General features: G+C 43.5%; 1 protein-coding gene across 2 annotated transcripts; it reads left to right on the top strand.

Annotated features, from left to right (window-relative positions):
- The first annotated feature begins 43,921 nt into the window (after positions 1-43,921).
- On the top strand, positions 43,922-97,764 carry THBS4 (thrombospondin 4). Of its 2 annotated transcripts, none has more exons than XM_086323079.1 (22): positions 43,922-44,189; positions 54,581-54,784; positions 69,873-70,120; positions 72,405-72,513; positions 72,898-72,980; positions 73,328-73,379; positions 73,601-73,803; positions 75,467-75,604; positions 77,830-77,898; positions 80,405-80,557; positions 83,596-83,700; positions 84,278-84,385; positions 84,699-84,858; positions 86,283-86,401; positions 87,277-87,329; positions 90,194-90,387; positions 91,240-91,418; positions 92,985-93,033; positions 93,131-93,327; positions 93,923-94,095; positions 96,839-96,978; positions 97,541-97,764. In XM_086323079.1, exons 1-22 carry the CDS (start codon positions 44,102-44,104, stop codon positions 97,600-97,602), a joined length of 2,886 nt encoding a protein of 961 aa, XP_086179205.1. In that variant the 5' UTR covers positions 43,922-44,101; the 3' UTR covers positions 97,603-97,764. The 2 variants fall into 2 exon arrangements, with proteins under 2 accessions (XP_086179205.1, XP_086179206.1); XM_086323080.1 differs by lacking the exon at positions 43,922-44,189 and adding an exon at positions 44,229-44,403.
- Positions 97,765-106,283: the final 8,519 nt, after the last annotated feature.

Below are 106,283 nucleotides of genomic sequence, written 5' to 3'. Positions count from 1 at the left end.
TTCTTGCCATTCTCAATCTCAGTTAGTCACCTGCATGTTTACTTGTTACACTTTTTCTAAAAGTAGCAAGTTTCCTGGAGTTTGTCAAGTTTCCTGGAGTTTGAAGAATTCTGCCCTTCTTCAGTCTGGAATATCTTTCTTTCTTCCCTGGCTCTGCTCCCTCAAAGATGAGCTTAACTGTCATCTCCCTGGTACAGTTTTCCGAAATCAGGAACTTCTGGATCCCTGCAGCCTCTTGTACATACTTGAATTGTAGCTTCTACCTGATAAAAACTTTTTGCCTTTCAGTGTACTGAAAGTTCTTGGAAGACAGAATTGGGCTGGCTTCCTAGATGTGAGACCTCAGCAATTACAGAGACCTGTGCTTAGAAAGCTCACACTTGCCTTAATGTTCCGGTGTTATTGTTTTGAAATTCTTAATAATTTTTGAACAGAGGGTCCTGAGTTTTTTATTTCAATTGGGCCCTGCAACATGTCATCAGTCGTGTCTGTGGGCCTTGTGGGCATGAACTACATGTTTCTTAAACATCAAACTGACAATTTCTTAGAAAAACTGAGGAAAAAAAAGGAAAGATGGACCCTGGAAATGTCTTGATCATAACATGCTCTCTGGGTCTTGAAATTAGGACTTGGGTACCAGGTGTCTTTCTAGAAGGCACAGTAGACTTTCTGGGATATTCTCTCAGGCATTCCTCTGAGCTCTTTCCTTTTCCATGCCCCTGAGATGATTGGGTCCCTTTAAACAACTGAAAACTCAAAAGAAATCTCTGCAAATTTTCATAAAGTTACAACTCAACAAGTAATTGCTAAACAGTCCCTTACTGTTTACACAGCCATCTAAATTACAGTATCAATCTGCTAGAGTCCTTTTTCATGTTTCAAAAGCAAGAGTTTGAAACTTCGAAGAAATGGGTAGAGAAGTTATGTCAAAGGTGAGATTCCATTAACAATACTTAAAATTGGAAAATGTGTAACATAAATATCATTAAAATTACATGTCAAAATATTTATTGAGCAGCTGCTATCTCCAAAACACTGTAAAATTCTGGGATGATACAGAGATAAATAAGTTATTAATTCTATTCTCAGGAGTTTATAGTCTACCAAGGAGACAAAGAATTAGGTGTAACAAATCAGTTTATCAAGAGAAAAGTTGGAGATTAAAATACTATGGAAGCAGAGAGCAGAAATGATACATCCTCTGCGGAATCAGTAGAAACTGTCTGTGTAGTCTTCCGTATAAAGAAGGTAATTCAACTTTCAGATTCAAGTAATTGGACTCCCTGTTTAGAGGATTAAAATCCAAAGCCATAAATCTCAGAGTCCAGATACGACAATTAGGCATTTTAAATAATCGTACACAGAGAATGTATGTTGCTTGAGTCTTGTTTATAGAAGGGAGGGGGGTTAAAGTGGATGTACATTCTTTGTGGACACACAATTATTATTAATTCCTCAGCTCAGCCTTCTCCCTTATTGCTACTGTTACAAAGGACAGTTTCATTTGCATTAAAGGGAAATTGAATCTCTTAGCATTGCGTTGAGACAGAGAATGGCATGCTATTGCTTTTGATGAGAGAATCTTTACACACAGGTTTATTTGTATCTATTTAATAGCAGTTTTTTTTTGCTGCAGTTCCTCTGGAGAGTCTATATTTGCTAGATTGAATTTTAGAACCCTAGCACAGTTGATTGCACAACCAGGCTGAAGTATTGTTCCAGAGAACCACACAGAAAGCCGAAACCTTCAGGAATTATGCGTGGTATGGGTAGTTGGCCCCTGTGCATTTTTATGGCTGCTAAAGAATATTGTTCAAAGTTTGTCAAAATCATAATTTCAGATTCCTACCAGGAAACATAATATCTGCAAAACATTTATGTATGTGTGGGATGACCTGAATTACAACTTTATAATGAGTATTCCAGACAATGTTTTCCCTGAAAAAGAAATCTTATTTTTCATAAGATAGACATTAAAAATAGTTTCATCTAGTGATGGTCATCTGGACTCCAGGGACTTGATCTTGGCTTCCATTCCTATCCCTCATGTGTTCCTTAACTTAGGAGCCATGTTACAGATTCTGTTAGGATCCTTTGTCTGGGTTGTTAAGAATCTGTGAAATGGTGCTGTTAGCAAAGATGACAGTAACAAGTGATCATGCATTATGAACTAGAAATCCTTGAATGTTGCTTTTAACTCTAAACTTCTATAAGTCACATCCATGTTCAGATATGGAATTCTTGGGGAGGAAAATAACGAATACTGAATGGAGATCAGCAGAACCGGTTTCCTGACTTTGTTTCTAAATAGCCCTATGACCTTGAGCCAATTATTTTACCTTTATTCCTTGACTCACTCACTTATAAAGGAAGTAGTTCTGAGATACTATCATTTTGTGTCTGATAAGCATTTAATAGTAGTTGACATTCGTGGAACAATTTCTGCACGCCAGAAATTGTTTTAAATATCCAACATAGCACATTTGACCTTCATAATGACTCCATGAGGTAAGTACTATAATGTTCCCCTATTTTCAGGGAGGGAAATTAAGGGCCAAAGTTGTTAATTAACCTTCCCAAGGTCACCTAGCCAACAGGTGATAGAGACAGGATTTGAGCCCAGGCATTCTAGGCTCATACTCTTAAACACTATGTCATTCTGCCTGTAGCCTTCATCTTTTAAAAAAATTTTTATTGAAATATAGTTGATTTATAATGTTGTATTAGTTTCAGGTAGTACAGCAAAGTGATTCAGATGTATGTGTGTGTGAGAGAGTGTACAACAACAAAATATATATATTTATTCTCTTTTAACTTTCTCTTTTATTGTAAGGTATTAAGAATAGTTCTCTGTGCTATACAGTAGGTCCTTGTTGGTTATCTGTTTTACGTATAGTAGTGTGTGTATTTGGAGAAGGCAATGGCACCCCACTCCAGTACTCTTGCCTGGAAAATCCCATGGACGGAGGAGCCTGGTAGGCTGCAGTCCATAGGGTCGCTAAGAGTCAGACACGACTGAGCAACTTCACTTTCACTTTTCACTTTCATGCATTGGAGAAGGAAATGGCCACCCACTCCAGTGTTCTTGCCTAGAGAATCCCAGGGACGGGGGAGCCAAGTGGGCTGCCGTCTATGGGGTCGCACAGAGTTGGACACGACTGAAGTGACTTAGCAGCAGCAGCAGCAGCAGCAGCAGTGTGTGTATTTTAATCTCAAACTCCTAATTTATTCCTTGCTCCCTTTCTCTTTCAGTAACCATAATTTTGTTTTCTATTTCTGTTTTGTAAAGAAGTTCATTTGTATCATTTTTTTTACATTCTACATATAAGCAGTATCACATGACATTTGTCTTTCTCTGTCTGGCTTACTTCACTTAGTATGATCATCTCGAGGTCCATCCATGTTGCTGCAGATGGCATTGTTTCACTCTTTTTTAGGACTAATATTCCATTGAGTGTATATATAAAACAGATCTTTATCCATTCAGCTGTTGATGGACACTTAGCTTGTTTCCATATCTTGGCTATTGTAAATAAGTGCTGCTGTGAACATTGATGTGCGTGCGTCTTTTTGAATTATGTTTTTCTCCAGATATATGCCCAGGAGTGGGATAACAGAATCATGTGGTAACTCTGTTTTTAGTTCTTTTAAGGAGGGTTCCTTTTTCTCCATACCCTCTCCAGCATTTATTATTTGTAAACTTTTTTTTTTTTTTTTACTGTGTTGGGTCTTAGTTGCACAGAATCTCCATTGCATCACGCAGGATCTTTTCATATGGCACATGGACTCTAGTTATGGTTCGAGGGCCCAGTAGCTGTGGTGCTTGGACGTTAGCTGCTCTGCAGCATGTGGAATTTTAGTTCCCTAACCAGGGATTGAACTCACGTCCCCTGTGTTGCAAAGTGGATGCTTAACCACTGGACCACCAGGAAAGCCCCTATTTTTAAACTCTTTGATGGACATTCTACCTGTAACCTTCTAAGTAGTCCTATAAAAATCCTAGTTTCACTCAGAGTAGAATTATCAGTGCCGTGAAATCACTATCAATACTTATTAGTATTTGTTTAGAATTAAACTATTAAACAAGTTCGTGAAGCAACTTCTATATGCCCAGTACCCTGCTGGGCAGGAAGAAAATAGAAACTTGTATTTGTGCTTTCAAAGGGATAGTTGACAAAATAAGGTCTACATATTTGAGGTAACTAGAGATGGTTAGGAGATACCATTTTGTGTAGCAGTCCACAATTTTGTCTAAAGTCTAATGTGGCTTTGGAGAAAGTCTATAATGTACTGCTGTGTTTGGCAAAGGCCTGAGAGAAGAAGTGGCCTTGGGTGACCTTGGATGACCTTGAAGGATGAGTACGCTGGGTTTAAATTGGCACAGAGGACAACACTACATATGGGCTATGCTGCATGAATCAAGGCTTGGAGAAGGGAATGACAATGGCAAAGCATCTAAGACAATTAATGGATATGGGATTTGATAATAAGCTAGAGACTGATCAGGAAGAGTGTTTATTAACTTGAGAACCAGAATTAGTGATATTGGAAGGTATGGGAATATGTAGTTGAGGAAGTGAAAAAGAAGATTAAGTCTTAATACAATATTAATGGATTCACATAGTCATGGATGAGAGGTGGAATTCTATTGTTTTATGAACATGATAGGAGGAAAGGTTTTATGAACTAATACATTGTATTATATAAATTTAAATGGTGTGAAAAAATAAAGGCAGGAAATGCAGGATATTATCAGACAAGAGTCACATTGCATCCTTGCACTGAGCATTTCTCATTGAATAGGCTGTTATAAATCAAATTGAATGATTACTAAAGAAAATGGTATTAGGAATAGAGGCAGGTACAATATCACAAGGAATATATCAGATAAAGTATATAGAAAATATCTGAATGTACAAGATATGACCAGATAAAGGAAGGAAAGGAATAGGACAGGAGCAGAAGACTCAAGGTATAGTTCTTGTAGGAGATGACAGGGTGAGTCTACATACAGATGAAGACAAAATTGGCTGCTGCTGAGCAAAAATCTGAAGATGACAGAAAGAAGATGAATGGGGTCCTAGGAATTACTGTAAGTGTTGAGAAGCAGAGATCAGGAGCTTGAGCAGTGGAGCTAGCACTGAAAATGAAGAGACATGCTTTCTTTCTGACACCAGAGGAAGTTTCAAGGAGAGCAGGAGGTGCTGAGTTAGCTCAAATCAATTACCTTCCAATTTCCCTGTTACATTAGAAAACAAGTCAAAAGAGCATGATGGAAAGAGATTGGGGCTCTAAAGAGAGAGAGAAAGCAATTTAGAGGATATACCAGGGAGTTAGCAAAAGGTGAATAGAAGCATTGCTGACGGTGGCAAAGGTCAAATTTAAATTAGCATAAAGGAGACAAATCAAGTGAAAGCCGCGGGCAGGCTAATAATTAGATGCCCTTTCAAAGAGATATTCTTTAAATATTTATTCAACATTTTATAGAAATGAAGTTAGCTGGAGAATGTTACAGGATCAATTTACATTTTAAACAATTCTATTTGTTAGAAATCCTACGTGGAGACCTGGGTTTTAGTACCTTTTAAAGCTTGGTCTTGAGGATAATAGAAAAAGGAAGGGATGCTAGGAATTCCCCTTGGAATTGAAAGAAAATGGAATCTAAACCTACAGGAGTGGGGCTCAGCCATTCTGCTGCTGCTGCTGCTAAGTCACTGTAGTTTTGTCCGACTCTGTGCGACCCCATAGACAGCAGCCCACCAGGCTCCCCCGTCCCTGGGATTCTCCAGGCAAGAGTACTGGAGTGGGGTGCCATTGCCTTCTCCTGGAGCCTAGCTAAGTGAGCACAATTATGTGACTTCCTCTAATGATACTTTATTGCCTAGAAATGTAAATGAGACGCAGCTTCATTTATTTATTTGATATCAAGGCTATTAGAGAGTGATATATATTGAAAGAGATTCATTTTGCACTTCCCATGCAGTGAACCTGTTGTATTTTGTACAGGCATACCTTGGAGATACTGCGGGTTCATTTCCAGATCACCACAATAAAGCAAATATCACAATAAAGTGAATCACATTTAGCTTCCCAATGAATATAAAAGTTATGTTTACACTATACTATAGTCTGTTTAATCTGTACAATAGCATTATGACTTTAAAAAAACACTTTATAGCACTTAATTAAAAATATTTTATAGCTAAAAATGCTAACCATCATCTGAACCTTCAGTGAGTCATAATCTTTTTGTAATAGTGACAGTAAAGATCACTATTAGAATCACTAAAACAAATATAATAATGCAAAAGTTTGAAATGTTTTGAGAATTACCAAAATGTGGAACAGAGACACAAAATAAGCAAAATCTGTTGGAAAAATAGTGCCAATACAGGATTGTCACAAAACTTCAGGTTTTTTTTTTAAAAACAATATCTATGAAGTGCAATAAACAGGTTCAGTGCAGTTGCTTTGTTGTGTCCAACTCTTTGCGACCCATGTACTGCAGCACGCCAGGCCTCCCTGTCCATCACCAACTCCCAGAGTTTACTCGAACTCATGTCCATTGAGTCAGTGATGCCATCCAACCATCTCATCCTCTGTCGTCCCCTTCTCCTCCCACCTTCAATCTTTCTCAGCATCAGGGTCTTTTCAAATGAGTCAGCTCTTCACATCAGGTGGCCAAAGTATTGGAGTTTCAGCTTCAACATCAGTCCTTCCAATGAACACTCAGGACTGATCTCCTTCAGAATGGACTGGTTGGATCTCCTTGCAGTCCAAGGGACTCTCAAGAGTCTTCTCCAACACCACAGTTCAAAAGCATCAATTCTTTGGTGCTCAGCTTTCTTTATAGTCCAACTCTCACATCCATACATGACTAAGAATTAAGTGAAACAAAAATAGTATGTTACATAGTGATCAATTATGTATAAACAGAGGAATCATATTTTTAAAATGAGGGTCCTAAAAGGAAATAAGGTTTCTATTCTTTACTCAAAGTGATAAAACATCATATACCAATAGACTGTAATAAGTTATATATGTATATTGTAATACCTAGAGCAACCAATAAGAAAATAATACAAAGTGATATACTCAAAAACATTAAATAAATCAAAACAGTATTCTAAGAAATGTTTAAGTAACCCCCTACACCAAAAAAAAACAAAAAAAACAAAACACAAGAGTGTGTGTGAGCAACAGAAGAATGATTAGCAAGGAATTAATAGAAAACAAATAATAAAATGACAGACTTGAACTCACAAAGTCAATTATTATTCTAAATGTAAATGGTCTAGATACACCAATTAAAAGAGATTGGCAGAGTGAATGAAAAAAAAAATCACGACCCGTAATAAGGACCTACCATATAGCACATGGAGAAGGCAATGGCACCCCACTCCAGTACTCTTTCCTGGAAAATCCCATGGACAGAGGAGCCTGGTAGGCTGCAGTTCATGGGGTCGAGAAGAGTCGGACACGACTGAGCCACTTTACTTTCACTTTTCACTTTCATGCATTGGAGAAGGAAAGGGCAACCCACTCCAGTGTTCTTGCCTGGAGCATCCCAGGGATGGCGGAGCCTGGTGGGCTGCCGTCTATGGGGTCGCACAGAGTCAGACATGACTGCAGCGACGTAGCAGCAGCAGCAGCATATAGCACAAGGAACTCTTCTCAATACCCTGTAATGACCTATATAGGAAGATAACCTAAAAAAGAGTGGATGTATGTATGTGTATAACTGATTCACTTTGCTGTAGAGCAGAAACTAATACAATAGAAATCAACTATATGCCAATAAAAATTTAAAAACACATACACACACAACCCAGATAAATAATGTCTACAAGGAACTTAAAACTTGATGGCATAGGTAGCTTGGACAGAAAAGGATTGAGAAAGTGATACCATGCAAATATTGATCACACAAAAAAGTAAGAGTTGGCATATTAATATCAAATACAGTAGGCTCCAGAGGAAAGAAAACTACTAGAGACAAGACAGATATTGTATAACAACAAATGGGCCAGCCCACCAAGAAGCCATACCAATCCTAAGTGTGTGTACCAAACAGCAATGCTTCAAAACACATGAAGAAAAAGCTGATAGGTGTGAAAGAATAAATAGACAAACCTGGAATTATAGTTACCACTCCCTCCTCAGCAATTGGTAGAACTACTGGACAGAAAATAAGCAAATATCTCAATGAATTAAACACAGGCTTTAATTCACATTTATAGAACACACCAATCAACAACAGAACACACATTCTTTCCAAGAGCCCATGGAACATTCAGAATACTCACCAAGATAGACCATATCCTAAGTCATACAGCAAATATCAACAACAAAAAAATTGATGAACTCACACAGGAAGTATTTTTTGACCATACTAGAATCAAGCTGGAAATAAGAAATAGAAGGACAACAATAAAATCTCCAAACTCTTGGAAATTAAATAACACACTCGTAAATAATCAATGAGTCAAAGAGGAAGTCTCAAAGGAAAAAATACATAAAATTTAATAGTAAAAATACAAAATATCCTGTTAGGTGAATGAATAGACAAAATGTTTACAAAACACCTATCTGTTAATGGATTTGTATCCAAAATATACAAAGAACTCTTGAAACTCAACAAGAGAACAAACAATCCAGTTTAAAAATGGGGAAAAGATGTTAACAGATACCTCATCAAAGAGAATATACAGATGGAAATAAGCATATAAAAAGATGCTCCACATCATTTGTCACTGCTGCTGCTGCTGCTAAGTCACTTCAGTCGTGTCCGACTCTGTGCGACCCAATGGATGGCAGCCCACCAGGCTCCCCCGTCCCTGGGATTCTCCAGGCAAGAACACTGGAGTGGGTTGCCATTTCCTTCTCCAATGCATGAAAGTGAAAAGTGAAAAGTGAAAGTGAAGTCGCTCAGTCGTGTCGGACCCTCAGCGACCCCATGGACTGCAGCCTTCCAGGCTCCTACGTCCATGGGATTCTCCAGGCAAGAGTACTGGAGTGGGGTGTCACTAGGGAATTGCAAATTAATATAACAAGGAGATATCACTATACACCTATTAGAATGGCTAAAACCCAGAAAGCTGATGATCCCAAATGTTTTGCAAGGCTGTGGAACAACAGAAACGCTTATTCATTGCTTGTAGGAATGCAAACTTGGCGAGGCAACTTCTCCCAAAACTAAAGACTCTCTTACCATATATTGTGGGTTGAATTTTTCCACTTCCCCCAAATTATGTTGAAGTCTTAACCCATAGTACCTGTGATGTGACCTTATTTGGAAATAGAGGGTTTGCAGATGTAGACAAATGAAGATGAGATTGTACAGAATTAGGGGCTTCCCAGGTGCCTCTAGTGGTAAAGAACCAGCCTGCCAATGCAGGAGACATGAGAAACGTGGGTTCAATCCCTGAATCAGGAAGAGGAAATGGCAACACATTCCAGTATTCTTGCCTGGAGAATCCCATGGACAGAGAAGCCTGGGGGGCTATGGTCCATAGGGTTGCAAAGAGATACAACTAAGCAAGTTAGCATGCACACATACTGAATTAGGATGGACCCCAAATCCAATAACTGATGTTCTTATGAGATGGAGACATGGAGACACAGAGACACAGACCCACAGAGAGGGAAGATGGTTGTGCAAGGACTGGCAGAGGTTGGATTGATGTATCAAGAGGCCAAGGAGTACCAAGGATTTCTGGCAGCCATAAGAATCTAGGAAGAAGCAAGAAAGTTTTCTTCCATAGAGTCTTCAGGGGGAACTTGGCCCTATTGACACTCAATTTTCACTTCATTTCTAAACTCCAAACTGTGAGAGAATAAGTTTATGTTGTTTATGGTAATTTGTTAAGCAGATCTAGGAAACTAATATATCATACAATCTGGCATTTGTTCCCCTAAGTATATATTCAGCTGATTTGAAAACCTGTGTCCACACAAAAATCTGCACAGGAATGTTTATAGTAGCTTTATTTATAATCACCCAAAACCAGGAGAACCAATGTCCTTCAACAGCTGAGTAGATAAATAAACTGTGAGATATCCATACAATGGAATATTATTCAGCTATAAAAATAAATGACCTATCAAACCCCTGAAAGACATGGATGAACTTACAACGCATACCGCTAAATGAAAAAAGTGAATCTGAAAAATTATATGATTCCAATTACATGACATTCTGGAATAGGTAGAAGTAAAGATACAGTAGAAAGATTGATGGTCACCAGGAGTTTAGATGGAGGGAGAAAAGGCTGAATAGATGAGCACTGGGGATTATTCAGGGAGATGAAACGATTGTGTGTGATACTTTAATGGTGGGTATATAACATGATCCATTAGTTTAAATCCATAGAATTTTACAGCACAAACAGTGACCCTTAATATAGGAAATTTTAAAAAGTATTTAGAGGCTCAGAGGATCCCACCATGAGATGTAGACTGTGACAAAAGAATCTTTCTTACAAATGTATGGAACAACCACACTGAAGGGGATGGAGGGCTGTCCTCATCTAAGCGGCTTTGGAAATGCGTGTAATCTGTATGACTAAAGGCAAAAAGAACTGCACGCGGCACTGCACTACTGATAAAGCTGTATTCCAGAGGTGCTGTGCTGTGCTCAGTCACTGCAGTCGTGTCTGACTCTTAAAGGAGTACGTCAAGGCTGTATATTGTCACCCTGTTTATTTAACTTATATGCAGAGTACATCATGAGAAATGCTGGACTGGATGAAGCACAAGCTGGAATCAACATTGCTGGCAGAAATATCAATAACCTCAGATATGCAGATGACACCACCCTTATGGCAGAAAGTGAAGAGGAACTCAAAAGCCTCTTGATGAAAGTGAAAATGGAGAGTGAAAAAGTTGGCTTAAAGCTCAACATTCAGAAAACGAGGATCATGGCATCCGGTCCCATCACTTCATGGGAAATAGACGGGGAAACAGTGGAAACAGTGTCAGACTTTATTTTGGGGGGCTCCCAAATCACTGCAGATGGTGACTGCAGCCATGAAATTAAAAGATGCTTACTCCTTGGAAGGAAAGTTATGACCAACCTAGATAGCATATTCAAAAGCAGAGACATTACTTTGCCAACAAAGGTCCGTCTAGTCAAGGCTATGGTTTTTCCAGTGGTCATGTATGGATGTGAGAGTTGGACTGTGAAGAAGACTGAGCACCAAAGAATTGATGCTTTTGAACTGTGGTGTTGGAGAAGACTCTTGAGAGTCCCTTGGACTGCAAGGAGATCCAACCAGTCCATTCTGAAGGAGATCAGCCCTGGGATTTCTTTGGAGGGAATGATGCTAAAGCTGAAACTCCAGTACTTTGGCCACCTCATGTGAAGAGTTGACTCATTGGAAAAGACTCTGATGCTGGGAGGGATTGGGGGCAGGAGGAGAAGGGGACGACAGAGGATGAGATGGCTGGATGGCATCACTGACTCGATGGACGTGAGTCTCAGTGAACTCCAGGAGTTGGTAATGGACAGGGAAGCCTGGCGTGCTGGGATTCATGGGGTCGCAAAGAGTCAGACACTACTGAGCGACTGATCTGATCTGATCTGATCTGGACCATAGCCCACCAGGCTTCTCTGTGCATGGGATTCTCCAGGCAAGAATACTAGAGTGGACTGCCATGCCCTCCTCCGGGGGATCTTCCCCACCCAGGGATAAAACCTGCATCTCATGTCTCCTGCATTGGCAGGCAGGTCCTTTACTGCTATCACCACCTGGGAAACCCCAAGCAGAACTGACAACTCGGGCTGTCTGGGATTAGCAACTCTGATACATCTGCATGTATACTACACATGTATACATACATGTATACTATATGCATGCATGCTAAGTTGCTTCTGTTGCGTCCATGGGGATCACAAAGAGACAAAACCGAGTGACTTTCACAATGCCTCATTTGCCTCATTTTTTAATGGCAATAATTCAAAAGTTAAAAAGTACTATTTTATAAAATATTTAAAATGAATATGTAAAATAATTTTAGTTATTTCCAAAACTTAAGTCATTCCATGATATTGTTAAGTTTTGGGGAGCTGTGTTAGCTTTTCCAGATTAATAATCTACCCTTCATGGTGAAGAACAACTAAGCTCTGTCTTGTGAAGTCCTGCCATTTGGATCAGTAGGGATTCATTACTCAGGGGTTCTTTGCTTTATACACAAATTGTGTTAAGCAAGCAGCATTTAAAAATATTCCATATCCATAAATTATATCTATGTGCACAATCATATCAGTTGTGTAAATAACATACTTTTTCTGGTCTGATACCCCACTTTACTGAAATCTCTTCTTGAAATGTCAACCATTACTCACATCAATGTTTTAATGTTAATGTATGCTTTGCAGACTAAGCATATATTTTACTTAGTGTGTATTTTAAGGAATGGGTGTGAGTTAGGAAGAGTCCAGTGATGACAGGGTCCAGTGAGTTTGAAATGGTGTCACGGGACAGTTTTGCACTTTGTATTTTTCACAGCTCTTGTTACTAAGGCAACATCAAGCTAGATGTTGATGTTACCTTCGTAAAATAAGGCAACTAAAATCAAGCCAAAACACATATAAGAGAATGGACTATGTGTTGACTACTTGGCAAAATATCTTTGTATATGAATACTTGTTAATATTATTAATTTTGTACAACAGTATCTATTCACACCATGTTTCCCACACATAAAGTTCTGTCCTGGTTTTCTACTTCATATGTAAGTGTGAAAGTGTTAGTGGCTTAGTCATTTCTGACTCTTTATGACCCCATAGACTGTAGCCCACCAGGCTCCTCTGCCCATGGAATTCTCCAGGCAAGAATACTGGAGTGGCCTGCAGCTCAATTCCAGAAAAATAAATGACCCAATCAAAAAATGGGCCAAAGAACTAAATAGACACTTCTCCAAAGAAGACATACAGATGGCTAACAAACACATGAAAAGATGCTCAACATCACTCATTATCAGAGAAATGAAAATCAAAACCACAATGAGATACTATTTCACGCCAGTCAGAATGGCTGCGATCCAAAAGTCTACAAGCAATAAATGCTGGAGAGAATGTGGAGAAAAGAGAACCCTCTTACACTGTAGGTGGGAATGCAAACTAGTACAGCCACTATGGAGAACAGTGTGGAAATTCCTTTAAAAACTGGAAATAGAATTGCCATCAGATCAGATCAGATCAGTCGCTCAGTCGTGTCCGACTCTTTGCGACCCCGTGAATCGCAGCATGCCAGGCCTCCCTGTCTATCACCAACTCCTGGAGTTCACTGAGACTCACATCCATCGAGTAAGTGATGCCATCCAGCCATCTCATCCTCTGTCGTTCCCTTCTCCTCTTGCCCCCAATCCCTCCCAGCATCAGAGTCTTTTCCAATGAGTCAACTCTTCGCATGAGGTGGCCAAAGTACTGGAGTTTCAGCAGCAATCCCACTGCTGGGCATACACACCGAGGAAACAAGAATTGAAAGAGACATGTGTACCCCAATGTTCATCGCAGCACTGTTTACAATAGCCAGGACATGGAAGCAACCTAGATGTCCATCAGCAGATGAATGGATAAGAAAGCTGTGGTACATATACACAATGGAGTATTACTCAGCCATTAAAAAGAATACATTTGAATCAGTTCTAATGAGGTGGATGAAACTGGAGCCTATTATACAGAGTGAAGTAAGCCAGAAAGAAAAACACCAATACAGTATACTAACGCATATATATGGAATTTAGAAAGATGGTAACAACAACCCTGTATGCGAGACAGCAAAAAAGACACAGATGTATAGAACAGTCTTTTGGACTCTGTGGGAGAGGGAGGGGGGGATGATTTGGGAGAATGGCATTAAAACATCTATAATATCATATAAGAAACGAATCACCAATCCAGGTTCGATGCAGGATACAGGAAGCTTGGGGCTGGTGCACTGGGATGACCCAGAGGGATGGTATGGGGAGGGAGGTGAGAGGGGGGTTCAGGATGAGGAGCAGTGTAACCCGTGGCAGATGCATGTTGATGTATGGCAAAACCAATACAATATTGTAAAGTTAAAAAAATAGAAATAAATAAATAAATAAAACCTACTATAATAATAATAAAAAAGAATACTGGAGTGGGTAACCATTTCCTTCTCCAGGGGATCTTCCTGACCCAGGAATCGAACCTGGGTCTCTGGCACTGCAGGCAGATTTTCTTACTGTCTGAGCCATCAGGGAAGCCCTCAAGTGCAAAAGCTAAGTCTTATTAATATATCCCCCAGAGCATCCAGCAAGTGGATAATAGATGCACACGGTTGATGGGGGCTCCCTTAAAGGGGAGAGGGGGACACAGAATATGCTCAGCTGTTAAAGGAGCAGAGTTTTTACTGGCCCTTCAGTTTTTCTAACATCTCAGTCTTACACTTTGTTTTTTGTCACAATGTCTATCTGTCCTTGTATCACAATGTCTATCTGTCCTTATAGTGATTTCCTCTGCTTTTTGTGTTCTATCTTTCAATTGCATCTTATCCCCAGTTCTGGAAACTCCCTCCTTTTGCTGACCACGCCTCTACAAGGCATATCTATTCTCTGGCTTCTAAATACTTTATGTCTTCTGTTACTGCCACCACCACCTTCCACCCTGTACCTGTGATTCCCATTATAAGGATGGGAGAATAAGACTATTGTGTGAATAAACACAATTTCTGTGCCTTTCCCCCTCTTTGTTGGAGGAGGTAATTAAGTGACCTTGAACTCTCGTCTAAGGCTAACTAAATACTGAAAACCTACAGGATAACGAGGGTGAGTGAGACAAGTGCAGAAGGGGTTCTCTTGGGTATATCTTCCAGTGTGTAACAGTGGCTCAGCATCAATATCCAGGGGTGGTACACCAAGATCTTGTGTGTGTGTGTATGTGTGTGTGTGTGTGCAATGATGGGTGAAAGAAGCATTACATGGAAGAATTTGTTGAAGAAACGTTTTCAAACAAAAGAAATATCCCCAATGATCTCCATCTTGAAGGAAAATTCTCTTCTCCCTGATCTTCTCAAGTATAGATGTATTCTCCATGTATGTGGATCTGTTTGAAAGCCAATGTATTTTTATATTTATTCTTCTTCAAGATAATGTCTACTTGCAGATATGGCCAACGGTTTATATAAATTAAGAGAGACCAGTTGACTTTCAATTAAACTGTTCATCTGGTCCATAAGCATCTTCCTGCTATTGGATTTCATAAGCCAAGTGGTATCTTAAAATTAGCAAATATAGTTGTAACTCTGTTGCACATACTTATCTATGGAAAATGTGAGTATAAAAATGACATCTAGAAGTGACTGTAAATATATATTTTATTTGCATGTATGATATATTTGTTTCTGTGTTTTAGAAATACATTGGAAGAAGGCTGGGTAACAGAATTAGCAGCCAGCATTTTAGTATTTCTCCTTACAATAATCCTAGGGTTGGTATTATACTCATTTTACAGATATATCCCTTCTAATCCAGCAAATATTTATTGAGTTTACTTAAGGCTGTTACCAATGATACCAAGATAAATAAGACGTGATTCTTGTTTCTGAATGGCTTATATTGGAGGAGACAAACATGTAACACCCATTCGTGTGTTTCGTGCTAACAGGGATAAGTTCAGGGTATTATGAAATTGCATGGGAGGGAATCAGTCACCATCTGCAAAGCACTTGAAGATGAAGCAGGGTCGGGCAGACACCCTTATGGCCAGGGAGTAGTTCCTAGCAGAGATAATGACTCCAGTAAAGACAGGGAGGAAAGAAACAGTATTCTGTGATCTGAGGACATGTAACCCAACATTTTAGGAGGATGAAGTGAGCAGTAGATGATAATGAGAATTAAGACTGCAGGCCTAGTCAGAGGTCTATGTAGTCATGCTAAGGAATTCAGACTTGGTGGAACCAAGGGTAAATATCTTGTCCTAAAAAGTGATTACGTGAGGGTTTTTACCCAGTTCTGTTTGTCTCCAAAGCCTGAGCTTTTTATACTAAGCCATATTTACTTCATAGACATTCTTGAAATTAACTGTTAGCCAAAGATGACAATAAATCATATGGTAAGAATGAGAGAAAAAAAGTGGAAAACAGTTAAATAGCATTACTTGGAAAAAGCCCGTGTTATACAACCCTACTTCCAATATTTTTTGTATTTTGAGTCTATTGGTTAGATATCTTTTACCCTCATATTTTATACCATACCATGCACTCTCTTTTGTTAATTGTAATTAGCATTAAAATTCTGGGCTTACCCTTGGTGGGTACCCCACAGCCATCACTCTGCTATTTGGGCACCCAGCCACTGCCTTCAGTAGCTGCCCAAGACAAAGGTGAATCTGGATCTGAGACCAGAACTTGACAGCAAGGGCACCTCTACCCAGGCACTTCTGCTGGGCCTGCTGGAAGCAGAGGCCTCTCTCAGTGCTGGCATCGGGGACGGACATCCCTTCAGTGGATGTCAGGAAGGCCCAGATGCCAAGGATGACTCTGCTGCCCCTAAACCATTAGCATTTCCCAAAAAGGAACAGGGGCCCAAGGACTGTGACCTCTGCCATGTTTAATAGTCAACCCGCTTCCGGAGGGCTGGAAGCACCCCTCTCGGTGACCTCCTGCTCCATCCTAATGTGAATGGCCTTCATTCTTTTTCACCAAATGACTTAAATAGAAAGGTGCCAAGAAAGTCAAGTATATTCGTTTAGGGCAGAGCAGAGAGAAAATTTTATATTCGAGATTAAATTGTCTAAGCAGTAAATGTCACTGGGTTGAATCCCATAACGAGACAGGCGAGAAACATTTGGACAGTTGGGGAAATTCCGAAAGAGAAAAAAAAAAAGCAAAGACTGAGAACTAAACAAAAGAGTATTAAAATTACAGAGATTCAAAAAAAGACTTCTGAACACGGCTGTGTTGATGGTGCTGGGGACTTTAGTGCATGCCCCTGCAGCAGGAGGTAGCTGGAGGAAATGTTATTTCAATGTACACTCCCTTGAAAAACTTAATTTCATTTTTCTCTTTTAAAATTTAATTAAATGCCCTGATTCTTTTTTCAGTTTGTTTTATTGAAGTATGTTGATTTACAATGTTGCATTGGTTTCTGCTGTACTATAAAGTGATTCAGTTATACATATATACTGATGAATATATGTGTTGTTGTTCAGTCGCTCGGTTATGTGTCTGACTCTTTGCAACCCCATGGACTACAGCACACCAGGCTTTTCTGTCTTTCACTATCTCCCTAGCCTGCTCAAACTCATGTCCATTGAGTCGGTGATGCCATCCAACCATCTCATCCTCTGTCATCCCCTTCTCCTGCCCTCAATTATTTCCCAGCATCAGAGTCTTCTCCAGTGAGTCGGCTCTTTGTATCAAGTGACCAAAGTATTGGAGTTTCAACTTCAGCATCAGTCCCTCCAATGAATATTCAGGATGGATTTCCTTTAGGATTGACTGGTTTGATCTTGCCATCCAAGGACTCTGAAGAGTCTTCTCCAACAACCACAATTCAAAAGCATCAATTCTTCAACACTCAGCCTTCTTCTCACATCCGTACATGATTACTGGAAAAACTACAGCTTTAACTAGATGGACCTTTGTCAGCAAAGTAATGTCTCTGCTTTCTAATACGCTGTCTAGGTTTGTCAGAGCTTTTCTTCCAAGGAGCAAGCATCTTTTAATTTCATGGCTGCAGTCACCGTCTGCAATGATTTTGGAGCCCAAGAAAATAAGATCTGTCACTGTTTCCACTATTTCCCCATCTATATGCCATTGAGTGATGGGACTGGATGCCATGATCTTAGTTTTCTGACTGTTGAGTTTTCAACCAGCTTTTTCACTCTCCTCTTTCACTTTTATCAAGAGGCTCTTTAGTTCTTGGCTTTCTGCCATAAGGGTGGTGTCATCTGCGTATCTGCAGTTATTGATATTTCTCCTGGCAGTCTTGATTCCAGCTTGTGATTCATCCAGCCTGGCACTTCACATGATGTACTCTGCATATAAGTTAAATAAACAAGATGACAATGTATAGCCTTGATGCACTCCTTTCCCAATTTTGACAGTCTGTTGTTCCATGTCCGGTTCTAATTGTTGCTTCTTGACCTGCATACAGGTTTCGCGGGAGGTAGGTAAAGTGGTCCGGTATTCCCATCTCTTTAAGAATGTTCCAGTTTGTTGTGATCCACACAGTCAAAGGCTTTAGCATAGTCAATATAGCAGAAGTAGATGTTTTTCTAGAATTCTCTTGCTTTTTCTATGATCCAACAGATGTTGGCAATTTGATCTCTGGTTCCTCTGCTTTTTCTAAATCTAGCTTTAACATCTGGAAGTTCCCAGTTCATGTACTGTTGAAACCTAGCTTGGAGGATTTTGAGCATTACTTAGCTAGCGTGTGAGATGAGTGCAATTGTGTGGTAGTTTGAACATTCTTTGAAATTGCCTTTCTATAGGATTGGAATGAAAACTGACCTTTTCCAGTCCTGTGGCCACTGCTGAGTCTTCCAAATTTGCTGGCATCTTGAGTGCAGCAGTTTCACAGCATCATCTTTGAGGATTTGAAATAGCTCAACTGGAATTCCATCACCTCCACTAGCTTTGTTTGTAGTGATGCTTCCTAAGGCCCATTTGACTTCACACTCAGGGATATCTGGCTCTAGGTGAGTGATCATGCCATCATCAAATCTTTTTTGTACAGTTCTTCTGTGTATTGTTGCCACCCCTTCTTAATATCGTCTGCTTCTGTTAGGTCCATACCATTTCTGTCCTTTATTGAGCCCATCTTTGCATGAAATGTTCCCTTGGTGTCTCTAATTTCCTTGAAGAGAGATCTAGTCTTTCCCATTCTGTTGTTTTCCTCTCTTTCTTTGCACTGTTTACTTAAGAAGGCTTTCTTCTCTCTCCTTGCTGTTCTTTGAAACTCTGCATTCAGGTGGGTATATCTTTCCCCTTCTCTTTTGCCTTTTGCTTCTCTTCTTTTCTCAGCTATTTGTAAGGCCTCCTCAGACAACCATTTTGTCTTTTTGCACTTCTTTCTCTTGGGGATGGTCTTGATCTCTGCTTCCTGTAGAGTGTCGTGAACTTCTATCTATAGTTCTTCAGGCACTCTTATCAGATCTAATCCCTTGAATCTATTTTTCACTTCTACTGTATAACCCTAAGGGATTTGATTTAGGTCATACCTGAATGGCCTATTGGTTTTCCCTACTTTCTTCAATTTAGGTCTGAATTTCGCAAAAGGAGTTCATGATCTGAGCCACAGTCAGCTCATGGTCTTGTTTTTGCTGACTGTATAAGACTTCTCCATCTTCAGTTGCAAAGAATATAATCAATCTGATTTCGGTATTGACCATCTGGTGATGTCCATATGGACATATAAGAATGTACATATATTCATAATATATGTATATATAATATATATATATAATGTATATATATATAAAATGTATATGTTATATATAATGTATACGTTGTTGTTCAGTCACTCAGTCATGTCCGACTCTTTGTGACCCCATGGACTGCAGCATGCTAGGCTTCCCTGTCTTCACTGACTCCTGGAACTTGCTCAAACTCCTGTCTGTTGAGTCAGTGATGCCATCCACCCATTTTATTCTCTTTTGTCCCCTTCTCTTCCTACCTTTAATCTTTCCCAGCATCAGGGTCTTTTCCAATGAGTCAGCTGTTCATATCAGGTGGCCCAAGTATTAGAGCTTCAGCATCAGTCCTTCCAATGAATATTCAGGGTTGATTTCCTTTAAGATTGACTCGTTTGATGTATGTGTATATATACATACACACACTTTTCCCTGTTTGTTCCATTATGGTCTGTCACAGGATGTTGAATATAGTTCCCTGTGCTGTTCAGTAGGATGTCGTTTATCTATTCTATATATATGGGTTTTTTAAAATATATTTTATTTGTTTATCTTGCTGCACTGGGTCTTAGTTGGGGTGCAGGGATTTTCACTGTGACGTGCAGGCTCAGTAGTATCAGTACACATGGGATCTTAGATCCCCAGCTAGTGGTCAAACCCGTGTCCCCGGCATTGGAAGGTGGATTCTCAACCACTGGAGCACCAGACAAGTCCCTATATATGTATTAGTTTTAAATGCCCTGATTCTTATCACAAGAACAAAGAATGTTTCCAGTGAGAGCAAGTTTTTTTAAGTTCCATAGTATAATCTGTTACAGATAAATGAGTTGCAAGTTAAGCATTATGTTTAACTCCTGGGACAGAGAATGGAGGATGGATATATCAGGGGAGAGAGATAGAATTGGCTATAATAATTTGTAGTAACAAACTTAGCTGAGTAGTAGGAACAAATATTTGTTATATTATTCCTTATATTTGTTTTTTATGTCAAAGCATTTCATAGACTTTTAAAGAACAAACTGGAGATGCAGGAAATATTTAGGGAAAGGAGAGAGGGAGCAAGAAAGGGATCAGGGAGCAAGGAGATTAGACCAAGAAGAGGAGCAAGTAAGGGGAGCTCGAAAGAGAGGGGAGGGGTGGTTTTGAACCTAGAGAGCTTGCTGAAGGGTTAGGTTAGTGGTCACACCCTGCTGTTTACTAGTGATTTGCCCTGAGTAAGCTCTCCAACCCCTTCTCACCACACAGGAGGCTCAAGCAACTGCCCGTGGCAGTTCTGATCTCTACAAACCAGATACAACAGCTGAACTTCCAAGAGGAAAAGGGAAGAAGAAAAGAGCTTATACAGTTCCCTCATGAAGAAAAGAGAAACAATGCACACACATATATGAATGAACCTACAGCACCTCACAACTGCTCCCCTTTGGGGGCAGAAGCAGACGCCATGGCCAAGTTCAAAATGAAACCCCATTTCCCTTCCAGACCCTGTCTTACCATGACCGCATAGTTTACATGCAACTTGTCTGTACAGTTCATCTTCCTCCAAAGCATCTGGTATTTATCATCAGAAACAGATTGGGGAGAGAGTCTGGAGAAGCTCTTCATATATTGTGGGTTTTAAGCATTCCTCTACAAGTCTGTTTCTTTAAAAGTTAAAAGCGCAGCCGAATACATGGAAGTAAGTAGGTGATAGGAATTAGAGGTGGGTCACTCATACTCGGGGCTCTCCCGGAGTGGCAAAAATGAATCAGGGCCAGAGAGGTGAAGGTAGAGGGAAGGAAAGCTTAGAGCTAGAAGGACTTTGAAAACTGCCCAGTTCAGTTTCCTGATTTTCTCCCCTCGGCAGGTCACTTTCACAAGGAACCCGAGCAGCAATAACTGAGCTGGAACTGAAAGTGTCCTTCAGGGTTGCCTTAAATGTTTATGTTTTTCCCCAAGAGGAGAAAATAGAAAAAATTTAGATTATCCATTTTAGAATGATGACTACGACGTGTGAATGACACTGGTCGCTCTGTACGTGGGATCAGCACTGCACTCGACTGGCCTGGGGAAGCCAGGACCCCATGCCTCCCAGTGACCCAGCGTCCCTGGGCCTTCCTTCCTGAGACACAGTTCCAAAGTCCTGCCAGACCCGTCCTGCTAGCTGGGCCTTCGAGGACGTCGAGTTGGACCCTTCTTGCTTCTTAGCTGCTAGAGTTTTCCCTTCTCTGTGGTTTGTGGATTTGATTTAGAAATTCAGAAAAACCTGAAGATGGACAAGTAGACTAAAGTTGAAGGAAGTGTTTCCCCCCACTGGGGCAAAGTGGCAACTTTTAGCATTCTGCAACTGTGGTAAATGAAAAAAAATAAAGACCAATTTTAAATATTAAAATAATGAGAGCTCAGAAATGACAGTAATTAAACCAAGATCATGTGCAGCAGTTGCATTCAAAATACACATTTTTTTAAAATTTTTATTGGAGTATAGTTGCTTTACAGTATTTTCCTACTTACAATAGTTTCTACTGTACAGCGAAGTGCATCGGCTATATGTATACGTATATCCCCCTTCTTGGATTTTCTTCCTATTTAGGTCACCACAGAAATTGAGTAGAGGGCTCCCTCTGCTATATGGTAGGTTCTCATTACTTACCTATTTTACACATTCAGTATATTTTGGAGCAAGATAGTTTTTGCTTGCTCTTTTTCTTAGCTCCTTTTGGGAATATTTTAGTGCTTCTGTGCTACTACACAGAAAACACGGTAAATGTCTTTGTTTTTACTATAATATTTCTCCAGCTTTTCCTATATTGGCAAAAGGTAATAGATTATGGATTTTTAAAAGTTTACAGCTACTGCTAAGTCGCTTCAGTCGTGTCCAACTCTGTGCAACCCCATAGGCGGCAGCCCACCAGGCTCCGCCATCCCTGGGATTCTCCAGGCAACAACACTGGAGTGGGTTGCCACTTCCTTCTCCAATGCATGAAAGTGAAAATGAAAGTGAAGTCGCTCAGTCGTGTCCGACTCTTAGTGACCCCATGGACTGCAGCCTACCAGGCTCCTCTGCCCATGGGATTTTCCAGGCAAGAGTACTGGAGTGGGGTGCCATTGCCTTCTTGTAATTCCATGTGTAATATAAAGAAGTATAGTTAAGGGTTAATTTAATTAGTAAATTTGCTATTATCTGATTTTCTAATTATTATTAAATAACTATTTTTTAACATTTCATTTAGTAGATGTGACAGTTATATGATAAAATTAAGTCATTTCTCATATATTTTTCTATACCTAAGCCACAAAGCATCTTAAACTTTGTAAAGGGAGAGCCTAGTATAGAGGGGTGAGCACTAGATGAGAGGCCCAGAGAAGCCAGTGGCAGAATCTCAACCAGAATGCAGGCCTTCTAACCCCAGCCCTGGGTTCATACACATATATATTTTTATGAAAGAAAGACATTAATGTTTTAGTTCTTATAGTCACTTTTCTTCTGGGTGACGTGGCTGGTGTGTTGGATTTTGTCTGAGATTATCGATATTAATTATTCATATTCTTCTCAAATTGTAACCACTTAGTTGTATTTTGAGAGTGAAGAATGTAATAGATGGTCTGGCAGGAAAAGAAAATGAAAGAGCCTGATTTGTATGTTGGGGGAAATATCTTAGAAGAGACTGAGCCCAGATCCAGAATCAATGTGGACCATTCCTAGCAAAGCATAAGAACATTAGAAAGTTTATTATCACATCACAGTAATTTAATAAAAACCACATTGACACAATTCTCAGAAAAGAAACTAAAGATTCTCTCAAGCTGCATTCATCGTAATGTAGTTTTTTGGAAAGATAATTAATTTGTTTACATACCACATTAACATAAAGACATTTTTTAAAAACAGTGAGCATCTTTTAACTAAAATCAGTAGTTTAAAATGTAAAAGTGAATCTACCAGTGAAAAGTAAGGCAAATATCTCTATCTAAGATAAGGTTGCCAGATAAAACACAAGATGCCCAGTTAAACTTAAATTTCACATGAATAATGGATTTTTTCATATAAGTAAAAACTTCAAATTTAACTCAGCTTCCTGTATTTTTTAGAATTTTTATTTATTTATTCAGGGCTGTGATAGGTCTTCACTGCCGCCCGGGCTTTCTCCAGCTGCAGAGAGCAGCAGCCACTCTCTACTTGCGGTGCACGGCCTTCTCACTGCTGTGGCTTCTCTTGTTGCAGAGTGTGGGCTTCGTAGTTGTTGCCCACAGGCTTAGCTGCTCTGCAGCATATGGAATCGCCCCAGACCAGAGATGGAACCCTTGTCCCCTGTACTGGCAGGTGGATTCCTAACTACCGGACCACCCAGGAAGTCCCCAGCTTCCAGTATTTTTATTTGCTAACTCCAGTAACTCTAATCTAAGGGGCAAGTTTTGTTTCCAAATACTGCTCCCAAGTAAAATTCAGAGTGTATGATATCCAGTTACTTTCAGAAATAAATACAATTTCAAATCTAATTTAGGTAGGATTTCTGAACCCAGCCCTACTGGCATTTTGAGCTGGATGATTCTTTGTCTTGGGGGCTGTCCTGGGCATTGCAGGACATTTAGCAGCACTCCTGGCCTCTGTTCACTAGATTCAAGTTGCATCCCCCAGCTGTGGCAACCCGTGTTCCAATACATTGCCATATGTCCACCAGGGAGTGGGGTAAGGGGACAAAATCGTCCCTGGTTCAGGACCACTGTTCTGAGGAAAGAAGTTTATTTATAAGTAAGTATACCTTGGGAGAAAACTAGTCTGTCCTGGTCTTGAAGAAAGAAGAAGAAAGCTCTATTTTATGTGGTTTTCATTTTAAAGCATCTTGGGAGAGATACCAGTGGACAACTGATGAGAGATGGTTGAGGAGTTGAGCAGGTAGACGTGGGATTGTTTTACAACCTGGGGCTCTGTTAGAGATGCTTCTGTGTCCTCTTTGAGAGAAAAAGACAGTAGAAAGTACTCGAAAGAAGGCTCAGCTTCCCAACATAGTCTTCATCCAGGCTCTGAGAGAACAGTTAGTACAGTCCTCTGATTTCTGGAAAAGAAGTGTTTTATTTGGATAGCAATAACTGAAATTCCAACCCAGGCCACCTAGCTGAATAATCATGTCTGTGTGTCCAAAACCAACAACTTGCCAAGAGATGTGTTGCGAACCAGATTGGGGAAGCTGTTTACTATTTGATTTTCAGAAAACAATTCAACGGGGAATTTTGCTACAATGTTGTTGCTTCTGTTTCCCCCAAGAAAACATATGAATTTAGTTTGCTGTCTAAACCAAGAAAGTAGTGTGGTTACCCATATTATAGAGAAGTTTTTAAAAACTTGACCTTTCAAGTCTTTGTGGCTCCAATTTACTGTTTTTTAGTTATATAGAGCCACTAATCATTCCTTCCTGCAAGGAATTTTCAGCATAATCCTATTTTCCACTCAAGTTCTGCAGGATTGCCAGATTGGAGGGGAAAAAAAAATAAAATCTACTTCCAGTAAAGAGAGACTCAAAAGAACAGTGATTTAAACAAAATGCCAAAGAGAATACATCAACTTCTTATTCTGCCTTTATTAATTTGAAATCTACAAATTTGTATTTTGTAAGGATAATGCAAAAAATTTTCTAATTATTGACTCATTCTAACTCAATTTAGGCAAATAGTCCTGTTAATGTTACTATTTTAAAAACATATGTCAAGGCAATTCTACTCTAAGAGTGAAGCAACTCAGTTCCAGAGTTTTTTCTTAGACAAACAATATACACAATGCCTAAGGAGGCAGCAAAAGCCATTGCCCCTAAGATAAATTCCTGAATTCTTACTGTGGTCTACAAGGTCTTAAATTATCTGACTAGAGTTGATCACACTTTCTTCAACTCCTAAGGTATAGACTAAACTGCTCTAACATAGCTATCCAGCAATGTGTGTGTGTGTGTGTGTGTGTGTGTGTATGTGTGTGTTAGTCACTCAGACATGCCTGACTCTTTGTGACCCCATGGACTGGACTGTAGCCTGCCAGGCTCCTTTGCCCATGGAATTTTCCAGGCAAAAATACTGGAGTGGGTAGTCATTTCCTTCATCAGGGGATCTTCCCGACCCAGAAATTGAACCCAGGTCTCCTGCATTGCAGACAGATTCTTTACCATCTGAGCCACCAGGGACCCAACAATAGAATGATTCAAATAAGACCAAAAATGATTATTCTCACACATAACAGACTAGAAGGATGCAGATGGTCAGTGGTCCAGCGTTTGTGGGGAGCTTGACCATGACATCATCCAGCGGCCCATGTTCTTTCTATCTTGTTGCTCCACCACCCAGTAAGGCATTTTCCTCATTCATATGGTCAAAGCTCACTCATCACCACCCTCTCTGTGTTCCCACCTACAGAAAAGTAGGCAGAGATAATAACTTTCTTTTAAAGAGGGTGGGTTTCCTAGGAAATCTGAGATGGGGATTAGGGCAAAGGAGTTTCCTGTTAGGGAGTTCTCTTGACATTAACCTCTGTACGGGGAGAGAAAGAAAGCAGAATTGTGCAGAGAGAGAAGCTAGACTTCAGGACAATCACAGCCAGTTAGTTTCTTGACTTCAACTAACCTGACAGTTAACTGTGAAGCAGAGATGGCCCTTCAGAGTTGGGATGAAGAGTTATGCCTTTATGCGGCTTCCCTGGTGGCTTAGATGGTAAAGAATCTGAAGAATCTGCCTGCAATGTAGGAGACCCTGGTTCGATCCCTGGGTCTGGAAGATACCCTGGAGAAGAGAATGGCAACCCACTCCAGCATTCTTGCTTGGACAATTTCATGGACAGAGGAGCCTGGCAGGCTACACGCCATGGGATCACCTTTATATCCCTTGACCAGTTATTGATGTGAGTTGCTCCATCAATAGGAAGAGGGCATGACCTTGGATGAGATGGCTCTTTTCAGTGGAGCTAATTCTCAAAGAGGGTTATCAGCCAACAAACCCCAATGGCAGATGGCAGCATAGCCAGCATCCATGACAGGATGTGACCCAGAAGTTGTACAAACCCCTTCTACTTGCATCACTTTATCTAGAATGTCTAGAACCACCACCCCAGCTGCAAAAGAGGCTGAGAGATACAATCTTTAGCTGAGTCTTAGGCTTGACTAAGTCTTATGGTTGGACTAAAAGGAAGAAGGGGAGAATGGACATTGGGGAAACATTACAGGAGGGAAGAGGAATCATTGCCTAAGTTTGTTCAGCTTGTTGACTCTTACAGATCAAAAACTATTACATGGAGGAAGCTACCCACCAAGCACAGAGGCAGAAACAGAGGTAAAAGAGGGACAAGAACAGCTGAGAGGTGAGCATATCCATTGATGATGGTACTCAGCAGACGCGACAGTGGTTTCCAGCAGACAGGACTGTGGTCCCCAGCTGATGTGACAGTAGTGTCTTGCGGACATGAATACGGTTCCCAAGAGATGTAACAGTGATCTCCAGCAGATATGACAGTGGTCCCCAGGAGATGTGAAAGTAACTCCAGAGGCAGAATGGTGCTCTGAAGATGCAGCACGGCCCTTGGAAGCTGCAGCAGTCTTAGGCTGATTGAGATCAAGAGGCTGCTGGAGCCCTAGGGTATGATGTTGTCAAAGGTTGGTGGAAAAGAGGAAGAAAATGATTGATACCATGGAGTAGTTGCTCGTATTTATTTGTGAGTATGTGTGGGTTTATATCCCAATGTACAGAAATTCGGGGTGTGGGGGAAGTAGAGAACAGACTCTGAGTGGAGCCAGGCTGAGGCAGGGAGCTATGGAATACACCACTATTGCCTGGCATCCCCATAAGGGTCAAATGGAGGGCTTCACTTAAAGCACTGTATTCTGATGAGACGTGGAGAGAGCCCTGTGCCAGGAGCCTGGAGCACTGGCTGCTCCTCCTAGTCTGCTGCTGACTCTCTCTGGAGAGATAAGTGAGCCCGCTTGAACCCCAGCCTATCCGCATACAGAAAGGAGAGAAGAGGCTTGCACTTGATAACAGAGGCCCTTCCTGTGATAGTGTTATGTCTCTACCACATACAGATAAAGCCAAGTTCTCCAGAACACTCCATCCCCATGGAAATGTGTAACGCCCAAGAACTTGGAAATGTTACCATTCCTGTAAGTAATCTTTTAATGGAAAACTTACATCCTTTAAAATAATTAACATTCAGTACTCAACCTTAGAACATTATCCAAACTTAGATGAGGAAAGATGAAGCAAGGAAAAAGGTGTTACCCTATCATACTTTTTTTGGCGTTAAAATAAGGACTAAATCAGGGGATGGGGAAAGTTTCTGTTTCTTTAGTACTTAGTACTGAGTCGGTGGCAGCAAAAGCTAAGTAGGTGTTGACGATCTCAGAAATGGACTTCTCCTCGGTGACCCAGGTATCAGGTGCATCGTTCTGGGGCTTGTGTGAATTGGTCATGAGTGAGAGACATTCTGTAAAGGTCTTTGGGGACATAGGAGGGTACATTCTAAAGGGCTAATGCCCACTCCCCGTGGGTGGGTAGGTGGGAAGAGTTAGCCAGGACCTCTGTGAGCTATACTGGCAAAGGTGAACCCATGTTTCAAAGCTCATCCCTAACCCTTCTGGAACATCCCCTCTTCTGATAAGGAACCTCTAGTGGTCACGTGTACGTGATGCTGAAACGATGGCTGACTGCCAACATTCATGGAGAAGGTCCCTGGGGACGCCAGGTGTCAGAGGGAAGACTGGTTTCCAACGGGCATGTTCCTTCCCATGGTGAAAGCACCCAAGATCCAGGCTGGGGATTCAGTCTTAAGTGACAGAGAAATGTTCCTCTTGTCAGTGTGGGAGGGAGGCTGGAGGATAATAAGCAGACTGCCCTTGTTTTCATTAAAAGGCAAGGTGTCTTTTGTGGGACATTGACATTGGCCTCAGCCTGGCAGGCACATTCTAAGACAAACTGCAAAGAAGCCAATTTAACAGAAATTTGCTTGGCAAGCAGCAAGGGTGAGGTTTAATGGGGTCAGCCTATAATTACCTGATGCGTCCATTCCCACCATGTGGCCTGCCGGCCACTTGGACCAGAGGGGTTGTGTCTGGGGCCAGGACAACTCACGTGTCCACCGTCAGCTTTTGCCTCACTGACTCTCCCCATACCACCCACTTCCAGACTTCATGTCTGACCAATTCCCTTCCTGACTGCCCCAGTCTTTCCTTAAATGTGTTAAAATTCTTCATCAGGACAGGTTAAAGTCAAGTCCCAGTACTCTACAGGCTGTGGCTGCACACAGGGTTTACCCACTGTGTGTGCTCCGCTGGCAAAAGGCTATTTCTTTTCATCGCCTAATTCCCAGGGTCACCCCACCGTTGGCCTCCGCCCATATAACACCCACACTGTAGTCTTAAAATGTCATTTTGTTTTATTTCATTTTTATTTTCTGTGTTCTTTTGAATGTCTCCACGGATTTTTTTGAGTGGGATTGCTCTGAGAAAGAAGGTTATTTTTAGCATAAAATGAATCAAATGAGATGAACTCTTATAACAAATTCAACAGCCATAATCAGCTTCATTATATCAAAGGAGGGCAGCTTCTTCCTCCATTATGATTTCTTCTTTAGAGACAAGAAGTGTGTTCATAAATGATGGAACATATATATGTATATTTTCATATTTAAAATACTACCAGCTCTAAAAGTTGCTCAGCACTAAGTTCTCTTTTCTGTTTCTCATAATAGATTTTGCTTGTCTTGTTAGTGGTTTGCACCAGTAGCAGCTATTAAAACCCCAAGCATAGACAAACTGCTTGGAATTCTAACACTGGATGAATTGATTCAGACAGAGCTAGATTAATTCATACCACTCTTTTGTGCTGCCACTAATGAAGAAGACTACAGAGCAATTAAAACATTGGGTTGGCCAAAAAATTTCATTTGGGTTTTATGGAAACACCCAAGTGAACTTTCTGGTCAACCCAGTAGTTACCTTTTCTAGATTTCAATTTTTTGTTTGTTCCAATCATTTTATTTTTACTTATTGACCTATTCAATTATATATTTATTCATCCCTACCTGATTTGTCCAGAGAATTTAAGACAAGAACACAAGATGAAAACCAGGATCAGAAAAAACAAAAATAAATGTTAGGTAATCAAAATAGGAAGGAAGGGTTGAAACATCTATAGGCTAGTGGTGGTGGCTGAGTCGCTCAGTCATGTCTGACTCTTTGCCACCCCGTGGATTGGAGCCTGCAGGCTCCTCTGTCCATGGGGTTTCCCAGACAAGAAGACTAGAGTGGATTACCATTTCCTTCTCCAGGGGATCTTCCTGACCCAGGGATTGAATCCATGTCTCCTGCTTGGCAGGTGGATTCTTTACCCCTGAGCCACCAGGAAAGCCCCACGTATGCATATACACAAAGTATATGTGTAGGTATAGGTATTAGCATAAGTATAGAGAAATTAGTGACTCTAGAACTGTTCATTGTATTTTCCCCTTGACTTCTCTGTAGGTTTTAAAACATTAATTTTTAAAAATGTCATGGGAAAAAGCAAAAGCAAACTAAAAAAAACACATGCAGGATAGCTGCAGGTAAAAATTCTCAGGGGAGATATTTCCTCCCCAACACAAGAGCTAAGATCAAGACAGGCCAGATTCCTGTTCTCCCCTTCTGAACAGAGGTTTTATTTCTAATGCTGAGGGTGTGACTCCTTCTGGTCTCTGCTTTATATGGGGAGGGTGTCTTCCTAGTAGTCTCTTCACCCTAGGAGGGCCTTGGGCTTTTTTTTTTTTTTAATCCCTTCAACCTGTGAAGCTGATAAAACAGAAGTTTAATATCCCAAAGTTTATCAGCTGTTCTCAGTGTAAAAGCTGACTCCAGTGCTCATCGACCTTTCAGGATTCTGGCTCTCAGTTTATATTTGGCCTCTAGGAATTACTTTATTACAGTGCAGTAGTTTATCTAATTTAAAAAAATATTTTCTAACCTGAAATGTTAATGTGTTTATTGATACAGGGAGGTTATTCTGGGCATCTTCTTCTATTAGACTACCAGAAACAGAAGTCTTCTGGTGACAACATTTCTTTTTTTTTTGGGTGCATCGAATCTTAGTCGTGGCGCATGAGGTCTTTTTGTTGTGGTGTGTGGCTCTCCTCTAGTTGACACATGGGGTCAACAGTTGCAGTGTGCAGGACAACAACTTTTTAAACAAAAGTTCAATCACAGCTATATTTCTTCTAATTCTTATAGCGATTTAAATAGCAGTTATAACCACAAGCAAGTTTCAAAAAATATTTCATATCATATCATTATTAAAAAGCCCTTGGCCTTAATACATAAATCCAGTATATTTACCTTTCAGCTACCCAGGTGAAAATATAGTTGTCTCAGAAAGTACCCTATCGAGCCAGTCTTTTCTCCTGATTTATGAAGGTCATTTACTCAAGTCATTGTTAAGTCATAATCAACCTTATGTACCATAAATGTACACAGGGACTTCGCTGGCGGTCCAGTGGTTAAGACTTCACCACTGCAGGGTGTGTGGGTGTGATCCCTGGTTGGGGAGTTAAGTAAGATGCCACATGCCTCGTGGCCAAAAAACAAAAACATAATATAGAAGCAATACTGTAATAAATTCAACAAAGACTTTTAAAAATATATAGACATAAAGAGAGGCTAGGTCATGAAAGAACACCTTCTCAGTGTCATAAATTCCTTTCATAACCACAGTGGAAATAGCCCTGTTGACGCGTGTGATCCATCCCTTTTTTCATGCTTCATTTATTTGCCTGTAGGATCAGACTACAAAGTCCACCTCTCTCCCATTTTCTTTTTTACTATAGTGGACTTGGGCTGCTCTGGACCAAGCCACTCTATAAAGATGTCATGCTTCTCTCAACACAAGGCTCCATTTAAGAACAGGGCAAACCTTTACCCTAGATAGCTGAGTAGGTTAGCATCAAGTTCCTCAGTTAGATGAACACCAGCCTCAACTGAATGGAATACTTATTAAAGAAAAATAAAGACATAAAGGAAAAGTAAACATCTACTCGGCAATGAGCAAATCTCAGAATCCGAACATTCCACAATGTCCCACAGTCCCTGATTAAGACTGAAAAATAATTTCCAAGAGTCAATTACTAGTGTTGATGGAGGATATTTTTATCCAGGGCTTTCCTTAGACTTTACAACCCCCAAACCCTCTGATTTTCTGATCTCTATGTTGGCCAACATATCTAGCTATACCTGCACACACACAGAGTTACCCAGGAAACAAACAGAAGTTAGATTACAGTGTTTCATATATAACAATAGCACAGCCTCTCCCCTTCATTTTGATTTCAGTTTTTGCCCAAGGTAAGAAAGGCAGCAAAAGCATTACTTTTATTTGAAGTCAGAGTAATTATAATAAAATTTCCTGTAAGTCCTGCCGTCCTTCCCTTCTTTTTACAAGAGGGTTGGGTACTGTCTCTAAGAGAATATGCTCCACTTGTTTAAAGATTGTCAAGGCAACCTGCTGCCTTCCCCTTTCCTCCCATTTAGGCTCTTGTTAATAATAGATTAACAAACTCAATTCAAAATGGAAATACCTGAACCTCATCCCCGCAAAAATGAAAGTAATAATGAAACAACTTTGTGCCAGGCACTAGGTTACATGTGTTGATTTATCCTCTCACCTAAAAGTGCTGTTGGCATCTACGATCACGGTACCACGGGTGCCATTAACACCTCCATCTTACGAATGACACTTCCGTCTAAGGAACAGGGCCATTAGATGCCTTTCTGAGGGCACGCAGTATGGAGTCAGGATCAAAGCCAATATGGCCACGGAGATGGTACATTCCCAACCAGGACACTATCCCCTGCTAATTTTCACCAGCCCTTCTCAGAAACGTTTCCAATTCACACATCCTCGGAGTCAGCTTCAGATCCCTGAAGTTAGAGCCTCAACCTTGGAATAAACCAAGGAATACACCTTCCTGGAGCTGGTTCTCATACAACTCACAAGGTAGGTGTCATGCCCACTTCCCAGCAAGGAAACAGAGACCCTACCCTCACCCACAGCAAAAGCTTAAGGAACTTCCCCAAGGCCACACCTAGGAAGTGATGAGCGGGATTTCAAACTCAGGCATGGCTCCACGTGCCACGGCTCTGGATCAAACATGGCTATCCTTCACAGCCAGTACGGTCTTAAACGGTAGAGAAAGAAAAAGCAAATACTGGGAAACTGAGGTTTGGGTTTTACATAGTATATTAGAGGAAATAAATTAACAAGAAGAAATTCATTAGCCTATCCAGGAAGCAGGGGTTTCTGCACAGATTCTCTGAGGAAGGGTGGCAAAGCAGAAGGGTGCTGGGCCCGAGTCATAGACCTGAGTTTGAGTTCTAGCCCCGTCATTCCCTTGGGTAGGTTGTTCAACCTCCCTGACCTTAGGTCTAGTCTATATAGTGGGAATTATAACCATCTTATTTATTTCACTTCAGTCTCATGAAGACTGAAAGTCGCTCAGCTGTGTCTGACTCTTTGCAGCCCCACAGACTGTAACCTGCCAGGCTTCTCTTTCCATAGGATTTCCCAGGCAAGAATACTAGAGTGGGTGGCCCTTCCCTTCCCTTCTCTAGGGAAGCTTCCCATCCTAGGGATCAAACCTGGGTCTCCTGTCTTGAAGGCAGATTCTTTCCCGTCTGAGCCACCAGTTGTGAAAATTAAATGAGATCAAATATGACAGAGCTCTGTATCCAAATGAGATCAAGTTGATTACTATTATTATTATGTGAATTAGTAAGACTCTTCTACAGAAAAGAGAAAAAGATGTATGTGTGTACTTATACATATATAAGAATATATATGCATGCATGAATATGCATATAAGTACATATGTACAAGTAAGTTGTGTTGTACAAATGAAGATGAAAAAATTAGTCATAATGTCACAGAAAAAACCCTGTTCAAGTGTGCTGGGGAAAGCCTGCAGGCCTTGATTTTAGTTGCTTGTGCTGTGCTGTGCTCCATCGCTCAATGTCTGACTCTTTGCAACCCCATGGACTGTAGCCTGCCAGGCTCCTCTGTCCATGGGATTTTCCAGGCAAGAATACTGGAGTGGGTTGCCATTTCCCCCTTCAGGGGCCCTTCCCCACCCAGGAACTGAACCTATGTCTCCTACATTGGCAGGCATATTCTTTACCACTGAGCTACCAGGGAAGCCCCTATCAAATCTGCAGATAGTGTTGAAAGATTGCTGCTGTGACCAAGATAAGAGGGACAGTAGTCCTCAAAGGACTAACACCAAGGTCCTTGCTCCCACAGGTGACTTCAGGGAGCTGCACTGTAACAGCGAGTTCCACCCAGAGGGCACCGGAAAAGGAGCTCTTACATTCTCAGGAGAGAGAGAGTGTGTGTGTTGGGGGTGGGGGGGGTGTATAATAAGAAAAATGAAGATATCAAATGGAGCATGAGGCTCTTTGACAGATCCTTTAAAAGGAACCAGCACTCAACACCTCTAGACACAACGAGCTTGTTCCTGAGAGACCTCAGGCTGCCCCCTCACCTTTCCTGCCCTCTTCACTCTCCTTCTTCCCGCGAGTCCTCTGCTACTTTTGCTCACTTCTGGTTTTTCTGCTGAAGCTTGTCCTTTATTGGATTTATCATGTCTACTTTCCTTCCCCACTGGTTGGTTTTTAAACACAGCAGCCAAAATCATCAACATCAGTAGCAATTACATCCATACTCAAGATTACTTTTGTGAAGGGACTTGCCAGAACTCCAGAAAGCGATCTCTTTCTGAGGATTATGCAAGTCAGAATCTCATGTTTAACTGACATGTGTGATGAAATACATACTATCTACCAATGAAATTTAATGCTCAAGTGGCATAATAAAATGTGTTTGCAGTGCAGACTTCCCTGGATCCATAAAAGGAAGGAGATTTTCTTTAGATTTTTAAGTCAGTGACCAAGTCCCTTAGAAAATGTCAAAACTCCCCTTAGCTTGTCAACCCTACAGAAACAGGTGGTAAGCCAGATCTAGCCTGTGGGCCACAGTTCGCCAATCCCTGATGTAGAACTCTTTATATATTGAGTATACTTCACAGTAAACCCATTGAGACTGAAGTCCTTTGTCTCTTTTTGCCCATCCTCTTTCCCCTAAGCTCATTATTTTCCCCACCTCCTCCCTCCTATTCTGATTTACCAGTTTATCATTTCTCTTCCAGCTTCACCGATGTGAACTATGACCCTCAAAAGAGAATAAGGATCATTTGCCACTTGCAGGTGTACCCAGCCTCGCAGGGGGCACTAATAGAGTGGGAGACACAGAGCCTGTGGTGACCACGTTGGCCTGATCAGTAACCCACCATCCCTCGTTCTTCCTTCCTGGTCAAGCCCATTCCCACAGTGGAGGCTGAAAATACCAGTTGCCCCTTTCCTATCCTTCCTGGCAGATAAGACACAGGTATGTCTGTGGCCCACTCCTGAATAATAAGGCTTGAGGGGAAAGAGGCCTGTGTGGGTGCTTCGGGGAAGGGCATTCCTCACTGGAAAGAGCAAGGGTGGAGACTGAGAGAGACAAGAACAGAAGACTCACTCTCCCCTTGCTTCCTGCTTTTGGATGATGCCACGTGAAGACATGACATTTGGAGCTGCAGTAACCAGTAGGGAAGTTCAAGAGCTGATGCAGAGGCATAACAGTGTTAATCCTCGGAACCACCCGTACAGTTCCCCGCCTCTGGACTTCATGGTTCATAGGAGGTTATGAACCCCTGTGTTAACACAGACAGCCTTCATTCTTGCGAAGCTTCTGTTGTGACACAGAAAATGAAAAACTGTTATAAGAAAACAGGAAATGCCAAATTTAACAGGCCACCACATGATACTAGTTATACTCTTAATGTCTCCCGATTAAGAACAACCACAGAACAAGCCCCTCCCTGGCAGCTCTGTCCCATTTACGTCAAAACGTGTTCCTATTTCTCCTAATAATGACTGCTCTATCTCCACCTTCTGTGTCACAGGCAGGCCTCTTGGAAGTTATCTTACTTTTATCATTACCCTTATTCTCTACTTCCTTTTCAGTCATCCTCACTCCTCAAATGGTAGAACACTGGTTTTCCTTCACCCACACTATTCCATCAAATGCTTTCAACAAGAGTTGTCAATGACTTCCATGTTGATAAACCCAAGCACAGTTTTCAGTTCTTATCTTGCTTGACCTCTCCAAGGTATTTATACTCTTCACCATGCCTCCCTGACACCACGTTTCCCCAATTTCCTTCTACATCTTCCTGTCTTTTTCACCGCCTTCTCCTTCTCTACTGGTTCCGAACATTAATGTTCCTCAGTGTTCTTTCCTCATCTTACACATGCTTCTTCATCTTAGGCAATCATCTACAGCTTTAATTGCTGCCTAAAAATTGATGCCCATACCTGTCAACCATTCCCCTAAGTTACAAACCCATGAAAATAAGTGTCTGATGGATACTGAATGTCTTACTGCTGCTGCTGCTGCTAAGTCGCGTCAGTAGTGTCCGACTCTGTGTGACCCCATAGACGGCAGCCCAACCAAGTCCTCTGTCCCTGGGATTCTCCAGGCAAGAATACTGGAGTGGGGTGCCATTGCCTTCTCCGACTGAATGTCTTAAAGGTGCCTTAACCTCAACATAACCAAGCCAAACCATCATCTACGCCTCCTGCCTCAGCGAATGGCACTACAGTCTGCCAAGTGGTCCAGGTCAGAGCCTCAGACATCACTTTGACATCTCTCTCCGTGGTCTTGCTTATAACATGGATCCCCTCTGCTTGCAACATTCTTCCCTTATTTTATGACATGGGAATGCCTCTTCATCCTTCAAAACCCCAATGAAAAGTCAGCCCCTAGAAATCTTTTCTAGTTCTAACTGTAAGTTGCTTTATGCTCAGCCTTTCCTTATTTCTTAGGTTACATGTCTGTTATAGCCTTCATTATATTCTTTATATCATCTGTACATCTGGGGAGACTATGAGCTGGAGAACAAAAACTGTATTTCATTTATATTTGTATGGCCGTTGTCTAACACAGTGTTGGGCACATTCAAGAAAACTATCAAGAAATAGTTGTTGAGTGAAATAATGAATACGTATCATTATTTCTTGGGTAACTTAGAAAAAACTCTAAGATTTCATGATTGGTAGGCAAATATTCTTTCTAACTCAATGCTTGTCAATGATTGGATACCAACACCCACATAATTTTAGAATTTAGAGTTGGAAAAAATATATATGTATACATATGGTCCAGCTCCTTTATGAACCTGCTAGGGTGCATTTGTAACTAGCAGTGCCAATCCTCCTGTTGACAGTTTATCACTAAAATGTTAGTTCCTTTAGTAAGGTTAAACACGCCCCCAGGAATTCAAGGAATACTGTTCACTTGCTTACAAACCTTTTTGCCCACATTGATGAATTTCAATCCAAATCAAATCCTCCCTAATTCCAAACACATTCAAATGGACAGAATTCTAGCATATTTTGCGAGGTTGCTTTACGTTCTATTGTTTCATCGCATTTCATGTCTTATTTTCTCAGCAAATACATTTAGACTTCCGGCATAAGCTGGGACTTCCCTGGCACAATAATCATTTCTATCACTAGATTTGGCAGGAACCACCATTTTGACGGATTAATGTATTGTTAATGAAGCAGAGCAGTTACTTTAACAAATGCTAATTGTCAAAACTCTGGACTTCAAGTTGGACTCACAATGGCACCCCCCTCCAGTACTCTTGCCTGGAGAATCCCATGGACGCAGGAGCCTGGTAGGGTGCAGTCCATGGGGTCGCTAAGAGTCGGACATGACTGAGCAACTTCACTTTCACTTTTTACTTTCATGCATTGGAGAAGGAAATGGCAACCCACTCCAGTGTTCTTGCCTGGAGAATCCCAGGGACAGGGGAACTTGGTGGGCTGCCGTCTGTGGGGTCACACAGAGTTGGACGTTGGAAAAGACTGATGCTGGGAGGGACTGGGGGCAGGAGGAGAAGGGGACGACAGAGGATGAGATGGCTGGATGGCATCACTGACTCAATGGATGTGAGTCTGAGTGAACTCCGGGAGTTGGTGATGGACAGGGAGGCCTGGCGTGCTGCAATTCATGGGGTCGCAAAGAGTCAGACATAACTGAGTGACTGAACTGAACTGAACTGAAGTGACTTAGCAGCAGCAGCAGCAAACATAGTTATTAATAATAAATGTCCTCAGAGTTGCATTTCTGGCTATTTTTCTAAAGAAAATGTCCAAAGTATTTAGTACAGGATATTAAAGAAGCTTAGTAATGATTTTAATAGTCTACTTAGACCTTTATAGAGATTGAAAATAAACTGTTTTCTTGCTTCACTAATCTTTAGACCCTAACTGCTAAGGGTAACATATAACATATCTTTTTTGAGTTCTACAAAGTTTTTTACTTCAAATTGTACACCAGTCAAAAGCCCCTTGCTTCATTTACTGGGCCCTTATTCATGTTAACTAGTTTCCAGAGAAGCTATTTTCAAGAACCTTCCTTCGTTATCAATATTAAACTAAACAAGAGCCCAAAGTCTACATTTCCCAGAACTGCAGCATAAATGTCATCACACGTTAGAGTATAAACCATACTCCCTTCAGACCATCTTTTTTTTCAGATTTATCTATTTTTGGCTGTGCTGGGTGTTCGATGCTGTGTGCAGGCTTCTCACTGTGGTGGCTTCTCTTGTGGAGCCTGGGCTCTAGGGCACTGGCTAATTAGTTGTGGCACAAGGGTTTGGCTGCTCTGCGACATGTTGAATCTTCCTGGACCAGGGATTGAACTCCTATCCTCTGCATCGGCAGGCAGATTGCTAACCACTGGACCACCAGTGAAGACCCTCAAACCATCTTTAGAGGTTAACAATTATCTTCCATTTCTATTCCCTTCAAGAATTCAAGTGGTAAACTTGACATTATTAGTCATAACTTTATTCAAATGTCAGTGAACAAATATGTTATAAAGCTTCCATTTAGCCGTGTCAAATAACAATGTGTAATATGAGTAACTTCTCCCCCTTCTGAAGAACAGGAGCAGAAGCAAGATGAGTATCCCCATGCCCAGCTGTGAGAAGCTTTGAAAAGCTTCATGACTCATGCATGGATGCTTTCTGGGGAGAGCAGGGTGGCCCCCCAAGCTGCCTGCAGATGGCTTGTGAGAGCAGGGAAAGGAGGCTGGCTCTGGGATTGCATTACGGTTAAGGGGTGGGCCAGGACGGGGTTCCCATGCATGATCTAGGGCTTGCACAGCACCCAAGAAAGGAGCACCCAGGCTTTCTCTTCAATTTGCTCAGAGATGGAACCAAAAGGAAGGAGAATGCTGAAGTTTGATATCTGTCAGCAAACAGCAAAAATGGAGAAATAGCTCTATGTATTAGAGTCATAATATGTCATAGAGTTATGTCTAAGTCTATGATACAATAGTTGGAAATGGAAGGAAGCCTAGTATATCAGTTGCTACAAAAAGATTGTAATGTTATAAGATTGTAATGTTACATAATAAACAACCCCCAAATCTTATTAGCTATTCTGTTTGAAATCCTAAAAGATGAGGCTGTTAAAGTGCTGCACTTGGTATGTTAGCAAATTTGAAAAACTCAGGAGTGGCCACAGGACTGGAAAATGTCAGTTTTTATTCTAATCCCAAAGAAGGGCAATGCCAAAGAATGTCCAAACTACTGTATAATTGTGCTCATTTCACATGCTAGCAAGGTTATACTCAAAATCCTTCAGACTAGGCTTCAGCAGTATGTGAACTGAGCACTTCCAGATGTACAAGCTAGGTTTAGAAAAGGTAGAGGAACCAACGATCATATTTCGAACATTTGTTGGGTCATAGAGAAAGCAAGGAAATTCCAGAAAAACATTACTTCTAATTCATTGACTATTCTCAAGCCTTGACTGTGTGGATCACAGCAAACTGTGGAAAATTCTGAAAGAGATGAGAATATCAGAACTTCTTACCTGTCTCATGAGAAACCTGCATGCAGGTCAAGAAGCAACAGTTAGAATTGGACATGGAACAACAGACTGGTTCAAAACTGGGAAAGGAGTAAGACAAGGCTGTAAATTGTCACTCTGTTTATTTTACGTATAAAGTGAAAGAGGAGAGTGAAAAGTTGGCTTAAAGCTCAACATTCAGAAAACAAAGATCATGGCATCTGGTCCCATCACTTCATGGGAAATAGATGGGGAAACAGTGGAAACAGTGTCAGACTTTATTTTTTTGGGCTCCAAAATCACTGCAGATGGTGACTGCAGCCATGAAATTAAAAGACGCTTACTTCTTGGAAGAAAAGTTATGACCAACCTAGATAGCATATTGAAAAGCAGAGACATTACTTTGCCAACAAAGATCCATCTAGTCAAGGCTATGGTTTTTCCAGTGGTCATGTATGGATGTGAGAGTTGGACTGTGAAGAAGGCTGAGCACCGAAGAATTGATGCTTTTGAACTGTGGTGTTGGAGAAGACTCTTGAGAGTCCCTTGGACTGCAAGGAGATCCAACCAGTCCATTCTGAAGGAGATCAGCCCTGGGTGTTCTTTGGAAGGAATGATGCTGAAGCTGAAACTCTAGTACTTTGGCCACCTCATGTGAAGAGTTGACTCGTTGGAAAAGACTCTGATGCTGGGAGGGATTGGGGGCAGGAGGAGAAGGGGATGACAGAGGATGAGATGGCTGGATGGCATCACCGACTCGATGGATGTGAGTTTGAGTGAACTCCGGGAGATGGTGATGGACAGGGAGGCCTGGCATGCTGCAATTCATGGGGTTGCAAAGAGTCGGACACAACTGAGCGATTGAACTGAACTAAACTGAGAGTACATCATATGAAATGCCAGGCTGGATGAATCACAAGCTGGAATCAAGACTGCCTGGAGAAATATCAACAATCTCAGATATGCAGATGACACCACCCTTATGGCAGAAAGTGAAGAGGAACTAAAGAGCGTCTTGATAAGGGTTAACAAGAGTGAAAAAGCTGGCTTAAAACTCAACATTCAAAAAAGTAAGATCATGGCATCCTGTCCCATCACTTAATGGCAATAGAAGGGGGAAAAAAAACAGTGACAGATTTTATTTTCTTGGGCTCCAAAATCATTGCAGACAATGACTGTGGTCATGAAATTAAAGACGTTTGCTCCTTGGAAGGAAAGCTATGACAAACCTAGGTGGCGTATTAAGAAGCAGAGATATCTCTCTGCCGACAAAGGTCTTTATAGTCAAAGCTATGGTTTTTCCAGTAGTCATGTATAGATGTGAGAGTTGGACTATAAAGAAAACTGAGCACTGAAGAATTGATGCTTTTGAACTGTGGTGTTGGAGAAGACTCTTGAGAGTCCCTTGGACAGCAAGGAGATCAAACCAGTCAGTCCTACTATGAATATTCATTAGAAGGACTAATGCTGAAGCTCCAATACTTTGGCCACCTGATTTGAAGAGCTAACTCATTGCAAAAGACCCTAATTCTGGGAAAGATTGAAGGCAAAAGGAGAAGGGGTCGATAGAGGATGAGATGGTTGGATAGCATTACCAACTCAATGAACATGAGTTTGAGCAAACTCCAGGAGATACTGAAGGATAGGGAAGCCTAGCAACAGTCCAAGGGGTTGCAGAGAGTCAGACACAACTTAGCAACTGAACAACAACAAAATCTTAATGGCATGCCAAAAAAAAAAAAAGTTGTTGTTCTCATGGCTGGAATCAACAAGACAGCTCTGCTGATCTTGCCAGAAGGGACTAATCTGGGTAAGTCAGCTGTAAGTGGAGCTCAGCTGGCTTTGCCTAGGATGACTTGTAACTCAGCTCTGCTCCATGTCTCAACCTCCAACAATCTAGTGCGGCCACACTCTCAAGGCAAAGGCAGAAGTAGAATAGTAAGTCAGTCCAGTTACAAGTATGTTTTAAACTTCTGTTTGTAGGAGTTTTGCTACATATTTATTGGCCAAAAAAGCGACATATCTAAGCCGAGAGCTACAGCAGGAAAACAAAAGCTGTATGGAGAAAAAGAGTGAAGCATTGGGGCCATTTTTGCAATCTACAGTACAAATAGATTACTAACATATCATAACCTCTTACCCTACTTTACAGTACTAAGAGAAAGAAAGTCAGTTCAATGAGCTACTCACTATCAAGTGCCAGAACTGTCCTTGAAATTGGGACTATTAAAAAAAAATGAGATACTACTTAAGAGTTTACAGTTTGTTACTTGGAGGAAATTAAATAAATTAGCACATTATTAAGATATATTAAAAATCAGAATGGTAAGAATAACGACAGATAGTTTAATGAAGTGGCACAGAAAAGACACCGATCAACTCTCTTGCCTCCTTTACCATATATTTCACAGCCAATTTAATAGATTTTTAAGGAAATTAAATTTCCTCCTGATTTTGGCGACATAAAGAAAACACTGACTGTGATTCCCCAAAGAATAGCCTCATAAAATTGCAGTATCTTTAAAAACAAAACTAAATTGTAAGTTCTATCAGGCTAGCAGAAAATCATTTGACTCTTTTGTTGCTCAATTACACTTAGTAGTCATCCAGTTTCAACCCAAATTTACTGTGTGCCTACCTGTGCAAGCTGTTTTTTCTGGGAATCTGCTGGGATTTGGGGAGGCTTGGGAAAGAGGACTAAACAAAGATGATTTAAAAATATGGTATCTGTCTTCAAATAACTTCCAGCTTAGACCTACTTACTCTGAAGTCCATTGTATAAAACATATACAAGCAAAGCTGCTGGGCTTAAAGTAAATGTTGAGAGTCTGGAGCCCCCTCTGTCCCAGGCCACTGCTGAGGACACTGTCTGGAGACTTGAAGACTCTGCACGCGTACTCAGTCGTGTCTGATTCTTTGTGACCCCATGGACTGTCCATGAGATTTCCCAGGCAAGAATCCTGGAGTGGGTTGCCATTTCCTTCTCCAGGGGATCTTCTTGACCCAGGGATCGAACTTGCATCCCCTGCGTTGGCAGATGGATTCTTCACCACTAGGGCCACCTGGGAAGCCCGAGTCTAATCCATCTCACTGGTGTATAGTGAGAAGGCGATGGCACCCACGCCAGTGCTCTTGCCTGGCAAATCCCATGGACGGAGGAGCCTGGTGGGCTGCAGTCCATGGGATGACTAAGAGTCGGACACGACTGAGCGACTTCACTTTCACTTTTCACTTTCATGCATTGGAGAAGGAAATGGCAACCCACTCCAGTGTTCTTGCCTGGAGAATCCCAGGGACGGGGAAGCCTGGTGGGCTGCCGTCTCTGGGGTCGCACAGAGTTGGACACGACTGAAGCGACTTAACAGTAACAGTGTACAGTCACACTGCTGAAAACATGTGCCTTTGTCTCTTCAGTGCTCTCTCATATGTACACATATGGTGACCCACTCCATACAGAAACTTTGGTGTAACATGGCATTAAATGAAGCCCCAACTAGAATATGGTAGACCTTGAATATATACAATAGAAAGGAACTCTGAATATAGCTCACAAATTTCCAGGTCATTAGCTGTAAATGAAATCATAACGGGTTATTCTAGCACAGTTTGGGAATAAGATGATGAGTTAATCTTCCAGCTTGTGGCAGTTTGTGGCTTATTCTTAAACTTTGAAATGGAATTCTTTGAGACTTAAAGAAAGGGATATAAATACATTGCTGGATTTTTTCCATTAGTCAAGATTGTTTATGAGGGAAAGGTTTACCATTGTTCTGAAATATTTTTTCCTCTAGTTAATCCACATTATTTTTAGGGGGCTTTGCCCAGAAGGAAGGCTAATTCCTTATGTTCCTTTCCTCTCTTTTAGGTCCTGTTCCCATAGCTTGAAACTGTCACTTGGAATCTTTTGGGAGGGTGAAACAGAAGTGGGCAGACAAGTGTTTGGAAAATAAATTCTCCATAAAACTCTACCATCCTATAAATGGTTCTGTCTGGATGGATTCCTTGAGATGTGTTTTATTTCCATTAAAAACTCAAAAATTTTGAAACATTCACTGTTCACATCCCTAAGCCTGATGGGGAAAATATTCATCATCTGAAGTATTCAAGACAAGCTTGAAGAAATAAAAGAAACGAATTGTTCACCGGACCACCTTGGGAGGCAGAAGTTCCCGCAGAGCCCAAGACGGGTGTTAAAAGTTTGTTCAAACAATGTTCTGTTCAGAAAAGAAGAGGTGGGGGACGGACGGTGCCCAAAGCTAGCGGGTCAGTGTCATTTTCTGCTTCTTTTGCCCCTCTCTTCTCCTTCTTCGCTGTCCTGCACGTCCTCACTTTCTTACCAGCCCCCTCCTCTCTCTTCCCATTCTCCTAACTTCCTCGTCCGTCCGGGGTCGGCGACCACGCCCACCTCCCCAGAACCCAGTCGGGCGGAGGTAGGGGGGGTCCCTTCTCGTCCCCAGTGCCCACGCTCACCCCTTTCTCTCCGCCGCTCTGGCCACCCCCACACTTCCCGGCCAAAGGGGATCCTGGCCAAGGGGGCCGCCCCGGCCTCGGCCCTTCCCCGCCCCGGCCGGCCGGACCATAAAGCGCCCAGCCCTGCCTCCAGCGCACCGAGCTCCGCGGCGCCAGGACCCGAACGCCGCTCCCCGACGGCTGCCCGGACGCCGCCGCGCTCGCCTTACCTGCGCCGCCCGCGGGAAGCCCGACCGGGGGCCGCGCGCCGCCCGCACACCCAGGCGGGGCCCACGCTGCCGAGACTCCCGCGCGCCCGCGGGGAGCGCGGAGAGCCAACATGTTGGCCCCGCGCGGAGCCACCTTCCTCCTGCTGCACCTGGCCCTGCAGCCCTGGCTGGGGGCCGGCGCCCAGGCCACCCCGCAGGGTAAGTAGGTGCGAGCCGGGCTCCGGGCCACCGAGCCCGCCGTCTCGCAGCTCCGCTCGGGCGAACGGAGGGACCAGCCCCGCGCGCTGCTCCGCTCTTGGCTCCTGGGTCCCTCTGGGTTACCTCACTGTGCCTCTGGGGCCCGAGGCAAAGCGTATTGTGCTTGGAAGCGGTCATTAGAGATGAGAATTTTCGGGGATTCGATTAACCGGCGGTGAGATCAATTCCCTATACAATAGTTTGGGGGTAGGGGTGTAAAATTTATTTTCAATCTAGGCAAAGAGGTGGGGTTCACTTCCAAGCTTGTAGCGCGGCCCTAGACCTCGAACACGTCCAGTCTGGAGTACGGTGAAATCTGGATTCTGTGCCCTGCGGCTCTGTGGGCCGCCCTCCCTTCGGCGATGACACCCTAAATCTTTCGATGTTAGCCTAGTCTGAGGCCACATACCCAAGAAAGGTGCAATATTACTCTTTTACCTTGCCGCTCGCCTTTTTCTGCTCCAGCTCTGCTGGGGCTTTGGGAGTTGGCTTGATCTCTTGAATCTGGAGGTAAATTGAACAGGAAGGCTAAGAAATGGGTCTTTCTCTACAGAGGTTAAAAATTAGATAAATAATTTGAAAAGCACTTGGATAATCAATCTTCAAACCCCTTTGTGAAAAGAACCGTTGTGCAGAAAGCACTTAAGCTTAAACAGAATTTTGGGAAGACCGAAAGGAAGAAGTTATTTAACCAAGAAAAGCTCTTAGGGCTCTAATTGGCTAGCCAGTGATCGCCTTCATCTGCTTGAAATTGATGCCTGGGGTTAATTTCTTTCCGGCTAAGGAAATAAAACTTGAAGTAAAAATCGCTATTTCTAGGAAGCCAGAATCAAGATTGCTTATCCTGGTCCCTTCCCCTCCCACTGCAGTAATTACCCGTTTAAACTTTGCATTTCACCAAACAACTCACTCTGATTCCAGACCAGGCTACCAGAATTGTATTGTCAGGGGGTACTGAACTGCTTTTAGTTTGAGTTGAAATGTTTAAAACGCTGCAGTTTATTCATTGCAACCTTGCTTCTGGGAAGGTAAGAAAGGAAACTTTTTTTAAAAATTAGTATATAATTGGCATATAATGTTATATCAGTTTTAAGTGTACAACATAATGATTTGATAATTGTATACACTGCAAAACGTTCACCACAAGACTAGTTAATACCTGTCGCCACACATGGCTGCAGTTTTTTCCCTTGTGATGAGGACTCTAAGATCTACTCCCTTAGCAACTCTCAAATATGCAATACAGTACTATTAACTGTAGTCACCAGGCTGTATGTTACATCCCCACGGCTTATTTTACAACTAGAAGTTTGTACCTTTTGGCCTTCTTCATCTGTTTCACCCCCACAACCACCACTCCCACTTCTGGCAACCATTAATCTGTTCTCTGTATTCTATGAGATTCTTCTTGTTTTTAAGATTTCACATATGAGATCATACGTAATTTGTTTTTCCCATTACACTTAGCATAATGCCCATGAAGTCCATCCATGTTGTTATAAATGGCAAGATTTCATTCCTTTTTTATGATTGGATAATATTCTATCATATATGTGTGTCTACACATATATATATGTCATTTTTTATATCCATTCATCCATTGATAGACACGGGTTGTTTTCATATCTTGGCTATTATAAATAGTGCTGTGATGAATAACTCCATGTATCTTTTAGAGTTAATGGTTTCATTTTCTTTGGATAAATACCCAGGGGTGAAATTGCTGGATCATATGCAAAGAGTCAGACACGACTGAGCGACTGAACTGAACTGACTGATGGTAGTTCTAATTTTTTGAGAACCCTTCATACTGTTTTCCGTAGTGACTGCACCAACTTGCATTCCCACCAGTGATGTACAGTTCAGTTCAGTTCAGTCGCTCAGTCGTGTCCAACTCTTCATGACCCCATGAGTCACAGCACGCCAGGCCTCCCTGTCCATCACCAAGTCCCGGAGTTCACTCACACTCACATCCGTCGAGTCGGTGATGCCATCCAGCCATCTCATCCTCTGTCGTCCCCTTTTCCTCCTGCCCCCAATCCCACCCAGCATCAGGGTCTTTTCCAATGAGTCAACTCTTCACATGAGGTGGCCACAGTACTGGAGTTTCAGCTTTAGCATCAGTCCTTCCAATGAACACCCAGGACTGATCTCCTTTAGCATGGACTGGTTGGATCTCCTTGCAGTCCAAGGGACTCTCAAGAGTCTTCTCCAACACCACAGTTCAAAAGCATCAATTCTTCGGCGCTCAGCCTTCTTCACAGTCCAACTCTCACATCCATACATGACCACTGGAAAAACCATGGCCTTGTCTAGATGGACCTTTGTTGGCAAAGTAATATCTCTGCTTTTTAATATGCTATCTAGGTTGGTCATAACTTTCCTTCCAAGAAGTAAGCGTCTTTTAATTTCATGGCTGCAGTCACCATCTGCAGTGATTTTGGAGCCCCCCAAAAATAAAGTCTGACACTGTTTCCTCTGTTTCCCCATCTATTTCCCATGAAGTGATGGGACCAGATGCCATGATCTTCTTTTTCTGAATGTTGAGCTTTAAGCCAACTTTTTCAGTCTCCTCTTTCACTCTCCTCAAGAGGCTTTTTAGTTCCTCTTCACTTTCTGCCATAAGGGTGGTGTACAAGGGTTCCCTTTTTCCCACATTTGCACCAACACTTGCTGTTTCTTGTCTTTTTAATACTAGCCGTTCTAACAGGTGTAAGGTAGCATGCCACTGTGGTTTTGGTTTGCGTTTCTCTGGTTACTAGTGATGTTGGGCATCTGTTCATGTATATGCGGGCTGTCTTCTTTGGGGAAAAGTTTATTTGGATTTTCTGCCCAATTTTAAACATGTTTGCTTGTAGTTCTTGGTTGTTTTGCGTGTCTTTTCTGTTGAGTTGTATGAATTCATTATATGTTTTGGATATTAACCCCTTACAGGAGAGATGTGATGTGCGGATATTTTTTCCCACTCCGTAGGTTGCCTTTTCATTTCAGTGGTTTCCTTTGCTGTGTCGAAGCCTTGTAGTTTGATGTAGTCTCCCTTGTTTACTTTTCTTTGTTGCCTTTGCTTTTGGTGTCAGAAGGAAGCTCTTTAACACAGTTCAAAAACTTTCTTACTGCAGACATTATTTAACAGGTTTGAATTCATGGGTCTAATATTTTGTGTTACTCAAATTCTTGACATTTGAACATGCAACTTCATGGTGTGCAGGTATGGATTTTGCTTCTCCTGAGACAGAGCTGCCTGTTTAGTGGAGACTCGAAATCAGGCTATACCTACATTATCTGGTTAACTTAATTGCTGTAGATGATCTGATTAAGTCAAGTTTCTGATAGATGCCTTTATTGAATTGATTAGTCTTACAGTTATCAGCTCAGCTGAAAAATTTGCTCGTCTCCTTTCTCCTCTGAGCTGCCTTGCTATTCTTATTAGTAAATATTTGATTTTCATGACACGGTGGTTGGGCTCATTGGTAGCAGTAATTTCACCTGTGCACGACTAGAAGATTGTGCTTAGATCTTGGCACTATTACTGAAGTGTAATAACATTAATAGAAACTTGCAGTGTCTCATTTCCTTTTCAGAATGCTCTCCAAGCTCATTACTAACTAATCCCAACTCTGCCTCTTGAGAGAGAAACCAGTGGATTAGAAGAACCATACAGATTGAAATGTGATTAATTTAGTTTGAGGTGAATTATGAAGTAATCGTGGTCAAAGCAAGAATCAGGAATACCAAGAGTTTAGTTCTGCATGCAGTTCCCATCCTTGAAACACACATCTCTTTCCTGAAGATGTCTTGTCCTAAAGAGAATGTTTAAATATGTTGTCTTATTTCCCTTCTCTTTCACTGGTGAAAATATAAAGTTTCCAGTTCTCTGTAAATTTAAAAATTCTCCACCCCCTCTTGAACTACACTGGGCAGCAATCCTCACGTTTGGGGAATGTGGGACACAAGAAAAAACATAATAGATAATCTGCTTTCCAACATTGCTAGTGTTAATTTCATTATTGTAAAAGATTCTCAGTATATATGAAAGAAAGAATACAGATCCAATCTGAAGACAGGTCATCTTATAAAAAGAGTAGACATTCCTAAGTAACTAGGCTTCTACCTTTTCTTTTATAACTATTTTTTCTTACAAAAGCAATACATCTTCATTGTATTGTAAAAAAAAAAAATAGAAAATAGGATAAACAAAAGAAAAGGAAGTTTAAAATGTAAATATAATCCTACAAACAAGAGATGGGTACTATTCATGTCAGCATTTTGTCATATTGCTTTTCAATTCTTTTTGTAGTTCAGTTCAGTTTAGTTGCTCAGTCCTGTCCGACTCTTTGTGACCCCATGAACTGCAGCACGCCAGGCCTCCCTGTCCATCACCAAATCCCACAGTTTACTCAAACTCATGTCCATCCAGTCGGTGATGCCTCCAACCATCTCATCCTCTGTCGTCCCCTTCTCCTCCCACCTTCAATCTTTCCTGGCATCAGGGTCTTTTCAAATGAGTCAGTTCTTCGCATCAGGTGGCCAAAGTATTGGAGTTTCAGCTTCAGCATCAGTCCTTCCAATGACCATTCCGGAATGATTTCCTTTAGGATGGACTGGTTTGATCTCCTTGCCGTCCAAGGGACTCTCAAGAGCCTCCTCCAACACCACAATTTAAAAGCATCAGTTGTTCAATGCTCAGCTTTCTTTATAGTCTGACTCTCACATCCATACATGACTACTGGAAAAACCGTAGCTTTGACTAGACAGACCTTTGTTGGCAAAGTACTGTCTCTCCTTTTTAATCTGCTATATAGATTGGTCATAACTTTTCTTCCAAGAAGCAAACATCTTTTAATTTCATGGCTGCAATCACCATCTGCAGTGATTTTAGAGCTCCCCAAAATAAATTCTGTCACTGTTTCCATTGTTTCCCCATCTATTTGGCATGAAGTGATGGGACCAGATGCCATGATCTTAGTTTTCTGAAGGTTGAGTTTTAAGCCAACTTTTTCACTCTCCTCTTTCACTTTCATCAAGAGGCTCTTTAGTTCGTCTTCACTTTCTGCCATAAGGGTGGTGTCATATGCATATCTGAGGTTATTGATATTTCTTCCGGCAGTCTTGATTGCAGCTTGTACTTCATCCAGCTCAGCATTTTCTCATGATGTACTCTGCATATAAGGTAAATAAGCAGGGTGACAATATACAGCCTTGATGCACTCCTTTCCCGATTTTGAACCAGTCTGTTGTTCCATATACAGTTCTAACTGTTGCTTCCTGAACTGCATGCAGATTTCTCAGGAGGCAGGTAAGGTGGTCTGGTATTCCCATCTCTTGAAGAATTTTCCACAGTTTATTGTGATCCACACAGTCAAAGGCTTTGGCATAGTCAGTAAAGCAGAAATAGATGTTTTTCTGGAACTCTCTTGCTTTTTCAATGATCCAGTGGATGTTGGCAATTTGATCTCTGGTTCCTCTGCCTTTTCTAAATCTAGCTTGAACATCTGGAAGCCTGATTTGGAGAATTTTGAGCATTACTTTGTTAGCATGTGAGATGAGTACAATTTTGCGGTATTTGAGCATTTTTTGGCATTGCCTTTCTTTGGGGTTGGGATGAAAACTGATCTTTTCCAGTCCTGTGGTCCCTGCTGAGTTTTCCAAATTTGCTGGCATATTGAGTGCAGCACTTTCACAGCATCATCTTTTAGAATTTGAAATAGCTCAACTGGAATTCCATCACCTCCACTAGCTTTGTTCGTAGCGATGCTTCCTAAGGCCCACTTGACTTTGCATTCCAGGATGTCTGGCTCTAGGTGAGTGATCACACTGTCGTGATTATCTGGGTCGTGAAGATCTTTTTTGTATAGTTCTTCTGTGTATTCTTGTCACCTCTTCTTAATATCTTCTGCTTCTGTTAGGTCCGTACCATTTCTGTGCTTTATTTTGCCCATCTTTGCATGAAATGTTCCCTTAGTGTCTCTAATTTTCTTGAAGTGATCTCTAGTTTTCCCCATTCTGTTTTACTCTATTTATTTGCATTGATCTCTGAGGAAGGCTTTCTTATCTGTCCTTGCTGTTCTTTGGAATGCTGCATTCAGGTGGCTATATCTTTCCTTTTCTCCTTTGCCTTTTACTTCTCTTCTTTTCACAGCTATTTGTAAGGCCTCCTCAGACAGCCATTTTGCCTTTTTGCATTTCTTTTTCTTGGGGATGGTCTTGATCCCTGTCTCCTGTACAATGTCATGAACCTCTGTCCATAGTTCATCAGGCACTCTGTCTCTCAGATCTAATCCCTTGAATCTATTTCTCACTTTCAATGTATAATTGTAAGGGATTTGATTTAGGTCATACCTGAATGGTCTAGTGGTTTTCCCTACTTTGTTCAATTTAAGTCTGAATTTGGCAATAAGGAGTTCATGATCTGAGCCACCGTCAGCTCCCAGTCTTGTTTTTGCTGACTGTATAGAGCTTCTCCATCTTTGGCTGCAAAGAATATAATCAATCTGATTTCAGTGTTGACCATCTGGTGATGTCTATGTGTAGAGTCTTCTCTTGTGTTGTTGGAAGAGGGTGTTTGCTATGGCCAGTGTGTTCTCTTGGCAAAACTCTCTTAGCCTTTTCCCTGCTTCATTCTGTACTCCAAGGCCAAATTTGCTTGTTACTCCAAGTATTTCTTAACTTCCTACTTTTGCATTCCAGTACCCTATAATGAAAAGGACATCTTTTTTGGGTGTTAGTTCTAGAAGGTCTTGTAGGTCTTCATAGAACTGTTCAACTTCATCTTCTTCAGCATTACTGATCAGGGCATAGACTTGGATTACTGTGATAATCTTTCTCCCCATAGTATATCATGAGCATCTTTCCATATGTAAGTATTCAGTTGCGTTACTGTTTTTGATAGTATTACTCTTTTTGGGTGGACCAAAATTTCCTGGGTAGCTCAGCTGGTAAAGGATCCACCTGCAATGCAGGAGACTCCGGTTCAATTCCTGGGTTGGGAAGATCCCCTGGAGAAGGGATAGGCTACCCACTCCAGTATTCTTGGGCTTCCCTTGTGGCTCAGATGGTAAAGAATCCACCTGCAATAAAGAAACTGCGGGATACCTGGGTTCTATCCCTGGGTTGGGAAGATCCCCTGGAGGAGGGCATGACAACCCACTCCTGTATTTTAGCGTGGAGAATCCCCATGGATAGAGGAGTCTGTCTGGCTACAGTTCATAGGGTGACAAAGAGTTGGATGAGACTAAGCACAGCATAAAATATATTTAGCCTGGGCTCTAGCATAGGACAGTTGATTGTTTCCAGTGGTTTGAAATTGTAAATAATTTATTGAACATTTGTAGTGCCACAGGATGGTTTGGGATGGCTGAACCCCTGTAATCTCTGTCAAACCCTACTATCTCTGGTAAAGAGAGGCGAAACGCTATGCCAGCAAAGATCCAGGTTTCCCACCTCTTCCAATTAGATTTTCACATAACTCCTTCCTACATAGAAGCTTTAGAATTAATACTGGTGGTGAATCTCCTTGTACCTAAATACATTACTGTGTTATCCATTATTTTCTTAAGATAAATTCCTTTAGTAGAGTCACTAAATCAAAGAGCATGTGTGTCTTAGGGTCTTTGATACTGTTTTTTAAACTGGCTTCAAAGTGTTTATTCTAGTGTAAATCTTTACCCACCGGTATATGAGTACCCAGTTCCCTGAATTCTCACTAACAGTTGGGTATTGTTGCATTTATTGTTTTCAATTTGATGAGGGAAATAATACCTTAATGCGTTTTTTTAACGTTTATTTATTTAAGAGTCGGACACGACTGAGCAACTTTTTTCACTTTCATGCATTGGAGAAGGAAATGGCAACCCACTCTGGTATTCTTGCCTGGAGAATCCCAGGGACGGTGGAGCCTGGTGGGCTGCCGTCTGTGGGGTCGCACAGAATTGGACACGACTGAAGCGACGCAGCAGCAGTGTTGTGTCTTCACTGCTGTGCAAGGGCTTTCTCTAGTTGCAGTGAGTGGGGGCTCCCCTTCCTTGCACTGTGCAGGCTTCTCAGTGTGGTGGCTTCTCTTTTGAGCAGCACAAGCTCTTGGCACATAGGCTTCAGTAGTTGCGGTGTGTGGGCTCATGAGTTGTGCCTTGCGAGCTCTAGAGCACTGGCTCAGTAGTTGTGGCACACACACACACACACACACACACGCACACACTTAGTTGCCCTGCAGCACGTGGGATCTTCTCAGAGCAGGGATCGGACCAGTGTCCCCTGCATTGGCAGGTATATTCTTAACTGGACCACCAGGGAAGCCCTACCTTGATGTTTAAGTTAGCAATTCCTTCATCATTAGTTAAGCATGTGAACACATTATTTGTGTACTTATTTGCCCTTGTAATACTTTTTTTGTAAATTGTTTTTTCGTGTTATATGCCCATTTTTTTCTGTTAGGATGCTTATTTCATTGATTTATAAGAACTCTTTATAAATTACAGATACTATGACCGTCTTTCAGTTCAGTTCAGTTCAGTTCAGTCGCTCAGTCGTGTCCGACTCTTTGCGACCCCATGAATCGCAGCACGCCAGGCCTCCCTGTCCATCACCAACTCCTGGAGTTCACTCAGACTCACGTCCATCGAGTCAGTGATGCCATCCAGCCATCTCATCCTCTGTCGTCCCCTTCTCCTCCTGCCCCCAATCCCTCCCAGCATCAGGGTCTTTTCCAATGAGTCAACTCTTTGCATGAGGTGGCCAAAGTACTGGAGTTTCAGCTTTAGCATCAGTCCTTCCAAAGAAATCCCAGGGCTGATCTCCTTCAGAATGGACTGGTTGGATCTCCTTGCAGTCCAAGGGACTCTCAAGAGTCTTCTCCAACACCACAGTTCAAAAACATCAATTTTTCGGCGCTCAGCTTTCTTCACAGTCCAACTCTCACATCCATACGTGACCACTGGAAAAATCATAGCCTTGACTAGACAGACCTTTGTTGGCAAAGTAATGTCTCTGCTTTTGAATATGCTATCTAGGTTGGTCATAACTTTCCTTCCAAGGAGTAAGCGTCTTTTAATTTCATGGCTGCAATCACCATCTGCAGTGATTGTGGAGCCCCAAAAAATAAAGTCTGACACTGTTTCCCCATCTATTTCCCATGAAGTGATGGGACCAGATGCCATGATGTATGACCGTCTTTAGTAACCAGATTATTATATCCAGAAACAGCTCTGGAGCCTGAAGTTCTTGCAGGCTGTGGGATTGTTCAAACAATTTTGCATAAACCAAAAGAAACATTAGGTAACAGTCTAGTGAGAGTTACCCAAATTTGACCTTTGCCTTTGAAATTAACTGGACACACTTTTTTATAGCTTTCATAAAGTTTAAAAGTGCAGCTGGCTTGTATCAAAAGCAACTTGTACAATATAAATTTAGATTCTAGATTTTGTAGACCAACTCTGTCAGGTTATACAGTCAAGAAACAGAAAGCACGTTGTACTGTTTTGTTTCCATTTTGTTTCCACATTGTCAGACTCACAATTTCTTAGCAGAGAAATACTGGAGAACTGTAAACGCACAAAGGCACACTTAGGTCCCACAAAGGTAGCAGATTGTTTTGTTGACACTGTATCTCCCATCACATCCATGCTTTCCATGGCATTCCTTGTGTCATTTATTACTGACCAGGAATAGACAGCTGGATTTGATCCAGGAGGCACATGTGGGATCCCAAGGCAGAAATTCACTACTAGGGGGCATAAGAGAAACAATGACTTGGATGCTCTTACCTGTATGCATGTGTGCATGCTAAGGTAGCTTCAGTCATGTCCAATTCTCTGTGACCCCATGGACTATAGCCTGCCAGCCTCCTCTGTCCGTGGGATTCTCCAGACAAGAATACTGGAGTGGGTTGCCATGCCCTCCTCCAGGGGATCTTCCCGATCCAAGGATCAAACCCACGTCATTTCTTATGTCTCCTACACTGGCAGGTGGGTTCTTTACCACTAGCCCCACCTGGGAAGCCCATGTTCTTTCCCGACCCCCCACATGCTAAACATTTAGTACTTTTCCTGGTGGGCATTTTCAGAGTCACTTCTTCAGGCAAAATGGATTTGCAAATTTTGTCTTCTCTTGGGGTCTATAACTTGGTGATGAATATTGTGCTATATTTCTTCTGGTTCAAATATCCAGTCACCGTAGAGTGATAAGAGACAACTGGCAAGTTTGACAATGTGGAAAAATGATTATAATATCAGCTTACTTCATAGCTTACTGTGAAAATTGTCCCCCCTCTAAAACAACAAAACAAAACAGAAACAAAAACCACGTTTGTCCGTAAGTTAAACTTTCACTGATTGTCCTTGTCTTCCCGTTCTCCCCAGTCTTTGACCTTCTCCCATCTGCCAGCCAGAGGCTGAACCCGAGTGTTCTGCAGCCGATCCTGACAGACCCCACTCTGAACGAGCTCTACGTGATCTCCACCTTCAAGCTGCAGTCGAAAAGCTCAGCCACCATCTTCGGCCTTTACTCTTCAGCTGATCACAGCAAATATTTTGAATTTACTGTCATGGGACGTTTAAATAAAGGTAAGCAAGTTTGTAGAAATCATTTTCTTAAAAATCCTCTCTGCCTCTTCCAGAATTTGGGGGTAGGGGGTCTTCTTTCGTTCAGGTTGTTCCATCCACCATTCATTTCAGCTTTCAATACCAAATTCTTCTACTTGTACATTTACCTGTATAGGGAGGGTGAGTTGATATCGGGAGAAAGAAGGAAGACTTGCCTGTGGCCAAAATGCGCTTTGACATTGCCCCATCCTTATGTTATTCTGGATCCAGTTCCTGAAGAGACAGGACCCAGCGCAATTAAGCCACTGTATTAGTTCTACCTGCTGTAACACTTACCATAAACTCCGTAAAGTCTGTGGCTTAAGCAATAGACTTTAATTTCCCATAGTACCGGAGACTGGGAAGTCCAAGGTCAAGCTGCTAGCAGATTGGGTGCCTGGTGGGAGCCTGAGTGCTGACTTGTAAATGGCCACCTTCTAACCGTGTCCTCATGTGGCCTCTCCTCGGTGTGTATTGGTGGAGAGAGAGAAAGAGGAAACTCTGTCTTCCTTTTCTTATAAGGACACTGATGCCATCAGGAGGGCCCTACCCTCATGACCTCGTCTAAACCGAATTCCCACCCAGAGCACTTCCTCTACCATCACTCTGAGGACCGGGGCTTCAGCACATGAACTGAGGGGAACACAGCACTCAGCCTGTAATAGCCACTCACCCCATTCTTTGTGCTCCCGTAGAGGCATGTGGCAGACTTAACTCCTAGCTCTGCGAGCGGCGCCTGGACTTGACGGAGACGCTATATCTCACAGGTGGAACTAGATGAACAGCTCTCTTTTCTACCTGTTTTGTGCCAGTTTACACAGATCTGTCACTTGGTTGTTGCCCCTGCTGTCAAAAGTTTCACTGTCAAAGTGAGTTACTACGGTATACTAAGAAATGACTCGCAAAGAAAAAGGCCACTGTTTTTTCATCTCCTCCTCTTCCATCCGCGCCCTGGGGACAGCACCTGTTCCTGCTTATTGAGGAATGTGACAGATACGTGTCTGTGCTGCCTGATGTTTTTAATAAACAAAGAGGAGGATTGGTCCTTCCTGCAGAGATTTTTTGTTATTTATTTCAATTTGCTTTACAAAGGAGATGCTTCGAGCACTTCAGACTCTCTCAGACTCTAATTGTGATTGAACACTTAAAGCTGCAGGTGTTAGGAACTGAAAGAAACCCCTAATTCTTAGCGTTCACAGGACAATAGAATTAAAAGCAAAAAGGAATGGGCTTTTAGTGGCTTCTTTTATGTCCGTTTCCAATATCCTCCTTCCCTCCTCCCACTCCCAGCCCACTCTTAAGTCTGCTTTCTCTGTTCCTCATGGCCTCTCAGGGGCTGAGGTGCAGTTTCAGATCATGGAAGGAGTTGGGGACCTGGCTCATGATTTAGCCGATGGCTCAACCATTCCTGCTCCCTTTGCCCCACCTGAAGCCATGTTGGGAGGTCATTTTCCCCATCTCTCTACCGTGATTCTGATAACCCCATTTTGCCTCAGATCTACTGAAGGAACAGCTTGTCTTCTGAGAACCCAAGCTACTCAGTTTATGATATATAAAAACCACCCTGCTCTTTAAAGGAGGAGCTTCCCTTTTAAGAAGCTATCTAAACTATTTTAAATACTCTGGAAGGTTTTTCTTTTAGCTCACTCAGCTTGGCGGCTAAAAGGCCTTCGGTAGAGTGAAGAGCTCTGCCTCTAGGTTTTCCCTCTCGCTGAATCTCACTCTACTTCTAAATCTGCCATAGTAGAAAAACAGGAAGAAACTCCCCCCTCCGCCTGCACTGATTTCTTTCTGTTTGCTCTGTAGAGGCTGGGGGAATGCTTGGGCAGGTAGATGTTTTTCCTTTGAAGAGTCATCAGTGAGTCAACCAGAGGAGCCTGGAAGGCTGCAGTCCATGGGGTCGCTAAGAGTTGGACATGACTGAGCGACTTCCCTTTCACTTTTCACTTTCATGCATTCGAGAAGGATATGGCAACCCACTCCAGGGTTATTGCCTGGAGAATCCTGGGAACAGGGGAGCCTGGTGGGCTGCCGTCTCTGGGGTTGCACGGAGTCGGACACGACTGAAGCGACTTAGCAGCAGCAGCAGCAGCAGCAGAGTTGTGAGAGTTGAAGAATTTGACATACAAGTTTCCCTGGAGCAGTAGGAAAAAATGCAGAGATTTGCCATCACTGAAAGGTCTCAGAAGGAGCAGCAGCGTGTTCTGACTGGAACAAGAAAGAGAAGTCAGTGGGTCCATCAGGCCCAAGAAAAAGATGTGGTGTGTGGTTGTAACTCCCTGTGGAGGTGTTCAGAGGTGGTGTTGGATTGCATCCTGGACACCTGTACATCTTGTTGCCCAACCTCAAGAGTTAACAAACAGCCCAGACATCATTGGTTTACTGGAAAGGGGCGCTTACAAGTCTGCAGCAAAAGGTCCTGGAGAGACATCCCACTGTATCTGGCAGACAGCAGGCAGGACATGGCAGCAATCTTGGCCATTCAGGGGGATACGGAGGCTACCATTTGTAGGGGGAACTGACATCAGGTTGACTGTCAGTTACCAGGGAAACCAGCAGCTGGGACACATCTCTCACAGCCCCCTCAGATTAATGACCTCAGATTAATTAAACGCAGATGTATGTTACTGAGTCCAAGTTCACTCTGCTCACCACATGACAGGCCTGTGAATTGTGAGACAGGTGTCAAGGCAAGGAATATGACTTTATTCAGAAAACCGGCAGACTGAGAGGATGGCAGAGTGGTGTCTCCAAAAAATCATCTTTTCAGGGTCTGGATGCCAGTTTGTTTTATGGTACAGACTGGGAGAGGAGGTGAGGAAGTAAAGTAAAAAGGCCACTTATTTTGCAGAACAGGAGAGGATGTGTTAACTTCTTTTCTGTAGCCATGCGCAGATGGGCAGAGTCAGATTGTCTCCCTGTGAGCTCAACACAGACACTTTAACCTTCGGGCAGAGGGACCGTGTTCCCTGAGGGAGGCCGTTATCTATGATTATAATAACAAAAGCAACACAAAGCAAAGGTTAAAGTCAAAGAAACAGATCCAACAGGAGTCAGAATTGACTCCTCCCTGTTACAGTAATAAATTTAGTAAACCAGCTGGTGGAGTTGTCCTGGCCTAAGGATTAGAACAGTCACTAGTTGGGGCAGGGGGTGAGCACAGTCATGTGAGTAGGGAGTAGGTGAAGCAGGGACCAGGCGAGCAAGAGATCACAAAGGGCAGGAGGACATCTTTGGTGGCCTGACCCTTTGCGGCCGTGTACCCCTGCTGTGATCTGTGGAGGGTGGGGGAGAATCACCATCCTGGAAGGTGAACCCCAGTCATCATTCAGCTGACTCGCCTCAGCTGATCTTCACGGAGAGTAATGAAACAGAAGAACTCAAGATATATCTCTTGTGACTAAAAACACTGGAGTAGGAAATAGGATACATCTTTACCCCTATTAAAGTTATGGTTTGGGAGAGGGCAACTGCACAGATGGTGTCAAAGAGCAAGGTTTGGTCATCTGGGCCCTAGATGAGCTCTTAAGAGAAACTCGAGCGTTTCCCATGAGAGCTGCAAAGAAGGGAGTTTGCCATTGGGCTCTCTGTTTCTCTGTGACTCTGTTTCTTAGGCTCCAAAATCACTGCAGATGGTGACTGCAGCCATGAAATTGAAAGATGCTTGCTGCTTGGAAGAAAAACTATGACAAACTTAGACAGCAGATTAAGAAGCAGAGACATCACATTGCTGACAAAGGTCCATCTAGTCAAAGCTATGTTTTTTTTCAGTAGTCATTTATAGGTGTAAGAGTTGGACCATAAAGAAAGTTGAGCACCAAAGAACTGATGATTTTGAACTGTGGTGTTGAAGAAGACTCTTGAGAGTCCCTTGGACGGCAAGGAGATCAAACAAGTCTGATTTCTAAAGGAAATTTTATTGGAAGGACTGATGCTGAAGCGAAACTCCAATACTTTGGCCACCTGATGCAAAGAACTGAGTCACTGGATAAGACCCTGATGCTGGGAAAGATTGAAGGCAGGAGGAGAAGGAGACCACAGAGGATGAGATGGTTGGACGGCATCACCGATTCAGTGGACACGAGTTTGAGCAAGGTTCGGGAGTTGGTGATAGACAGGGAAGCCTGGCGTGATGCAGTTCAAGGGGTCACAAAGAGTCGGACCCAACTAAACAACTGAACTGAACTCTCTGTTTCTCACTTTCCAAGTCATCTTCTCATAGCTGCCTCATTAGTGTTCACAAGGCATAGCTTGGATCTAGTTATATCTGACCCCAGAGACCTAGAGTGACTTCCCATCCCAAACTGAGTAAGATACACACATCCCTGCTGGGCATTCAGGGCTTTCCGCTGCCTGACTCCCAACCAGCCTTTCCAGTTTATCCGTCCTTCCAGCCATCCATGCAGCTCATGTTTCCATGGGATGGATTTAACTGTGGTTCCCTGGACCCACGCGTGCTGTCTCTCCTTTTCTGTGCTTTTGCTCTTGCCCTCTGCTGCCCCCGTTGCCTGCCCTGCACCATCTCCAGATACTGAAATTTTCCACATGCAAGGCACATCTCAAATTCCTCCTGACACCTTTCCTTATAACTTCGCACCTCCACAACTCTTAATTTGCCTTGGATTTGAATGACTTATATGCCTTTTCTCCCGCTGGTTATAAGCCCCCTTAAGGCAGGGACCGAGCATCCCTTAACTCCCCTGTCTGCTGCAGCACATAGCTCAGTGCCCTGTACGTGGAAGTGTCTCATGAAGAGACTGAGTAGAATAAATGGAGGCTGAGAAGAGTAGCTTTGCTAAGAAAAACGTTCACTGTTGTGGAAATTCTAGATGTATCCAGTGTCTGTCACTTAGTAGGTCTGGCTCAGAATTGCTTTTGAGTGAATGAGTGTTGAAGACCGTTTGGATAAAGATTTAAAAGAAATGCAGGTAGTGTTTCTGATAGAAATGATCTATCAGATTATTGGTAACACAGGTGATATAATCTTGATAGAAATGAGCATTCTGTAGAAACCACCGGGGCTGGGTAGAAGATATGATTGATTTTCTTGAATCTGGCATAGAGACAACTTTGCAGGTAGTATCCTGAGTTTGAGACACAGTTGAAAGTCTTAACTGTGTCACCATGAAAACATCTCTGAATCACTCTTAACCTCAATTTACTATCTCTAAAGCGAGGGTGATAATAGCTACCTTTCAGGGTGATTGCAGAAACTGACTTATATAAAGTATAATAACTTTTTTAGGCTGTGAAGCTCAATAAAAATTTCAGATTCCTATATTAGATAGATAGACAGACAGAGACATCTCTCTACTATTTAAGAAACTGTCTTCCAAAACTGATGAGTTGGTGAACTCTTGGCTTGCCTTAGCGAAAGCCTCACCTCTCAGAAAAAGCATGAAGACTGCTTCTTCAGCCTAAATTTGACAGTCACAGAAACACAGCTTGGTGCTGTGGAAATGAAGGGAGCTCTAAGAACTGGTGGTAATGACTGGACAGAGCCAGCCGAGCTCCTCAACCTGCGATAGGAGAAGTCAGATAGTTCAGAGTGGTTGTTCTGAAGCCTGCAGGCTAATGAGAGATAAAATTTGAAAGAGATGAAAGAGTTTAAAAGTTAGAATTTTGGAATTCCTTGTCAATCCAGTGGTTAGGAGTCTGAGCATTCCCTACCAAGGGCCCAGGTTTAGTCCCTGGCCAGGGAACTAAGATCTTGAAAACCATGTTGTAAAGCCAAAAAAAATAGTTAGAATTCTGAACGAAATACTGAAGGGGAAAAATGAGACACTTACAATACTATTTCTTTATGGAGCCATTCCAGTGAAGCAAGGCTGTACTGAAGGTTCAGTGCTCATTTTCCCTTTTAACTTTCTCTACATTCTTACTAGGCACCATTGAATGAGCTTAGTTTTAAAGTGGTCATATGCAGAAAGTGCAAAGAATTTTCTTGAACTTTCAGACAAACTCCCAGAGGGTTGTATTATTATTCATTCCTTTGGGGATTTCCTGGGAAAGAAAGCTAGGGTTATTTGAAGGCAGATAGATTTACTAAAACTAAGTCCTAGACTTTTTAATCAATTTTATGAAGTCACTTACTATACCTTTCTGAATAATGTAAAAAAAGAATGAGCTAGGTAAATAGTACTATTGGGGGTTGGTAAGTTGCCTTGTAGCAAAGTATGTAGTGTTTTCTGACAAGGCTTTGTTTTCAGCATTGAACTTTTCAATGAATCAGTGACTTGGGTGAAAACACAGACAATATTTTATAATGTTTGCAATTGGCACAAAACTGGAAAAGACAGTTGAACATATAGGATGCCATCATCAAGATTTCCAAAGTCTTACCAAGCTGACTCAACAAGCCACAATCAGATGAAATTTAACAATAATAAATGTAAATCCTTTCTCTAGTACTGAAAAGTAAATTGCAGATACACAGGTTGTGGGAGACCCAAAAACTAAGATCGTGGTATCTAGTCCCATACTTCATGGCAAATAGATGGGGAAACAATGGAAACAGTGAGAGACTTTTATTTTCTTGGGCTCCAAAATCACTGCAGATGGTGACTGCAGCCATGAAATTAAAAAAATGCTTGCTCCTTGGAGGAAAAACTATGACAAACTTAGACAGCATATTAAGAAGCAGAGATATCACATTGCTGACAAAGGTCCATCTAGTCAAAGCTATGATTTCTCTAGTAGTCATGTATGGATGTGAGAGTTGGGCAGGAAATCCGTCCTGAATAGTTATTGGAAGGACTGGTGCTGAAGCTGAAACCCTGATACTTTGGCCACCTGATGCAGAGCCAACTCATTGGAAAATAACCTGATGCTAGGAGATTGAAGGCAGGAGGAGAAGACAGAGACAGAGGATGGGATGGTTGGATGGCATCACCAATGGCACATGAGTTTGAACAAACTCTGGGAGATAGTGAAGGACACAGAAGCCTGGCGTGCTGCAGTCCATGGGGTCGCAAAGAGTCGGACATGACTGAGCGACTCAACAACAACAATGACAACAACACCCTAAGCATTCTAATCAACAGTGTTAAGAACCGCCCAGTGTTGAGCTCAGTGCCTGGCACTTATAGTTGCTCACAAATGTTTGCTGAATGAATAAACAGATAAGGTGATGCAACTTATTAAAAAGTTTCTTAAATTTTCAGTTCAGTCAGTTCAGTTCAGTCCCTCAGTCGTGTCCAACTCTTTGCAACCCCGCGGACTACAGTACACCAGGCCTCCCTGTCTGTCACCAACTTCTGGAGCTTGCTCAAACTCATGTCCACCACACTGGTGATGCCATTCAACCATCTCATCCTCTGACGTCCCCTTCTCCTCCTGCCTTCGATCTTTACCAGCATCAGGGTCTTTTCCAGTGAGTCAGTTCTTTGCATCAGGTGGCCAAAGTATTGGAGTTTCAGCTTCAGCATCAGTCCTTCCAATGAATATTCAGGACTGATTTCCTTTAGGATGGACTGGTTGGATCTCCTTGCAGTCCAAGGGACTCTCAAGAGTCTTCTCCAACACCACAATTCAAAAGTATCAATTCTTCAGCAGTCAGCTTTCTTTATACTCCAACTCTCACATCCATACATGACTACTGGAAAAACCATAGCTTTGACTAGACAGATCTTTGTTGGCAAAGTAACGTCTCTCCTTTTTAACATGCCGTCTAGGTTTGTCATAGCTTTTCTTCCAAGGAGCAGGCGTCTTCTAATTTCATGGCTGCAGTCACCATCTGCAGTGATTTTGGAGCCCAAGAAAACAAAGTCTCTCACTGTTTCCACTGTTTCCCCATCTATCTGCCATGAAGTGATGGGACCAGATGTCATGATCTGAGTTTTCTGAATGTTGAGTTTTAAGCCAACTTTTTCACTCTCCTCTTTCACTTTCAAGAGGCTTTTTAGTTCCTCTTCACTTTCTGCCGTAAGGGTGGTGTCACCTGCATATCTGAGGTTATTGATATTTCTCCCCACAATCTTAATTCCAGCTTGTGCTTCCTCCAGCCTGGCATTTGACATGATATACTCTGAATATAAGTTAAATAGCAAGGTGACAATATACAATCCTGATGTTCTCCTTTCCCGATTTGGAATAAGTCTGTTGTTCCATGTCCAGTTCTAACTGTTGCTTCCTGACCTGCATACAGATTTCTCAGGAGGCAGGTAAGGTGGTCTGGTATTCCCATATCTTGAAGAATTTTCCACAGTTTGTTGTGATCCACACAGTCAAAGGCTTTGGCATAGTCAATAAAGCAGAAGTTGATGTTTTTCTGGAACTCTCTTGCTTTTTTGATGATCCAACGGATGTTGGCAATTTTTTTTTTTGAGAATAATGTTTTTATTTTATTTTATTTTTTGGCGATTCGTTTCACACATGATATTATACATGTTTCAATGCCATTCTCCCAAATCATCCCACCCTCGCCCTCTCCCACAGAGTCCAAAATACTGTTCTATACATATGTGTCTCTTTTGCTGTCTCACATACGGGGTTATCGTTACCGTCTTTCTAAATTCCATATATATGCATTAGTATACTGTATTGGTGTTTTTCTTTCTGGCTTACTTTCTGGCTTACTTCACTCTGTATCATAGAGTGGTTCCTCTGCCTTTTCTAAATCCAGCTTGAACATCTGGAAGTTCATGGTTCACATACTGTTGAAGCCTGACTTGGAGAATTTTGAGCATTACTTTGCTAGCATGTGAGATGATTGAAGTTGAGTGGTAGTTTGAGCATTCTTTGGCATTGCCTTTCTTTGGGATTGGAATGAAAAGTGACCTTTTCCAGTCCTGTGGCCACTGCTGAGTTTTCCAAATTTGCTGGCATATTGAGTGCAGCACTTTCACAGCATCATCTTTTCAGGATTTGGAATAGCTCAACTGGAATTCCATCACCTCCACTAGCTTTGTTTGTAGTGATGCTTCCTAAGGCCCACTTGACTTTGCATTCCAGCATGCCTGGATCTAGGTGAGTGATCACACCATCGTGGTTATCTGGATCATGAAGATCTTTTTTGTATAGATCTTCTGTGTGTTCTTGCCACCTCTTTTTAATATCTTCTGCTTCTGTTTGGTTCATACAATTTCTGTCCTTTATTGTGCCCATCTTTACATGAAATGTTCCCTTGGTAAAACTAATTTTCTTGAAGAGATCTCTGGTCATTGCCTTTCTATTGTTTTCCTCTATTAATTGTACATTAATATGTAGATGGGACCAGATTTGTGGAAGCTAGTAGTCCCCCTGGATTCGTAATTATCCGGCCACATCTAGCATACGCTGTCTGGTTGTGAGCACATTTCATAGGGACATTGTCAAGTCAGAGATTACTTTGAAGAGAGTCACTAAACTGGCACCTTTCTGTGTCCTGTGTTTTTTTTTTTTTAATACCACATCACAAGTCAAAAAGTTAAAGGAAATGGAGAAATCAAGGAGCCAAACAAAAGACATGAGAGAGATGAAAGTTGCCTTAAAAATATTTGAAGAATATCACTTCGATTGAGGATAAGATTAAATCTGTCTATAGTCCTGAAGAGTAAAATTAGGACACACTGGTGGAGGGCAGAGGAAACAGATATTGGCTCTGAATTAGGAAAATCTTGGGGAGCACTCCAAAAGTGAAATGGGTTTTTCTGCAAAGTAATGAGTTCTTTGTTACTGGAAATGTGCTGGTAGAGGCTACATTTTTATTGAAGGGATTTGTGGAGTGAGATATTAAGCTGGATGACTTATAATGCTAATATTCTGTGGGTCTGCTAAGGCTAGAGAGAGTTCCATGGGCATCAAAGTTGCTTTGTAATTTTCTCCTCTAAGGTGACCTTAGGATTCTGTGCACACTTAAAACTGTCTCCTCTAAGGTCACCCTGAGATTCTGTGCACACTTAACAACTGTCTCCTCTAAGGTGACCTTGGGATTCTGTGCACACTTACAACTTTCTCCCCTACCAGGTAGATGTGTAGTGATGCCTCATAACTTATCCAAGCATAGAGCCCTCTGCAGAAGTTCATTATACTTGCTGTGCTTCCTTTCACTGGCTGGTTTCTTTGCTTCGTGTGGATTCTGTAAGCTTTACATTGGTTGAAACTGCTATAAAAAAAAATTCCAAACACACATACTGCATTTATCACACCTGGGAGTCACCCACAGTACTTTCAGGAAAAGCAATTTGATGGTTTTCCTTTTATATGTATTTCCAAAGCAGTAAAGTTACAAAGATCCAGTGTGTAGGGCATAAAGACAAATGAGTCAAGGCAAACAAGAACATCCATCACAAGAGACATTAATGACAAGAAGGCTCTTTTAATATACAATTATTTAAGAAGAAGAGGAAAGGTTGACAGCAGCGGCTTTCATCATATCTTTAAAAGTGCCAAAGAGCAAAGCCATTTGCCAAGCAAAGCAGAAGGCCCCGGACTACCTTGCCGAGTTTGCTGCCTGGGCAGGCCACGTCACTCTGAACTCCTTAGCCCAAGCAGACAAAATATTATCGTTTCCAGTTCTTTAAAGCTGGCATCCTGCTTCATAGCCTTGACATTCAACACATCATAATATTTTTGACTACCATGTCCATCCACTTTTCAAAAAGCACCTTTTGAAAATTCTTTCTCAAGTTGATAGCAATATTTCAAATCTTCATTGCTTGCGTTTGCTGCTTCATCTCCTGCCAGTCACTGCGATGGCATTTAATCAGGCGAGGTTACATGGTTCCTCTGTTAGGCTAGTACCCGGACATGGAAATGTAGCCATAAAATCAGGCTCCAGATTCTCAAGTACACAAAGATGCTAAGTTTAGAATGGAAGGATTTATGTAAGTAAACCAATAGAAACTGCTCTTTTTTTTTTAAAGACTGTGGGTTTTAAAAAGTCAGAGTAAACACAAGAATACTCTATACTCAAGAATCTATTTTTCATTCAACAAACAGTTGTATTTGGTGTTCTCAGATGCTGTGGTGTATGGGAAAATTAGTAAGAAATAGACTCCTTGTCCCAAGAGTTTATGCTCTAGTAGAGAAGATAATAAACAAATATACTACTACCTACATGTGTATAGCAGCCGATAGTTTTGCATTTTCTTATTTGACCACCACTGAACAGAACATGAAGTAGGAAGGACAGCTTTTATTAACTCCTTTTATTAGTTTAAAAACTGGACTCTTCAGGCCCAGGGTCACACAGGGATTAAAGTATCTGAGTTTTGGCTGGAAAAGTACACCTAGCAAAGCACTGAGAAAGTGCTAAGGGAATATGCTGCTGCTGCTGCTGCTGCTGCTACTACTAAGTCGCTTCAGTCAGTCCAACTCTGTGCGACCCCATAGACTGCAGCCCACCAGGCTCCCCCATCCCTGGGATTCTCCAGGCAAGAACACTGGAGTGGGTTGCCATTTCCTTCTCCAATGCATGAAAGTGAAAAGTGAAAGTGAAGTCGCTCAGTCATGTCCGACTCTTCTCGACCCCATGCACTGTAGCCTACCAGGCTCCTCCGTCCGTGGGATTTTCCAGGCAAGAGTACTGGAGTGGGCTGTCTTTGCCTTCTCTGAAGGGAATATGAATGAGGCAGATAACTTCCAGTCATGGTGAAGATGGAGGACTAGAGGGAGTCAGGTGCATTTGAGCTGTATCTTGGCTTTCGATTTGTAGCAGTGATGGAGCAGGAAGGAGAGGGATGGAAAAGAGAACACTCTGCACAGAAAGAAAAGGATGAGAGAGGCTGGAGAAAGTTAGAGAGGCATGAAAACCGGTTGTTAAAACAGGTTGTCCAGCTTGGCAGTGATCAGCAGAATGGAAGGTGGCTAGAAGGTTAGGCCAGTCCTGGGATAAGTTACACATTAATTGGGAACCACTAGGGAGCTAGTGAAGGATTCCATTGGCTCGCTTGTGTGTTGCACTGAGAAGGCAGTCGTTTGATCAGAACAGTCGTGTAGACATCTCAAGCTGTCCGCCCAGAAAACCTGCACAGGAAAAGACCCTGAACAGGAAGATGAGTCAGGAATCTGGCAGAGAAACCCAGAGATGGAACAGCGTAGAGACAGAAATGTGTTTGAAGACCTGCAGCCTTTCGTTCTAATCAGATGGGTTCTTGGTGCTCATCCTGAGAGAGAAGCAGGTTGAAATCACCAGGTCAACTTGTTTCCGTGAGAAACAAGCAGAACGGAATGTGCCTTAGCTGAAGAAGCAGAGCTGTCCCCAGTGACGGCTGTTTTCCTGAGTGCAGTGCTCCCTGGGGTGCTGAGGGGCAGGGGTAGGGTGGAGCCGAAAGAAGACTGCTCCTTCCAGCTCCCGGGCCTGACTTTTCATCCTTCTGGAGGCAAAGTGATGTCCTGCTGGCTGACTAGGATTCTCCCCTCAGTTCTGCTCCCCTGTGTGTGTATGTGTGGCAGGGAGCGGGCTAAGATTGGGTGAGGTGAGCAGTGGTAAGGGGGACAGAGAGAGAAGATGGGAACTGGGTCTGTTCTCTCACTTCTGACGGTGCTGCTTCTGAAGAAGCTCAGGGAGCGTCCCAGGCCGCGGACTCCTGGCTTGTTGAGTCTGCCTCTAGGCTCAGTATGACTGGTGGGGAAATGTGTTTTCTGAGCAGGTGCCTGTTGACCCTCTGGGTAATGTTACAGCTCTGAAGCTAAAATAAGTATAGAAGCACTGAAGTAAGGAACTTGCAATAAAAAAGAAAAATGAAAGCCATAAGCAAAATGAGAATTATTGGATCAAGTGTGAAGCGTAGTAAATGTCGAAGCCCTTGATAATTTTTCTGCTAACAGACCTTGCGAAGATGGAAGTTTCCATAATTCTTTTCCTTTTTTTTTCTCCCCTCTTGCTCTTGTCACAAGATCTGGGAGCGGGAGGAACCTATTTCAGTGTTGCAGTGCAATGCAAAGCAAGGCAGAAGTGTGGAATGCCCTTAAATGACAGCGTGAACACAATAGCAGGTTTGGCTGTCTGCAGTAGATGTTAAATTGCCACTTGCTAAACTTTTCAATTTATATGTGAAGAGCTTTCAATGCAGTCATCTAATTATTCATTGAAATTTCATATTCACAACATTTAATGAGCACCTGTTAGGTGGAAATTACTCCATTAGGTAGTATTTATAAAACTAAACTTAGCGATTCAGTTATGAAAATAAATCATGACCCACATGGCCTGGAAGGCCTGCTAAAAGCCGGCAAGAGGTCCACTAAAATATGTCTCCTTTGAATTCCACCAGAAATCTCAGCTGGGGGAGAAAAACCACGACTATTTGTTTTAAGCTTCTCTATGTATCCTCTTAAACTGTTAATATGAGGAACAGAGGTTGTGGCCGAAAGGAAAATAAGGAGATCCTGAGTGTATGTATGTGTCTGTGACCAGGTTGAGGTCTTGTGGTCTGAGTAGTATTTTCATTGGCCTGTAAAAATGCTGGGGATTTACAAAACTATTTCAAAAGTAAAGGAATGGAGGTTTTAAAATATTGAATTAGTGCATATGTTTGGGCTCAATTTACCCCCTCTTTTGTGTACTTTATGCCTCAAATTTCAAGCCATGCTGTTACTATTATAAATTCTCAACAATATTTTAAAAAAGGGGGTAAAAATACTGTTGTATCCCGTATTTAAAATACCTCAAGAAGTCTACCCACATCTATTTTCTTTCTCCTCATTCCACATTTAAGTCTTACCAATACTTTGCTTCAGGAAGCATAGTGTTGCCCTATAGTCATAGAAAGGCCTTCTAGGCAGTCTGTCCTGCCAGGTCTCACCAATCCTTCTCTCTCAGTAAGCAAGTGGTGGTGGTCCCATGGGCACGAGGGAAGATCTCCTGACTCCTCCTCGTTTCTTTCTATACCACGGACCCAGATGCCAACTGCCAACTCCCACTCCAGCCATGGTCAAATGGAAAAGCAAATCTAGTCAGATTCTAGAAGGGTGGGGAAATCGACCTAGAAAGTCGAATGTATTTGGAGGAAGTCTTCAAAAACACCCTTAAATTTCATAGTGGTGATTATTTTCTCTGGCAATACTGCAGCATAAATGGGTATTCCTATCTGGGCAGCACCAAGTTGGCATTTACACTTCACAGAAGAGGCACCCGAAGAGAGATGGTCTCAGTTGCTTGCTGTGAATCATACACATTGATTGTAGCACACTCTGGGTTTACATGTGGAATTCTTTTTTTTTTTTTTTTACTTTTTTGAATTATATAAATAATGCATAAGTTTCTTGTATAGAAAGATCAGACAATGAAAATGAAGAAAAAAGAAACATATATCGCCAAGCACCCAGAAATGACCATACAAATATTTTCTTCTAATTTTCTGTATCTGTGTGTATACTATATGTACATACATACATATGTTTTTTTGGAGCGAACCTATATTGACCTCCACATAATACTGAGAATATCTTTTTATGTAAGGCGGTGGCTCTCCTATGGAGTCTTTCTTTTGCATCCATGGATACCTTTGGTTTTCTAACTGAGCATTGTTAAAATTTGAAAATAGGTTCTACTGAGGGATAATACAACAGATTACACCTGATTCAACATATGCTTACAAAACCCCATCCAGGCCTAGCATTCTTTAGCCATGGAATAAACCACACTCGGCTTTAAATTCTAGTCCTGTCACTTACTATATCCTTGAGCAAGTTACTTCACTTATCTGAGCTTCACTTTCCTCACCTGTAGTCAATTCCAGTTTCGTAGGGTTGCAATGAATAGAATATAAGTGTTTAAAACAACGAAGGGCAGCACCCAGCCCCATAGTAGTGCTCAGGAAACATTGGTGAATTAATGAATTCATGCCCTCAGGAGCTTACTCGGATGTGAGTTGACTTTCAATGTGTTCTGCTTGTTCAGTGTACTCATCATTAACTGAAATTATATTGTTTTCAAATTTACTACTTATCGTCTCTTTTCATGAGCACAAAACATCCCCAGCAACAGTGGGTGTCCAGTGGACACAAAACATTGAACATTTATGGTTCTGACTTGCTTGCATCTTTCTGCTAACCTGGCCTTGTCATTGTCACCTGGAGGCTGTTCGGCACAGAGTCAGCCCCTCTTCGCTTCTCTCGCCATTCATTGGTCCGTGCTTGGTTCCAGCCATCCTCCGTTACCTGAAGAACGACGGGAGGATTCACCTGGTGGTTTTCAACAACCTGCAGCTGGCTGACGGCAGGAGGCACAGGCTGCTGCTGAGACTGACCAACCTCCACCGGGGGGCCGGCTCCGTGGAGCTGTTCCTGGACTGCACCCGCGTGGACTCCATCCACAACCTCCCCAGAGCCTTTTCCGGCCTCGCCCAGAGTCCCGAGGCTGTGGAACTGAGGACTTTCCAGAGGAAGGCACACGTAAGAACCCACAGACCATCTCCACAGTGGAAAGATGGTTTCTGAGAATGCAGATGAGTGGGCTGAGGTCAAGAATGGATCTAATTCTGACTGCATATTAGAATCACTTACTGCATTTAAAAACCAACTGCTAGATGGCCCACAGTCCAGACAAATCAGAGTCTATGGAGGTGGTGCCTAGGCATCAGTCCTTTTAAATACACTGATTCTAATGTGAAGTCAAAATTGATAGCTACTCCTTTAGATAAGTGGAGACTTTGGGCATATAATTATAAAGTAGAAAAGGAATAGCAAAAACTTTTAAACTATCTTAGGGCAGTAAGATGATCTATTTTTAATCTTTCATAAAATTATAATTTTTTAATAGAAGTAAAAAAGAATGATTGAAACTTGCCAAGCACCACGAACAACATTTTCCATAGGTCTTACTACAGCATCCCTAACAAAAAGAACCTTATTGCCAACTTACTTCCATGAGACCTTACATATCACATCACTTCTGTCTTCTGTTTTATGCCATGTTGATGGTATTTTTTACATTATGTCATTGCACCTACTGTAGAAATTGCCACATATATTTCCTGTATAATTTTGCTAAAAAACAAAATAATTTTGCTATTTATAGGAAATACTCCATTTCCTATAAATAATTAGTATTCTTTGTCTTTTCTAATTATTACTGTAACTGGTCATAGTTTCTGAATTTCATCTGATATGGAAGTCAGTACCAAAATCAATAACCATGTTCATCCACTGTGGCCCATATTGTTGTTGTCTTATTTATCACAATCACAATTTTCCATTTCTGTTTCATTACTTCATTATATGTGCTTTAACTAATTTATATATGCTTGTATAGTGTTGGCCAAAAAGTTGATTTGCGTTTTTCTGCACAATATTATGGGAAAAATCTGAACGAGCTTTTTGGCCAACCCAGTACCAAGGTGTTCTGAGCCCTTTGTACAAAGAAGCAGGTTATGAACAGCAATTTTGGTTATAACTAGGAATGCTGAGAAACTTTAGATACTGATATAAAAACTGTGAATCAGATACTAGAATTTGTGCTTAAAATATAGAGAGCATTTTTAAACAGAAATTTCAAGACTAAAATCTAGGTTTGGAGAGAGAGAGAAATATATATATATATATATATATATATATATATATATACAGTGTAGATTTATAGAAAGAGAAAAAAATTAATGAAGAGATATGCTAAATTTTATTTCTGAATCCCCAAAGTAGCCCAGATAGTCAGAATGACAGTCAGAAATTATGTCTCTATTTCAGAAATTAGTATCCACCACCAAATAAATCAATTTCTAAAATTCCGTCAGAAATAGATGGAATTTTTTGGATTTTTTTTTTTCCCAAAAAATTCTACTTCCTTAGATTGTCAGCAAGGACCACAGTGCTCTATCTTCATATTCATCTTCTCATTTATTCAGTCAGTCAATATGTACATTCTGGGCATTAGGTATCCCGTAGTTGGCAAAACAGTCATGGCCTCCATAGAGCTTATGGTCTGGTTCCAACACAATATCTGTTACATAAAATGTGTTGCATACATCTTAACTAAATTGAAAAGCAGAGTCCCTCTGAAAATCCTCAGTGCGCTCATGTCTAAAATAAGGATGAAGATCTTACATCAGCAGTTAACATAAACATTTTCTATCATCTGTGTATAAAATAATGGGTACAGGTAAAAGCTACAAAATTAAGGGGTGAGAATATTAACTTGATGACTAACAATGAATGATTGTTATCATCCAGTAATGTGAAAATACATGAAAATGTACAGAAATATACATCATAGACTATACTGTGTATTCTTTCTCATAATCCAAGGAAACCAGAGACTTTGCTAAAACCTGGAGCCAAGACATCCTAAAAATAATAGTGTTTAAAATTGGGATCAATGTCTTATTCATTGCAGTCTAAACTCCATAAACAGACAATTCTTAAGAGGCTCCTACCACAAAAGAACTTGTTTACCATGAAGGAAAAGGGCCTTTTCTTTTCTCCAAGTCACCTTGATGAACTCTCTCATCAAGATCACCCTGGATGCCAGCACTCTCCTAAGCTGCTGGCTGCTTCCGTATTTGCTTCAGTCAGAAGGGCAGGGCTCGCGGGTGTCAGGAAAAAATGCAAACCCACAAAATTATGTAAGATGTCAGAGTCCAAGTATTCAGGCCTACTGTCTTATGAAAATTGTGTGAGTCTGCATGCCCACTGGCTTTTGAATGGCACCAGCAATGTGTGGTATGAATCCAATTTCTTCCAGGACTCTTTGGAAGAGCTGAAGCTGGTGGTGAGAGGCTCGCTGATCCAGGTGGCCAGCCTGCAAGACTGCTTCCTGCAGCAGAGCGAGCCACTGGCCACCACAAACACAGGTGTGTATTCTCAGGCCGTTTGCTCACTTCCATCAATAAACCCCCAGGCCCGTGATGGGCTGGGTCCTATCCCCGAAGGGTGGGCTGTCAGCAGGGCAGTCCTGTAGGGTGTGTCTACAGAAATCAGGCTTTTGTGCCAAAGTCCAGGGCAAGAGGTATCTTCATTGCACTTGTGTCTGTATAACTCATAGGAATTTGGACTAACTAGAGCAGCGGCATCATTATCATTATTTTTTAGGCAAATTAGATGAATTTTACCCCATGTTAAATTCTCATACCCTGAGTTTTTCATCATGATAATTCTCTGGGAAATCATTTGTTTTTGAGTCACTGTAGAAATAGCTGTCACTTTCTGATGCTCCTTTCCTTCCACTGTTCCTACAGGAGACTTTAATCGGCAGTTCTTGGGGCAGATGTCACAACTAAACCAACTACTGGGAGAGGTGAAGGATCTTCTGAGACAGCAGGTAACAAGCTGGGTGGACCATCAGAAAAGCCCTGTAACAGAGATGCTCTCTGTTGGAGCTGATAGAACTGCAGGCCTGCAGAAGCAGGGAAGGGCCTGGAGCCAGACCTCAGGTGGCCCCGTGCAGCCTGCCGCCCTGGGGCTCTGCTGGAAGGGCTCTGAAAATGGGGGGCTGTCCAGGGCTCCAGGCAGAATGGGGCTCCAGGCCGAATGGGAGCCACCCAGGGCTGTGTTAACATTCCTTTAGGTTCTGTTTAATAGTTTGCCACTCATGGATTCTTTCATTCCTGGATTATACATCAGGTACTCCTTTTCCATCTTTTTTTTTCCCCCTTCCCATTTCTAAAGGTCAAGGAAACATCATTTTTGCGAAACACCATAGCCGAATGCCAGGCTTGCGGTAAGTGCTTTTCTAGTAACTGGCATGCTTCGGAGTTGGACAAGCAAATGTGGACTGCTGAAGGGCCTGGGTGGGTGAGGCTCCACCGGCTGTGGTTGGTGGAGGTTTGGCACCGAGGTGGAGGGAAGGGAAAAGAAACTCATTGGGGAGCTGAACCACATCCTGTATCAGCTCTATTTTCTTGGTGGTTGAGAAACCTGTGGATGATGGTTTTTGTCTAGGTCCTCTCAGCTTTCAGTCTCCAACCCCCAACACTCTGATGCCTGTGGTACCCGCGGCATCCCCGACACCCCCCGTGCGCCGCTGTGATTCCAACCCATGTTTCCGCGGCGTGCGATGCACCGACACCAGAGATGGCTTTCAGTGCGGACCCTGCCCCGAGGGCTACACAGGAAATGGGATCGTCTGTTCCGATGTCGATGAGGTAAACACTCAACTAGACAGAGGGGGCTCCCTCTGTATCGCGGACAGCCTATGGCTTATGGGAAGAGAAGCCAGGTCGATGACTGAGGGCTGACTTGGGTTGACCTCCAGGCCACATGAAAACGACTCCCTCGGGAATCTTCAGAGACCCATGGGAGGTGGGGAGGCGGAGGCGCGACCTATGGTTGTGGCCACCATCATTGTACCTCCTGTCTGGGCTTCCCACCTCGGTGGTTCGTGTTGCTGCAATGCTGAGATTTCAGCCTTTGACTCTATCGCTGATTCTCATAAGCAGTCTCTGGGACTACTGTGATTTTTTTGTACACTTGTGAATGTGGAAAGGGAACCATCTGGGTAAGGGTATATTTTAGGGGTTGCAATTGATTTCTTCAGGCTTCCTCAGTGGAGGAGTGAGAGGAATCTCAAACCAACAAGACCTTTTGAGGAGGCCCCATAGTCTGTGAGTAACCAAATGTGCCCAGAGACGGAGCCAGAAAGACATGTAGGGAAAATACAGGCTGTTTGGCCAACTGGCAAAGCCTCTGACGGAGATTGTTTCAAGACCATAGTTATCCAATCACTGGTCCAGTCTCAAGGAAGGCAGTGTTCACAGCGGGTGGCAAGGCTGCCCCCAGCATGCGCCTCTGTCCTTCCATCAGGGCAGAGGAGGGCTTCCCTGGTGGCTCAGATGGTAAAGAATCTACCGGCAATGCAGGAGACCAGGATTCAATCCCTGGGTCAGGAAGATCCCCTGGGTAAGGGAATGGCCACCCACTCCAGTATTCTTGCCTGGAGAATCCCATGGACAGAGGAGCCTGGCAGATTATAGTCCATGGGGTCGCAAAGAGTCGGTCACAACTGAGCAACTAACACTTTCACACTTTCAGGCCAGAGGAAGGCTGGAAGAAGCTTAGCTTATGTACATGCATCCTATAGACTCGTGGTAGCCGATTACCTCCCCAGGTAGTAAGCAATTAAGACGATCTCTAGTGATCCCTCCTTTGGAAGAGCATCTGCACGTGTTTCACAGAACTGCATGTGGTTCTTATCTGTGAACTGGAATTTTCCTTCTTTTGAAAGGGCAGGAAGTGGTCATGTTTTTTACATTAGTTGAAGTGGTTTAAAAAAAAAAGAAGAATGAATCTCCTAGACTGTGAGAGCCTTGCAACAGCCATGGGCTTGATAGGGTCCAAAGTCAGGAACAGCCCCTGATGAATCACATCTTACTGAAGAAATGACAGCTGCCCTGGCTTGATCTTCTCAAGGTCTTTTTGAGTAGTTGCTTTAATAATGCCTTTGGACTCAATGGCCACCTGACAAATGGTCCAGGAGCACTGTTCTCTCCCAGACATTTTTAAATTCCAAGTTAGAATATCAGGGAGTTTGCCCTGGAAGGTGGGCTGCTGAACATTAGGACCCTTTCCACTCGGCTGTGCTTCATTCTATATTATAGCAAAGCTCACAACAAGGCATCCTCCAGGCCGTGTGGGTCAGGGATTCTGTGAGTCACTATGAAATTGGAAGCCTTTATTGCCTTTGATCATTTCAGCCCCCCAAAAATGGATAGTTAAGTGATTCCACAAGTTTGTGCAAAGAGATGAACAATGGACATTTGAGCGTGTGTTCTCCCTGTGGCTACAGACTGAATTTTTGTTTCTCTCTAGTGTAAGTACCACCCCTGCTATCCTGGCGTGCGCTGTGTAAACCTGGCTCCTGGCTTCAGATGTGATGCCTGCCCGGTGGGCTTCACGGGGCCCATGATGCAGGGCGTTGGGATCAGTTTCGCCAAGACAAACAAGCAGGTGGGCTGAAGTGGTGGTCTTTTGATCTTTAATCGCCAACAGGAAACCTTTGGTTGGTTCCCGTCTCTTTCCATTCCATAAGGGTGTGTGGAACGTCCTCAGGCACTATGGGCACATTAGCAGGTTTTTCCAACTCATTTCTGAATATACGTGTCCATCAAGGCTGGTGAGGAGCAAGCTAGTCAACTGGGATCATCGAGTATCTTTAGAAAAACAGTGAAGGCAGTAAGACTGGATGTGTGGCTGGATCCAGGCTTATTTTGTTGGTAGCCATTTGAACGATTAGTGACACAAAAACTTAAGAACTGGCGAAACAAATAAAAGCTTTGGAAAATTAGGTCACTTCTATAGAGTCATTGTTGCTGATCAGAAGCTGTTTTAGAGATGAGAAGATTTCAAGAGTAGACGTAATCCCCTGGGGAAAACCCCCTTTCTTCTTATATCAGCTATAAATTGCCATAAAGCTCTTAAGCAGTTTGTGACAGTCTCCATTTATTTCTCGATGTTCTACTATATCCTGGTCATTATTTAACTGACTGACTGTGAAATTCTTTCTGATGTATTCAGCCCTTAAAAATGGTTGGTCTATAAATATATTTTACTACCTTAGGGAAATTATTAGCTTTGAAGAGGACAGAGGTTCATTATTTCCTAGCTGCCTATCAAAGAATTCTAGAGGGCATCATTTTTTAGGCTGGAAAAAGGAACCAAGCTAGACACACAGGGATGGCAAGAAGTCATTAGAGTAATGACCTAAAGCTTTACTTCCTCTTCTGTAAAGACAGAATTGTCAAGACTAAGCCAAAGGAAACAGACAAAAAGAAATAGAAGGTGCCTTATGTAAGCTAGGAAGGAGCCCTTCCAGTGGATTTCCAGTATGGTAGAAGAAACTCAAGTCGAAGGGAGCCAACTTGCTAACATTTAACAACAAATTTTAATGCATGACCAATATCAAAAGAACTATAAGGAAATGTGCAGCTTCTAGGAACAAAGTGGGAACTCAGAGTCAGGGCTGTAGTTGGAAGCTGATGCCACAGCAGCTCATGTGAAATGGAAGATGGGTATAGGCCCTCCAAGTGGGAAACTGGGGTTCATGCACTATGTGGGTATAGCAGATACTGTTGGAAAGACCTAATACCCCTGAAGAAAGCCAGAAGCCTCAGAGAGCTACCCTCCTCATTAAGGAGATGAAAAAACTTTCCTAGCCACCCCCCTGCAAATCAACAGAAAGCTTGATGTCTGTTTTGGGACATGGTTGACAGAAAATCATGGTTCCCTATAGCAAATCAAAGCTCCAAGCTTGTACAACATAAAGTCATGATATCTGAATCTGTGTTACACATAGAATGCAGAAACAAGCCCCAAAATTGACATAAAAATTAGCCTTAAAGCAGTAAAATCCCCAGGGCCCTAGCTGATATCACTTTGTGAAGAGACTCCAAATCTCAGGGCCCGTGGGACACCCTCAAGCAAGGCCACTAAGGATATACTCATAAACAAAAATGTAATTTATATAAAGAAGCTACCCTGAGGAGATATGACAGATATTAAAATGAGTTCAGAAGGAGAAAAAGGAAAAAGTAGATACCATAGTTAAGGGATAGGGCAATGTGGGGAAAAAAATATAGTCAGGTTTGAAAAAATAACTAAGTAAAATTTATTCAGTGAAAAATATAATAACTGACATCAAAAATAAAATAGATGAGCAAAACAGCTAGCAGGGGATTTATTGACTAGAAGGTGTATCTAAGGAAATCATCTGGAATATAGCACAGAGAAAGAAAAATATGGAAAACAGGGATGAGAGGTTAAGAGTCAAAAGAGATTAAGAAAATCCAGTATTTGTGTAAGTGTAGTTACAAAGAATAGAAGGAACAGGAGCAGAGGGGAACTAAGAATTTTTCAGAACTGAGTAAAGATAGGAGTCCTTGGGTAGAAGAAGTGCATGAGTCCCAGGCAGGGTAAAGCAGAACCTTCCTGAAATTGTGGAGCAGATTAATCATGTTAAGTTTCTGAACAACTTTAAATACCAAGGAGTCAGCTATCACTTGGAATTAGGTTGAGCTCAGACCAAAGCAAACACAGGGAGATGGCCAAAACAGTGCTCTGATGACCAGCCACTCTGAAAGTCCATGTTGTCGCTTCAACCAAAGATGTCAGAACAAAGCAAAATGTATTTGCCTGTCTACTTAAACAGTGTGTCTCTTTCAACCCTTCCACACTAGGTCTGCACTGATATTGATGAGTGTCGAAACGGAGCATGTGTTCTTAATTCTATCTGTATTAACACTTTGGTAAGTATGTTTCATGGCTCTTGTTATTGATGACCAGTTATTAAAACAAGTGTGTGTCTATAAATCATAACCCCCAGGCAGTAGAGAACATATGGGCATAATATATTTGATTTGCAAATGAGGATAAAAGTTTGTGCTGAGGGGCTTCCCCGGTGGTCCAGTGGTTAAGACTCGACACTTTCAATGCAGGGGTTACAGGTTCAATCCATGGTTGAGGAACTAAGATCTCACATGCTGTGCAGCATGGCCAAAAAATAAAAAGTTTTGTGCTGAAAAAGTTTTTACTATAAGAGTAATGCATAAGTAATTTTTTCTATAAGAATAACTTTATGATGGAATTCCCTGACAGTCCAGTGGTTAGGAGTCTGTGCTTTCAGCGTTGAGGGCACAGGTTCAGTCCCTGCTCCGGGAACTAAGATCTCACAAGCAAGAGTAGCATGTCCAAAATAATCTTTTTCAAAATGCCAAACTTGTTCTTTACCATCTCTCAAAGTTGCAGTGTTGGGCTTTTGGATGAATGTTTATTTAATAAAATATTATCATTCTTATATTTTTTAAATAGGAAGAGCTTCTTAGTTTTGTATTAATAGTTCAGTATTCCAGAATAGGCATTTTACTGGTGACAATTGCCAAATAGTATTCATTGTTTTTACAGAACTTCTCAAAAGTCATTTGTATTAAATTAAACTGCTTAACACTTAGGGGTCTAAATTTTAACTCTTTGGAAAAGGGCTTTATTTCTGGAAGTTCCTGTTGACTCTTTCAAGGTGGTAGATGTAGCAGAGTAGACTGTCAGGAAAGAACTGGTGGCTCCAGCTACCGCTGCTTCTCGCTTCCCTGGTGGTTCAGCAGTAGAAAAGAATCCACCTGCCAATGAAGGAGATGTGGGTTCAATCCCTGGGTCAGAAGATCCCCTGGAGAAGGAAATAGCAACCCACTCCACATACTCTTGCCTCAGAAATCCCATGGACCGAGGAGCCCAGTGGGCTACAGTCCGTGGGGTCACAAAGAGTAGGATACGACTGAGCAACTAAACAACATCACTGCTTCTCACTTAGTGTGTGTTCCTGGGAAAGGTTTTAATCTCTAGCTTCCTAGTTTCCTTATATGCCAAAGCATTTTATAAATATTGCCATTTACTTTAATCCTTACAACAATCTGTCAATAGGCACTATCATTATTCTCATTTTACAGCTGAAGGAGCTGGGGCCCAGTAAAGTTAAACAATTAGGCGAAGACCACACATCTCGTAAGACGTCCAGTTTGCCTGCAGAACCGTTTTTATTCACGACACTGCCTGCTAATATACTGGGACTTCCTGCTTCTTAGCCTTTTACCAGGAGAAAGCTAGTCTGCAGAAATAGATCTGGGAGACACTGACATGAAGGTGATAACTAAAGCCACCCTGGGAGAAGAAAAGTAGGCAGTGGAATTGTCTAGAAAGTAGAACTCTAGAGAACCTCAAAAATGAACAAGTAGGCGAAGGAAGACGAGCAGAGGAGCAAAGAAAAGCAGAGAACTGACCAAAGGCTATGGTCCAGTGAGGCTAACAGACCAAGAAACATCACTGGAGGGAATTTCCTGGCAGTCCAAGGGTTAGGTCTCTTCCAGGGCCCAGGTTCAATCCCTGGTTAGGGAACTAAGATCCCACAAGCCCTGCGGTGCAGCAAAAAAAAAAAAAAAAAAAAGAACTTCCCTGGTGGTTCAGTGGCTAAGACTCCGTGTTCCCAATGCAGAGGGCCTGGGTTCTATATCTGGTCAGAGAACTAGATCCCTCGTGGCACAACTGAAGATCGTGTATGCCACAGCTAAGGCCCCGCACAGCCAAATAAATATATTTTTAAAAATCACTGGAGAGCATCTTTTACGCTTAGTGATTAGGGAGTTGTGAATGACTAAAATCACTGAATTGTATTCTTTACATGGGTGTCTTTCATGGTATGTAAATTCTCTCTCAGTAAAGCTGTCTTTAAAAAAAAAGTTGGGCTTGCCTTGGGAGTGCTATCCCAATGGACCTGACAGCTCATTTGCCAGGCTTCTTCCACACCAGCCCACCTCATCAAAAATCCTCAATGCTAGGCCACCAACAGTTCTCTGTCCATCACTTGATTAAAAAATAAATAAAAAATTTTTTTCTAACTTGCCTTTTAACCCAACCATATCCTTTGTCCCCAGGGTAAATTCTCTCTCTCTACCTCCCAGGACTTCGTTCAGGTTTTCACCCCTTTCCTCCTTGCCCTCCACAGTGGAGCCGGCAAGACCAAGCGGCTCCCCAGCCAGCCTTCTTCTGCCTTTGGTTCTGTTCTCTTATGTCTCTGTGGCCGTCTGTGGCTTCTAGTCTGCTCGTGTCTCCCTCAATATTCACACGATGTTATAAGACACGCACATAACAGAGGCAGGCGTGGGGCTCACTTCGTCCTGGCATCATCAGGTCCATGTACAGACAGACACCGTCATAGGCCCTTTGCTCCCAGGTCCGAGCATCGTCTCGCTCTGCTCCTTGCAGGGATCTTATCGCTGTGGGCCTTGCAAACCAGGGTACATCGGTGATCAGATGAGGGGATGCAAAATGGAAAGAAACTGCAGAGATCCAGAACTGAACCCTTGCAGTGTGAACGCCCAGTGCATCGAAGAGAGGCAGGGGGATGTGACGTGCGTGGTAAGTCATCTGCTGCTTGCTTTGTCGTTTTCTCCCTTCCCTTTGAACCACCACCGCTCTCTGGTTTCTGCTTGCTTCAGAGTAAAAGTACTCAAAAACGAAAGCAATTCCATCAAAATAAACGAAGGATGTGGCTGTAACAGAGGCAGCTGAAGTTTGTGGAGAGCAATCTGAAGTCACCTAACCATCAGCCACCTTTGTACTCTCTTGGCCGTGGGTCAGCACCATTTTCTTGAGCATGCTGGTGGTGGAGCCCCAGCTCCCATACAGCCTCTGTGGGAGGCCCAGGAGGTGAGCCCTAAGGCTCGGGGGAGACACCTTCCCTCGACTAGTCCCTCGATAAGCTGCTGGTTTACATGATTACACTTCCCTTCCTCATTGTCCTCGCCCTGAGGACGTCCAATTTCCAAGTCTGGCCTAACGCTCCGGGAGATGGTGGCGAGCTGCTGTCAGAAACCCTGGGAGTAAACCCTCCACCTTCCACAGCACCCGCTCTTCTCTGTGCCCGCCTCTGCCAGGCTCAGGAGGAGCTCGGTGGGTGCTCACTCTCCTTCCCGTGCAGCTCCCGGCCCTGGAACTGCCTGGGGAGGGGAGGCTGGAGAAGAGGGCAGGGCACTTCAGCCTCGCGAGGGTCTCCCACCACTCAGGTGTAGAGTGGGCCCTTGGTGAGGAATGGAGCTTGTTACTGCCATCTGCCCCCAAACCCCAGCCCCGGAGTCCTGGGGCAGGAGTGGGGGCTTCTAGACAGGGCTAAATAATCCGTCTTCAGCTGTTCAATTCCTGCTTCCTCCCCGGGGAGCCAGGCCCCTTAGAGTCTGGTGTAGCAGTCAGCCTGAGCAGCAGGATAGATTCTGGGAGACTTCTCCCTTCTTCATACCTCAGACTTCTTTACCTTTTTGTTCTCAAAATTTTCTACTATGAGCATATGGCTTTCAAATAGGAAGAATGAGGAGAATCAAAACCAAGGTAAAGAAATAACTATAATACCATCCCCTCTCTCCAGTGGTACAAGTAATTTGTACAAGGTACTGACAAGGGAACGAGCTGGGTTGAAGGGGGAGAAAAAAACCAACAATTTCTTTAATTCCTATCAATGGGGCTTGTTTATTCCCATTGAGAGGCAAGCATATATCTATGTTTAAATCCTCATCTTTTGTGAACAAATTAACAACTCCCCTGGGATGGTGGGTGATGGGGCTCTTAATGTGTTTTTGAATTTGTAATAAGGCACAGCGACAGATGGTGAAGGATTAATACACTTGGAGTGACTACTAAAATAATTTAATCTGTCAGAAAATGGCTCATTAAAAACGTATTTGTTCCTAGAGGAAATTTTTTCTTCATTAAAATGAGTCAAGGACGATACCCCCATGGCTGTGCTTTCCAGGCCTTCTAAAGGCCCTACTGAAACAACTGAGCGGAAATAAGGGTAGTTACGGGAGGGGTGTCTTTGGAACCCTGCCTTCCATGTCTCTGGTTGCAGAAGAGGGGTGCATGTGATTGAGAACAGACAGGCTGCAGCCTAGGAAGTCGCTGGTCTTAAATCACCTCATCTTGATTAATGAGGGCAGGAAATTTAACGTTAACTAGTGTCAAGCTTCTCTTCCCTTGGCCCTGACGCTGTTCCCCAGACTCTTACCCACCTCCCTCCCCACCTCACTGGTTCCTTGTCACTTTCCAGGCCGCCCTGTCCCTTGTTCCTTCTTCTGTTCTGCCTGTCCCTTCAGGTACCGATCCTGCTCCTGGGCTGAGCTCCCAGGTACCACCTCGTACCCCGGACGCCCTTATGGAAGGATTGCCTTTCTCTTAGGTTTATCATTATCTTTTAACCAGGCCCACTAGGATATGGATATGAGGGGAGAACTCATGTTAACCAAATACATATGGCAGAAGACATTGAACTGGGACAGTCTTGAGTTCAAGTCCCAGCCCTGAGACCTTGGGCAAGAAGGGACTTCGCTGCTCTAAGTTGACTCTTTTGTAAAATTGGGTATTGATGACCTTGCATCATCACTGTAAGGACTGGAGAAAATGCCTTTAGAGTCTGGTCTGGAATAACTGTTACTTTAATGCCTATTCTACTAGCAGTGAAGGCTTCCCCTCAGCAGCTGGTGGTGGCAGGGAACTTGGGTAGACTTTTTCAGAGGAATGGAGAACGCACAGACCCAGCAATGCACCTGTGGGAACCTTCTCCTGTTAGGGGATATGAACAGAGGTTAAGCACCTTGGAAGGTTCCCTGTGTGGTGGAAATTGATCTAGAAGACCGTTAGATACAGAGATATGGGGCCAGGATGATAAGGAAAGTGCCTCAACAGCCTCTCTCCCGATGCGTGCATTTATTTCCACTGGAGAATGTTTTGACAATAATCCCAAATTACAAATATTAATACAAATAAATACCCTTTGAACCAGGAATTTCACACTAAGAAACCAGAAGGTCAAATGTACTAGAATTTGTCAAATGTGCAGAAGGACAAATGTACTAGAATTCTTTGTGGCAGCATTGTTTGCAATAGAAAAAGGTTTTAACAACTTGACACCCACCAGTAGGGGACTAGTTGAATTAATTAAGGCACATGTATTCCAATTTATGTATAATAGATCTGTGCCCATTAAAAAGAATGACACAAATCTACATGCAGTGATATGGAAAGAGTCCCAAGATGTAATATAAATTTTTAGAACTCAAGGTGCAGAGTAGTATACATGTGTGCTACCAGTTGTGCTAAAGGACAAAAAAAAAAGGAAAAGAATATGTGTTTGCTGGTCTCTGCCCAGCATGTCTCTGGAAGTATTCAAAAGAGTGGTTTGCCTGGATTCATGAGCCCAGGAGCAGGAGGGAGCTTTCACTCTGCCTTTGTATCTTTTGAATTTTGAACCGTTAGACTACAATATTCAAAACACAGCTTAATAGTTTTAAAATCCTCCCCACAAAGCCTCCTGGCTCTGGGCCTGTGTACAGGAGCAGAGGCCCTTGTAAGCCCCAGCCTCCCACCAGGCTCAGCGCCTGGGCTTTTGACAGGCTTTCTTTTCACAGTGTGGGGTCGGCTGGGCTGGTGATGGCTACATCTGTGGAAAGGATGTGGACATTGACAGTTACCCTGATGAGGAGCTGCCATGCTCGGCCAGAAACTGCAAAAAGGTGAGGGGGACGAGCAGGAGAAGACACACGCAGACACACGCGCGAGCACATATGCACACTCGCTCTGTGGCTTTCCAGAGCCACATCTTATATCAGGGAGGGGTTCTGTGGGTTCCATTCAGAATGTATTTTTAAAGTAGCTGCATCTCAAATGTAGCAAAACAGCCATTGACAATAAAGTCAGATAGGTACAGAGTGTGTTGAGGTCAGAAATAGTTTTTGATTTAGATGGAGATGGGGTGGGGAAATGGGGAGAAGTTGGTAAAAGGGTACAAACTGTCCATTATGAGGTGAATGAGATCTGTGGATCTAATGTAGTTAACACTGTACTGTATGCTTGAAATTTGCTAAGGGTAGAACTTACATATTCTCAGCAAAATAAACGTAGGGATAAATATGTAAGGTGACAGATATGTTAATGAAATCAGTGGAGGCATCACTTCATAATATATACATGTATCAAATTATCACATTATACATTTTAAATGTCTTGCCATTTTGTCAGTTAAAATACCTCAGTAAAGCTGAAAAAAAGACAAACGTACATGTCCCTCTGAGCTGTGTTTCTCCAACTTAGGACAACTGCAAGTATGTGCCAAATTCTGGCCAAGAAGATGCAGACAGGGATGGCATTGGAGACGCCTGTGATGACGATGCTGATGGAGACGGGATCCTGAATGAGCAGGTAGGCACCTGCTTTGCTGGGAGGGTCTGGGAATGGCCACGTGCCAGAGATGGTAGAAGAAAGTCCATGAAGTTCACTGTTTATATGAATCATCCCAAATGTCCATTTCCATGCCTGTGTTTCCACAGCACTGTAACTTTTTCTTCTAAGATTCCAAAATGTTTAAAATACAAAACTGAGGAGCTTTGACCGCCTGAGGTCTGACATCTCGTGCCAGCAGCAGGGGGGTGGGGTGGGAGGAGGTTGACTGGCATCCACCACAGGACCAGGCACACAGGCGGTCTCAGTAAATGTCGGTCTCGGGACCCTTTAGGATAACTGTGTCCTGACCCACAACGTGGACCAGAGGAACAGTGACAAAGACATCTTTGGGGATGCCTGTGATAACTGCCGGAACGTGCTGAATAATGACCAGAAAGACACTGATGGGGATGGGAAAGGAGATGCCTGTGATGACGACATGGATGGGGACGGTGGGTTTGCCTCGCGTTGTCTTTTCCTTGGGACCTATCTGTGCTTTTCTCCTTGTTCTCTCTTATGAGCAGGAACAGAATTGCTGATTCTGAAGGCCTTCCTGCTCTGGGGGGTTCTACATGGCCTGAGCCTGGGGGACCCCAGGTCCACTTATTTTTGTCTACTTATTTCTCCCATGTTTAATAACCTTCATGCTCCAGGAACTCAACATCATTGCCAGAAGCTGTAGGAATCCCTTCAAGCAGTGTCTTGTCAAGGCTGTATCTTTGGAAGACATCTGTCTTCTCAGACTACAGCTTCCTCCCTCCCACCGTCCTTCTCAAGCATAAGAGCCCTAGAAGTGGAAGATTGAGGGAGAGGGGCAGAGCAGGATCAAGCACTGCAGCCCCAGGTCAGGCTCCTCATGCAGAGAATCAGGTCTTTTCCCAGAGAGTGGAAAGGGCCATCAGGCAGGTGGCTGTACCAGCCAGCTCCAGGGTCCACTGAAGGGCCTCATACTTTGGTCTGTGTGAGTAGTACCCCTGGAGAACAATTCTAGAGCTCTGCAGGCCATAAGGAAGGACATTTGTTTCTGTATAGCTCCCATAAAACACAGATGATTGTCATCAAAGTATAGGCTGGATCTGATCATTTCTGAAAAACATATCACTTTATAGGACCTTGAAGGAATATCCTTTTAGAAATACACTATACCCACCAACACCCTACTCCAGAAAATTCACACCTCTCTAAAATGCAACCTTACCTTCTATAAGCCGGACAGCTGGTAAACCAGCTCAGCAAAATGAACAGAAAAGGCCCTGAGTTGTAGCATTTGCATTTCCATGATATAAATACCACTCCCACCATCCCTGGTTCCAAGGTACCAAGAGGAGATGACACAATTGAACAGGAAGCTGGGGAGAAATGGTGTGAAGGGCCTGGCTCCAGCCCACCACCGCCCAAACCCTGGGGCCCTGGTAGTAACAGACCCACGAGCTCCTCCCTCCCCAGGCTTGGCCCTCTTGCCGCCTCATCTGGTCACAGTGATAGCCCTCAACACCTTGGACAGATTCTAACTCGCTGGATAAATGCCACAAGTCACTGTTCGTTTTTGAGCCTCCCAGAATTCATCCTTTGATGTTACCTCAAGATAACTGCACCCCTGGAGAAGGGAATGGCTACTGACTCCAGTGTTCTTGCCTGGAAAATCCCATGGACAGAGGAGCCTGGCGGGGCTACAGTCCAGGGGTCACAGAGAGTTGGACATGACTGAGCACGCACACACAGCAGATAACTGCTGGAAGGGGTAGTGCTCCCCGAGGATGGCCTGGGCGGATGCCACTCCCCGCGTGCTGGCCTAATCACTACAACTCCTGAAAGTCTGTGCTCCAGACCTTTCTGTGACATTCGCCTGACTCAGGGAAGCATTCCTCTCTTGAAGGAATAAAAAACATCCTGGACAACTGCCAGAAAGTTCCCAATAGTGACCAAGAAGACAGAGACGGTGACGGTGTGGGGGATGCCTGTGACAGCTGTCCTGAGGTCAGCAACCCAAACCAGGTTAGTAGGACCCAAGGGAAGCCGAACCCCAGGCTGAGCGCCCCGTGCAAAGATGCACTTTAAGACCAGCATCTGGAAGAACCCAGCAGAGCCCACCAGCCCCGTTTGCTGCTGCTCCCTTCCTCCTAACAGCAGAGGTGATAATGTTGTATACGTAGGACTGGAGGTGATGAGAGGGACACTGCAGGACATCTGGGGCCCTCTGACTCATCTCACAGGCTGTAGAGTCCCTCTGATGTCAGTCCTAGGAATCTAAGGATGCCCAGAACAAGTTTTTTTTTTTTTCCTGCTGAAAGGAAAATGTAACGGAAATTAACTATGGGGAGCCTCATGTCCCTTTCATCCCCAAACCCCTGTGTATGGACATTTCAGATTAGGTTCAATCAGCGATGTGCAGTTTCTCTTCTCTCTCCTCCTTCCTGTCTGGATCCTTGGATGTGATGTGTCACATATTTTGAAAGCCCTGGGAAGGGGTCGTCATTGTTGCCCTCTGACTCACTCCTGTTCTGGCTCCGCTCCAAAATACAGAAGCAAAGCAAAACCTGCTTGCTTCATCCTCGTGTCTGTGGTTGGCCCCCTTCCGACCTGTGCCGGAGGGCCGCGTCTGCACCTGCCCCCACACTGCCCCGGCGCCCTTCTCCAGTCAGCTCATCTGGTGTGTAGGCAGCCCGTCCTTGGAGCTTGATATTTTGGAAGGCTTTTTTGAAAATTCAGCATTGTGCCTACACCAATATGGTGTTGTCCTTTTGCAGCTTGCACCACCCCAATTTCAAAGAAATAATTCCTGAGATCCAGTGATGATGGGCCAGGCCTGCCTTCTCCGGAACGTTCTGTGCAGGCCTAGGGATAAATAACACGTTCTGTTCCCTTTGCAGTCTGACGTGGATAATGATCTGGTTGGGGACTCCTGTGACACCAATCAGGACAGGTATGGCATGTCTCCCAACTGCATAGGACCAGATGAAAAATCCAGAGGGAGTTTTCTCTCTCAGAGCTTTCTGCTGCTACCATGCTTTGGGGGCTCTCTGGGTAGATTGAGTTGCTAGAGGAACAATGGCTGTCTTTGGTCAGGGTCACTGCACCTCTGTGGATGGGGGAGTTGACTGTATCTCCACATGGGTGGGCCACGAGGCACTCGAGCAACTGAGACTCCATCACAGGAGAGGCTGTGTGGCATCCCTTGTTAGAGATGGGCTCTGGAGCAACACACCTGGATGTAAATCCCAGTTCTCCACTTAACACATCAGCTAAGGCAATGGCACCCCACTCCAGTACTCTTGCCTGGAAAATCCCATGGATGGAGGAGCCTGGTGGGCTACAGTCCATGGGGTCGGCTAAGAGTCGGACACGACTGAGCAATTTCACTTTCACTTTTCACTTTCACGCATTGGAGAAGGAAATGGCAACCCACTCCAGTGTTCTTGCCTGGAGAATCCCAGGGACGGGGGAGCCTGGTAGGCTGCCGTCTATGGGGTCGCACAGAGTTGGACACGGCTGAAGCGACTTAGCAGCAGCAGCAGCAACCTTACACATCAGCTGCCCATCTCTCTGTGCCTCCATTTCCTCATCTGTAAAATGGGGCTAAAACTGGAATGTAGCTCTTAGGACTGTTGTGAAGGTTGAGCTAGTTTATGGAAAGTACATATCACAGTTTCTGTTACATGGATATTAGCTCTTTTGCTATTGTGTGTTCTTTCAGCTCAGGGAAGCTTCACCATCAGCCCCAAATAGAGAGCTGCCAGCTTGCTGAGAGATCTTTGTGATTTCATTGTCTCTGGAATCGTTTCATTCAGTCTTCTTGGGTGGAATTGTTCTATGCAAATGAATGCTGTCAGCCCTTCTCATCCCACATGGATGGAGGCCTATGTTAGGACAAAGAGCTGGATCTGATGCTATAAGAACATCAAAAACGTAGACATGGGCAGCTCTGCTAGAGGCACCTGCGGTCCGAGACTCTGGACCCTGTCATCTCCATAGGGAATCATAGGGGGAGCAGGACAGGGATGAGGGAGGGAAAGGGTCTGAAAGGCAAAAGGAACAAGGTAGCTTCCCTCCTCAACTTCTCCTTAGAGGCTGCCCTACAGCCAGCAGCTCTGAAGCCCAGCCTTGCTCAAGGATAGATCCTGTCAAGCCCCATCTCCATCCACGTGCTCCATGTCCTTGCTGCAGAGTACATGCTGGCTAAGTGAACGTCAGCATACTTATCAGTCTGTCTCAATTTCTTCATCTGCAAAGTAGAGATAATTACATGCATCTTAAAAGTGATGGTGCAAATGAAAGATAATGTGGGTAAAGCTCCCGGCACAGTACTGGCCCCTGGGTGACCTGCAGAAAATGGTAAGTGAGGTATTTTTGTTCCCACACCATGAGGAGAGGCGAGTCCGTGACAGGCTGACACAGGATATCTCTGTTGTTGAGTGGAAGGTGGGACTGGTACCCTGACAACTTCCCTCAGTGATGAGCATCACGAATGTTCCCTGTTGCAGGTCATCCTGCACTCTGATTGCCATCTGAGTGCTTTCTAAAATATCCTGTCCCACCAGCCTCTAGAAGTTGCCTAAAATAAATGACTCATTTGCTACATTTTAATTCCCACAGACTTGAGGACAGAAACTGCTTGGTTTTGCATAAAAACGTTCGGGGCTATATGGCATGGCTGCTGACGGCAGTAGCTCAGGCTTATGTTTTGGAAAACAGCCCTGCCACAGGCCCAGGAATCGCGCTGTTCGAGCCGACCTGACTTTCCCTGGGTCCCATCTGGGAAGCCTGGCCTAGAGGGCGTGCACTGGTCCCTGGCCTCCTTTTCCCATCCCATTGTGGGGGTAGTTGCTGGCCCAGGATGGGCCATGCGTAGAACTGGTGAAAGGAATATCTGCTGTAATCCCGAGTAGTCATAGGAGGCCACTGTCCACTCAGGGAAGCTTGGGGACAGGGCACACTCTTCCCCTGGTGGCCATCAGGCCTGGAAGGAAATTGAGACTCAGAGACTGAGGAGTATGTTGAAGTCCACTTCTTGTGCACTCACAGCTGATGCTTCTCGGGTCTACTGGCCAGGCATGGTGAAGAGTATTAGAAAAGGAAACTCCACAGGGCCTCCCAAGGGCTAGGCCCCTGGAAGTGGTTTTTCATGGAAAAAATGTAATATGCACTATTCTAATCAGCCTTCAGTCTTCAAGCCTGCAAGGTGGGCTGTTACTGTCCGCATGGCCCAGAGGGGGATGCCAAGTGTCGTGTTGGGGCCACGTGCACAGCTGAGCCAGGGCTCTCAGCCAGCACTTTGGTGCCCTGCCCGTCCCTCTGTTCCACTCCCAGAGTCTCTGCAGGGATCGTAGTCATACCAGGGACTGAAAGGAGCATTTGGTCACGGAATCACAGAAATTGACCCTTATTTTGAATAGAAAAGATCTACTTGTTGCAACAGGTCGGGAAAGTAGGAAATGGTCTCTGAGGCCCATAAGGCAGCCTTATCTCAGGACCTGTGAAAGTTGCTCAGTCGTGTCTGACTCTGCGACCCCAAGGACTGCAGCCTGCCAGGCTCCTCTGTCCATGGAATCCTCCAGGCAAGAGTACTGGAGTGGGTTGCCATGCCCTCCAGGGGATCTTCCCAACCCAGGGAGCAAACCTGGGTTTCTTGCATTGCGGGCAGATTCTTTACTGTCTGAGCCACCAGGGAAGCTTGATAAAAGACCAAGCCTGGTTAAGACCCCAAACCCAAACCCCTCCTCCTAAGAACTGGGCTCCTCGTGTCCCCTGCTGAGCTGTGACGTAGCCCCTCCCTCCCTTCTCCCACAGCGACGGAGACGGGCACCAGGACAGCACAGACAACTGCCCCACCGTCATCAACAGTGCCCAGCTGGACACAGACAAGGATGGCATTGGTGACGAGTGTGACGATGATGACGACAACGATGGCATCCCAGACTTGGTACCCCCTGGCCCGGACAACTGCCGGCTCGTCCCCAACCCCGCCCAGGAGGACAGCAACAGTAAGCGGGCTCGGCCCAGGGCTCCCCTCAGCCAGGCTTACGGCGGCCCACCTCTGTCAGGGTCCAGCTCCTCCGAGCAGCCACAGCTTGTGTGGACAGGAGAGCCCTGGGAGCCACGCATCTCCAGCTGTCAGAGGCGGGCACAGCCCTGGTCTGAGACCACATGGGGCAGGGAAGCAACCACACGCTCCCCCTTGGGGCCTGCCCACCCCTTTCACCAGTGTCCCAGCGGGAGCAGGAGGGAGAGGAGGCCAGGGCAGCACAGGCGGGGGTGGGGTTCACAGGCTCCGATGCCTGCAGGGGACAGGTGTGCACAGGGCCAGAAATGAGATGGCAGAGTTGTGAGCACGGTAAGCGTGCCCATGCCGCATACGCAAACTCACGTCTTGATACTAATACCATCCTGTTAGCTGGACAAAAGACACTTTGGGCTAGATTCAGCCTAAGGGTCACTGTAAATTATTCTGAGAGAGTGTCTGATGGCCATAATTTCCCTGCTCTTTATGTCATAGTCCAGAAAGTACTGCAGACATTTGCTTACGTAAGGTCAGACTTAAGATCCACCCGTCGTTGAGGTGCGATCCTAGAGGACACCCAGGGTTTCTTGTCAGGTCAGCTTTGAACAGTTACCCTCACGCTGCTGCTGGCAAGTCCTTCTGACCACCTGCAGTGGGGTTCAGCCACCCACCACCAGGAGCCCAGGCCTGGCTCAGCCACAGCTGACTCCAGGACTTCTCTCTCCACGCAGGCTGAAGACCTAGCCCTGGCGCTGGGCTCTCTTTGGCTCCTGTCACAGAGGGGGTGGCATGGGGGTGGTGGGCATTACCCAGCTCCCCTCCTCCATTCCCTCAGGCGACGGAGTGGGAGACATCTGTGAGGCAGACTTTGACCAGGACCAGGTCATTGATCGGATAGACGTGTGCCCAGAGAACGCAGAGGTCACCCTGACCGACTTCAGGGCCTATCAGACCGTGGTCCTGGACCCTGAAGGGGATGCCCAGATCGACCCCAACTGGGTGGTCCTGAACCAGGTGAGTGCCATGGGGCTGGCGATGGCTCAGCTTTGCCTCTCAACACAGGCTTTTTTTTAAAACTAATTTTTATTGGAGTATAATTGCTTTATAATGTTGTGTTAGTTTCTGCTGTACAGCAAAGTGGATCACCTAGACATACACATATCCCCTCCCTTTGGCCCTCCTTCCCATTCAGGTCTGAGTAGAGTTCCCTGAGTAGGTTCTCACTAGTTATCCGTTTCATACACAGTATCACTAGTGTGTAGGTGTCAATCCCAGTCTCCCAGTTCCTCCCCCCAACACAGGCCCTTCTGAGAGAAGTGGGTTAGAGGGTGCCGACTGTGAGCCAGGCACTTTCCCACCTCACATTTATTCCCCACAACAGTCCTGTTGAAGGAGTGCTTTAATTAGCCTCATTTTACAGATGTTGAGCTCGAGTCTTACAAAGCTTGAATGATTCCTCATGGTAAAACGGCAGGTAAGCAGCTGAGACTGCTGGATTTGGGGCCTAGGCAGTCTCCCTAGACCCATGCTCCCAGTCTCTGCAGCAGGTGCCCCTGTGCGTTCGCCTCCTTGTGGAACTAAAGAAGGCAGGCACAGAGAGGCTTAGTAGACTTTCCAGCGTCACCCAGCAGGCCACATTCATTAAAAGCATATGTATGTTGGGCTGCTGTCTATGGGGTCACACAGAGTTGGACATGACTGAAGCAACTTAGCAGCAGCAGCATGCATTAATATACGACATTCGTTTTTCTCTTTCTGACTTACTTCACTCTGAATAACAGGCTCTAGGTTCATCCACCTCAGTTCAGCTGACTCAAATTTGTTCCTTTTTGTGGCTAGAAAAATGGTTACTGGTGAACCTATTTGCAGGGCAGGAGTAGAGACACAGACATAGAGAACAGACTATGGACACGAGGGAGGGAGAAGAGGGGACAAACTGAGAGAGCAGCGCTGAGACATGTATATTACCATATGCAGAATAGATGGCTGGGGGGCACTGCTGTATAACACAGCCTAACCCCATGTTCCGCAGCCCAGAGGGGTGGGAGGGAGGTTCAGGAGGGAGGGGACCTATGTGTACTTACAGCTGATTCATGTTGTTGAATGGCAGAAACCTGGAGAAGGAAATGGCAAGCACTCCAGTATTCTTGCCTGGAAGATCTCAGGGACAGAGGAGGGTGGCGGGCTGCAGTCCATGGGGTTGCAAAGAGTCGGACACGACTGAGCGACTGAACAACAACATGGCAGAAACCAGCACAATATTGTAAAGCAATTATTCTCCAATTAAAAATTAAAAAAGAATTTTAAAGCGTATGTTCTCTAGTTAAGAGTCTATTGAATCAACTCAAGTGACAGTTTTAGCAAAACAGTTTCTACTCAGCACTGAGGTTTTGTTTTGTTGAAAAGTGTATGTTTTCTTTGAGCACATAAGAAGGTAGGGCAGTTCTTCAAATAATGAAATCTTTACATGGAGCTCAGACATCACTGACTTCTCACCGGTGATGCCCGAGAATCTGAGCTTCCTCGAGCTTATTCCATCCCCTCTGAGGTTAATCTTAACTCCTGCATTTCTCTCTGCAGGGCATGGAGATTGTGCAGACCATGAACAGCGATCCTGGCCTGGCAGTGGGTATGTCCAGGGCCTCAGTCACCACTTGTGTGGAATTCACTCTTTCCAGCTACCCGCGTGGCTTGTCTGTTTTTCTCATCTGCTTTGATCTTTACAGGGTACACGGCTTTTAACGGAGTTGACTTCGAAGGGACCTTCCACGTCAACACCCAGACGGACGATGACTACGCCGGCTTCATCTTTGGTTACCAGGACAGCTCCAGCTTCTACGTGGTCATGTGGAAGCAGACAGAGCAGACATACTGGCAGGCCACCCCATTCCGAGCTGTCGCGGAACCTGGCATTCAGCTCAAGGTACTCGTCTCCCTTTCTTCTGGGCCCTTCACCCTCCTTTTAAATTCTGTGTTCTCCTATATGGCATTCATTAATAGAAATTGATGCATTTGTGCTCAAATCTGGGAACTCTGCAGCCCATCCAGGGGGCCATGCCTTCGCTTCTTTGTAGGAGCTGCATGCTCCCCTCTGGGTGAGAACGTCTGACCCCAGAGGTGGGGAAGATTTAGGGGTACATCTTCGAGCACAGTCCCCTTGGAAACTGACTAATGTGTTTCCTCGGGTGGCCAACTTTGTACAGGAGGGCTGGGAAACCATGTCCGTCACTCCTGCTGGGAGGAAAGGCAGAGGTCAGAGCCCTCCTTGGCCAAATGTGGGGAGCGATGGGGCTGACAGCAGGGAAAGCACGGACCAAGGTAGTGGAATGCCGGCCAGTGCTGATCACTGAAGGCTGGGGATGACCACAGCAGAAATGGCATTGAAGCGTTTACGCCTTGTGTCCAGATTCAAGGCTGCCGGTTGCACCCATGAATCCCGACCCCATCACCTCCCCAGGGATACGGGATGCAGGAAGTGCGGTCTGTGTATCTAAGACCTTGCTCGTGTCGTTGTCCAGGCCGTGAAGTCCAAGACAGGTCCAGGGGAGCATCTCCGCAACTCGCTGTGGCACACGGGGGACACCAGTGACCAGGTCAGGCTGCTGTGGAAGGACTCCAGGAACGTGGGCTGGAAGGACAAGGTGTCCTACCGCTGGTTCCTGCAGCACCGGCCCCAGGTGGGCTACATCAGGTAGGCGCTGCGCCCCCTCCTCCCACATCTCAGAGCCTTCGCTTCCCTGAGCAGACAGCTCCCGAGGGCGAGCCAGGACCTCAGGCTCCCAGAAAAGAGGTAGGAGGAGGACACCCCGCTCAGACTGACCACCTGGATGGTAGGGCCACCTGGGGGGGTAGAAGGACCTTCTGTGGGGGAGGCATGGGCACCAGAACAGTCTGCCCCTCTGACCCGTGTGAGGCAAGACTGACCCTCATCCACCATCCTGTGTGGTCCCTCTGGACCCTGTATCATCACTTACCTCAGCATTTCGTGCTGCAGTGAGTCCCTCATAGTCTGATAAAACTCCACAAGAGCAGCACCCGTGTCTCATTTTATCTTGGTCTCCCCTGCGCCTGACATAGCAGTGACACATACTGCCCTCGGCATGAACTGACCCTCTTGTGAGCCCACGTTCTGCCTTACTTCCCTGTGAAAGTGTTAGTTGCTCAGTCAAGTCCGACTCTTTGCAAGCCCCTGGACTGTAGCCCACTGGACTCCTCTGTTCATGGGATTCTCCAGGCAAGAATACCGGAGTGGGTTGCCATGCCCTCCCCCAGTGAATCTTCCCCACCCAGGGATTGAACGTGGGTCTCCCACATTGCAGGCAAATTCTTTACCGTCTGAGTCACAAGGGAAGCCCTTGGAATTTCCCTGTAGGACTGTTTAAAAAAACAAACACCTATTCTCAGAAGCTAGGATGTCTTAGAACCACATCTTTGACATGTAGTCAATGTACTTTGGAGAAGGAAATGGCAACCCACTCTGGTATTCTTGCCTGGAGAATCCCAGGGACAGGAACCTAGTGGGCTGCTGTCTATGGGGTTGCACAGAGTCGGACACGACTGAAGTGACTTAGCAGCAGCAGCAGCAGCATTGTACTTTCTTTCTCATTCCTCAGGCTTACCGATCCACACCAGCTTATGTAGCACTTCTTCAGGAAGAGGTGCTGATTGCATTTTCCTGACCGGGGCAGGAAAGCTGCCGAGTGGAAAAAAGGAAATCATGAAAGCTAATTCATACTTTGTCTTTCTTTGAGACTTTACACCAAAAGTGGTATCTGTCTAGAGGGAGGTTGTCATAGTCTCAACCGTATTAAGCTGCATGCCCCCTTTTTTATAACAAATATTTTGAAATGCAGCCTCTTCCATCCCAAATGAAGTCATAGAAAATATTACCTACCTGCATGATGTTAAGGATCAATCTGATCCCTAATGGAGAAATAAGATTTATAACAAAATAGTGTAAGTGCTTGGACACAACCGTAGCAGAACACACAGTGAGGCTGCTGCTGGCCCGTGTACCTAGAATCACTGCAGAGGTGACGTCCTGCTACAGCTCGTGGGTTGTGGCCACAACGCGGTATTGCCAGCAGTGTTGTGAATTTCTAAAATAATGAACAGCTACAGAGAAGGACAAATATCGTATGATACCTCTTAGGTGTGGAGTCTAATAAAAGGGTACAAGTGAACTTTGTTACAAAACAGAAGCAGTAGATGTAGAAAACAACCTTATGGTTACCAGGGGGGAAAAGGATGGATTGGGAGGTCAGACCTGACATATGCACACGACTGTTTATAAAGTAGATAATAAGGACCTACCGTATAGCACAGGGAACTCTACTCAGTACTCTGTAATGTCCTTTATGGGAAAAGAATCTAAAAAGAGTGGACATAGGTATAACTGACCTACTTCGCTATGCAGCAGAAAGTAAGACAACATTGTAAATCAACCACACTCCAATAAGATGAATAGGGAACAGCTTAATTTTTAAACAGGACAGTGAAGTACAGTTGACTTGAACAATTCAGGGGGTGGTTGCCAGACCTGCAATGGACAAAAATCCACAGATGCTCAAGTCCCATGGTCGGCCTTCTGTATCTGTGGTTCATATCTGCAGATTCAACTACCCGCAGATCATGTAGTGAAATAGTATTTATGGGGGGGAAAACATCCACATATTAGTGTGCCCATGCAAACCTATGTTGTTTAAGAGTCAAATGTACTCAACAGTTTATCAGTTTACCCTGGAAAAAAATCAGTTGATATTAGTGCAAAAATACTTGATATTCACACCTGAGTTGGGTTTTAAGCCCAGATAACTAGAAACAGGCCAAGGGTCTGTTCCTACCCAGGGGTCTGGAGGAGCACCCCAAAGGTGTCTGGATGCAGGACAGGTTTTCATTGTTCTCTCCAGGGCCTTGTAAGCCACCCAACATCCCTGCCTTCTGCCACTAAATGCCATGGTTACAGCCCCAAATGCCCCCCACCCACATTTCTAAAATCCTGCTTAGGGAATGCTGTTCCTCCCGAGGAAAATCATTGCTCCTGGATCCCAAAGAGCAGTGGTTTTTAAGTATGATGTCTGGACAGGGTAACTCACTGCACAGTGAAGTCACAAAGCCTCTTGGTCCTGGGTCGTATTGTGCTTTCTGATTCATCAGTGAGGACCCATTGAGTTGGACTCAGTGCCCAACCTCATCTAGGCCTTTCGAGGGACAGAAGAAGGGCAGATGTGAACAGGTGGTCCCTGACCTCATGGATCTCCCAGTCTAGCAGGGAAAGGGGAAGAGAGCAGCCGGAAGCACAGCCCAGGTCTGAGAAAAAACGGAAGATGAAACAGAGCAAAGACATAGGTGGCCAAGAAGTAGGACCCCCGTCTCCTGATGGGTGGTTCCTCCTGACCTTGGTTTGAAACCCACTCCGGCTGTGTTGTCCACAGGGTGCGATTTTATGAAGGCTCTGAGTTGGTGGCTGATTCTGGGGTCACCATAGACACCACCATGCGTGGAGGCCGGCTCGGCGTGTTCTGCTTCTCCCAGGAAAACATCATTTGGTCCAACCTGAAATATCGCTGCAATGGTAATGCACATTCTTGTTACTGAATAGTATTACTACTAGAAAAAAAAAAAAAAATCAAACAATGCCACCTTATTGTATAGCACACATCTCTCCCAGAAGCCGAAAGTCATGCCACATATTCCTGAAATCTGAGGGTCCCTCTGTGATCCAAGCAAAAGGCAGATCTCACGTTTCCTATTTGATAGATGAGGAGATGGAACCCTAGAGAATTAAACTATTAAACTGCTTGGCTTGGGACATAGGGTTCTGCGAGAGATGGAGGCAGATTTAATTGAGAGGCAGCCTTCATTTTCATATAGCTCAAACACAATCATAAACTCAAAACCCATTCTGCCTGCTCATTTTCTTTTGGCCTGTGAATGACGCTCCTGGGCTTTAAGCCAACAGTTCGCAAAGCTGCCTGAGGTAGAAAATGGCTGCGGGGTTGGGGAGTATGGGGGGTGGGTCTTTGGGGGCTTGTTGGGCGGGCTGACAGCGACCCCTACAGGATGCCTCCCAGCTCGAGATGCACTAGGGCTGGAGGGAGCCTTCCTAATGCCCCTGTGCCTGTCCCCCTTTGCAGACACCATCCCAGAGGACTTCCAAGAATTTCAGACCCAGAATTTTGATCGCCTGGATAAATAAATGGAGGACGCAATCCGTAACTGCTTTTCCAAACACTAAAGTCATATGTTTTTTAACTTCCTACAATTTTCTTTGTATTCAGTGTGGCTTTCTTTTTGCCCACCCAGATATACCAAACTTCTTATATGAATGTGGCAATAAAGAAGAGATGATTTCTAAAAACCATGTTACCCAGACATCACTCCCACGTGGCTCAGGCTTTGACGGGGACTCTGCTGTTCTCTGTGGAATCCACAGACAATCGCCAGGGGATCTTTCTTCCTCAGTCGTGAGGTTGACCATGTACATCAGTCAGAAGGCTCAGGCCAAAGGTCTCACCTTCTGTTTCTTTCACAGAGAAGCCTGACAGTTCCTCACCTCAGCAGCCTCCTTATTTGGGGTAAGGAACCTCAGAAACACTGCTCAGGGACATTATTCCTATGAAGACTTTTCCTGACCCATCCTGGGTCGTTTGTCCAATTCTTTCTTATACCCTCTCCACCCCACACGCCTTCCACCCAGACCTCTACCAGTACTTTCAACAATTGTGCTTTTTTATATATTTGGCTCCCCCTAGTGGAATGTCAGCTAATTGAGAATTAAAGGACCACGTCTTACTACAATCTATATACTCTGAATACCTGGTATGGAGATTACCTGTCCATTTTTTGCTAGACGGCTGACTCTTAAGTAATAAGGACAATAATGTATATGGATATGAGCCCTCCTACAACTCAGAAAGCTGCTCACAACATACACTATCTATGGTGGTATCAGCAGCCTCACTTTATGTTCAGGACAGAAACTTGCCTGATTTTTACATTAGTTCTTCTCCCATTTCATTTGTAAGGCAAATGATCCAGGCAAATTTTTTAAATAAATTCCCTTAGATTTCTGTTTCAAGAAATATTGCTGGGCGGCAATATATTCTCCTATTCCAGAATTCCCGGAAATACCTTAAGTTATAAATAAAGGAGAAACACTGTCACCATCATTTTATTATGATTTTGGTAGAAACTACAGTGGCGTATGCATGACGGATACAAGACATGGAGGATTTTGGTCCACCTCACACGTAAAGCCTACAGGTGTAGGTTGCTTCAAAAGTCGGGACTAGGGTCTTCGATCTGGGTCTTCAGTGACGGGACACAGCTTGGGCCTGTCCACCAACCCCCTGCTTGCTGACACTGTCTAATCGCCCAGGCAGACCCTGCTACAGGAGCCGCCTCCCAGGGTATCGGAGCTGCACTGCTACTGTGACACATCTATAGATCGATCCCAATTCAAAAGAGTCCAGGAAGGAGAAGTAAATTCGTATGGTTGGAGAACGTCATCTCTCAATCCTCCCCCCTTTTCCTTGCTTTTTGTGTCTCACTGAAAGGTTATTTCCTGAGCCCTAAGGCCTTCAGGAGCCCTCTGGCCCTCCTGGTCCTCCACCCACTCTATGGTATAGAGTATACCTTTATAGGTATAAAAGCTATTTTATACTATAACATTTTAGTGCCCTTTCTCTGGAGGCCTTGGCACTTTACCAGGCGATATGTGATGAAGGCCAAAGACTCTGGGGGATTTCATGCTAATCACTGAATTGCATGCCAAACCCTCTACCTTGAAATATTAATACACTCATTTGTAAGAGGAAAATGTGTTAGTTGATCAGATATGGATGTTAATTTGAGCTGAAGTCTTATGGTATGTTGATCTGACTTTCAGTGACACTGGTGTACTTATCAGATCTGTCCTGTGCTCCTGTATTTCCCGTACACTTCCTCCCTGAGGCTGGCTGGACAAGGAGGCAGCCTCCCTGCTGGGCATTCCTCCCTAAAAGCAGTAGTCCACAGGAAAATCTCTAGATAATCAACACTTTGGTGTCTATGAACACGACAGTACCGTGGGCTCACAGGACATTTAGAACATAATTCCATACCTCGGAAGCCTATTACATTGCGTATATAACTTTTGCCTTCCCACCAATTAGAGGGCAAAGTAGAACAGGTAGCCCCCCTGGTGTGTTTAAACCAGAGCATGCCAGTTCGTGAGAGCTAGTCTTGGAAATTTTGTGAGCCAGCTGTTAAATCTGTTGAAAGTTTGAAATTAGCCATCATAGTATTTACACCACAGAAATCGGCAAACACTACAAATTAGATCTCCAGATTGCTGACTGCCAAGCATTTACCAACACACGACTGGGTACTCTTACCTTATTCCTAGTCATTCTTCATCATTGGAAGCTGGTGTAGAAAGCTTGAAACGTTCAGAAAACTTCTTGTTTAAGAAGCAGAGAAGTACTCCTAAAAGAAAACTTAGGAAAGAAGCTCTTTGATCTTGGCAATGACTTTTTTTCCAAAAGCATAAACAACAAAAGCAAAAATCAACACACGGGACTATATCAAATTCACAAGTTCTGCACCAGAAAAGAAACAATTAACAAAATGAAAAAGACAATTTTTGGGAGAATGGGGGAAAAATTTTGTAAACTGTATATTGGATAAGGGATTAATATCCAAAAATACATATACTGAAAAACCATTCAACTCAATGAAAACAATCCCGTTGTTAAACGAGCAGAGAACTAAATTGACAGTTTTCCAAAAAGACATCAAAATGGCCAACAGATACATGAAAAGATGTTCAACATCAGCAAGCATGAGAGAAATGCAAATCAAAACCACAGTGAGAGTCATCCCATCTATTAGAATGGCTACCATCAAAACGACAAGAGATGCTGGCCAGGATGTGGTGAAAAGAGAACCCTTATATACTGTTTGAATGTAAATTGGTCCAGCCACTATGGAAAACAGTATGCAGTTTCCTCAAAAAATTAAAAATAGATCTACCATAAGATTCACCAATTCCAGTTCTCAGTATATATCAAGAGGAATGAAAATAGTATGTCAAAGCAACATATGCACTCCCATGTTTATTGCAGCATTATTCACAATAGCCAAGATATGGAAAGAACTTAAATGTCCAGTGGATGAATGGATAAAAAAAGATGTGGTATATAGACAATGGAATATTATTCAGGCACAAGAAAGGATCTCCTGCCATTTGTAACAACATGGATGGACTTTGAGCATTATGCAAAGTCAGACACAGAAAGACAAATACTGAGATATCCCTTATATGTCAATCTAAAAAAGTTAAACTTTTGAAAAACAGAGTAAAATGGTAGTTACCAGTGGATGGGGAGTGAGGGGATAAGACTGCTGTTGTTTAAGGATACAAATTTGCAGTGAGAAGTAAATAAGTCATAGAGATCCAATGCACGGTACAGTAAATATACACGAAAATATTGTACTCCAATCATCAAACCAACTGAGACTAAAACTTAATTATCCCAACCGCTAAAAAGAAATGATAATTACATAATATGATAGAGGTGCCAAATTCCACTGTAACAGCAATTACAACATACAAATGTATCAAATTAACACATTGTACACCTTAATTTCACACGTTACATGTCAAATAGATTCAATTTAAAACAGCAAAGAAGTGCGAAAGTTGTGAAAATCAGGAAGCACTTGAGAGAGGCTAGTCAAATGGCAGATAAAAACCATAGGAACAGACTAGCAGGTGCCTCTTCACCAGTCGCAGCCTGGGACTTTTGAATGTTTACACTCAACTCTGGGCTTCCCTGATAGCTCAGTTGGTAGTGCAGTGCCTCAAAGTCCTATTAGAGTTCCGTTTAGGAAGGTCCTCCTCTGAATTTCATTAACAACCCTAGGAGTCTGAGCAGCTATCACTCACTCACCAATGAGGATAAATTCATTCCACTGCTTGTCCATCCCCTGACTTCTGACTGAGATCAAAGGTCCTGCGACATGGGGGGGTATGCCCGGGACAGAGAAGAGGTGAGTCCCTGTGGGAAAAAGACTGTGCCTAGGCAGACTCCCACCAGAGTGGGGAGACTTCCTGGGGCAGAGGAAGGGCTGGAGAGCATCGGGAGACAGCCCCAGGTTTGCAGGCAGGGGCAGAGAGGGAGGGGAGCACGTTCCATCTCCACCCAAGAAAGAACGGAAGCTCCTCCCTCTTACCCCCATGTTATCACTCCTGTATCTTAGAATTAATTAAAGATGCAAATTGCAAAATCTTAAACTTCTAAGTTCAACTTGAAAATCTTACTACTCCGGGAAAGAGAGAGGAGAGATAAATTAGGAGATTGAATTAACATATACTACTATGTATACAATAGATGACCAACAAGGACCTACTGTATAGCACAGTAGGTCCTATTCTGTAATAACCTACAAGAGAAAAGAATCTGAAAAAGAACACATGTGTAACTGAGTCACTGCACTGTACACCACATTGTAAATCAGCTATACTTTGGTTTAAAAAAAAAATTACTACTCTTCTATACTATAAATATGCAAATCTACTTAATCCTCTATAGCAAAATTCATAGTCACCTTTAAGCTTGATTGTTTAGTCCTATCTGCAAACTTAATTAAATTTCCTTAAGCATTTAAAATTGCATTTATAAATTTTATTATACATTAATCTATAATACTACATTTTTAATATACTATAAATCTATAATGTTTACAACTTTAATTATAAATTTTACTGTCATTTGTCTGACAAAACCTAATTAACTCATAAATATTACATGAATATTGTGTACCATAAGTTATCTTAACACCTGACTATTATTTATATATTCAACCAAATTCTTCTATACTTTTTGGCTTAAAATTACAAGGATAAATTCAAATACTCAATTATACATTCTTCATTGGAATCACAAGTTCAAGTTATTAGATTTTCTAATATATCAAATTATCTTAAATATTTCAAGTATTTTAAATACCACATCAGTTTAGTTCAGTTCAGTCGCTCAGTCATGTCCGACTCTTTGCAATCCCATGAACTGTAGCACACCAGGCCTCCCTATCCATCACCAACTCCCAGAGTTTACCCAAACTCATGCATTGAGTCGGTGATGCCATCCAACCGTCTCATCCTCTGTCGTCCCCTTCTCCTCCTGCCCTCAGTCTTTCCCAGCATCGGGGTCTTTTCAAATGAGTCAGCCCTTTGCATCAGGTGGCCAAAGTATTGGAGTTTCAGCTTCAACATCAGTCCTTCCAATGAACACCCTGATTGCCCTTAGGACTGATCTACCTCAGGATGGACTGGTTGGACCTCCTTGCAGTCCAAGAGACTCTCAAGAGTCTTCTCCAACACCACAGTTCAAAACCATCGATTTTTCTGCGCTCAGCTTTCTTTATAGTCCAACTCTCACATCCATTCATGACTACTTGAAAAACCATAGCCTTGACTAGACAGACCTTTGTTGACAAAGTAATGTCTCTGCTTTTTAATATGCTGTCTAGGTTGGTCATAACTTTCCTTCCAAGGAGTAAGCGTCTTTTAATTTCATGGCTGCAGTCACCATCTGCAGTGATTTTGAAGCCCGCCCCCCACAAAAAGAAGCTAGCCACTGTTTCCACTGTTTCCCCATCTATTTGCCATTAAGTGATGGGACCGGATGCCATGATCTTAGTTTTCCGAATGTTGAGTTTTAAGCCAGCCTTTTCACTCTCCTCTTTCACTTTCATCAAAAGGCTCTTTAGTTCTTCACTTTCTGCCATAAGGGTGGTGTCATCTGCATATCTGAGGTTATTAATATTTCTCCTGGCAATCTTGATTCTACATAGTCAAAGATAATTCCCAGACACCACACAAAAAAGACAATGGGTTCAGCAATTCTGTATTTAAATTTTAAGATTTCCCAGGAATAAAAGACCCTTACATGCTGTTGGGGTCCTTTAATGGACTGGAATCTGGTGGTCCAGAGTCGATGATAAGAAAGTGAAAGAAGGAAAGAGGCTAATATTCCCTGGGTTACGCAACCGGCCTTCGCGCTCCAGGGAATCAGCCAGAAATAGAGAGAAGGACACGGGGACCCAAGTCTCTAGTGGAACAAGGGTGCTTTGTTGAATTCTGTGTGAGTTTATATACCTATTACAAGGTAGCTTCTTCAGATAAAGATCTAAAGACCGGACTTTACAAGTTACCAAGGAAACAAGGAGCAATAGAGGCCGTAAGGCCAAAAGGTAATCCATATCAAAAGAGGGTCGTGGATAATCCCTTTCACCATATGGAAAGGCTAACAAAGGAAATCCTATGCAGGCATCCCACCTCTGTGATCTCAATCCTGGGAGTGGCTTGCCACTCTTCTCGCTCCTGACAGGAACTGATAAGGAACAGAGGGCTCAAGAGAGATAGGAAACAGCACACAGGAATCCTACTGTTAAACATTCCCTGACAACACACTAATGAAACTATACTGTTTCAAGAAACTTGGGGTGAACTCAGTGGACTGAGGTTGTTTATTAGCTGAAGATTTAGAGCTCTGGACACTGAAGTGGATTTTTCTTTTTCATTTTTTTGGGGGTGGGGGTTGTCTGCTTGGTTTTTGGGGGGAGGGCTGTGTGGGTTTGGGGCGGGGTGTGGCCACACCAGAAGGCTTTTAGGATCTTAGTTCCCTGACCAGGGATTGAACCCAGGCCCTCAGCAGTGAAAGCCAGGGAATTCCCTGAAGGGGATGTTTTTCATGATCCTGCAGGGGAAGTTGAGCCCTCCTATAGTCCCAGTGTCATTAGGGACCCCAAGCGTATGCTGTCCAGACAGGGCTCTTATATCCCACTCTCCTAGATTCATGTATAAATGACCTAGATCTTAAGTCTCTTCACCTCTAGACCAGATTCTTTTTCGTTGTTGCAAGAACCTAAAGAAGCCATAAATTGTGTTTTCTGTGTACAAAGGCTTCCCTTATAAGGAAAAAACAAGACCAACAAAAACAGCCCAATGACAACACTTAGATTTTTTCTTTAATTTTGGAGGAGTCTGGGAAATGCATCCTCAACGCCAGTAAGTCGCTGACAAGTGTTTTAGAGCACAGCCCATTTACGGAGGGGACTGTTACCACCTTGGTGCAGCTCTCCCTGGCTCCAGTGCCATCACCACACAGAAGGGGCATCACCAGGCGATCCTCCACAGCCCCTCTGAGATAATAAGCTCAGGGTCCACCCTCTTCCTGAACAAAAGGACTGAGGGAAAGAGAAATATGAGCAGGAGGTAGGTCAAATGCTACCCCACCACATTCTGAATGACCTCAAATGTTGGCGATCTAAAGGGTACGGTCGTCTTTGGATGTCTGGGGCACACCTGAGAAAACAAAATAGCCTCCAGTGGTACTGTTTGGGAAAGTCTGACTTAAGGAACGGAACAAGTTGCTCTAGGGACAGAGCAGGGTGGCCAGGAAAAGAAAAAGGGATTCCCCAAGGTTGGTCAAGCAGAAGCATAGTGGGGTATGGGAAGGTGGTCTCTGGGGTGGTGGGGCCTGCCCACTCCCATGAGGAGGTGGAGGAGCCTCTGATGGGGCACTTGTTGTGACTGAGGACTGGACACTTAGCCCACACCCTAAGATCAGAGGTGAGGCCTCTGGGTAGCCAAGCCAGGGGCAGTAAAAGTATGTAAAAGTGTTAGTCTCTCAGTTGTATCCAACTCCTTGCAACCCCATGGACTGTAGCCCGCCAGATTCCTCTGTTCATGGAATTCCCCAGGCAAGAATACTGGAGTGGACAGCCATTCCCTTCAGCAAGGGATCTTCCCAAACCAGGGATTGAACCCAGATCTCCTGCATTGCAGGCAGATTCTTAACCAACTGAATCACCAGGGAAGCCCAGGGACAGACTAGCCTATCCTAAGGAGCATGACTGCAGCCACCAAAAAATAGCGCCCCCATGTGGTGGAGGACCAGATCCCCACAGGCACATCCAGTGGCTAAAGGGCAATGGTGGAGCGGGTGACCACCAAAGATAAAGCCCCAAGTCTCACATTCTGGAGCCATGTAAGCCCAGGGATCCTGTGTAGGGGGCAGGGGTGAGGAAGGAGCCCTAGGAAGAATTGATATTGGAGGGCAGCTCGGTGAGAGGGCAGAGGGACAGAGTGAGAGCAGGGGCATCTGTTCAGTCCCAACAGAGAGGAGCAGACAGAAGAAGCGTCAAGGAAGGAAGAACACGAGGGGCAGGGCAAAAGCGATTTGCATTCAGAGGAGAGAAGTGGGCCACAAGGCGAGCAGGACCACCTCGACAACCTGTACTCCCAACTCCAGAAGGTGCTTCTGGTGACCCCGTCCATCCAACTCCCCTCAACAGAGGCGGAAGCAGGCAACCCCAGAGCCACATGCAGAAATGGGGAGCCTGCAAAGCATATGTACTGATTAAAATAACACTGCTGTACACGTATTGTTTCTATAAGAAGGAATAGAATACAAATTTTAAGTGTCAAACAAACCAATGAGCAGTTTAAATGGGTTCAGCAGAATATTGTCTAAGAGAAGTATAGATGATTAAAGGATATAAATGAGAGCAATTAAAATAGAATCAAAACAAGCAGCATTGATTTTAACCCCAACTTAGTTTCTTAAGCCACTACAAATCAGTCTTGAATTATTCAGATCCTACTAATAAAATTTTTTCTTAAAGTTATAAGATGCCTGGGTTTAAACCGGGCCACATCCTTCACCTTAGAAATTTCACAAAAGAGCTCTTGAGCCAAGTGCTCCAGGTGGGTGGCTGGCTGTGACATAAGTCACAGCTTCACCTCAAGATACTCTGAGCAAAGGATTCATTCCAGGGCTTGATCCAAGCCGTGAACTAGCACACAAGTTTTTCCCCATAAAGTTTAAC

The sequence above is a fragment of the Bos grunniens genome, chromosome 10 (assembly GCF_055505025.1).
Source record: "Bos grunniens cultivar Pamir isolate PY7600 chromosome 10, Bosgru_T2T1.0, whole genome shotgun sequence".
In the NCBI taxonomy this organism is placed as follows: Eukaryota; Metazoa; Chordata; class Mammalia; order Artiodactyla; family Bovidae; genus Bos; species Bos grunniens.
The sequence above is the reverse complement of the archived record's forward strand: the minus strand, read 5'-3'. Positions and strand labels throughout refer to the sequence as shown.

Excerpts from the sequence above, each read along its gene's own strand:
- THBS4 (XM_086323079.1), top strand. The coding sequence starts at position 44,102 with ATGTTGGCCCCGCGCGGAGCCACCTTCCTCCTGCTGCACCTGGCCCTG. Across the intron at positions 72,514-72,897 it reads ACTGGCCACCACAAACACAG|GAGACTTTAATCGGCAGTTC; the intron begins GTGTGTATTCTC and ends CTGTTCCTACAG. Across the intron at positions 75,605-77,829 it reads TCGCCAAGACAAACAAGCAG|GTCTGCACTGATATTGATGA; the intron begins GTGGGCTGAAGT and ends CTTCCACACTAG.